Source organism: Buteo buteo, chromosome 12 (genome assembly GCF_964188355.1).
Source record: "Buteo buteo chromosome 12, bButBut1.hap1.1, whole genome shotgun sequence".
NCBI classification, from domain to species: Eukaryota; Metazoa; Chordata; class Aves; order Accipitriformes; family Accipitridae; genus Buteo; species Buteo buteo.
Window position 1 is genome coordinate 7649538 of NC_134182.1, and position 115613 is coordinate 7765150.

Below are 115613 nucleotides of genomic sequence, written 5' to 3' on the forward strand. Positions count from 1 at the left end.
CCTACTTCATCACAGTTTCATCAAGTCTGTTTTGGGGCGGGGGGACTGTGCGAAACGTGGACGATGCAAAGCAGCATCTTCCCCGGAGAGCTAAGGTGGCAATTTGGCAAGCAGTGCCTTACTACTCCAGGCCGTCCCTTGCCACCCCTTCACTCCGACATTTCTGGTTTAGGCACCTCCAGCTTTGCCTGCAGCCACCCTCGAGAGCACGGCAGAGCCCCTGCTACGCCCGCAGCAACTGGGCAGCCTTTCAGAGGAAAGAAGGTAAAACGAGTCACTTTTTGGCTTAAAATCAGAACTGTCCCCGCTGCATCGTGGCCTTACCTATCTAAGCACACCGTGGGATGGAAAGGTTTGCAGGCTCTCCCCGGGACGAGGAAAAGAGAAGAAACCGAAGGAGGACACAGGCCTGGGGAGATGAAGGCTGTGCCGAAAACAAGAGGAGGAAGAGAGAAAAGGGATCGGGGGATCGCAAACGGAAGAGATGCAGGAAGGTCCGGCAGGTCAGGAAGCCCAGGTGTGTACCAGGCTCTGCTGCCCATCTTTCCCAACTCTCAGCACTGCTCTAAGTCAGGCCAACCCGCTGGCAAGGCACGGCGAGGGATGGTGCTGCGCAGGGTCTGGCAAGAACCCCGTGGCCGCTCCCCAGGGGCTCCCCATCGAGCCCTGCTGCGTGGCACAGGGGCCCTGTGCATCTCTGCGCGCGCACAGCTCTCTAAGGGCATTCCCCGTGGGGATAAGGCGCCAGAGCCCTCCCCTCGGCAGTGCCAGCCGTAGCTCGCTCTCTTCTGGGCTAGGAGCAATTCCTCGTCAGCGGTGTTCCCCAAAGAGAGGGCAACCAAACCCTGCCTCTTCCTGCCGCTGTGCATTCAGCAGCGCTCTCTGCCTCTGTCCTTGTAGGTGCCGTTTTCCTGGTACTGGCTGAACCCCTGTGAGCCCTGGGCCCGCCCCCCCCCGCAGTTGATGTTCTCAATAAAACGGTTTTTCTCTCTTCTGACTGTGTCCGCTATCGGCTGTTCTGGAGCGGGCAGCTGCTGTTTGGGGATGACCCCTCGGGGAGGACTTTGGGATCGTGCCTTGTCCCAGCATCCTTGCCGGCGGGCACGAGGGCTGAGTTCAGGTGCTTTAGGAGTGAAAGCAAGGCACAGAGTTGCACAGGAGGGTGGCGGTTGGAAGGGAGCTGTGGAGGTCGTGCAAGCCCTCTGCTCAAGCAGGCTCCCCTAGAGCAGGTTGCCCAGGACCCCGTCCTGGTGCGTTTGGGCTATCATCTCCCTTAGAGCAGGTTGCCCAGGACCCCGTCCTGGTGCGTTTGGGCTACCTCCCTTAGAGCAGGTGGCCCAGGACCCCGTCCTGGTGCGTTTGGGCTACCTCCCTTAGAGCAGGTGGCCCAGGACCCCGTCCTGGTGCGTTTGGGCTATCATCTCCCTTAGAGCAGGTTGCCCAGGACCACATCCTGGTGCATTTGGGCTATCATCTCCCTTAGAGCAGGTTGCCCAGGACCCCGTCCTGGTGCGTTTGGGCTATCATCTCCCTTAGAGCCGGTTGCCCAGGACCATGTCCTGGTGCGTTGGGGCTACCTCCCTTAGAGCAGGTTGCCCAGGACCCCGTCCTGGTGCGTTTGGGCTATCATCTCCCTTAGAGCAGGTTGCCCAGGACCCCGTCCTGGTGCGTTTGGGCTATCATCTCCCTTAGAGCAGGTTGCCCAGGACCCCGTCCTGGTGCGTTTGGGCTATCATCTCCCTTAGAGCAGGTTGCCCAGGACCCCGTCCTGGTGCGTTTGGGCTATCATCTCCCTTAGAGCAGCCCCAGGAGCTCCGAGCGAGGGCCAGACGTAGGCAGACACGGTGGCCAGGAAGGGCTGAAGGTCCTTACGCAGCCACCGTCACCTGCAGCTTGCTGCTCCCTGCGGCCGTCACCCTTGCACAGCGAGTGCCGGGCAGTTTCTGCAGAATCCCCTCACTCGTGGCAACGGTATAAACCCAAGCGCCGTGCTGGGCGGTAGGAATGCGTCAGCTCGCCCCAAAAAGCTTTGGAAGCTGGACTGCTGAGGCTTTTGTGCGCCCATGTGGACATGTGGGAATCAGTCCTCCTGGGAGCAGCGGGTCTGCAGTCGGGGACTCCCCCTCGGGTCGGGGCACTGCCCGAGGTAACTCCTCGAGGGAGAGAGCCCTCAGCTTTTAGGGGAGTGACATGCCCGTTTTGAGCCATCACTTTAAATCTCGGGGATTCTTAAGTCGGTCATGTAGCATTAATTCTCTTTACATCATTGAGCCTGTGATTTATAAAATGTTACCGGACTTCTAGCTAACTTTTGCAGAAGAATAAATCTGAGTTTTAACACCTGTAGGCTTTGGTTAGTCGTGCATCCGTAACACTTTAAATTGGCGTAGTCGGCAGGATGGTGTTAATAGAGGAATTATTACGGAGGCACGGCTGCAACCCTTCTCCCCCAGGTCTGGACTGGGCGAAGGAGAAGTGGTCCGACCCGGCAGTGGTCGTGGAGAGAGTAGAACTGTGCCGCGGAACTCGTCGAGACGGCAAAGGCAGCGTGTGTGCCCTCCTGGGTGCCTGCTTGATTCAAGCAGAGAACGGAAAGCGCGATTCCGCTAAAAGGCAAGGGGAAATAGATTGTCTGACGGTGGAATTGGAGGAAAGGGACGTGCGGCCCCTTATTGAAGCAGAAGGGCACGCGGGTCCGCACGGTGGGAGCCCCCGGGGTGCTGTTTGCATGGCCCCTTGGTCGGGACCCGAGCTGGGCGAGTTGCAAGCTAAGTTTTCGTGCAAGCCGGGCGAAAGCGAGACTGAGTATTTGTGGCGAGTTTCTCTAATGGGGGAGGATCGGATACTGGGGAGCGATGCTGAAGCGAGAGGTTCCTGGGGCCCGGGAGCGTTTCCGAGTGCCGGACCGGCAGGTGATCAGTGGATAACGTCCCGAGCAGCCTCCTGGGCTGGGGCTGTGAAGCCCAGGGAGGGAGGAGAATCTGTCCCTAGCCGGGAACAGGGACCGTCGCAGTTACCGGAGGGCCGCAGGCAGGTTGCCCACCCGGCGGGGAGCGGTCTCGAACTGGCGGCCGTCGGGCCGGAACTCCGATCCCGGAAGGGACGCTCTCTGCCGGAAGGCCCCGGCACTGGGCGCAGCCCGGGCCGTGGTGCAGGGGCAGTCCGCCGGCGGCGGCCGGGGGGGGATTGCTGGAGGGGCAGGCTGGAGACCGGAGGGAAGGGGGCAAAGCTGGAGACCGGAGGGAAGGGGGGAAAGCTGGAGACCCGAGGGAAGGGGGGAAAGCTGGAGACCGGAGGGAAGGGGGGAAAGCTGGAGACCCGAGGGAAGGGGGCAAAGCTGGAGACCGGAGGGAAGGGGGCAAAGCTGGAGACCGGAGGGCCGCAGCAGCAAGCCCGCCCCCTCGGGAGGAGAAACGGGACCCTTTCGCGGCACTGCCGGAGGAGCGGGAAGGGCTAAAACACGAGAAGCTGCGGTTTGGGGTTCAGGCCGCCCAGTCCGCATGGGGAATAGCTGCCGGTGGTCTGCTGATAAGGAGCCTTACATACACGTTTCTGTGGGTCCAGGATGGAAGAGCTTAGAATTCTTCATCGATACAGGAGCCCAAATTAGTGTTTTAAACGATCGGCAAGCTAGTGAGCTGGGAATTAAGCGATCCAGAAAGGCTATAAACGTTAGAGGAGTAAGAGGGGCGACAGGAAAATGGCCCATAGCTCGAACCCAGCTTGGGTTACCAGGGCAGAAGACAATGACAGCTGTGGAAGTGGCGTTAAGGCCCTGTGAGGGAAATATACTGGGATTTGATGTGCTGGCAGGCAGACAATGGGACCGACCCAATGGTAGGGTGTGGGGCTTCAGGGGCAGGGGGGCAGAGGCTGTTGATGTGAGAAACTTAGAGGTTGCTCCTGCACTACCACAGTCTAAGGTAACCCGTGTCCCTGAAGACCACTTCCAGCTGCGGCCAAACGGGGCATTTCAGAATTTAATAATGATCTGGAGAAAAGAGAGATCGTCAGGTACACACATTCTCCTTATAATTCTCCTGTTTGGCCAGTCCGTAAATGAGATGGAAGGTGGCGACTAAGAGTTGATTACAAGAGATTGGACAGTAATACCCCACCATTAACTTCTGCCGCCCCAAGTATTACCTCAGGGATTGCCCAACCTCTCTATGACTTGCTCCAAAAAACCTGAAAGTGAGATTGGACTTTGCAACATACGGAAGCTCTTAACACTCTGAAAGATGAGCTTAAGGCTTGCCAGAGACTAGGTCCATTGCACCCACGAGATCCCTTAAGGGTGGAATGGGGATGTGCTGACCATGCCTCATACTGTGGTGTGTTTCAAAAGGGGCCACAGGGCCCAGCCAGGCCCTTATTATTCTCTTCCACTGCATTTAAAGAGACGGAGCGAGGATATTGAGATTGGGAGAAGGGGACTCTTTCCCTCACTAGAGCAGCTAAAGAGGCTGAAAAGCTGCCTACTTCACGGGATGTTATAGTACAGGGTCCTTTCCCACTCTTAAATGCAATCCTCGGTGGGTCACCTCCTCCAGAGGGAGTAGCCCAAAAGGCCACAGTTAGGAAATGGTATGCATACCTCGAAGGGATAAGCCAGTTGCTCCCACTAAAGGAGGGTCCGACTAAGGTTTTCAAACTACAGCAACCTGTAAACCCTGACCCAACCTTGCTGGGTCAACCGTATAAACCTTCTCCGATTGAGGAGGCACCCGAATTTGTGGCAGGCTTGGGTGTGCAGGGAGTGTAGTTCACGGATGCATCTGCCTGTCGAGTGGGATCGAAACGGCAGTATAAAGCAGTGGCATTGGAGATTGGTACTGGGAAGACAGTCAAAGAAGAGGGGGAAGGTGGTGCACAAGTAGGAGAACTACAGGCTTTATTACTGGCCGTAGAGAATGGTGCTCCCATCGTCTGTACTGACTCTTAGGCAACCTTTAAGGGTGCTACAGAGTGTCAGTGGGAATCTACTAAGTGGGAAGTAGGTCATGCGAAAGTGTGGAGGACAGAGGACTGGCAACGTCTCCTGGCAAGAGGGAGATGCCGACCTTTAAAGGTGGGATGGGTGAAGGAAGGAACATGCTTGGGATGGAACCCCAGCTGCGAAATGGAATCGGCAGGTGGACCACCTGGCCCAAATCAGGACGGTCACCGGTGAGAAGGAAGGTTTGGATAGACTAGCAGAATGGTTGCATATCAAAGCAAGCCGCTCAGGGAAAGCAGATCTCTCTTATGAATGCCGATCTCGGGGCCGATCTCAGTGTCTATGAAAACCCGTGAAGCAATTCTTACAGCTCGCCCACAATGCCGAATAAGGCTTAAAGCTAATCACCCAAACCAAGCTGCGGCCCAGCATATCAGACAAGGCAAGGCTCTTGGGAGCACGTGGCAGGTTGATTACATTGGTCTTCTGAGACCATCTCATGGGAGTGGAAAGACTCACCACATCAGTGCCCGGTGGATAATACCGGACTTCTAACCCTGTGACCCGGTTTTAAGACCGAGGCCTAGTTTGTGCTTTTATACAGGACCATGAAGGAACGAGTCATTCCAGTCCTTTTGCTGACAGTGATGACGGTGACAGGCGTGGATGGTGAAGATCTGGATGATAATGTCGTGGCAGAATGATGGACGTTAATATATCCCGAGTCCCTGAGCTCGCCTGAGAGCAATGTGACAATTATAGTTGGAGGTTCAGATTGGATGGGGGAGGAGGTTGTACTCATGTTGTTTATAGTTGGTCACCAGGTGCAGCAAATGCTGGTTCAGTATGAAACACCAGACGTGACTATATCCTCCAACTGACCCACGGGATCACGGGGTGGAGTTGGAATGGTACTACACTATGCCCTGAAATTCCGTGGGGGCAACTGTGTGTGGTACTCGAGGAACATCGATAGAGCACCCTAGAACTGAGTTTACAGCTATCAACCTTAGCCAACGCTACATCAACCAATTTGGGGACTCTCAAACAATCGGTTATAACGTATCGGTAAAATGACTATCAAAAATTGGGCAGTATTGGATTAGATGCCAAAGAAAGAGAAGGGTATATGTAAAGTTTTGAACACCTCAGTGGACACCTGCTGTGTTCACTCCAAATGTGTCAATGTGGCCTCAAGCCTAAATCAACGAGAGAATACAGCAAGAGACTCAGAGGCAATTGCTTCTGCACCAGGGACCAACTGGTTGGGAAAACTTTTGATGTGTTCAGATCTTCTTTCACGGGGCAGGCAACTAGCCCTCTCTAATCTTTAATAATGCTTGTAGTTATGATTACTGTAATCTAGACCAGAAGGGAACAAGGACCCACAAGGAGCATCAAACTCACCAAACTGCACCCCCTTTTATCTTTGGAGGCAAGAGGTGACTGTACCACCACTCCAGAGAAACCAGTTGAATCATGACTGTGGTCAAGGGGTGGATTGTGGCAGTACATTCCCCCCCCCAGCCCCCACCCCCCAGCCCCCATCCTGCCAGCAGGAAACAAAACTTCTCTGGGAAGGGAGAAGGGGAAGGAATCCTGTGACCAGCTATGAGCACAGAGTGACAGAGGAAAGACTTTCCCTGGGGAAGAGGCACCAGGGAGCGGGTGAGGTGGAGGAAAGCTTCGCCGCAGTTTTGGCTGTAGGTGGAGAGCTCTGGATCAGCGAGAAATTCTACGTCTTCCGTAGCATGGCACAGGTACCGAGTCTTCTGCTGGTACCAAGTAGAGGCAGAATGTCAGGCAAAGTGGCTCATTGAATGGGAATGCTCTAGAGGAATTTACGTGGCTGTTACAAGCCCCAAAGTTGCATCTTTTTTCTCTAGTCCTTTCTTTTTTGGAAGGGGGTGGCGGGAGGGGCATGGATAGATGGAAGATAATTTATCTTCATACCTACAAAAACCCGCATTGTAGCAGTCAAGGTAGAAGACGCCTTTCTCTCGTACCTTTTCTTTTCTGAACATGGTGAGCTCAATCTGCTGATCAATAGCCCACTGAGTTCAATAGACACCTTGGATTTTTACCCTTTGGCTCAAGAGCTAGATGCAACCTCCTGCCATTGGTGTTAGCACGACTAATGCAGTAATCTGCGATCTTCTCCCTAATAATCTAGGCTACATACTACCGAACGCTCTGTGCGAGAGTAGAACCTGAGTTGCACATGACATCAGCAGTGTGAAGAGCTGTGGCATTCAAATGAGGAATGAGACCTATTTTGAACACCTTTTAATAGCTTGCAGGAACAACAAAGGGGAAGCGCTGTGTATAAATAATGCAAAAACCCCACGTGGGTTTTCCCCCTAAATTTCTGACCCTGCTGTGACAAGGGATGTCCTAGGCCCCCCCTGGGCTGCACTATGGGGGACCTGTTCACACGCACTGGGATCTGGGAGATGGGGCAGAGCGGACCCTCCGGCAGCTTGCAGGTGGCACAGAAGCGGGAGGAGAGGCTCCTGCGCCGGAGGGTCCTGCTGTCAAGCCGGGGGATCTGGAGCGGCTGGAGAAAGGGGCTGACGGGAACCTCCTGTAGTTCCCCAAGGGGAAGAGCAAAGTCCTGGAGACCTGGGGACGAAGAAGCCCTTGCGCCAGTAAATGCTGGGGGACACCCAGCTGGAAAGCAGCCGTGCAGACACCTGGGGTGATGGTGGACGCCAAGTGGAGCGACTTCGAGCCAGAAAAGTGCCCCTGGGGCAAAGGCGGCTCCCTGCCTCCTGGGCTGCAGGAGGCAAAGCGTTGGCAAGAGGTGGAGGGAGACGGTCCTTCCCCTCTGCTGGGTCCGTCCAGCCCGCCCGGGGGTCCCCAGTGCCAGGCAGAGGCGGCCATATTGGAAAGAACTCTCCCCCCGGTGCCCCTCCCACTTTCCGTTGGGCTTAGAATGTTGGTCGTTGGTCTTAGAATGTTGGTCGTTGGGCTTAGAATGTTGGTCGTTGGTCTTAGAATGTTGGTCGTTGGGCTTAGAATGTTGGTCGTTGGGCTTAGAATGTTGGTTGTTGGGCTTAGAATGTTGGTCGTTGGGCTCAGAATGTTGGTCGTTGGGCTCGGAACGTTGGTCAGTTGGAGCCCACGGCCGCCAGAGACAGCAGCACGGAGCTGTGCTGGCACGCAGGAGCGCTGGGAGGAGGCAGGATCTGGCCGAGCAGCACCTCGCCGGCACCGGCACCTCGCCTCCCATCCCCGCTGTCGCCGACTGGCCCGCGTCCTCGGTCCACGGCGAGGGTCCTCCTCTCCCGGGCAGGATGGGCCAGGCCAACTGCTGCTGCGGCTCCAGGTGGGCTCTCCCTGTGCCTCGGGGGCACGGCCGGGACCCGCGGCAGCGGCGGCGGCGGCGGCCTTTCTCATGCCCGCCGCTCTCTGCTCTGCAGGGAGGCTCTCACCGACGCCGAGCCGGTGCTGAGCACGGACGTGCGGCTGACCCGGGGCCGCAAGAGGAGCGAGAGACGCCTTCTCCTCCTCCAGGAGGAACTGGTGATCGCCAAGTTGCAGTAAGACCCTCGGAGCCCAGCTGCCTTTCCCCCAGCCCTGGCCCTGGCCCTGGCCCCGGGGCAGGGACACCCCGGCCCCAGCCCCAGGCCCCGGCCCCTTGGTGGGTGCTGGAGGCGCCCATCGCTGTCCGTCCGTCCGTCCGTCCGTCCGTCCCAAGGGCAGGCGGGGGACAGGGCTCTGCCCGGGGGGACCCCCAGGAGGCCACCTCCAGCTCACCGCCTGCCTCTCCTCTCTGCTCTCTGCAGCCGCGGCACCAGCCTGCGCCCACAGCTCCGCCTGGCCCTGGACCAGCTGTGGGTGCTGAGCGGCGGAAAGGAGGCGGCGGGGGACGAGGAAGAGGAGGAAGGCGGCGATGAGGACGGGACCTCCATCCTCCTCGTCTGGCCCAGCGGCTCCTGCGTCGCCACTTTCCCGTGAGTGCCACGGCCGGGCGGGAGACGTTCCCAAGCACGCCCGCGCCATCGTGAGAACGGCCTCTGCCCTGCGTGCAGAGCCTGGGCAGGGAGCGAGCAGCACGCCGGCAGGGAGGGATGGGGGCGTGGGCAGGTCCCGCATCCCCTTTGGGTCCCCAGAAGGGGAGGGCGAGAGCAGCTGCTCTGGCAGGACACGGGGAGCCAGGGCTCGGGCAGCGCCTCCTCCGTCCTGCCCCAGGGGGCTTCGTCCCGCTCCGGCGTCCTTCCTGCCCCGCGGGGCTTCGTCCCGCTCCGGCGTCCTTCCTGCCCCGCGGGGCTTCGTCCCGCTCCGGCGTCCTTCCTGCCCCGCGGGGCTTCGTCCCACTCCGTCCTGCCCCAGGGGGCTTCGTCCCGCTCCGGCGTCCTTCCTGCCCCGCGGGGCTTCGTCCCGCTCCGGCGTCCTTCCTGCCCCACGGGGCTTCGTCCTGCTCCGTCCTGCCCCGCGGGGCTTCGTCCCGCTCCGGCGTCCTTCCTGCCCCGCGGGGCTTCGTCCCACTCCGTCCTGCCCCGCGGGGCTTCGTCCCGCTCCGGCGTCCTTCCTGCCCCGCGGGGCTTCTTCCCGCTCCGGCGTCCTTCCTGCCCCGCGGGGCTTCGTCCCGCTCCGGCGTCCTGCCCCACGCGGCAGGGCTGCGCAGGCGCCCGCCTCTGCCCACGGGCTGGGGGGCAGCGGGGCCTGACGCTGGTTCTCCTCTCTTTCTGCAGCTCCCGGGCGCTGAAGGAGCTGTGGGTGGGCACGCTGCTGGGGTAAGCCGCGGGGATGCTGCAGGTGCAGCCGGACGGGGGAACGCAGCTCCCCAGCTGGGGAGAGGTGCCCCCGCGGCTGCCGGCAGCTCTTGCCGCACGAGGGAGAAGAGGCGGCTCGGGGCTCAGCCAGCTCTCTCCCTGCCCCTTCCCGGCGCACAGGACACCCGAGGGAGCCAAGAGAGCCCGGGGGACGGCTGTCCCGTCCGTCAGGCTCCTGGAGAAGGAGCTGGGCCGCCGCCACGCCGTGAGTGCCTGCCCGGTCTGGGCTCTGCCCCCGAGCCCTGGTCCTCCAGCCGAGCGAGCGGCAGAGGCATCGCTGCTCACCTGCCTCCGCTCCTTCTCTCTTGCCCAGCGGAGGACGTTCAGCGCCGGGAGCCTGGAGAGGATGGTGGAGGGCCAGGCCGAGGTGAGAAGGGCCGCCTTTCGCCCGCCTCTGGCACGTGCGGCCAGTGGGGTGAGGGATGGAGGGAAGGGTGGTGCCGCTCGGGGAGCGGAGAGGGCTGGGGAGCCGCCGGGAATGCCGGCACATCCTGGCCGGCGGTGCTGGGGGGAAACCTGCCCCGCGGGGCAGAGAGCCCGGGAGGGCAGAGGGTCCCGGCTCTGCCGCGCTCAGGCTGCCGGTGCCGGCTGGCAGCTCGCCGGGCCGGCGGCCCGTTGCGCCGCGGGGCTGCTCTCTGAGCGCAGCCTGGTTCTTGCAGGCTGGTCCCAAGCAAGGGCCTCCGACGGTCCCGCCGAGCAGCGGAGGGGGACTTTGCCACGCACCGGGTGAGTTTCGGGAAGAACGGTGAGCTCCTGCAAGCGCTGGAGCTGTGCTCACTTGTCCCTCGAGTGTCGCCATGCAGGTTGGGCAGCCCGAGGCAGGACGTCACCTCCAGGAGGAAGGACGGACGTCACCTCCAGGAGGAAGGACGGACGTCACCTCCAGGAGGAAGGACGTCACCTCCAGGAGGAAGGACGTCACCTCCAGGAGGAAGGACGGCACCTCCAGGAGGAAGAACGTCACCTCCAGGAGGAAGGACGTCACCTCCAGGAGGAAGGACGGACGTCACCTCCAGGAGGAAGGACGTCACCTCCAGGAGGAAGGACGGACGTCACCTCCAGGAGGAAGAACGTCACCTCCAGGAGGAAGGACGTCACCTCCAGGAGGAAGGACGTCACCTCCAGGAGGAAGGACGGACGTCACCTCCAGGAGGAAGGACGTCACCTCCAGGAGGAAGGACGGACGTCACCTCCAGGAGGAAGAAGGACGTCAGACACCCGCTGGGCAGCGGCCGCTGGACGTGGTTCTGCGGGGACACGGAGCCTCTGCTGCTGCCCACAGCTTGGAGGAGGACAGGGCGAGGGCTGGGCCAGGCTCTCCTCTCCTGGTGGCGTGCCGGCTCTCAGGAGCCTCCCGACTGGAGCTGCTGAGCCGGAGCTCAGAGTTCCAGCTGCTGGCTCCCTGCCCGTCCTGCTGCACCGCTCAGCACCACGCTGCGGGCAGGGCAGGCCCCGGGAGCACTGGCCCGGCGGTCTCCGCTGACGGGCTCTTGCTCGGCTTTCCTTTGCAGCAGGAGGGAGCAGCAGCAGCAGGAGGAGGAAGAGGAGGGGGCTGCCCTGGCCCTTTGCTCGTCGGAGGACCCCGGCCGCTGCCCAGGCGCCAGGGCAGGCGGGCTCCGGCTGCAGCAGGGCGCTCTTTGGCCAGCCCCTGGCAGCCCTCTGCGGGGAGGACGGCTCCCTGCCCCGGCCCATCCAGGTAAGCCAGCCTGGCCGGGGGGGTCCCCAGCCCTCCAGATGCTCCCTAGAGGCAGGCGGTGGGAGCCCTCCCTCCGGCTGCTCCACAGGGCGTCCCCAGGAGCTGCGGGGATGGCGGCTTGGGCTCTTCACCCCCAGCGAGGAGCCCGCTCTGGGGCAGTGCTCTGGCCACCGCTGGCGGAAGGCAGCTCCTCGGCCAAGCAACTGTCCTCCTGCCTCTCCCGCAGGAGCTGCTGGCTGTCCTGCGCCGGGAAGGACCCTCGACGGAGGGGATATTCCGCAGAGCCGCCGGCGGGACCGAACTTCGGGAGCTGCGGGAGGCCCTGGACCGCGGCGCACGCGTCGACCTGGGAAGCCAGCCTGCGCTCCTGCTGGCCGCCGTCTTGAAGGTGAGCGCTTCTGACCTGCGGCTGGAGGAGCTCCTGGCCGGCCTGGCAACTTCAAAGGCTCACCCGGAGCCCTTGGCATTGCAGGACTTCCTCCGAAGCATCCCCGACAAGCTGCTCGTCAACAGCCTCTACGAGGACTGGATGCAAGCCATGGAGAGGACCGGCAAGGAGGAGAAGCTCTGCGAGCTGAAAGCGTAAGTGCGGGCAGCAGCCCGCCTGTTGAGCAGGGACGGGGAGAGACTTGCCTGCAAAGGGACGGTCTCCTTCCAAAGCTGCGTCTTCTGGCAGCTTGCTGTTGCTGGGGTGGGCTTAGATTTCGGGGAAAGGGCGTGGAGAGGGAGCCTTCCCTTGCCTGGGCTTGGGTGCAATCAGGAGCTGGGAAGCAACGCCGTGCGTCCTTCCTGAGGTGCAGGAGCACCGACCGCTGGCTGAGAGCACCTGGAGCCGCCGGCTCCCCCCTGCCTTGGGCAAGCTTCGGGGACGGCTGTGGGCAACGTCTGCTCTATTCACGTCGAGCTCCCGTTCCCTCAGGGTGGCCGAGAAGTTGCCTGCAGCCAACCTCCTCCTCCTCGAGCGGCTGCTCTCGCTGCTCCAGCACGTCGGCCACAACGCAGCCACCAGCAGGATGACCGCCAGCAACCTGGCCATCTGCCTCGGGCCAAACCTGCTGAGCCCACCCGACGAGGACCTGCTCCCGCTCCAGGCCATGCTGGAGGTGACCGAGAAGGTGCGCTGTGTTGGCAAGCCGGCTGCAGCCTTGCCGGCCCATCAGAGCTTGGCTGCGCAGAGGTCCCTGGCTGCCTCCTCCCTTGAGCAAATGCCGGTGGGGCGGCTGCCCGCAAAGGCAGCCCCACAGCCACAGCCGTCTGTGCAGAGGCAAGGGGCGCGAGTGGGAAAGGCTGCTTGGGACAACTTCAGGCAGCTGGGTTGAGACCAAGGGCTTGGTGTGTGCAGGTGAACACGCTGGTGGAGTTTATGATTGAAAATTGCGGCGACATCGTTGGGGAGGAGGTGGCTGGCCGCTCCCCTCCATCAGCCGGGGAGTCGCCAGCCCCCACGGACGGAGCCACAGGTATGAGGAGGAACTGAGGGCTGTCCCAGGCTGGGGCTCGGGATACCAGAAACCTCAACGGCAAGAAGAAAACCGGTGTAGGGCTTGGGGTGGCTTTTGCTTTACTTCCGTGCCTTACTTCCAAGGCGTCACTGCTGCACATGGTTTTGCTTTCTAGAGCTGCCTTTGGAAGAGCAAAGTGGCCCTGCAGGCAGAGCAGACCAGGGCCACCAGGCAGAAGCCATTCTGCACGCATCCCCCTCTCTGGACGTCCTCAAAGGAGCTGGGGGAGACACGGTGGCGCAGTCCCAAACGACAGAGGTATGTCAGCTCCGCTCCACAAGCACCGTGACAGCGTCTCTCGGGTAGGAGGGTAGTTTCTGAGGAGGCCAAGTAGCTGCTGGGCCTCCTCCGGCCAGCCGACGGCTTGTGCGTTTGGGGTTCCTCCTCCTCCTCCCCCGCGGAATCGTACGTTGTGCGGAAAACTGGAAAGGTCCTTTCTCAAATGCGTTAGGCATGGGCTTAATCCAACCAAATACCTACAAAAAGACAGCGGGGAGTAGCTGCCAACTTGAGAGGGCTTTTGCTCAGATCCTACTTCATCACAGTTTCATCAAGTCTGTTTTGGGGCGGGGGGACTGTGCGAAACGTGGACGATGCAAAGCAGCATCTTCCCCGGAGAGCTAAGGTGGCAATTTGGCAAGCAGTGCCTTACTACTCCAGGCCGTCCCTTGCCACCCCTTCACTCCGACATTTCTGGTTTAGGCACCTCCAGCTTTGCCTGCAGCCACCCTCGAGAGCACGGCAGAGCCCCTGCTACGCCCGCAGCAACTGGGCAGCCTTTCAGAGGAAAGAAGGTAAAACGAGTCACTTTTTGGCTTAAAATCAGAACTGTCCCCGCTGCATCGTGGCCTTACCTATCTAAGCACACCGTGGGATGGAAAGGTTTGCAGGCTCTCCCCGGGACGAGGAAAAGAGAAGAAACCGAAGGAGGACACAGGCCTGGGGAGATGAAGGCTGTGCCGAAAACAAGAGGAGGAAGAGAGAAAAGGGATCGGGGGATCGCAAACGGAAGAGATGCAGGAAGGTCCGGCAGGTCAGGAAGCCCAGGTGTGTACCAGGCTCTGCTGCCCATCTTTCCCAACTCTCAGCACTGCTCTAAGTCAGGCCAACCCGCTGGCAAGGCACGGCGAGGGATGGTGCTGCGCAGGGTCTGGCAAGAACCCCGTGGCCGCTCCCCAGGGGCTCCCCATCGAGCCCTGCTGCGTGGCACAGGGGCCCTGTGCATCTCTGCGCGCGCACAGCTCTCTAAGGGCATTCCCCGTGGGGATAAGGCGCCAGAGCCCTCCCCTCGGCAGTGCCAGCCGTAGCTCGCTCTCTTCTGGGCTAGGAGCAATTCCTCGTCAGCGGTGTTCCCCAAAGAGAGGGCAACCAAACCCTGCCTCTTCCTGCCGCTGTGCATTCAGCAGCGCTCTCTGCCTCTGTCCTTGTAGGTGCCGTTTTCCTGGTACTGGCTGAACCCCTGTGAGCCCTGGGCCCGCCCCCCCCCGCAGTTGATGTTCTCAATAAAACGGTTTTTCTCTCTTCTGACTGTGTCCGCTATCGGCTGTTCTGGAGCGGGCAGCTGCTGTTTGGGGATGACCCCTCGGGGAGGACTTTGGGATCGTGCCTTGTCCCAGCATCCTTGCCGGCGGGCACGAGGGCTGAGTTCAGGTGCTTTAGGAGTGAAAGCAAGGCACAGAGTTGCACAGGAGGGTGGCGGTTGGAAGGGAGCTGTGGAGGTCGTGCAAGCCCTCTGCTCAAGCAGGCTCCCCTAGAGCAGGTTGCCCAGGACCCCGTCCTGGTGCATTTGGGCTATCATCTCCCTTAGAGCAGGTTGCCCAGGACCCCGTCCTGGTGCGTTTGGGCTACCTCCCTTAGAGCAGGTGGCCCAGGACCCCGTCCTGGTGCGTTTGGGCTACCTCCCTTAGAGCAGGTGGCCCAGGACCCCGTCCTGGTGCGTTTGGGCTATCATCTCCCTTAGAGCAGGTTGCCCAGGACCCCGTCCTGGTGCGTTTGGGCTATCATCTCCCTTAGAGCAGGTTGCCCAGGACCACGTCCTGGTGCGTTTGGGCTATCATCTCCCTTAGAGCAGGTTGCCCAGGACCCCGTCCTGGTGCGTTTGGGCTATCATCTCCCTTAGAGCAGGTTGCCCTGGACCCCGTCCTGGTGCGTTTGGGCTATCATCTCCCCTAGAGCAGGTTGCCCAGGACCCCGTCCTGGTGCGTTTGGGCTATCATCTCCCTTAGAGCAGGTTGCCCAGGACCCCGTCCTGGTGCGTTTGGGCTATCATCTCCCTTAGAGCAGGTTGCCCAGGACCCCGTCCTGGTGCATTTGGGCTATCATCTCCCTTAGAGCAGGTTGCCCAGGACCCCGTCCTGGTGCGTTTGGGCTATCATCTCCCTTAGAGCAGGTTGCCCAGGACCACGTCCTGGTGCGTTTGGGCTATCATCTCCCTTAGAGCAGGTTGCCCAGGACCCCGTCCTGGTGCGTTTGGGCTATCATCTCCCTTAGAGCAGGTTGCCCAGGACCCCGTCCTGGTGCGTTTGGGCTATCATCTCCCTTAGAGCAGGTTGCCCAGGACCCCGTCCTGGTGCGTTTGGGCTATCATCTCCCTTAGAGCAGGTTGCCCAGGACCCCGTCCTGGTGCGTTTGGGCTATCATCTCCCTTAGAGCAGGTTGCCCAGGACCCCGTCCTGGTGCGTTTGGGCTATCATCTCCCTTAGAGCAGGTTGCCCAGGACCCCGTCCTGGTGCGTTTGGGCTATCATCTCCCTTAGAGCAGGTTGCCCAGGACCCCGTCCTGGTGCGTTTGGGCTATCATCTCCCTTAGAGCAGGTTGCCCAGGACCCCGTCCTGGTGCGTTTGGGCTATCATCTCCCTTAGAGCAGGTTGCCCAGGACCCCGTCCTGGTGCGTTTGGGCTATCATCTCCCTTAGAGCAGGTTGCCCAGGACCCCGTCCTGGTGCGTTTGGGCTATCATCTCCCTTAGAGCAGGTTGCCCAGGACCCCGTCCTGGTGCGTTTGGGCTATCATCTCCCTTAGAGCAGCCCCAGGAGCTCCGAGCGAGGGCCAGACGTAGGCAGACACGGTGGCCAGGAAGGGCTGAAGGTCCTTATGCAGCCACCGTCACCTGCAGCTTGCTGCTCCCTGCGGCCGTCACCCTTGCACAGCGAGTGCCGGGCAGTTTCTGCAGAATCCCCTCACTCGTGGCAACGGTATAAACCCAAGCGCCGTGCTGGGCGGTAGGAATGCGTCAGCTCGCCCCAAAAAGCTTTGGAAGCTGGACTGCTGAGGCTTTTGTGCGCCCATGTGGACATGTGGGAATCAGTCCTCCTGGGAGCAGCGGGTCTGCAGTCGGGGACTCCCCCTCGGGTCGGGGCACTGCCCGAGGTAACTCCTCGAGGGAGAGAGCCCTCAGCTTTTAGGGGAGTGACATGCCCGTTTTGAGCCATCACTTTAAATCTCGGGGATTCTTAAGTCGGTCATGCAGCATTAATTCTCTCCACATCATTGAGCCTGTGGTTTTATAAAATATTACCGGACTTCTAGCTAACTTTTGCAGAAGAATAAATCTGAGTTTTAACACCTGTAGGATTTGGTTAGTCGTGCATCCGTAACAGTGCCGTTGCACGAGGCTAGCGATAGCTCTCTTTCATGTAGGCAATTCAGGTTTCATCCTTTGTCCCCACAGGCCCAGCGGCACAGAAAGCCACAGCGGGCTGCAACCTGCTCCGCTGGACTCGTGGCAAATGTCCGCATCCCTGCTCTTCTGTTGTCCACATAGGGTCCTGGTCAACAAACCGAGCTGTTTTCCCTGGAAATGACCACCGTGGCTAAAGGCAGACTCCTCTTTGTGGACACCAGCCCAGCGGTGGGAATGTCTCTGGCACACGTGCTGCGCCAGCTTGCAGTCCCCAAGAGAGTGGAATTGGGGCAGGTCCAACAGGAAGAAAATCTGCAATTTTCACTGAAAGAGGGGAGCAACCACCGGCACTGAGGATCCGTTCATCTCCTGCCGAAAGCCACACGGACATGAAATGTGTGGTGAGCTTAGGCAGGAATACTCCTGCCCGTGGAGCAGCACACTTGGTTATTACAGCTTTATCACACTTGAGTGATAAGGATTTATTGTTGGCTTTCCCACCATGCTGACCGCTGTGGCTGCTGCCTGTTCTTTCCTTTAATGCTGGCTGCACCCGCCTGTGGTGCCTGTCCTTGGGAAGGGCACCAGAGCTGAGAAACCCCCTGGGAGAGGGGCAGGGAGAAGTTCATCTCCAGAGATTTGCCAGAAACTCTCCCGAGCATCCCTTTCCCAGGCCATGAGTTGCTCTGTGTGGCAAGGGAAGGTGCCCATTGGTCCAACGGATGGGGCCCTGCAGGGCTCCCATCAGGGTCCTTTGACCTTCCCATCTTCCAGCCACCAGTCTGGGGGCTGGGGGAATCGTGGAGGTCCCCGGACATATTTATTCCCTAGCCCCAGTCAAGGTCTCATGCCCCGGCCTGTGCTTGCAGGGCATGTGTCTTTCCCGCTGGCAAGGGCTGAATTCCAATTAAACGCCCCTGGGCAATCTCAAGCTAAGCAAAGCTTTTTCTATGGGCCATGTTGCTTTGCAGTCCATGTGTGTGATTCGCCTCCCGCCTGATGATCTAAGCAGATCCTCTCGCACCAAGGGTACCTCTCCTCTGCTCCAGCCTTTTGCCCGGGTCTCCAGGGCCTGGGACATCTGAAGGCTGCTCTCGCTAGGACCATCATGGCCCAGGAGGACTGGCAGATCCTAGAGCAGCCCGAAGGACTGGCACGGCCTCACGAAGGCCAGGAGAGTTTGAAGAGGGAGCAAAATCAGTCCCGAGATGTGACCCTATGATGAGTTCTTGTGGCAGGGGGGAACGGGGCATCGCAAGCGTTTGCATTTCCTTGTCCTGCGTGCGGTCCTGCCTTCCAGTGCTCAACAGCGCTGGTCTTTGCTTGGCGGCCAGCGGTTTTGTGGGGAGGCACTGGCGGCCGGGGTTGCCAATCAGCACGAATGCCGTGTTGCCATCTGCTTCGGAAGGAGGTTCCTAAGCCACTGTGCCTTGCCCAGGGCAGTGTGTGGCTTTCCTCGTGCCTGGGGCATCCACGGTCGGTCCCTCCCTCTGCCCGCAGCTCTCCCTGGGCCACTGCCATGAGGATGACCAGAGCGCGTCCTGCCTCTTTCCAGCATGGGAAGGCTACCTCTTGTTAGGGGACAGGGAGCAAGAGGGTGCACCTTGGTGACAGAGTCCAGAGACGGACTTTCCCCACCACTCCGTCTTTGTTCCTTGAGCCCAGCTGTTCAACACCAGCTCCGTCTTTCGTGCTTTCTGCATTGCTCCGCATGCATCCCAGATTTACTGTGTCACGTCACGTAAGAGAGCGCCTCTCCTCTGCCCTTCCCAGCCAGATCTGTCCCATTTACAGGACAAAGTACTCTGTCTACTCAGCTGGATTTTAGGAGCTCCTTAGGAAAGGAAACAACCAACCACGGCAAACAAGGGCTCGAGCCCCTCTGTACAGAGCACTCGAACAGGTGATTTCTCTCGCTCACCGCGCAGCTCCTGAAGTTTCCAGCTGACACATTCTCTCATTCCTGACTCGCAACTGGTAACTGCTGCCCCGGTGTACTGGTTTGGGCTGGGACAGAGTTCAGTTTCTTCCTCGTAGCTTGCACGGGGCTATGTTCTGCATTTGCACTGGGAACGGTGTTGCTACGGCAGGGCTGCGTGAGCTCCTGCTGAGCAGTGCCTGCACAGCCTCGGGGGCTTTTCTGCTCCCTGACTGCCCGCCAGCGAGCAGGCTGGGGGTGCACAAGGCTCTGGGAGGGGACGCAGACAGGACAGCTGACCCCGACAGAGCAGAGGGACATCCCACAGCCCACGCCACTGTGATCAGCAATAAAACTGGGAGTGGGGGTGGAGGTTGGCGGGGGCTGCCCTTGCTGGGCATCGGTCGGCCGGTGGAGAGCAAGTGCTTTCCTTTGCATCCCTTGTTTTTCACGGGCTTTAGTTTCACTTCCCTTTCTAGGTTCGTTTTTAAAAAAAAAAAAAATTACAATTTTTAGTTTAAATATGAAACTGCCTTTACCTGAACCCGTGAGTTTTCTCCCTTTTACCCTCCAGATTGTCCCCGTCATCCCCCTAGGGGGCAGGGAGCGAGCGGCTGTGTGGTGCTCAGCCAGCGGCCAGGCTTAAACCACCACAACCTGTGAGCAAAAGAGTTACCTACCGACGGACGGATGGGGAGAGCGCTCATCCCTCCTCCTCCCTCAGGGCGCGGGCGTCCCCTGTATCACACCGGGGCGCACAAAAGCCTCAGCAGTCCGGCTTCCAAAGCTTTTTGGGGCGAGCTGACGCATTCCTACCGCCCAGCACGGCGCTTGGGTTTATACCGTTGCCACGAGTGAGGGGATTCTGCAGAAACTGCCCGGCACTCGCTGTGCAAGGGTGACGGCCGCAGGGAGCAGCAAGCTGCAGGTGACGGTGGCTGCATAAGGACCTTCAGCCCTTCCTGGCCACCGTGTCTGCCTACGTCTGGCCCTCGCTCGGAGCTCCTGGGGCTGCTCTAAGGGAGATGATAGCCCAAACGCACCAGGACGGGGTCCTGGGCAACCTGCTCTAAGGGAGATGATAGCCCAAACGCACCAGGACGGGGTCCTGGGCAACCTGCTCTAAGGGAGATGATAGCCCAAACGCACCAGGACGGGGTCCTGGGCAACCTGCTCTAAGGGAGATGATAGCCCAAACGCACCAGGACGGGGTCCTGGGCAACCTGCTCTAAGGGAGATGATAGTCCAAATGCACCAGGACGGGGTCCTGGGCAACCTGCTCTAAGGGAGGTAGCCCCAACACACCAGGACGGGGTCCTGGGCAACCTGCTCTAAGGGAGATGATAGCCCAAACGCACCAGGACGGGGTCCTGGGCAACCTGCTCTAAGAAAGGTAGCCCAAACGCACCAGGACGGGGTCCTGGGCAACCTGCTCTAAGGGAGATGATAGCCCAAACGCACCAGGACGGGGTCCTGGGCAACCTGCTCTAAGGGAGATGATAGCCCAAACGCACCAGGACGGGGTCCTGGGCAACCTGCTCTAAGGGAGATGATAGCCCAAACGCACCAGGACGGGGTCCTGGGCAACCTGCTCTAAGGGAGATGATAGTCCAAACGCACCAGGACGGGGTCCTGGGCAACCTGCTCTAAGGGAGGTAGCCCCAACACACCAGGACGGGGTCCTGGGCAACCTGCTCTAAGGGAGATGATAGCCCAAACGCACCAGGACGGGGTCCTGGGCAACCTGCTCTAAGGGAGATGATAGTCCAAACGCACCAGGACGGGGTCCTGGGCAACCTGCTCTAAGGGAGGTAGCCCCAACACACCAGGACGGGGTCCAGGGCAACCTGCTCTAAGGGAGATGATAGCCCAAACGCACCAGGACGGGGTCCTGGGCAACCTGCTCTAAGGGAGATGATAGCCCAAACGCACCAGGACGGGGTCCTGGGCAACCTGCTCTAAGGGAGATGATAGCCCAAACGCACCAGGACGGGGTCCTGGGCAACCTGCTCTAAGGGAGATGATAGCCCAAACGCACCAGGACGGGGTCCTGGGCAACCTGCTCTAAGGGAGATGATAGTCCAAACGCACCAGGACGGGGTCCTGGGCAACCTGCTCTAAGGGAGGTAGCCCCAACACACCAGGACGGGGTCCTGGGCAACCTGCTCTAAGGGAGATGATAGCCCAAACGCACCAGGACGGGGTCCTGGGCAACCTGCTCTAAGGGAGATGATAGTCCAAACGCACCAGGACGGGGTCCTGGGCAACCTGCTCTAAGGGAGGTAGCCCCAACACACCAGGACGGGGTCCAGGGCAACCTGCTCTAAGGGAGATGATAGCCCAAACGCACCAGGACGGGGTCCTGGGCAACCTGCTCTAAGGGAGATGATAGCCCAAACGCACCAGGACGGGGTCCTGGGCAACCTGCTCTAAGGGAGATGATAGCCCAAACGCACCAGGACGGGGTCCTGGGCAACCTGCTCTAAGGGAGATGATAGCCCAAACGCACCAGGACGTGGTCCTGGGCAACCTGCTCTAAGGGAGATGATAGCCCAAACGCACCAGGACGGGGTCCTGGGCAACCTGCTCTAAGGGAGATGATAGCCCAAACGCACCAGGACGGGGTCCTGGGCAACCTGCTCTAAGGGAGATGATAGCCCAAACGCACCAGGACGGGGTCCTGGGCAACCTGCTCTAAGGGAGATGATAGCCCAAACGCACCAGGACGTGGTCCTGGGCAACCTGCTCTAAGGGAGATGATAGCCCAAACGCACCAGGACGGGGTCCTGGGCAACCTGCTCTAAGGGAGATGATAGCCCAAACGCACCAGGACGGGGTCCTGGGCAACCTGCTCTAAGGGAGATGATAGCCCAAACGCACCAGGACGGGGTCCTGGGCAACCTGCTCTAAGGGAGATGATAGCCCAAACGCACCAGGACGGGGTCCTGGGCAACCTGCTCTAAGGGAGATGATAGCCCAAACGCACCAGGACGGGGTCCTGGGCCACCTGCTCTAGGGGAGCCTGCTTGAGCAGAGGGCTTGCACGACCTCCACAGCTCCCTTCCAACCGCCACCCTCCTGTGCAACTCTGTGCCTTGCTTTCACTCCTAAAGCACCTGAACTCAGCCCTCGTGCCCGCCGGCAAGGATGCTGGGACAAGGCACGATCCCAAAGTCCTCCCCGAGGGGTCATCCCCAAACAGCAGCTGCCCGCTCCAGAACAGCCGATAGCGGACACAGTCAGAAGAGAGAAAAACCGTTTTATTGAGAACATCAACCGCGGGGGGGGGCGGGCCCAGGGCTCACAGGGGTTCAGCCAGTACCAGGAAAACGGCACCTACAAGGACAGAGGCAGAGAGCGCTGCTGAATGCACAGCGGCAGGAAGAGGCAGGGTTTGGTTGCCCTCTCTTTGGGGAACACCGCTGACGAGGAATTGCTCCTAGCCCAGAAGAGAGCGAGCTACGGCTGGCACTGCCGAGGGGAGGGCTCTGGCGCCTTATCCCCACGGGGAATGCCCTTAGAGAGCTGTGCGCGCGCAGAGATGCACAGGGCCCCTGTGCCACGCAGCAGGGCTCGATGGGGAGCCCCTGGGGAGCGGCCACGGGGTTCTTGCCAGACCCTGCGCAGCACCATCCCTCGCCGTGCCTTGCCAGCGGGTTGGCCTGACTTAGAGCAGTGCTGAGAGTTGGGAAAGATGGGCAGCAGAGCCTGGTACACACCTGGGCTTCCTGACCTGCCGGACCTTCCTGCATCTCTTCCGTTTGCGATCCCCCGATCCCTTTTCTCTCTTCCTCCTCTTGTTTTCGGCACAGCCTTCATCTCCCCAGGCCTGTGTCCTCCTTCGGTTTCTTCTCTTTTCCTCGTCCCGGGGAGAGCCTGCAAACCTTTCCATCCCACGGTGTGCTTAGATAGGTAAGGCCACGATGCAGCGGGGACAGTTCTGATTTTAAGCCAAAAAGTGACTCGTTTTACCTTCTTTCCTCTGAAAGGCTGCCCAGTTGCTGCGGGCGTAGCAGGGGCTCTGCCGTGCTCTCGAGGGTGGCTGCAGGCAAAGCTGGAGGTGCCTAAACCAGAAATGTCGGAGTGAAGGGGTGGCAAGGGACGGCCTGGAGTAGTAAGGCACTGCTTGCCAAATTGCCACCTTAGCTCTCCGGGGAAGATGCTGCTTTGCATCGTCCACGTTTCGCACAGTCCCCCCGCCCCAAAACAGACTTGATGAAACTGTGATGAAGTAGGATCTGAGCAAAAGCCCTCTCAAGTTGGCAGCTACTCCCCGCTGTCTTTTTGTAGGTATTTGGTTGGATTAAGCCCATGCCTAACGCATTTGAGAAAGGACCTTTCCAGTTTTCCGCACAACGTACGATTCCGCGGGGGAGGAGGAGGAGGAACCCCAAACGCACAAGCCGTCGGCTGGCCGGAGGAGGCCCAGCAGCTACTTGGCCTCCTCAGAAACTACCCTCCTACCCGAGAGACGCTGTCACGGTGCTTGTGGAGCGGAGCTGACATACCTCTGTCGTTTGGGACTGCGCCACCGTGTCTCCCCCAGCTCCTTTGAGGACGTCCAGAGAGGGGGATGCGTGCAGAATGGCTTCTGCCTGGTGGCCCTGGTCTGCTCTGCCTGCAGGGCCACTTTGCTCTTCCAAAGGCAGCTCTAGAAAGCAAAACCATGTGCAGCAGTGACGCCTTGGAAGTAAGGCACGGAAGTAAAGCAAAAGCCACCCCAAGCCCTACACCGGTTTTCTTCTTGCCGTTGAGGTTTCTGGTATCCCGAGCCCCAGCCTGGGACAGCCCTCAGTTCCTCCTCATACCTGTGGCTCCGTCCGTGGGGGCTGGCGACTCCCCGGCTGATGGAGGGGAGCGGCCAGCCACCTCCTCCCCAACGATGTCGCCGCAATTTTCAATCATAAACTCCACCAGCGTGTTCACCTGCACACACCAAGCCCTTGGTCTCAACCCAGCTGCCTGAAGTTGTCCCAAGCAGCCTTTCCCACTCGCGCCCCTTGCCTCTGCACAGACGGCTGTGGCTGTGGGGCTGCCTTTGCGGGCAGCCGCCCCACCGGCATTTGCTCAAGGGAGGAGGCAGCCAGGGACCTCTGCGCAGCCAAGCTCTGATGGGCCGGCAAGGCTGCAGCCGGCTTGCCAACACAGCGCACCTTCTCGGTCACCTCCAGCATGGCCTGGAGCGGGAGCAGGTCCTCGTCGGGTGGGCTCAGCAGGTTTGGCCCGAGGCAGATGGCCAGGTTGCTGGCGGTCATCCTGCTGGTGGCTGCGTTGTGGCCGACGTGCTGGAGCAGCGAGAGCAGCCGCTCGAGGAGGAGGAGGTTGGCTGCAGGCAACTTCTCGGCCACCCTGAGGGAACGGGAGCTCGACGTGAATAGAGCAGACGTTGCCCACAGCCGTCCCCGAAGCTTGCCCAAGGCAGGGGGGAGCCGGCGGCTCCAGGTGCTCTCAGCCAGCGGTCGGTGCTCCTGCACCTCAGGAAGGACGCACGGCGTTGCTTCCCAGCTCCTGATTGCACCCAAGCCCAGGCAAGGGAAGGCTCCCTCTCCACGCCCTTTCCCCGAAATCTAAGCCCACCCCAGCAACAGCAAGCTGCCAGAAGACGCAGCTTTGGAAGGAGACCGTCCCTTTGCAGGCAAGTCTCTCCCCGTCCCTGCTCAACAGGCGGGCTGCTGCCCGCACTTACGCTTTCAGCTCGCAGAGCTTCTCCTCCTTGCCGGTCCTCTCCATGGCTTGCATCCAGTCCTCGTAGAGGCTGTTGACGAGCAGCTTGTCGGGGATGCTTCGGAGGAAGTCCTGCAATGCCAAGGGCTCCGGGTGAGCCTTTGAAGTTGCCAGGCCGGCCAGGAGCTCCTCCAGCCGCAGGTCAGAAGCGCTCACCTTCAAGACGGCGGCCAGCAGGAGCGCAGGCTGGCTTCCCAGGTCGACGCGTGCGCCGCGGTCCAGGGCCTCCCGCAGCTCCCGAAGTTCGGTCCCGCCGGCGGCTCTGCGGAATATCCCCTCCGTCGAGGGTCCTTCCCGGCGCAGGACAGCCAGCAGCTCCTGCGGGAGAGGCAGGAGGACAGTTGCTTGGCCGAGGAGCTGCCTTCCGCCAGCGGTGGCCAGAGCACTGCCCCAGAGCGGGCTCCTCGCTGGGGGTGAAGAGCCCAAGCCGCCATCCCCGCAGCTCCTGGGGACGCCCTGTGGAGCAGCCGGAGGGAGGGCTCCCACCGCCTGCCTCTAGGGAGCATCTGGAGGGCTGGGGACCCCCCCGGCCAGGCTGGCTTACCTGGATGGGCCGGGGCAGGGAGCCGTCCTCCCCGCAGAGGGCTGCCAGGGGCTGGCCAAAGAGCGCCCTGCTGCAGCCGGAGCCCGCCTGCCCTGGCGCCTGGGCAGCGGCCGGGGTCCTCCGACGAGCAAAGGGCCAGGGCAGCCCCCTCCTCTTCCTCCTCCTGCTGCTGCTGCTCCCTCCTGCTGCAAAGGAAAGCCGAGCAAGAGCCCGTCAGCGGAGACCGCCGGGCCAGTGCTCCCGGGGCCTGCCCTGCCCGCAGCGTGGTGCTGAGCGGTGCAGCAGGACGGGCAGGGAGCCAGCAGCTGGAACTCTGAGCTCCGGCTCAGCAGCTCCAGTCGGGAGGCTCCTGAGAGCCGGCACGCCACCAGGAGAGGAGAGCCTGGCCCAGCCCTCGCCCTGTCCTCCTCCAAGCTGTGGGCAGCAGCAGAGGCTCCGTGTCCCCGCAGAACCACGTCCAGCGGCCGCTGCCCAGCGGGTGTCTGACGTCTTTCTTCCTCCTGGAGGTGACGTCCGTCCTTCCTCCTGGAGGTGACGTCCTTCCTCCTGGAGGTGACGTCCGTCCTTCCTCCTGGAGGTGACGTCCTTCCTCCTGGAGGTGACGTCCTTCCTCCTGGAGGTGACGTTCTTCCTCCTGGAGGTGACGTCCGTCCTTCCTCCTGGAGGTGACGTCCTTCCTCCTGGAGGTGACGTCCGTCCTTCCTCCTGGAGGTGACGTCCTTCCTCCTGGAGGTGACGTTCTTCCTCCTGGAGGTGCCGTCCTTCCTCCTGGAGGTGACGTCCTTCCTCCTGGAGGTGACGTCCTTCCTCCTGGAGGTGACGTCCGTCCTTCCTCCTGGAGGTGACGTCCGTCCTTCCTCCTGGAGGTGACGTCCTGCCTCGGGCTGCCCAACCTGCATGGCGACACTCGAGGGACAAGTGAGCACAGCTCCAGCGCTTGCAGGAGCTCACCGTTCTTCCCGAAACTCACCCGGTGCGTGGCAAAGTCCCCCTCCGCTGCTCGGCGGGACCGTCGGAGGCCCTTGCTTGGGACCAGCCTGCAAGAACCAGGCTGCGCTCAGAGAGCAGCCCCGCGGCGCAACGGGCCGCCGGCCCGGCGAGCTGCCAGCCGGCACCGGCAGCCTGAGCGCGGCAGAGCCGGGACCCTCTGCCCTCCCGGGCTCTCTGCCCCGCGGGGCAGGTTTCCCCCCAGCACCGCCGGCCAGGATGTGCCGGCATTCCCGGCGGCTCCCCAGCCCTCTCCGCTCCCCGAGCGGCACCACCCTTCCCTCCATCCCTCACCCCACTGGCCGCACGTGCCAGAGGCGGGCGAAAGGCGGCCCTTCTCACCTCGGCCTGGCCCTCCACCATCCTCTCCAGGCTCCCGGCGCTGAACGTCCTCCGCTGGGCAAGAGAGAAGGAGCGGAGGCAGGTGAGCAGCGATGCCTCTGCCGCTCGCTCGGCTGGAGGACCAGGGCTCGGGGGCAGAGCCCAGACCGGGCAGGCACTCACGGCGTGGCGGCGGCCCAGCTCCTTCTCCAGGAGCCTGACGGACGGGACAGCCGTCCCCCGGGCTCTCTTGGCTCCCTCGGGTGTCCTGTGCGCCGGGAAGGGGCAGGGAGAGAGCTGGCTGAGCCCCGAGCCGCCTCTTCTCCCTCGTGCGGCAAGAGCTGCCGGCAGCCGCGGGGGCACCTCTCCCCAGCTGGGGAGCTGCGTTCCCCCGTCCGGCTGCACCTGCAGCATCCCCGCGGCTTACCCCAGCAGCGTGCCCACCCACAGCTCCTTCAGCGCCCGGGAGCTGCAGAAAGAGAGGAGAACCAGCGTCAGGCCCCGCTGCCCCCCAGCCCGTGGGCAGAGGCGGGCACCTGCGCAGCCCTGCCGCGTGGGGCAGGACGCCGGAGCGGGACGAAGCCCCGCGGGGCAGGAAGGACGCCGGAGCGGGACGAAGCCCCGCGGGGCAGGAAGGACGCCGGAGCGGGACGAAGCCCCGCGGGGAAGGAAGGACGCCGGAGCGGGACGAAGCCCCGCGGGGCAGGACGGAGCAGGACGAAGCCCCGCGGGGCAGGAAGGACGCCGGAGCGGGACGAAGCCCCGCGGGGCAGGAAGGACGCCGGAGCGGGACGAAGCCCCCTGGGGCAGGACGGAGGAGGCGCTGCCCGAGCCCTGGCTCCCCGTGTCCTGCCAGAGCAGCTGCTCTCGCCCTCCCCTTCTGGGGACCCAAAGGGGATGCGGGACCTGCCCACGCCCCCATCCCTCCCTGCCGGCGTGCTGCTCGCTCCCTGCCCAGGCTCTGCACGCAGGGCAGAGGCCGTTCTCACGATGGCGCGGGCGTGCTTGGGAACGTCTCCCGCCCGGCCGTGGCACTCACGGGAAAGTGGCGACGCAGGAGCCGCTGGGCCAGACGAGGAGGATGGAGGTCCCGTCCTCATCGCCGCCTTCCTCCTCTTCCTCGTCCCCCGCCGCCTCCTTTCCGCCGCTCAGCACCCACAGCTGGTCCAGGGCCAGGCGGAGCTGTGGGCGCAGGCTGGTGCCGCGGCTGCAGAGAGCAGAGAGGAGAGGCAGGCGGTGAGCTGGAGGTGGCCTCCTGGGGGTCCCCCCGGGCAGAGCCCTGTCCCCCGCCTGCCCTTGGGACGGACGGACGGACGGACGGACGGACAGCGATGGGCGCCTCCAGCACCCACCAAGGGGCCGGGGCCTGGGGCTGGGGCCGGGGTGTCCCTGCCCCGGGGCCAGGGCCAGGGCCAGGGCTGGGGGAAAGGCAGCTGGGCTCCGAGGGTCTTACTGCAACTTGGCGATCACCAGTTCCTCCTGGAGGAGGAGAAGGCGTCTCTCGCTCCTCTTGCGGCCCCGGGTCAGCCGCACGTCCGTGCTCAGCACCGGCTCGGCGTCGGTGAGAGCCTCCCTGCAGAGCAGAGAGCGGCGGGCATGAGAAAGGCCGCCGCCGCCGCCGCTGCCGCGGGTCCCGGCCGTGCCCCCGAGGCACAGGGAGAGCCCACCTGGAGCCGCAGCAGCAGTTGGCCTGGCCCATCCTGCCCGGGAGAGGAGGACCCTCGCCGTGGACCGAGGACGCGGGCCAGTCGGCGACAGCGGGGATGGGAGGCGAGGTGCCGGTGCCGGCGAGGTGCTGCTCGGCCAGATCCTGCCTCCTCCCAGCGCTCCTGCGTGCCAGCACAGCTCCGTGCTGCTGTCTCTGGCGGCCGTGGGCTCCAACTGACCAACGTTCCGAGCCCAACGACCAACATTCTGAGCCCAACGACCAACATTCTAAGCCCAACAACCAACATTCTAAGCCCAACGACCAACATTCTAAGCCCAACGACCAACATTCTAAGACCAACGACCAACATTCTAAGCCCAACGACCAACATTCTAAGCCCAACGGAAAGTGGGAGGGGCACCGGGGGGAGAGTTCTTTCCAATATGGCCGCCTCTGCCTGGCACTGGGGACCCCCGGGCGGGCTGGACGGACCCAGCAGAGGGGAAGGACCGTCTCCCTCCACCTCTTGCCAACGCTTTGCCTCCTGCAGCCCAGGAGGCAGGGAGCCGCCTTTGCCCCAGGGGCACTTTTCTGGCTCGAAGTCGCTCCACTTGGCGTCCACCATCACCCCAGGTGTCTGCACGGCTGCTTTCCAGCTGGGTGTCCCCCAGCATTTACTGGCGCAAGGGCTTCTTCGTCCCCAGGTCTCCAGGACTTTGCTCTTCCCCTTGGGGAACTACAGGAGGTTCCCGTCAGCCCCTTTCTCCAGCCGCTCCAGATCCCCCGGCTTGACAGCAGGACCCTCCGGCGCAGGAGCCTCTCCTCCCGCTTCTGTGCCACCTGCAAGCTGCCGGAGGGTCCGCTCTGCCCCATCTCCCAGATCCCAGTGCGTGTGAACAGGTCCCCCATAGTGCAGCCCAGGGGGGGCCTAGGACATCCCTTGTCACAGCAGGGTCAGAAATTTAGGGGGAAAACCCACGTGGGGTTTTTGCATTATTTATACACAGCGCTTCCCCTTTGTTGTTCCTGCAAGCTATTAAAAGGTGTTCAAAATAGGTCTCATTCCTCATTTGAATGTCACAGCTCTTCACACTGCTGATGTCATGTGCAACTCAGGTTCTACTCTCGCACAGAGCGTTCGGTAGTATGTAGCCTAGATTATTAGGGAGAAGATCGCAGATTACTGCATTAGTCGTGCTAACACCAATGGCAGGAGGTTGCATCTAGCTCTTGAGCCAAAGGGTAAAAATCCAAGGTGTCTATTGAACTCAGTGGGCTATTGATCAGCAGATTGAGCTCTCCCTGTTCAGAAAAGAAAAGGTACGAGAGAAAGGCGTCTTCTACCTTGACTGCTACAATGCGGGTTTTTGTAGGTATGAAGATAAATTATCTTCCATCTATCCATGCCCCTCCCGCCACCCCCTTCCAAAAAAGAAAGGACTAGAGAAAAAAGATGCAACTTTGGGGCTTGTAACAGCCACGTAAATTCCTCTAGATCATTCCCATTCAATGAGCCACTTTGCCTGACGTTCTGCCTCTACTTGGTACCAGCAGAAGACTCGGTACCTGTGCCATGCTACGGAAGACGTAGAATTTCTCGCTGATCCAGAGCTCTCCACCTACAGCCAAAACTGCGGCGAAGCTTTCCTCCACCTCACCCGCTCCCTGGTGCCTCTTCCCCAGGGAAAGTCTTTCCTCTGTCACTCTGTGCTCATAGCTGGTCACAGGATTCCTTCCCCTTCTCCCTTCCCAGAGAAGTTTTGTTTCCTGCTGGCAGGATGGGGGCTGGGGGGTGGGGGCTGGGGGGGGGAATGTACTGCCACAATCCACCCCTTGACCACAGTCATGATTCAACTGGTTTCTCTGGAGTGGTGGTACAGTCACCTCTTGCCTCCAAAGATAAAAGGGGGTGCAGTTTGGTGAGTTTGATGCTCCTTGTGGGTCCTTGTTCCCTTCTGGTCTAGATTACAGTAATCATAACTACAAGCATTATTAAAGATTAGAGAGGGCTAGTTGCCTGCCCCGTGAAAGAAGATCTGAACACATCAAAAGTTTTCCCAACCAGTTGGTCCCTGGTGCAGAAGCAATTGCCTCTGAGTCTCTTGCTGTATTCTCTCGTTGATTTAGGCTTGAGGCCACATTGACACATTTGGAGTGAACACAGCAGGTGTCCACTGAGGTGTTCAAAACTTTACATATACCCTTCTCTTTCTTTGGCGTCTAATCCAATACTGCCCAATTTTTGATAGTCATTTTACCGATACGTTATAACCGATTGTTTGAGAGTCCCCAAATTGGTTGATGTAGCGTTGGCTAAGGTTGATAGCTGTAAACTCAGTTCTAGGGTGCTCTATCGATGTTCCTCGAGTACCACACACAGTTGCCCCCACGGAATTTCAGGGCATAGTGTAGTACCATTCCAACTCCACCCCGTGATCCCGTGGGTCAGTTGGAGGATATAGTCACGTCTGGTGTTTCATACTGAACCAGCATTTGCTGCACCTGGTGACCAACTATAAACAACATGAGTACAACCTCCTCCCCCATCCAATCTGAACCTCCAACTATAATTGTCACATTGCTCTCAGGCGAGCTCAGGGACTCGGGATATATTAACGTCCATCATTTTGCCACGACGTTATCATCCAGATCTTCACCATCCACGCCTGTCACCGTCATCACTGTCAGCAAAAGGACTGGAATGACTCGTTCCTTCATGGTCCTGTATAAAAGCACAAACTAGGCCTCGGTCTTAAAACCGGGTCACAGGGTTAGAAGTCCGGTATTATCCACCGGGCACTGATGTGGTGAGTCTTTCCACTCCCATGAGATGGTCTCAGAAGACCAATGTAATCAACCTGCCACGTGCTCCCAAGAGCCTTGCCTTGTCTGATATGCTGGGCCGCAGCTTGGTTTGGGTGATTAGCTTTAAGCCTTATTCGGCATTGTGGGCGAGCTGTAAGAATTGCTTCACGGGTTTTCATAGACACTGAGATCGGCCCCGAGATCGGCATTCATAAGAGAGATCTGCTTTCCCTGAGCGGCTTGCTTTGATATGCAACCATTCTGCTAGTCTATCCAAACCTTCCTTCTCACCGGTGACTGTCCTGATTTGGGCCAGGTGGTCCACCTGCCGATTCCATTTCGCAGCTGGGGTTCCATCCCAAGCATGTTCCTTCCTTCACCCATCCCACCTTTAAAGGTCGGCATCTCCCTCTTGCCAGGAGACGTTGCCAGTCCTCTGTCCTCCACACTTTCGCATGACCTACTTCCCACTTAGTAGATTCCCACTGACACTCTGTAGCACCCTTAAAGGTTGCCTAAGAGTCAGTACAGACGATGGGAGCACCATTCTCTACGGCCAGTAATAAAGCCTGTAGTTCTCCTACTTGTGCACCACCTTCCCCCTCTTCTTTGACTGTCTTCCCAGTACCAATCTCCAATGCCACTGCTTTATACTGCCGTTTCGATCCCACTCGACAGGCAGATGCATCCGTGAACTACACTCCCTGCACACCCAAGCCTGCCACAAATTCGGGTGCCTCCTCAATCGGAGAAGGTTTATACGGTTGACCCAGCAAGGTTGGGTCAGGGTTTACAGGTTGCTGTAGTTTGAAAACCTTAGTCGGACCCTCCTTTAGTGGGAGCAACTGGCTTATCCCTTCGAGGTATGCATACCATTTCCTAACTGTGGCCTTTTGGGCTACTCCCTCTGGAGGAGGTGACCCACCGAGGATTGCATTTAAGAGTGGGAAAGGACCCTGTACTATAACATCCCGTGAAGTAGGCAGCTTTTCAGCCTCTTTAGCTGCTCTAGTGAGGGAAAGAGTCCCCTTCTCCCAATCTCAATATCCTCGCTCCGTCTCTTTAAATGCAGTGGAAGAGAATAATAAGGGCCTGGCTGGGCCCTGTGGCCCCTTTTGAAACACACCACAGTATGAGGCATGGTCAGCACATCCCCATTCCACCCTTAAGGGATCTCGTGGGTGCAATGGACCTAGTCTCTGGCAAGCCTTAAGCTCATCTTTCAGAGTGTTAAGAGCTTCCGTATGTTGCAAAGTCCAATCTCACTTTCAGGTTTTTTGGAGCAAGTCATAGAGAGGTTGGGCAATCCCTGAGGTAATACTTGGGGCGGCAGAAGTTAATGGTGGGGTATTACTGTCCAATCTCTTGTAATCAACTCTTAGTCGCCACCTTCCATCTCATTTACGGACTGGCCAAACAGGAGAATTATAAGGAGAATGTGTGTACCTGACGATCTCTCTTTTCTCCAGATCATTATTAAATTCTGAAATGCCCCGTTTGGCCGCAGCTGGAAGTGGTCTTCAGGGACACGGGTTACCTTAGACTGTGGTAGTGCAGGAGCAACCTCTAAGTTTCTCACATCAACAGCCTCTGCCCCCCTGCCCCTGAAGCCCCACACCCTACCATTGGGTCGGTCCCATTGTCTGCCTGCCAGCACATCAAATCCCAGTATATTTCCCTCACAGGGGCTTAACGCCACTTCCACAGCTGTCATTGTCTTCTGCCCTGGTAACCCAAGCTGGGTTCGAGCTATGGGCCATTTTCCTGTCGCCCCTCTTACTCCTCTAACGTTTATAGCCTTTCTGGATCGCTTAATTCCCAGCTCACTAGCTTGCCGATCGTTTAAAACACTAATTTGGGCTCCTGTATCGATGAAGAATTCTAAGCTCTTCCATCCTGGACCCACAGAAACGTGTATGTAAGGCTCCTTATCAGCAGACCACCGGCAGCTATTCCCCATGCGGACTGGGCGGCCTGAACCCCAAACCGCAGCTTCTCGTGTTTTAGCCCTTCCCGCTCCTCCGGCAGTGCCGCGAAAGGGTCCCGTTTCTCCTCCCGAGGGGGCGGGCTTGCTGCTGCGGCCCTCCGGTCTCCAGCTTTGCCCCCTTCCCTCCGGTCTCCAGCTTTGCCCCCTTCCCTCGGGTCTCCAGCTTTCCCCCCTTCCCTCCGGTCTCCAGCTTTCCCCCCTTCCCTCGGGTCTCCAGCTTTCCCCCCTTCCCTCCGGTCTCCAGCTTTGCCCCCTTCCCTCCGGTCTCCAGCCTGCCCCTCCAGCAATCCCCCCCCGGCCGCCGCCGGCGGACTGCCCCTGCACCACGGCCCGGGCTGCGCCCAGTGCCGGGGCCTTCCGGCAGAGAGCGTCCCTTCCGGGATCGGAGTTCCGGCCCGACGGCCGCCAGTTCGAGACCGCTCCCCGCCGGGTGGGCAACCTGCCTGCGGCCCTCCGGTAACTGCGACGGTCCCTGTTCCCGGCTAGGGACAGATTCTCCTCCCTCCCTGGGCTTCACAGCCCCAGCCCAGGAGGCTGCTCGGGACGTTATCCACTGATCACCTGCCGGTCCGGCACTCGGAAACGCTCCCGGGCCCCAGGAACCTCTCGCTTCAGCATCGCTCCCCAGTATCCGATCCTCCCCCATTAGAGAAACTCGCCACAAATACTCAGTCTCGCTTTCGCCCGGCTTGCACGAAAACTTAGCTTGCAACTCGCCCAGCTCGGGTCCCGACCAAGGGGCCATGCAAACAGCACCCCGGGGGCTCCCACCGTGCGGACCCGCGTGCCCTTCTGCTTCAATAAGGGGCCGCACGTCCCTTTCCTCCAATTCCACCGTCAGACAATCTATTTCCCCTTGCCTTTTAGCGGAATCGCGCTTTCCGTTCTCTGCTTGAATCAAGCAGGCACCCAGGAGGGCACACACGCTGCCTTTGCCGTCTCGACGAGTTCCGCGGCACAGTTCTACTCTCTCCACGACCACTGCCGGGTCGGACCACTTCTCCTTCGCCCAGTCCAGACCTGGGGGAGAAGGGTTGCAGCCGTGCCTCCGTAATAATTCCTCTATTAACACCATCCTGCCGACTACGCCAATTTAAAGTGTTACGGATGCACGACTAACCAAAGCCTACAGGTGTTAAAACTCAGATTTATTCTTCTGCAAAAGTTAGCTAGAAGTCCGGTAACATTTTATAAATCACAGGCTCAATGATGTAAAGAGAATTAATGCTACATGACCGACTTAAGAATCCCCGAGATTTAAAGTGATGGCTCAAAACGGGCATGTCACTCCCCTAAAAGCTGAGGGCTCTCTCCCTCGAGGAGTTACCTCGGGCAGTGCCCCGACCCGAGGGGGAGTCCCCGACTGCAGACCCGCTGCTCCCAGGAGGACTGATTCCCACATGTCCACATGGGCGCACAAAAGCCTCAGCAGTCCAGCTTCCAAAGCTTTTTGGGGCGAGCTGACGCATTCCTACCGCCCAGCACGGCGCTTGGGTTTATACCGTTGCCACGAGTGAGGGGATTCTGCAGAAACTGCCCGGCACTCGCTGTGCAAGGGTGACGGCCGCAGGGAGCAGCAAGCTGCAGGTGACGGTGGCTGCGTAAGGACCTTCAGCCCTTCCTGGCCACCGTGTCTGCCTACGTCTGGCCCTCGCTCGGAGCTCCTGGGGCTGCTCTAAGGGAGATGATAGCCCAAACGCACCAGGACGGGGTCCTGGGCAACCTGCTCTAAGGGAGATGATAGCCCAAACGCACCAGGACAGGGTCCTGGGCAACCTGCTCTAAGGGAGATGATAGCCCAAACGCACCAGGACGGGGTCCTGGGCAACCTGCTCTAAGGGAGATGATAGCCCAAACGCACCAGGACGTGGTCCTGGGCAACCTGCTCTAAGGGAGATGATAGCCCAAACGCACCAGGACGTGGTCCTGGGCAACCTGCTCTAAGGGAGATGATAGCCCAAACGCACCAGGACGGGGTCCTGGGCAACCTGCTCTAAGGGAGATGATAGCCCAAACGCACCAGGACGTGGTCCTGGGCAACCTGCTCTAAGGGAGATGATAGCCCAAACGCACCAGGACGGGGTCCTGGGCAACCTGCTCTAAGGGAGATGATAGCCCAAACGCACCAGGACGGGGTCCTGGGCAACCTGCTCTAAGGGAGATGATAGCCCAAATGCACCAGGACGGGGTCCTGGGCAACCTGCTCTAGGGGAGCCTGCTTGAGCAGAGGGCTTGCACGACCTCCACAGCTCCCTTCCAACCGCCACCCTCCTGTGCAACTCTGTGCCTTGCTTTCACTCCTAAAGCACCTGAACTCAGCCCTCGTGCCCGCCGGCAAGGATGCTGGGACAAGGCACGATCCCAAACTCCTCCCCGAGGGGTCATCCCCAAACAGCAGCTGCCCGCTCCAGAACAGCCGATAGCGGACACAGTCAGAAGAGAGAAAAACCGTTTTATTGAGAACATCAACTGCGGGGGGGGGCGGGCCCAGGGCTCACAGGGGTTCAGCCAGTACCAGGAAAACGGCACCTACAAGGACAGAGGCAGAGAGCGCTGCTGAATGCACAGCGGCAGGAAGAGGCAGGGTTTGGTTGCCCTCTCTTTGGGGAACACCGCTGACGAGGAATTGCTCCTAGCCCAGAAGAGAGCGAGCTACGGCTGGCACTGCCGAGGGGAGGGCTCTGGCGCCTTATCCCCACGGGGAATGCCCTTAGAGAGCTGTGCGCGCGCAGAGATGCACAGGGCCCCTGTGCCACGCAGCAGGGCTCGATGGGGAGCCCCTGGGGAGCGGCCACGGGGTTCTTGCCAGACCCTGCGCAGCACCATCCCTCGCCGTGCCTTGCCAGCGGGTTGGCCTGACTTAGAGCAGTGCTGAGAGTTGGGAAAGATGGGCAGCAGAGCCTGGTACACACCTGGGCTTCCTGACCTGCCGGACCTTCCTGCATCTCTTCCGTTTGCGATCCCCCGATCCCTTTTCTCTCTTCCTCCTCTTGTTTTCGGCACAGCCTTCATCTCCCCAGGCCTGTGTCCTCCTTCGGTTTCTTCTCTTTTCCTCGTCCCGGGGAGAGCCTGCAAACCTTTCCATCCCACGGTGTGCTTAGATAGGTAAGGCCACGATGCAGCGGGGACAGTTCTGATTTTAAGCCAAAAAGTGACTCGTTTTACCTTCTTTCCTCTGAAAGGCTGCCCAGTTGCTGCGGGCGTAGCAGGGGCTCTGCCGTGCTCTCGAGGGTGGCTGCAGGCAAAGCTGGAGGTGCCTAAACCAGAAATGTCGGAGTGAAGGGGTGGCAAGGGACGGCCTGGAGTAGTAAGGCACTGCTTGCCAAATTGCCACCTTAGCTCTCCGGGGAAGATGCTGCTTTGCATCGTCCACGTTTCGCACAGTCCCCCCGCCCCAAAACAGACTTGATGAAACTGTGATGAAGTAGGATCTGAGCAAAAGCCCTCTCAAGTTGGCAGCTACTCCCCGCTGTCTTTTTGTAGGTATTTGGTTGGATTAAGCCCATGCCTAACGCATTTGAGAAAGGACCTTTCCAGTTTTCCGCACAACGTACGACTCCGCGGGGGAGGAGGAGGAGGAACCCCAAACGCACAAGCCGTCGGCTGGCCGGAGGAGGCCCAGCAGCTACTTGGCCTCCTCAGAAACTACCCTCCTACCCGAGAGACGCTGTCACGGTGCTTGTGGAGCGGAGCTGACATACCTCTGTCGTTTGGGACTGCGCCACCGTGTCTCCCCCAGCTCCTTTGAGGACGTCCAGAGAGGGGGATGCGTGCAGAATGGCTTCTGCCTGGTGGCCCTGGTCTGCTCTGCCTGCAGGGCCACTTTGCTCTTCCAAAGGCAGCTCTAGAAAGCAAAACCATGTGCAGCAGTGACGCCTTGGAAGTAAGGCACGGAAGTAAAGCAAAAGCCACCCCAAGCCCTACACCGGTTTTCTTCTTGCCGTTGAGGTTTCTGGTATCCCGAGCCCCAGCCTGGGACAGCCCTCAGTTCCTCCTCATACCTGTGGCTCCGTCCGTGGGGGCTGGCGACTCCCCGGCTGATGGAGGGGAGCGGCCAGCCACCTCCTCCCCAACGATGTCGCCGCAATTTTCAATCATAAACTCCACCAGCGTGTTCACCTGCACACACCAAGCCCTTGGTCTCAACCCAGCTGCCTGAAGTTGTCCCAAGCAGCCTTTCCCACTCGCGCCCCTTGCCTCTGCACAGACGGCTGTGGCTGTGGGGCTGCCTTTGCGGGCAGCCGCCCCACCGGCATTTGCTCAAGGGAGGAGGCAGCCAGGGACCTCTGCGCAGCCAAGCTCTGATGGGCCGGCAAGGCTGCAGCCGGCTTGCCAACACAGCGCACCTTCTCGGTCACCTCCAGCATGGCCTGGAGCGGGAGCAGGTCCTCGTCGGGTGGGCTCAGCAGGTTTGGCCCGAGGCAGATGGCCAGGTTGCTGGCGGTCATCCTGCTGGTGGCTGCGTTGTGGCCGACGTGCTGGAGCAGCGAGAGCAGCCGCTCGAGGAGGAGGAGGTTGGCTGCAGGCAACTTCTCGGCCACCCTGAGGGAACGGGAGCTCGACGTGAATAGAGCAGACGTTGCCCACAGCCGTCCCCGAAGCTTGCCCAAGGCAGGGGGGAGCCGGCGGCTCCAGGTGCTCTCAGCCAGCGGTCGGTGCTCCTGCACCTCAGGAAGGACGCACGGCGTTGCTTCCCAGCTCCTGATTGCACCCAAGCCCAGGCAAGGGAAGGCTCCCTCTCCACGCCCTTTCCCCGAAATCTAAGCCCACCCCAGCAACAGCAAGCTGCCAGAAGACGCAGCTTTGGAAGGAGACCGTCCCTTTGCAGGCAAGTCTCTCCCCGTCCCTGCTCAACAGGCGGGCTGCTGCCCGCACTTACGCTTTCAGCTCGCAGAGCTTCTCCTCCTTGCCGGTCCTCTCCATGGCTTGCATCCAGTCCTCGTAGAGGCTGTTGACGAGCAGCTTGTCGGGGATGCTTCGGAGGAAGTCCTGCAATGCCAAGGGCTCCGGGTGAGCCTTTGAAGTTGCCAGGCCGGCCAGGAGCTCCTCCAGCCGCAGGTCAGAAGCGCTCACCTTCAAGACGGCGGCCAGCAGGAGCGCAGGCTGGCTTCCCAGGTCGACGCGTGCGCCGCGGTCCAGGGCCTCCCGCAGCTCCCGAAGTTCGGTCCCGCCGGCGGCTCTGCGGAATATCCCCTCCGTCGAGGGTCCTTCCCGGCGCAGGACAGCCAGCAGCTCCTGCGGGAGAGGCAGGAGGACAGTTGCTTGGCCGAGGAGCTGCCTTCCGCCAGCGGTGGCCAGAGCACTGCCCCAGAGCGGGCTCCTCGCTGGGGGTGAAGAGCCCAAGCCGCCATCCCCGCAGCTCCTGGGGACGCCCTGTGGAGCAGCCGGAGGGAGGGCTCCCACCGCCTGCCTCTAGGGAGCATCTGGAGGGCTGGGGACCCCCCCGGCCAGGCTGGCTTACCTGGATGGGCCGGGGCAGGGAGCCGTCCTCCCCGCAGAGGGCTGCCAGGGGCTGGCCAAAGAGCGCCCTGCTGCAGCCGGAGCCCGCCTGCCCTGGCGCCTGGGCAGCGGCCGGGGTCCTCCGACGAGCAAAGGGCCAGGGCAGCCCCCTCCTCTTCCTCCTCCTGCTGCTGCTGCTCCCTCCTGCTGCAAAGGAAAGCCGAGCAAGAGCCCGTCAGCGGAGACCGCCGGGCCAGTGCTCCCGGGGCCTGCCCTGCCCGCAGCGTGGTGCTGAGCGGTGCAGCAGGACGGGCAGGGAGCCAGCAGCTGGAACTCTGAGCTCCGGCTCAGCAGCTCCAGTCGGGAGGCTCCTGAGAGCCGGCACGCCACCAGGAGAGGAGAGCCTGGCCCAGCCCTCGCCCTGTCCTCCTCCAAGCTGTGGGCAGCAGCAGAGGCTCCGTGTCCCCGCAGAACCACGTCCAGCGGCCGCTGCCCAGCGGGTGTCTGACGTCCTTCTTCCTCCTGGAGGTGACGTCCGTCCTTCCTCCTGGAGGTGACGTCCTTCCTCCTGGAGGTGACGTCCGTCCTTCCTCCTGGAGGTGACGTCCTTCCTCCTGGAGGTGACGTCCTTCCTCCTGGAGGTGACGTTCTTCCTCCTGGAGGTGACGTCCGTCCTTCCTCCTGGAGGTGACGTCCTTCCTCCTGGAGGTGACGTCCGTCCTTCCTCCTGGAGGTGACGTCCTTCCTCCTGGAGGTGACGTTCTTCCTCCTGGAGGTGCCGTCCTTCCTCCTGGAGGTGACGTCCTTCCTCCTGGAGGTGACGTCCTTCCTCCTGGAGGTGACGTCCGTCCTTCCTCCTGGAGGTGACGTCCGTCCTTCCTCCTGGAGGTGACGTCCTGCCTCGGGCTGCCCAACCTGCATGGCGACACTCGAGGGACAAGTGAGCACAGCTCCAGCGCTTGCAGGAGCTCACCGTTCTTCCCGAAACTCACCCGGTGCGTGGCAAAGTCCCCCTCCGCTGCTCGGCGGGACCGTCGGAGGCCCTTGCTTGGGACCAGCCTGCAAGAACCAGGCTGCGCTCAGAGAGCAGCCCCGCGGCGCAACGGGCCGCCGGCCCGGCGAGCTGCCAGCCGGCACCGGCAGCCTGAGCGCGGCAGAGCCGGGACCCTCTGCCCTCCCGGGCTCTCTGCCCCGCGGGGCAGGTTTCCCCCCAGCACCGCCGGCCAGGATGTGCCGGCATTCCCGGCGGCTCCCCAGCCCTCTCCGCTCCCCGAGCGGCACCACCCTTCCCTCCATCCCTCACCCCACTGGCCGCACGTGCCAGAGGCGGGCGAAAGGCGGCCCTTCTCACCTCGGCCTGGCCCTCCACCATCCTCTCCAGGCTCCCGGCGCTGAACGTCCTCCGCTGGGCAAGAGAGAAGGAGCGGAGGCAGGTGAGCAGCGATGCCTCTGCCGCTCGCTCGGCTGGAGGACCAGGGCTCGGGGGCAGAGCCCAGACCGGGCAGGCACTCACGGCGTGGCGGCGGCCCAGCTCCTTCTCCAGGAGCCTGACGGACGGGACAGCCGTCCCCCGGGCTCTCTTGGCTCCCTCGGGTGTCCTGTGCGCCGGGAAGGGGCAGGGAGAGAGCTGGCTGAGCCCCGAGCCGCCTCTTCTCCCTCGTGCGGCAAGAGCTGCCGGCAGCCGCGGGGGCACCTCTCCCCAGCTGGGGAGCTGCGTTCCCCCGTCCGGCTGCACCTGCAGCATCCCCGCGGCTTACCCCAGCAGCGTGCCCACCCACAGCTCCTTCAGCGCCCGGGAGCTGCAGAAAGAGAGGAGAACCAGCGTCAGGCCCCGCTGCCCCCCAGCCCGTGGGCAGAGGCGGGCGCCTGCGCAGCCCTGCCGCGTGGGGCAGGACGCCGGAGCGGGACAAAGCCCCGCGGGGCAGGAAGGACGCCGGAGCGGGAAGAAGCCCCGCGGGGCAGGACGGAGCGGGACGAAGCCCCGCGGGGCAGGAAGGATGCCGGAGCGGGACGAAGCCCCGTGAGGCAGGACGGAGCGGGACGAAGCCCCGCGGGGCAGGAAGGACGCCGGAGCGGGACGAAGCCCCGCGGGGCAGGAAGGACGCCGGAGCGGGACGAAGCCCCCTGGGGCAGGACGGAGGAGGCGCTGCCCGAGCCCTGGCTCCCCGTGTCCTGCCAGAGCAGCTGCTCTCGCCCTCCCCTTCTGGGGACCCAAAGGGGATGCGGGACCTGCCCACGCCCCCATCCCTCCCTGCCGGCGTGCTGCTCGCTCCCTGCCCAGGCTCTGCACGCAGGGCAGAGGCCGTTCTCACGATGGCGCGGGCGTGCTTGGGAACGTCTCCCGCCCGGCCGTGGCACTCACGGGAAAGTGGCGACGCAGGAGCCGCTGGGCCAGACGAGGAGGATGGAGGTCCCGTCCTCATCGCCGCCTTCCTCCTCTTCCTCGTCCCCCGCCGCCTCCTTTCCGCCGCTCAGCACCCACAGCTGGTCCAGGGCCAGGCGGAGCTGTGGGCGCAGGCTGGTGCCGCGGCTGCAGAGAGCAGAGAGGAGAGGCAGGCGGTGAGCTGGAGGTGGCCTCCTGGGGGTCCCCCCGGGCAGAGCCCTGTCCCCCGCCTGCCCTTGGGACGGACGGACGGACGGACGGACGGACAGCGATGGGCGCCTCCAGCACCCACCAAGGGGCCGGGGCCTGGGGCTGGGGCCGGGGTGTCCCTGCCCCGGGGCCAGGGCCAGGGCCAGGGCTGGGGGAAAGGCAGCTGGGCTCCGAGGGTCTTACTGCAACTTGGCGATCACCAGTTCCTCCTGGAGGAGGAGAAGGCGTCTCTCGCTCCTCTTGCGGCCCCGGGTCAGCCGCACGTCCGTGCTCAGCACCGGCTCGGCGTCGGTGAGAGCCTCCCTGCAGAGCAGAGAGCGGCGGGCATGAGAAAGGCCGCCGCCGCCGCCGCTGCCGCGGGTCCCGGCCGTGCCCCCGAGGCACAGGGAGAGCCCACCTGGAGCCGCAGCAGCAGTTGGCCTGGCCCATCCTGCCCGGGAGAGGAGGACCCTCGCCGTGGACCGAGGACGCGGGCCAGTCGGCGACAGCGGGGATGGGAGGCGAGGTGCCGGTGCCGGCGAGGTGCTGCTCGGCCAGATCCTGCCTCCTCCCAGCGCTCCTGCGTGCCAGCACAGCTCCGTGCTGCTGTCTCTGGCGGCCGTGGGCTCCAACTGACCAACGTTCCGAGCCCAACGACCAACATTCTGAGCCCAACGACCAACATTCTAAGCCCAACAACCAACATTCTAAGCCCAACGACCAACATTCTAAGCCCAACGACCAACATTCTAAGACCAACGACCAACATTCTAAGCCCAACGACCAACATTCTAAGCCCAACGGAAAGTGGGAGGGGCACCGGGGGGAGAGTTCTTTCCAATATGGCCGCCTCTGCCTGGCACTGGGGACCCCCGGGCGGGCTGGACGGACCCAGCAGAGGGGAAGGACCGTCTCCCTCCACCTCTTGCCAACGCTTTGCCTCCTGCAGCCCAGGAGGCAGGGAGCCGCCTTTGCCCCAGGGGCACTTTTCTGGCTCGAAGTCGCTCCACTTGGCGTCCACCATCACCCCAGGTGTCTGCACGGCTGCTTTCCAGCTGGGTGTCCCCCAGCATTTACTGGCGCAAGGGCTTCTTCGTCCCCAGGTCTCCAGGACTTTGCTCTTCCCCTTGGGGAACTACAGGAGGTTCCCGTCAGCCCCTTTCTCCAGCCGCTCCAGATCCCCCGGCTTGACAGCAGGACCCTCCGGCGCAGGAGCCTCTCCTCCCGCTTCTGTGCCACCTGCAAGCTGCCGGAGGGTCCGCTCTGCCCCATCTCCCAGATCCCAGTGCGTGTGAACAGGTCCCCCATAGTGCAGCCCAGGGGGGGCCTAGGACATCCCTTGTCACAGCAGGGTCAGAAATTTAGGGGGAAAACCCACGTGGGGTTTTTGCATTATTTATACACAGCGCTTCCCCTTTGTTGTTCCTGCAAGCTATTAAAAGGTGTTCAAAATAGGTCTCATTCCTCATTTGAATGTCACAGCTCTTCACACTGCTGATGTCATGTGCAACTCAGGTTCTACTCTCGCACAGAGCGTTCGGTAGTATGTAGCCTAGATTATTAGGGAGAAGATCGCAGATTACTGCATTAGTCGTGCTAACACCAATGGCAGGAGGTTGCATCTAGCTCTTGAGCCAAAGGGTAAAAATCCAAGGTGTCTATTGAACTCAGTGGGCTATTGATCAGCAGATTGAGCTCTCCCTGTTCAGAAAAGAAAAGGTACGAGAGAAAGGCGTCTTCTACCTTGACTGCTACAATGCGGGTTTTTGTAGGTATGAAGATAAATTATCTTCCATCTATCCATGCCCCTCCCGCCACCCCCTTCCAAAAAAGAAAGGACTAGAGAAAAAAGATGCAACTTGTAGAGCAATGGGGCTTGTAACAGCCACGTAAATTCCTCTAGATCATTCCCATTCAATGAGCCACTTTGCCTGACATTCTGCCTCTACTTGGTACCAGCAGAAGACTCGGTACATGTGCCATGCTACGGAAGACGTAGAATTTCTCGCTGATCCAGAGCTCTCCACCTACAGCCAAAACTGCGGCAAAGCTTTCCTCCACCTCACCCGCTCCCTGGTGCCTCTTCCCCAGGGAAAGTCTTTCCTCTGTCACTCTGTGCTCATAGCTGGTCACAGGATTCCTTCCCCTTCTCCCTTCCCAGAGAAGTTTTGTTTCCTGCTGGCAGGATGGGGGCTGGGGGGTGGGGGCTGGGGGGGGGAATGTACTGCCACAATCCACCCCTTGACCACAGTCATGATTCAACTGGTTTCTCTGGAGTGGTGGTACAGTCACCTCTTGCCTCCAAAGATAAAAGGGGGTGCAGTTTGGTGAGTTTGATGCTCCTTGTGGGTCCTTGTTCCCTTCTGGTCTAGATTACAGTAATCATAACTACAAGCATTATTAAAGATTAGAGAGGGCTAGTTGCCTGCCCCGTGAAAGAAGATCTGAACACATCAAAAGTTTTCCCAACCAGTTGGTCCCTGGTGCAGAAGCAATTGCCTCTGAGTCTCTTGCTGTATTCTCTCGTTGATTTAGGCTTGAGGCCACATTGACACATTTGGAGTGAACACAGCAGGTGTCCACTGAGGTGTTCAAAATCTACATATACCCTTCTCTTTCTTTGGCGTCTAATCCAATACTGCCCAATTTTTGATAGTCATTTTACCGATACGTTATAACCGATTGTTTGAGAGTCCCCAAATTGGTTGATGTAGCGTTGGCTAAGGTTGATAGCTGTAAACTCAGTTCTAGGGTGCTCTGTCGATGTTCCTCGAGTACCACACACAGTTGCCCCCACGGAATTTCAGGGCATAGTGTAGTACCATTCCAACTCCACCCCGTGATCCCGTGGGTCAGTTGGAGGATATAGTCACGTCTGGTGTTTCATACTGAACCAGCATTTGCTGCACCTGGTGACCAACTATAAACAACATGAGTACAACCTCCTCCCCCATCCAATCTGAACCTCCAACTATAATTGTCACATTGCTCTCAGGCGAGCTCAGGGACTCGGGATATATTAACGTCCATCATTCTGCCACGACATTATCATCCAGATCTTCACCATCCACGCCTGTCACCGTCATCACTGTCAGCAAAAGGACTGGAATGACTCGTTCCTTCATGGTCCTGTATAAAAGCACAAACTAGGCCTCGGTCTTAAAACCGGGTCACAGGGTTAGAAGTCCGGTATTATCCACCGGGCACTGATGTGGTGAGTCTTTCCACTCCCATGAGATGGTCTCAGAAGACCAATGTAATCAACCTGCCACGTGCTCCCAAGAGCCTTGCCTTGTCTGATATGCTGGGCCGCAGCTTGGTTTGGGTGATTAGCTTTAAGCCTTATTCGGCATTGTGGGCGAGCTGTAAGAATTGCTTCACGGGTTTTCATAGACACTGAGATCGGCCCCGAGATCGGCATTCATAAGAGAGATCTGCTTTCCCTGAGCGGCTTGCTTTGATATGCAACCATTCTGCTAGTCTATCCAAACCTTCCTTCTCACCGGTGACCGTCCTGATTTGGGCCAGGTGGTCCACCTGCCGATTCCATTTCGCAGCTGGGGTTCCATCCCAAGCATGTTCCTTCCTTCACCCATCCCACCTTTAAAGGTCGGCATCTCCCTCTTGCCAGGAGACGTTGCCAGTCCTCTGTCCTCCACACTTTCGCATGACCTACTTCCCACTTAGTAGATTCCCACTGACACTCTGTAGCACCCTTAAAGGTTGCCTAAGAGTCAGTACAGACGATGGGAGCACCATTCTCTACGGCCAGTAATAAAGCCTGTAGTTCTCCTACTTGTGCACCACCTTCCCCCTCTTCTTTGACTGTCTTCCCAGTACCAATCTCCAATGCCACTGCTTTATACTGCCGTTTCGATCCCACTCGACAGGCAGATGCATCCGTGAACTACACTCCCTGCACACCCAAGCCTGCCACAAATTCGGGTGCCTCCTCAATCGGAGAAGGTTTATACGGTTGACCCAGCAAGGTTGGGTCAGGGTTTACAGGTTGCTGTAGTTTGAAAACCTTAGTCGGACCCTCCTTTAGTGGGAGCAACTGGCTTATCCCTTCGAGGTATGCATACCATTTCCTAACTGTGGCCTTTTGGGCTACTCCCTCTGGAGGAGGTGACCCACCGAGGATTGCATTTAAGAGTGGGAAAGGACCCTGTACTATAACATCCCGTGAAGTAGGCAGCTTTTCAGCCTCTTTAGCTGCTCTAGTGAGGGAAAGAGTCCCCTTCTCCCAATCTCAATATCCTCGCTCCGTCTCTTTAAATGCAGTGGAAGAGAATAATAAGGGCCTGGCTGGGCCCTGTGGCCCCTTTTGAAACACACCACAGTATGAGGCATGGTCAGCACATCCCCATTCCACCCTTAAGGGATCTCGTGGGTGCAATGGACCTAGTCTCTGGCAAGCCTTAAGCTCATCTTTCAGAGTGTTAAGAGCTTCCGTATGTTGCAAAGTCCAATCTCACTTTCAGGTTTTTTGGAGCAAGTCATAGAGAGGTTGGGCAATCCCTGAGGTAATACTTGGGGCGGCAGAAGTTAATGGTGGGGTATTACTGTCCAATCTCTTGTAATCAACTCTTAGTCGCCACCTTCCATCTCATTTACGGACTGGCCAAACAGGAGAATTATAAGGAGAATGTGTGTACCTGACGATCTCTCTTTTCTCCAGATCATTATTAAATTCTGAAATGCCCCGTTTGGCCGCAGCTGGAAGTGGTCTTCAGGGACACGGGTTACCTTAGACTGTGGTAGTGCAGGAGCAACCTCTAAGTTTCTCACATCAACAGCCTCTGCCCCCCTGCCCCTGAAGCCCCACACCCTACCATTGGGTCGGTCCCATTGTCTGCCTGCCAGCACATCAAATCCCAGTATATTTCCCTCACAGGGCCTTAACGCCACTTCCACAGCTGTCATTGTCTTCTGCCCTGGTAACCCAAGCTGGGTTCGAGCTATGGGCCATTTTCCTGTCGCCCCTCTTACTCCTCTAACGTTTATAGCCTTTCTGGATCGCTTAATTCCCAGCTCACTAGCTTGCCGATCGTTTAAAACACTAATTTGGGCTCCTGTATCGATGAAGAATTCTAAGCTCTTCCATCCTGGACCCACAGAAACGTGTATGTAAGGCTCCTTATCAGCAGACCACCGGCAGCTATTCCCCATGCGGACTGGGCGGCCTGAACCCCAAACCGCAGCTTCTCGTGTTTTAGCCCTTCCCGCTCCTCCGGCAGTGCCGCGAAAGGGTCCCGTTTCTCCTCCCGAGGGGGCGGGCTTGCTGCTGCGGCCCTCCGGTCTCCAGCTTTGCCCCCTTCCCTCCGGTCTCCAGCTTTGCCCCCTTCCCTCGGGTCTCCAGCTTTCCCCCCTTCCCTCCGGTCTCCAGCTTTCCCCCCTTCCCTCGGGTCTCCAGCTTTCCCCCCTTCCCTCCGGTCTCCAGCTTTGCCCCCTTCCCTCCGGTCTCCAGCCTGCCCCTCCAGCAATCCCCCCCCGGCCGCCGCCGGCGGACTGCCCCTGCACCACGGCCCGGGCTGCGCCCAGTGCCGGGGCCTTCCGGCAGAGAGCGTCCCTTCCGGGATCGGAGTTCCGGCCCGACGGCCGCCAGTTCGAGACCGCTCCCCGCCGGGTGGGCAACCTGCCTGCGGCCCTCCGGTAACTGCGACGGTCCCTGTTCCCGGCTAGGGACAGATTCTCCTCCCTCCCTGGGCTTCACAGCCCCAGCCCAGGAGGCTGCTCGGGACGTTATCCACTGATCACCTGCCGGTCCGGCACTCGGAAACGCTCCCGGGCCCCAGGAACCTCTCGCTTCAGCATCGCTCCCCAGTATCCGATCCTCCCCCATTAGAGAAACTCGCCACAAATACTCAGTCTCGCTTTCGCCCGGCTTGCACGAAAACTTAGCTTGCAACTCGCCCAGCTCGGGTCCCGACCAAGGGGCCATGCAAACAGCACCCCGGGGGCTCCCACCGTGCGGACCCGCGTGCCCTTCTGCTTCAATAAGGGGCCGCACGTCCCTTTCCTCCAATTCCACCGTCAGACAATCTATTTCCCCTTGCCTTTTAGCGGAATCGCGCTTTCCGTTCTCTGCTTGAATCAAGCAGGCACCCAGGAGGGCACACACGCTGCCTTTGCCGTCTCGACGAGTTCCGCGGCACAGTTCTACTCTCTCCACGACCACTGCCGGGTCGGACCACTTCTCCTTCGCCCAGTCCAGACCTGGGGGAGAAGGGTTGCAGCCGTGCCTCCGTAATAATTCCTCTATTAACACCATCCTGCCGACTACGCCAATTTAAAGTGTTACGGATGCACGACTAACCAAAGCCTACAGGTGTTAAAACTCAGATTTATTCTTCTGCAAAAGTTAGCTAGAAGTCCGGTAACATTTTATAAATCACAGGCTCAATGATGTAAAGAGAATTAATGCTACATGACCGACTTAAGAATCCCCGAGATTTAAAGTGATGGCTCAAAACGGGCATGTCACTCCCCTAAAAGCTGAGGGCTCTCTCCCTCGAGGAGTTACCTCGGGCAGTGCCCCGACCCGAGGGGGAGTCCCCGACTGCAGACCCGCTGCTCCCAGGAGGACTGATTCCCACATGTCCACATGGGCGCACAAAAGCCTCAGCAGTCCAGCTTCCAAAGCTTTTTGGGGCGAGCTGACGCATTCCTACCGCCCAGCACGGCGCTTGGGTTTATACCGTTGCCACGAGTGAGGGGATTCTGCAGAAACTGCCCGGCACTCGCTGTGCAAGGGTGACGGCCGCAGGGAGCAGCAAGCTGCAGGTGACGGTGGCTGCGTAAGGACCTTCAGCCCTTCCTGGCCACCGTGTCTGCCTACGTCTGGCCCTCGCTCGGAGCTCCTGGGGCTGCTCTAAGGGAGATGATAGCCCAAACGCACCAGGACGGGGTCCTGGGCAACCTGCTCTAAGGGAGATGATAGCCCAAACGCACCAGGACGGGGTCCTGGGCAACCTGCTCTAAGGGAGATGATAGCCCAAACGCACCAGGACGGGGTCCTGGGCAACCTGCTCTAAGGGAGATGATAGCCCAAACGCACCAGGACGGGGTCCTGGGCAACCTGCTCTAAGGGAGATGATAGCCCAAACGCACCAGGACGGGGTCCTGGGCAACCTGCTCTAAGGGAGATGATAGCCCAAACGCACCAGGACGGGGTCCTGGGCAACCTGCTCTAAGGGAGATGATAGCCCAAACGCACCAGGACGTGGTCCTGGGCAACCTGCTCTAAGGGAGATGATAGCCCAAACGCACCAGGACGGGGTCCTGGGCAACCTGCTCTAAGGGAGATGATAGCCCAAACGCACCAGGACGGGGTCCTGGGCAACCTGCTCTAGGGGAGCCTGCTTGAGCAGAGGGCTTGCACGACCTCCACAGCTCCCTTCCAACCGCCACCCTCCTGTGCAACTCTGTGCCTTGCTTTCACTCCTAAAGCACCTGAACTCAGCCCTCGTGCCCGCCGGCAAGGATGCTGGGACAAGGCACGATCCCAAACTCCTCCCCGAGGGGTCATCCCCAAACAGCAGCTGCCCGCTCCAGAACAGCCGATAGCGGACACAGTCAGAAGAGAGAAAAACCGTTTTATTGAGAACATCAACTGCGGGGGGGGGCGGGCCCAGGGCTCACAGGGGTTCAGCCAGTACCAGGAAAACGGCACCTACAAGGACAGAGGCAGAGAGCGCTGCTGAATGCACAGCGGCAGGAAGAGGCAGGGTTTGGTTGCCCTCTCTTTGGGGAACACCGCTGACGAGGAATTGCTCCTAGCCCAGAAGAGAGCGAGCTACGGCTGGCACTGCCGAGGGGAGGGCTCTGGCGCCTTATCCCCACGGGGAATGCCCTTAGAGAGCTGTGCGCGCGCAGAGATGCACAGGGCCCCTGTGCCACGCAGCAGGGCTCGATGGGGAGCCCCTGGGGAGCGGCCACGGGGTTCTTGCCAGACCCTGCGCAGCACCATCCCTCGCCGTGCCTTGCCAGCGGGTTGGCCTGACTTAGAGCAGTGCTGAGAGTTGGGAAAGATGGGCAGCAGAGCCTGGTACACACCTGGGCTTCCTGACCTGCCGGACCTTCCTGCATCTCTTCCGTTTGCGATCCCCCGATCCCTTTTCTCTCTTCCTCCTCTTGTTTTCGGCACAGCCTTCATCTCCCCAGGCCTGTGTCCTCCTTCGGTTTCTTCTCTTTTCCTCGTCCCGGGGAGAGCCTGCAAACCTTTCCATCCCACGGTGTGCTTAGATAGGTAAGGCCACGATGCAGCGGGGACAGTTCTGATTTTAAGCCAAAAAGTGACTCGTTTTACCTTCTTTCCTCTGAAAGGCTGCCCAGTTGCTGCGGGCGTAGCAGGGGCTCTGCCGTGCTCTCGAGGGTGGCTGCAGGCAAAGCTGGAGGTGCCTAAACCAGAAATGTCGGAGTGAAGGGGTGGCAAGGGACGGCCTGGAGTAGTAAGGCACTGCTTGCCAAATTGCCACCTTAGCTCTCCGGGGAAGATGCTGCTTTGCATCGTCCACGTTTCGCACAGTCCCCCCGCCCCAAAACAGACTTGATGAAACTGTGATGAAGTAGGATCTGAGCAAAAGCCCTCTCAAGTTGGCAGCTACTCCCCGCTGTCTTTTTGTAGGTATTTGGTTGGATTAAGCCCATGCCTAACGCATTTGAGAAAGGACCTTTCCAGTTTTCCGCACAACGTACGACTCCGCGGGGGAGGAGGAGGAGGAACCCCAAACGCACAAGCCATCGGCTGGCCGGAGGAGGCCCAGCAGCTACTTGGCCTCCTCAGAAACTACCCTCCTACCCGAGAGACGCTGTCACGGTGCTTGTGGAGCGGAGCTGACATACCTCTGTCGTTTGGGACTGCGCCACCGTGTCTCCCCCAGCTCCTTTGAGGACGTCCAGAGAGGGGGATGCGTGCAGAATGGCTTCTGCCTGGTGGCCCTGGTCTGCTCTGCCTGCAGGGCCACTTTGCTCTTCCAAAGGCAGCTCTAGAAAGCAAAACCATGTGCAGCAGTGACGCCTTGGAAGTAAGGCACGGAAGTAAAGCAAAAGCCACCCCAAGCCCTACACCGGTTTTCTTCTTGCCGTTGAGGTTTCTGGTATCCCGAGCCCCAGCCTGGGACAGCCCTCAGTTCCTCCTCATACCTGTGGCTCCGTCCGTGGGGGCTGGCGACTCCCCGGCTGATGGAGGGGAGCGGCCAGCCACCTCCTCCCCAACGATGTCGCCGCAATTTTCAATCATAAACTCCACCAGCGTGTTCACCTGCACACACCAAGCCCTTGGTCTCAACCCAGCTGCCTGAAGTTGTCCCAAGCAGCCTTTCCCACTCGCGCCCCTTGCCTCTGCACAGACGGCTGTGGCTGTGGGGCTGCCTTTGCGGGCAGCCGCCCCACCGGCATTTGCTCAAGGGAGGAGGCAGCCAGGGACCTCTGCGCAGCCAAGCTCTGATGGGCCGGCAAGGCTGCAGCCGGCTTGCCAACACAGCGCACCTTCTCGGTCACCTCCAGCATGGCCTGGAGCGGGAGCAGGTCCTCGTCGGGTGGGCTCAGCAGGTTTGGCCCGAGGCAGATGGCCAGGTTGCTGGCGGTCATCCTGCTGGTGGCTGCGTTGTGGCCGACGTGCTGGAGCAGCGAGAGCAGCCGCTCGAGGAGGAGGAGGTTGGCTGCAGGCAACTTCTCGGCCACCCTGAGGGAACGGGAGCTCGACGTGAATAGAGCAGACGTTGCCCACAGCCGTCCCCGAAGCTTGCCCAAGGCAGGGGGGAGCCGGCGGCTCCAGGTGCTCTCAGCCAGCGGTCGGTGCTCCTGCACCTCAGGAAGGACGCACGGCGTTGCTTCCCAGCTCCTGATTGCACCCAAGCCCAGGCAAGGGAAGGCTCCCTCTCCACGCCCTTTCCCCGAAATCTAAGCCCACCCCAGCAACAGCAAGCTGCCAGAAGACGCAGCTTTGGAAGGAGACCGTCCCTTTGCAGGCAAGTCTCTCCCCGTCCCTGCTCAACAGGCGGGCTGCTGCCCGCACTTACGCTTTCAGCTCGCAGAGCTTCTCCTCCTTGCCGGTCCTCTCCATGGCTTGCATCCAGTCCTCGTAGAGGCTGTTGACGAGCAGCTTGTCGGGGATGCTTCGGAGGAAGTCCTGCAATGCCAAGGGCTCCGGGTGAGCCTTTGAAGTTGCCAGGCCGGCCAGGAGCTCCTCCAGCCGCAGGTCAGAAGCGCTCACCTTCAAGACGGCGGCCAGCAGGAGCGCAGGCTGGCTTCCCAGGTCGACGCGTGCGCCGCGGTCCAGGGCCTCCCGCAGCTCCCGAAGTTCGGTCCCGCCGGCGGCTCTGCGGAATATCCCCTCCGTCGAGGGTCCTTCCCGGCGCAGGACAGCCAGCAGCTCCTGCGGGAGAGGCAGGAGGACAGTTGCTTGGCCGAGGAGCTGCCTTCCGCCAGCGGTGGCCAGAGCACTGCCCCAGAGCGGGCTCCTCGCTGGGGGTGAAGAGCCCAAGCCGCCATCCCCGCAGCTCCTGGGGACGCCCTGTGGAGCAGCCGGAGGGAGGGCTCCCACCGCCTGCCTCTAGGGAGCATCTGGAGGGCTGGGGACCCCCCCGGCCAGGCTGGCTTACCTGGATGGGCCGGGGCAGGGAGCCGTCCTCCCCGCAGAGGGCTGCCAGGGGCTGGCCAAAGAGCGCCCTGCTGCAGCCGGAGCCCGCCTGCCCTGGCGCCTGGGCAGCGGCCGGGGTCCTCCGACGAGCAAAGGGCCAGGGCAGCCCCCTCCTCTTCCTCCTCCTGCTGCTGCTGCTCCCTCCTGCTGCAAAGGAAAGCCGAGCAAGAGCCCGTCAGCGGAGACCGCCGGGCCAGTGCTCCCGGGGCCTGCCCTGCCCGCAGCGTGGTGCTGAGCGGTGCAGCAGGACGGGCAGGGAGCCAGCAGCTGGAACTCTGAGCTCCGGCTCAGCAGCTCCAGTCGGGAGGCTCCTGAGAGCCGGCACGCCACCAGGAGAGGAGAGCCTGGCCCAGCCCTCGCCCTGTCCTCCTCCAAGCTGTGGGCAGCAGCAGAGGCTCCGTGTCCCCGCAGAACCACGTCCAGCGGCCGCTGCCCAGCGGGTGTCTGACGTCCTTCTTCCTCCTGGAGGTGACGTCCGTCCTTCCTCCTGGAGGTGACGTCCTTCCTCCTGGAGGTGACGTCCGTCCTTCCTCCTGGAGGTGACGTCCTTCCTCCTGGAGGTGACGTCCTTCCTCCTGGAGGTGACGTCCGTCCTTCCTCCTGGAGGTGACGTCCTTCCTCCTGGAGGTGACGTTCTTCCTCCTGGAGGTGACGTCCGTCCTTCCTCCTGGAGGTGACGTCCTTCCTCCTGGAGGTGACGTTCTTCCTCCTGGAGGTGCCGTCCTTCCTCCTGGAGGTGACGTCCTTCCTCCTGGAGGTGACGTCCTTCCTCCTGGAGGTGACGTCCGTCCTTCCTCCTGGACGTGACGTCCTGCCTCGGGCTGCCCAACCTGCATGGCGACACTCGAGGGACAAGTGAGCACAGCTCCAGCGCTTGCAGGAGCTCACCGTTCTTCCCGAAACTCACCCGGTGCGTGGCAAAGTCCCCCTCCGCTGCTCGGCGGGACCGTCGGAGGCCCTTGCTTGGGACCAGCCTGCAAGAACCAGGCTGCGCTCAGAGAGCAGCCCCGCGGCGCAACGGGCCGCCGGCCCGGCGAGCTGCCAGCCGGCACCGGCAGCCTGAGCGCGGCAGAGCCGGGACCCTCTGCCCTCCCGGGCTCTCTGCCCCGCGGGGCAGGTTTCCCCCCAGCACCGCCGGCCAGGATGTGCCGGCATTCCCGGCGGCTCCCCAGCCCTCTCCGCTCCCCGAGCGGCACCACCCTTCCCTCCATCCCTCACCCCACTGGCCGCACGTGCCAGAGGCGGGCGAAAGGCGGCCCTTCTCACCTCGGCCTGGCCCTCCACCATCCTCTCCAGGCTCCCGGCGCTGAACGTCCTCCGCTGGGCAAGAGAGAAGGAGCGGAGGCAGGTGAGCAGCGATGCCTCTGCCGCTCGCTCGGCTGGAGGACCAGGGCTCGGGGGCAGAGCCCAGACCGGGCAGGCACTCACGGCGTGGCGGCGGCCCAGCTCCTTCTCCAGGAGCCTGACGGACGGGACAGCCGTCCCCCGGGCTCTCTTGGCTCCCTCGGGTGTCCTGTGCGCCGGGAAGGGGCAGGGAGAGAGCTGGCTGAGCCCCGAGCCGCCTCTTCTCCCTCGTGCGGCAAGAGCTGCCGGCAGCCGCGGGGGCACCTCTCCCCAGCTGGGGAGCTGCGTTCCCCCGTCCGGCTGCACCTGCAGCATCCCCGCGGCTTACCCCAGCAGCGTGCCCACCCACAGCTCCTTCAGCGCCCGGGAGCTGCAGAAAGAGAGGAGAACCAGCGTCAGGCCCCGCTGCCCCCCAGCCCGTGGGCAGAGGCGGGCGCCTGCGCAGCCCTGCCGCGTGGGGCAGGACGCCGGAGCGGGACGAAGCCCCGCGGGGCAGGAAGGACGCCGGAGCGGGAAGAAGCCCCGCGGGGCAGGAAGGACGCCGGAGCGGGACGAAGCCCCGCGGGGCAGGACGGAGTGGGACGAAGCCCCGCGGGGCAGGAAGGACGCCGGAGCGGGACGAAGCCCCGCGGGGCAGGACGGAGCAGGACGAAGCCCCGTGGGGCAGGAAGGACGCCGGAGCGGGACGAAGCCCCGCGGGGCAGGAAGGACGCCGGAGCGGGATGAAGCCCCCTGGGGCAGGACGGAGTGGGACGAAGCCCCGCGGGGCAGGAAGGACGCCGGAGCGGGACGAAGCCCCGCGGGGCAGGAAGGACGCCGGAGCGGGACGAAGCCCCGCGGGGCAGGAAGGACGCCGGAGCGGGACGAAGCCCCCTGGGGCAGGACGGAGGAGGCGCTGCCCGAGCCCTGGCTCCCCGTGTCCTGCCAGAGCAGCTGCTCTCGCCCTCCCCTTCTGGGGACCCAAAGGGGATGCGGGACCTGCCCACGCCCCCATCCCTCCCTGCCGGCGTGCTGCTCGCTCCCTGCCCAGGCTCTGCACGCAGGGCAGAGGCCGTTCTCACGATGGCGCGGGCGTGCTTGGGAACGTCTCCCGCCCGGCCGTGGCACTCACGGGAAAGTGGCGACGCAGGAGCCGCTGGGCCAGACGAGGAGGATGGAGGTCCCGTCCTCATCGCCGCCTTCCTCCTCTTCCTCGTCCCCCGCCGCCTCCTTTCCGCCGCTCAGCACCCACAGCTGGTCCAGGGCCAGGCGGAGCTGTGGGCGCAGGCTGGTGCCGCGGCTGCAGAGAGCAGAGAGGAGAGGCAGGCGGTGAGCTGGAGGTGGCCTCCTGGGGGTCCCCCCGGGCAGAGCCCTGTCCCCCGCCTGCCCTTGGGACGGACGGACGGACGGACGGACGGACAGCGATGGGCGCCTCCAGCACCCACCAAGGGGCCGGGGCCTGGGGCTGGGGCCGGGGTGTCCCTGCCCCGGGGCCAGGGCCAGGGCCAGGGCTGGGGGAAAGGCAGCTGGGCTCCGAGGGTCTTACTGCAACTTGGCGATCACCAGTTCCTCCTGGAGGAGGAGAAGGCGTCTCTCGCTCCTCTTGCGGCCCCGGGTCAGCCGCACGTCCGTGCTCAGCACCGGCTCGGCGTCGGTGAGAGCCTCCCTGCAGAGCAGAGAGCGGCGGGCATGAGAAAGGCCGCCGCCGCCGCCGCTGCCGCGGGTCCCGGCCGTGCCCCCGAGGCACAGGGAGAGCCCACCTGGAGCCGCAGCAGCAGTTGGCCTGGCCCATCCTGCCCGGGAGAGGAGGACCCTCGCCGTGGACCGAGGACGCGGGCCAGTCGGCGACAGCGGGGATGGGAGGCGAGGTGCCGGTGCCGGCGAGGTGCTGCTCGGCCAGATCCTGCCTCCTCCCAGCGCTCCTGCGTGCCAGCACAGCTCCGTGCTGCTGTCTCTGGCGGCCGTGGGCTCCAACTGACCAACGTTCCGAGCCCAACGACCAACATTCTGAGCCCAACGACCAACATTCTAAGCCCAACAACCAACATTCTAAGCCCAACGACCAACATTCTAAGCCCAACGACCAACATTCTAAGACCAACGACCAACATTCTAAGCCCAACGACCAACATTCTAAGCCCAACGGAAAGTGGGAGGGGCACCGGGGGGAGAGTTCTTTCCAATATGGCCGCCTCTGCCTGGCACTGGGGACCCCCGGGCGGGCTGGACGGACCCAGCAGAGGGGAAGGACCGTCTCCCTCCACCTCTTGCCAACGCTTTGCCTCCTGCAGCCCAGGAGGCAGGGAGCCGCCTTTGCCCCAGGGGCACTTTTCTGGCTCGAAGTCGCTCCACTTGGCGTCCACCATCACCCCAGGTGTCTGCACGGCTGCTTTCCAGCTGGGTGTCCCCCAGCATTTACTGGCGCAAGGGCTTCTTCGTCCCCAGGTCTCCAGGACTTTGCTCTTCCCCTTGGGGAACTACAGGAGGTTCCCGTCAGCCCCTTTCTCCAGCCGCTCCAGATCCCCCGGCTTGACAGCAGGACCCTCCGGCGCAGGAGCCTCTCCTCCCGCTTCTGTGCCACCTGCAAGCTGCCGGAGGGTCCGCTCTGCCCCATCTCCCAGATCCCAGTGCGTGTGAACAGGTCCCCCATAGTGCAGCCCAGGGGGGGCCTAGGACATCCCTTGTCACAGCAGGGTCAGAAATTTAGGGGGAAAACCCACGTGGGGTTTTTGCATTATTTATACACAGCGCTTCCCCTTTGTTGTTCCTGCAAGCTATTAAAAGGTGTTCAAAATAGGTCTCATTCCTCATTTGAATGCCACAGCTCTTCACACTGCTGATGTCATGTGCAACTCAGGTTCTACTCTCGCACAGAGCGTTCGGTAGTATGTAGCCTAGATTATTAGGGAGAAGATCGCAGATTACTGCATTAGTCGTGCTAACACCAATGGCAGGAGGTTGCATCTAGCTCTTGAGCCAAAGGGTAAAAATCCAAGGTGTCTATTGAACTCAGTGGGCTATTGATCAGCAGATTGAGCTCACCATGTTCAGAAAAGAAAAGGTACGAGAGAAAGGCGTCTTCTACCTTGACTGCTACAATGCGGGTTTTTGTAGGTATGAAGATAAATTATCTTCCATCTATCCATGCCCCTCCCGCCACCCCCTTCCAAAAAAGAAAGGACTAGAGAAAAAAGATGCAACTTTGGGGCTTGTAACAGCCACGTAAATTCCTCTAGAGCATTCCCATTCAATGAGCCACTTTGCCTGACATTCTGCCTCTACTTGGTACCAGCAGAAGACTCGGTACATGTGCCATGCTACGGAAGACGTAGAATTTCTCGCTGATCCAGAGCTCTCCACCTACAGCCAAAACTGCGGCAAAGCTTTCCTCCACCTCACCCGCTCCCTGGTGCCTCTTCCCCAGGGAAAGTCTTTCCTCTGTCACTCTGTGCTCATAGCTGGTCACAGGATTCCTTCCCCTTCTCCCTTCCCAGAGAAGTTTTGTTTCCTGCTGGCAGGATGGGGGCTGGGGGGTGGGGGCTGGGGGGGGGAATGTACTGCCACAATCCACCCCTTGACCACAGTCATGATTCAACTGGTTTCTCTGGAGTGGTGGTACAGTCACCTCTTGCCTCCAAAGATAAAAGGGGGTGCAGTTTGGTGAGTTTGATGCTCCTTGTGGGTCCTTGTTCCCTTCTGGTCTAGATTACAGTAATCATAACTACAAGCATTATTAAAGATTAGAGAGGGCTAGTTGCCTGCCCCGTGAAAGAAGATCTGAACATATCAAAAGTTTTCCCAACCAGTTGGTCCCTGGTGCAGAAGCAATTGCCTCTGAGTCTCTTGCTGTATTCTCTCGTTGATTTAGGCTTGAGGCCACATTGACACATTTGGAGTGAACACAGCAGGTGTCCACTGAGGTGTTCAAAATCTACATATACCCTTCTCTTTCTTTGGCGTCTAATCCAATACTGCCCAATTTTTGATAGTCATTTTACCGATACGTTATAACCGATTGTTTGAGAGTCCCCAAATTGGTTGATGTAGCGTTGGCTAAGGTTGATAGCTGTAAACTCAGTTCTAGGGTGCTCTGTCGATGTTCCTCGAGTACCACACACAGTTGCCCCCACGGAATTTCAGGGCATAGTGTAGTACCATTCCAACTCCACCCCGTGATCCCGTGGGTCAGTTGGAGGATATAGTCACGTCTGGTGTTTCATACTGAACCAGCATTTGCTGCACCTGGTGACCAACTATAAACAACATGAGTACAACCTCCTCCCCCATCCAATCTGAACCTCCAACTATAATTGTCACATTGCTCTCAGGCGAGCTCAGGGACTCGGGATATATTAACGTCCATCATTCTGCCACGACATTATCATCCAGATCTTCACCATCCACGCCTGTCACCGTCATCACTGTCAGCAAAAGGACTGGAATGACTCGTTCCTTCATGGTCCTGTATAAAAGCACAAACTAGGCCTCGGTCTTAAAACCGGGTCACAGGGTTAGAAGTCCGGTATTATCCACCGGGCACTGATGTGGTGAGTCTTTCCACTCCCATGAGATGGTCTCAGAAGACCAATGTAATCAACCTGCCACGTGCTCCCAAGAGCCTTGCCTTGTCTGATATGCTGGGCCGCAGCTTGGTTTGGGTGATTAGCTTTAAGCCTTATTCGGCATTGTGGGCGAGCTGTAAGAATTGCTTCACGGGTTTTCATAGACACTGAGATCGGCCCCGAGATCGGCATTCATAAGAGAGATCTGCTTTCCCTGAGCGGCTTGCTTTGATATGCAACCATTCTGCTAGTCTATCCAAACCTTCCTTCTCACCGGTGACCGTCCTGATTTGGGCCAGGTGGTCCACCTGCCGATTCCATTTCGCAGCTGGGGTTCCATCCCAAGCATGTTCCTTCCTTCACCCATCCCACCTTTAAAGGTCGGCATCTCCCTCTTGCCAGGAGACGTTGCCAGTCCTCTGTCCTCCACACTTTCGCATGACCTACTTCCCACTTAGTAGATTCCCACTGACACTCTGTAGCACCCTTAAAGGTTGCCTAAGAGTCAGTACAGACGATGGGAGCACCATTCTCTACGGCCAGTAATAAAGCCTGTAGTTCTCCTACTTGTGCACCACCTTCCCCCTCTTCTTTGACTGTCTTCCCAGTACCAATCTCCAATGCCACTGCTTTATACTGCCGTTTCGATCCCACTCGACAGGCAGATGCATCCGTGAACTACACTCCCTGCACACCCAAGCCTGCCACAAATTCGGGTGCCTCCTCAATCGGAGAAGGTTTATACGGTTGACCCAGCAAGGTTGGGTCAGGGTTTACAGGTTGCTGTAGTTTGAAAACCTTAGTCGGACCCTCCTTTAGTGGGAGCAACTGGCTTATCCCTTCGAGGTATGCATACCATTTCCTAACTGTGGCCTTTTGGGCTACTCCCTCTGGAGGAGGTGACCCACCGAGGATTGCATTTAAGAGTGGGAAAGGACCCTGTACTATAACATCCCGTGAAGTAGGCAGCTTTTCAGCCTCTTTAGCTGCTCTAGTGAGGGAAAGAGTCCCCTTCTCCCAATCTCAATATCCTCGCTCCGTCTCTTTAAATGCAGTGGAAGAGAATAATAAGGGCCTGGCTGGGCCCTGTGGCCCCTTTTGAAACACACCACAGTATGAGGCATGGTCAGCACATCCCCATTCCACCCTTAAGGGATCTCGTGGGTGCAATGGACCTAGTCTCTGGCAAGCCTTAAGCTCATCTTTCAGAGTGTTAAGAGCTTCCGTATGTTGCAAAGTCCAATCTCACTTTCAGGTTTTTTGGAGCAAGTCATAGAGAGGTTGGGCAATCCCTGAGGTAATACTTGGGGCGGCAGAAGTTAATGGTGGGGTATTACTGTCCAATCTCTTGTAATCAACTCTTAGTCGCCACCTTCCATCTCATTTACGGACTGGCCAAACAGGAGAATTATAAGGAGAATGTGTGTACCTGACGATCTCTCTTTTCTCCAGATCATTATTAAATTCTGAAATGCCCCGTTTGGCCGCAGCTGGAAGTGGTCTTCAGGGACACGGGTTACCTTAGACTGTGGTAGTGCAGGAGCAACCTCTAAGTTTCTCACATCAACAGCCTCTGCCCCCCTGCCCCTGAAGCCCCACACCCTACCATTGGGTCGGTCCCATTGTCTGCCTGCCAGCACATCAAATCCCAGTATATTTCCCTCACAGGGCCTTAACGCCACTTCCACAGCTGTCATTGTCTTCTGCCCTGGTAACCCAAGCTGGGTTCGAGCTATGGGCCATTTTCCTGTCGCCCCTCTTACTCCTCTAACGTTTATAGCCTTTCTGGATCGCTTAATTCCCAGCTCACTAGCTTGCCGATCGTTTAAAACACTAATTTGGGCTCCTGTATCGATGAAGAATTCTAAGCTCTTCCATCCTGGACCCACAGAAACGTGTATGTAAGGCTCCTTATCAGCAGACCACCGGCAGCTATTCCCCATGCGGACTGGGCGGCCTGAACCCCAAACCGCAGCTTCTCGTGTTTTAGCCCTTCCCGCTCCTCCGGCAGTGCCGCGAAAGGGTCCCGTTTCTCCTCCCGAGGGGGCGGGCTTGCTGCTGCGGCCCTCCGGTCTCCAGCTTTGCCCCCTTCCCTCCGGTCTCCAGCTTTGCCCCCTTCCCTCGGGTCTCCAGCTTTCCCCCCTTCCCTCCGGTCTCCAGCTTTCCCCCCTTCCCTCGGGTCTCCAGCTTTCCCCCCTTCCCTCCGGTCTCCAGCTTTGCCCCCTTCCCTCCGGTCTCCAGCCTGCCCCTCCAGCAATCCCCCCCCGGCCGCCGCCGGCGGACTGCCCCTGCACCACGGCCCGGGCTGCGCCCAGTGCCGGGGCCTTCCGGCAGAGAGCGTCCCTTCCGGGATCGGAGTTCCGGCCCGACGGCCGCCAGTTCGAGACCGCTCCCCGCCGGGTGGGCAACCTGCCTGCGGCCCTCCGGTAACTGCGACGGTCCCTGTTCCCGGCTAGGGACAGATTCTCCTCCCTCCCTGGGCTTCACAGCCCCAGCCCAGGAGGCTGCTCGGGACGTTATCCACTGATCACCTGCCGGTCCGGCACTCGGAAACGCTCCCGGGCCCCAGGAACCTCTCGCTTCAGCATCGCTCCCCAGTATCCGATCCTCCCCCATTAGAGAAACTCGCCACAAATACTCAGTCTCGCTTTCGCCCGGCTTGCACGAAAACTTAGCTTGCAACTCGCCCAGCTCGGGTCCCGACCAAGGGGCCATGCAAACAGCACCCCGGGGGCTCCCACCGTGCGGACCCGCGTGCCCTTCTGCTTCAATAAGGGGCCGCACGTCCCTTTCCTCCAATTCCACCGTCAGACAATCTATTTCCCCTTGCCTTTTAGCGGAATCGCGCTTTCCGTTCTCTGCTTGAATCAAGCAGGCGCCCAGGAGGGCACACACGCTGCCTTTGCCGTCTCGACGAGTTCCGCGGCACAGTTCTACTCTCTCCACGACCACTGCCGGGTCGGACCACTTCTCCTTCGCCCAGTCCAGACCTGGGGGAGAAGGGTTGCAGCCGTGCCTCCGTAATAATTCCTCTATTAACACCATCCTGCCGACTACGCCAATTTAAAGTGTTACGGATGCACGACTAACCAAAGCCTACAGGTGTTAAAACTCAGATTTATTCTTCTGCAAAAGTTAGCTAGAAGTCCGGTAACATTTTATAAATCACAGGCTCAATGATGTAAAGAGAATTAATGCTACATGACCGACTTAAGAATCCCCGAGATTTAAAGTGATGGCTCAAAACGGGCATGTCACTCCCCTAAAAGCTGAGGGCTCTCTCCCTCGAGGAGTTACCTCGGGCAGTGCCCCGACCCGAGGGGGAGTCCCCGACTGCAGACCCGCTGCTCCCAGGAGGACTGATTCCCACATGTCCACATGGGCGCACAAAAGCCTCAGCAGTCCAGCTTCCAAAGCTTTTTGGGGCGAGCTGACGCATTCCTACCGCCCAGCACGGCGCTTGGGTTTATACCGTTGCCACGAGTGAGGGGATTCTGCAGAAACTGCCCGGCACTCGCTGTGCAAGGGTGACGGCCGCAGGGAGCAGCAAGCTGCAGGTGACGGTGGCTGCGTAAGGACCTTCAGCCCTTCCTGGCCACCGTGTCTGCCTACGTCTGGCCCTCGCTCGGAGCTCCTGGGGCTGCTCTAAGGGAGATGATAGCCCAAACGCACCAGGACGGGGTCCTGGGCAACCTGCTCTAAGGGAGATGATAGCCCAAACGCACCAGGACGGGGTCCTGGGCAACCTGCTCTAAGGGAGATGATAGCCCAAACGCACCAGGACGGGGTCCTGGGCAACCTGCTCTAAGGGAGATGATAGCCCAAACGCACCAGGACGTGGTCCTGGGCAACCTGCTCTAAGGGAGATGATAGCCCAAACGCACCAGGACGTGGTCCTGGGCAACCTGCTCTAAGGGAGATGATAGCCCAAACGCACCAGGACGGGGTCCTGGGCAACCTGCTCTAAGGGAGATGATAGCCCAAACGCACCAGGACGGGGTCCTGGGCAACCTGCTCTAAGGGAGATGATAGCCCAAACGCACCAGGACGGGGTCCTGGGCAACCTGCTCTAAGGGAGATGATAGCCCAAACGCACCAGGACGTGGTCCTGGGCAACCTGCTCTAAGGGAGATGATAGCCCAAACGCACCAGGACGTGGTCCTGGGCAACCTGCTCTAAGGGAGATGATAGCCCAAACGCACCAGGACGGGGTCCTGGGCAACCTGCTCTAAGGGAGATGATAGCCCAAACGCACCAGGACGTGGTCCTGGGCAACCTGCTCTAAGGGAGATGATAGCCCAAACGCACCAGGACGGGGTCCTGGGCAACCTGCTCTAAGGGAGATGATAGCCCAAACGCACCAGGACGGGGTCCTGGGCAACCTGCTCTAGGGGAGCCTGCTTGAGCAGAGGGCTTGCACGACCTCCACAGCTCCCTTCCAACCGCCACCCTCCTGTGCAACTCTGTGCCTTGCTTTCACTCCTAAAGCACCTGAACTCAGCCCTCGTGCCCGCCGGCAAGGATGCTGGGACAAGGCACGATCCCAAACTCCTCCCCGAGGGGTCATCCCCAAACAGCAGCTGCCCGCTCCAGAACAGCCGATAGCGGACACAGTCAGAAGAGAGAAAAACCGTTTTATTGAGAACATCAACTGCGGGGGGGGGCGGGCCCAGGGCTCACAGGGGTTCAGCCAGTACCAGGAAAACGGCACCTACAAGGACAGAGGCAGAGAGCGCTGCTGAATGCACAGCGGCAGGAAGAGGCAGGGTTTGGTTGCCCTCTCTTTGGGGAACACCGCTGACGAGGAATTGCTCCTAGCCCAGAAGAGAGCGAGCTACGGCTGGCACTGCCGAGGGGAGGGCTCTGGCGCCTTATCCCCACGGGGAATGCCCTTAGAGAGCTGTGCGCGCGCAGAGATGCACAGGGCCCCTGTGCCACGCAGCAGGGCTCGATGGGGAGCCCCTGGGGAGCGGCCACGGGGTTCTTGCCAGACCCTGCGCAGCACCATCCCTCGCCGTGCCTTGCCAGCGGGTTGGCCTGACTTAGAGCAGTGCTGAGAGTTGGGAAAGATGGGCAGCAGAGCCTGGTACACACCTGGGCTTCCTGACCTGCCGGACCTTCCTGCATCTCTTCCGTTTGCGATCCCCCGATCCCTTTTCTCTCTTCCTCCTCTTGTTTTCGGCACAGCCTTCATCTCCCCAGGCCTGTGTCCTCCTTCGGTTTCTTCTCTTTTCCTCGTCCCGGGGAGAGCCTGCAAACCTTTCCATCCCACGGTGTGCTTAGATAGGTAAGGCCACGATGCAGCGGGGACAGTTCTGATTTTAAGCCAAAAAGTGACTCGTTTTACCTTCTTTCCTCTGAAAGGCTGCCCAGTTGCTGCGGGCGTAGCAGGGGCTCTGCCGTGCTCTCGAGGGTGGCTGCAGGCAAAGCTGGAGGTGCCTAAACCAGAAATGTCGGAGTGAAGGGGTGGCAAGGGACGGCCTGGAGTAGTAAGGCACTGCTTGCCAAATTGCCACCTTAGCTCTCCGGGGAAGATGCTGCTTTGCATCGTCCACGTTTCGCACAGTCCCCCCGCCCCAAAACAGACTTGATGAAACTGTGATGAAGTAGGATCTGAGCAAAAGCCCTCTCAAGTTGGCAGCTACTCCCCGCTGTCTTTTTGTAGGTATTTGGTTGGATTAAGCCCATGCCTAACGCATTTGAGAAAGGACCTTTCCAGTTTTCCGCACAACGTACGATTCCGCGGGGGAGGAGGAGGAGGAACCCCAAACGCACAAGCCGTCGGCTGGCCGGAGGAGGCCCAGCAGCTACTTGGCCTCCTCAGAAACTACCCTCCTACCCGAGAGACGCTGTCACGGTGCTTGTGGAGCGGAGCTGACATACCTCTGTCGTTTGGGACTGCGCCACCGTGTCTCCCCCAGCTCCTTTGAGGACGTCCAGAGAGGGGGATGCGTGCAGAATGGCTTCTGCCTGGTGGCCCTGGTCTGCTCTGCCTGCAGGGCCACTTTGCTCTTCCAAAGGCAGCTCTAGAAAGCAAAACCATGTGCAGCAGTGACGCCTTGGAAGTAAGGCACGGAAGTAAAGCAAAAGCCACCCCAAGCCCTACACCGGTTTTCTTCTTGCCGTTGAGGTTTCTGGTATCCCGAGCCCCAGCCTGGGACAGCCCTCAGTTCCTCCTCATACCTGTGGCTCCGTCCGTGGGGGCTGGCGACTCCCCGGCTGATGGAGGGGAGCGGCCAGCCACCTCCTCCCCAACGATGTCGCCGCAATTTTCAATCATAAACTCCACCAGCGTGTTCACCTGCACACACCAAGCCCTTGGTCTCAACCCAGCTGCCTGAAGTTGTCCCAAGCAGCCTTTCCCACTCGCGCCCCTTGCCTCTGCACAGACGGCTGTGGCTGTGGGGCTGCCTTTGCGGGCAGCCGCCCCACCGGCATTTGCTCAAGGGAGGAGGCAGCCAGGGACCTCTGCGCAGCCAAGCTCTGATGGGCCGGCAAGGCTGCAGCCGGCTTGCCAACACAGCGCACCTTCTCGGTCACCTCCAGCATGGCCTGGAGCGGGAGCAGGTCCTCGTCGGGTGGGCTCAGCAGGTTTGGCCCGAGGCAGATGGCCAGGTTGCTGGCGGTCATCCTGCTGGTGGCTGCGTTGTGGCCGACGTGCTGGAGCAGCGAGAGCAGCCGCTCGAGGAGGAGGAGGTTGGCTGCAGGCAACTTCTCGGCCACCCTGAGGGAACGGGAGCTCGACGTGAATAGAGCAGACGTTGCCCACAGCCGTCCCCGAAGCTTGCCCAAGGCAGGGGGGAGCCGGCGGCTCCAGGTGCTCTCAGCCAGCGGTCGGTGCTCCTGCACCTCAGGAAGGACGCACGGCGTTGCTTCCCAGCTCCTGATTGCACCCAAGCCCAGGCAAGGGAAGGCTCCCTCTCCACGCCCTTTCCCCGAAATCTAAGCCCACCCCAGCAACAGCAAGCTGCCAGAAGACGCAGCTTTGGAAGGAGACCGTCCCTTTGCAGGCAAGTCTCTCCCCGTCCCTGCTCAACAGGCGGGCTGCTGCCCGCACTTACGCTTTCAGCTCGCAGAGCTTCTCCTCCTTGCCGGTCCTCTCCATGGCTTGCATCCAGTCCTCGTAGAGGCTGTTGACGAGCAGCTTGTCGGGGATGCTTCGGAGGAAGTCCTGCAATGCCAAGGGCTCCGGGTGAGCCTTTGAAGTTGCCAGGCCGGCCAGGAGCTCCTCCAGCCGCAGGTCAGAAGCGCTCACCTTCAAGACGGCGGCCAGCAGGAGCGCAGGCTGGCTTCCCAGGTCGACGCGTGCGCCGCGGTCCAGGGCCTCCCGCAGCTCCCGAAGTTCGGTCCCGCCGGCGGCTCTGCGGAATATCCCCTCCGTCGAGGGTCCTTCCCGGCGCAGGACAGCCAGCAGCTCCTGCGGGAGAGGCAGGAGGACAGTTGCTTGGCCGAGGAGCTGCCTTCCGCCAGCGGTGGCCAGAGCACTGCCCCAGAGCGGGCTCCTCGCTGGGGGTGAAGAGCCCAAGCCGCCATCCCCGCAGCTCCTGGGGACGCCCTGTGGAGCAGCCGGAGGGAGGGCTCCCACCGCCTGCCTCTAGGGAGCATCTGGAGGGCTGGGGACCCCCCCGGCCAGGCTGGCTTACCTGGATGGGCCGGGGCAGGGAGCCGTCCTCCCCGCAGAGGGCTGCCAGGGGCTGGCCAAAGAGCGCCCTGCTGCAGCCGGAGCCCGCCTGCCCTGGCGCCTGGGCAGCGGCCGGGGTCCTCCGACGAGCAAAGGGCCAGGGCAGCCCCCTCCTCTTCCTCCTCCTGCTGCTGCTGCTCCCTCCTGCTGCAAAGGAAAGCCGAGCAAGAGCCCGTCAGCGGAGACCGCCGGGCCAGTGCTCCCGGGGCCTGCCCTGCCCGCAGCGTGGTGCTGAGCGGTGCAGCAGGACGGGCAGGGAGCCAGCAGCTGGAACTCTGAGCTCCGGCTCAGCAGCTCCAGTCGGGAGGCTCCTGAGAGCCGGCACGCCACCAGGAGAGGAGAGCCTGGCCCAGCCCTCGCCCTGTCCTCCTCCAAGCTGTGGGCAGCAGCAGAGGCTCCGTGTCCCCGCAGAACCACGTCCAGCGGCCGCTGCCCAGCGGGTGTCTGACGTCCTTCTTCCTCCTGGAGGTGACATCCGTCCTTCCTCCTGGAGGTGACGTCCTTCCTCCTGGAGGTGACGTCCGTCCTTCCTCCTGGAGGTGACGTCCTTCCTCCTGGAGGTGACGTCCTTCCTCCTGGAGGTGACGTCCTTCCTCCTGGAGGTGACGTTCTTCCTCCTGGAGGTGACGTCCGTCCTTCCTCCTGGAGGTGACGTCCTTCCTCCTGGAGGTGACGTCCGTCCTTCCTCCTGGAGGTGACGTCCTTCCTCCTGGAGGTGACGTTCTTCCTCCTGGAGGTGCCGTCCTTCCTCCTGGAGGTGACGTCCTTCCTCCTGGAGGTGACGTCCTTCCTCCTGGAGGTGACGTCCGTCCTTCCTCCTGGAGGTGACGTCCGTCCTTCCTCCTGGAGGTGACGTCCTGCCTCGGGCTGCCCAACCTGCATGGCGACACTCGAGGGACAAGTGAGCACAGCTCCAGCGCTTGCAGGAGCTCACCGTTCTTCCCGAAACTCACCCGGTGCGTGGCAAAGTCCCCCTCCGCTGCTCGGCGGGACCGTCGGAGGCCCTTCCTTGGGACCAGCCTGCAAGAACCAGGCTGCGCTCAGAGAGCAGCCCCGCGGCGCAACGGGCCGCCGGCCCGGCGAGCTGCCAGCCGGCACCGGCAGCCTGAGCGCGGCAGAGCCGGGACCCTCTGCCCTCCCGGGCTCTCTGCCCCGCGGGGCAGGTTTCCCCCCAGCACCGCCGGCCAGGATGTGCCGGCATTCCCGGCGGCTCCCCAGCCCTCTCCGCTCCCCGAGCGGCACCACCCTTCCCTCCATCCCTCACCCCACTGGCCGCACGTGCCAGAGGCGGGCGAAAGGCGGCCCTTCTCACCTCGGCCTGGCCCTCCACCATCCTCTCCAGGCTCCCGGCGCTGAACGTCCTCCGCTGGGCAAGAGAGAAGGAGCGGAGGCAGGTGAGCAGCGATGCCTCTGCCGCTCGCTCGGCTGGAGGACCAGGGCTCGGGGGCAGAGCCCAGACCGGGCAGGCACTCACGGCGTGGCGGCGGCCCAGCTCCTTCTCCAGGAGCCTGACGGACGGGACAGCCGTCCCCCGGGCTCTCTTGGCTCCCTCGGGTGTCCTGTGCGCCGGGAAGGGGCAGGGAGAGAGCTGGCTGAGCCCCGAGCCGCCTCTTCTCCCTCGTGCGGCAAGAGCTGCCGGCAGCCGCGGGGGCACCTCTCCCCAGCTGGGGAGCTGCGTTCCCCCGTCCGGCTGCACCTGCAGCATCCCCGCGGCTTACCCCAGCAGCGTGCCCACCCACAGCTCCTTCAGCGCCCGGGAGCTGCAGAAAGAGAGGAGAACCAGCGTCAGGCCCCGCTGCCCCCCAGCCCGTGGGCAGAGGCGGGCGCCTGCGCAGCCCTGCCGCGTGGGGCAGGACGCCGGAGCGGGACGAAGCCCCGCGGGGAAGGAAGGACGCCGGAGCGGGACGAAGCCCCGCGGGGCAGGACGGAGCAGGACGAAGCCCCGCGGGGCAGGAAGGACGCCGGAGCGGGACGAAGCCCCGCGGGGCAGGAAGGACGCCGGAGCGGGACGAAGCCCCCTGGGGCAGGACGGAGGAGGCGCTGCCCGAGCCCTGGCTCCCCGTGTCCTGCCAGAGCAGCTGCTCTCGCCCTCCCCTTCTGGGGACCCAAAGGGGATGCGGGACCTGCCCACGCCCCCATCCCTCCCTGCCGGCGTGCTGCTCGCTCCCTGCCCAGGCTCTGCACGCAGGGCAGAGGCCGTTCTCACGATGGCGCGGGCGTGCTTGGGAACGTCTCCCGCCCGGCCGTGGCACTCACGGGAAAGTGGCGACGCAGGAGCCGCTGGGCCAGACGAGGAGGATGGAGGTCCCGTCCTCATCGCCGCCTTCCTCCTCTTCCTCGTCCCCCGCCGCCTCCTTTCCGCCGCTCAGCACCCACAGCTGGTCCAGGGCCAGGCGGAGCTGTGGGCGCAGGCTGGTGCCGCGGCTGCAGAGAGCAGAGAGGAGAGGCAGGCGGTGAGCTGGAGGTGGCCTCCTGGGGGTCCCCCCGGGCAGAGCCCTGTCCCCCGCCTGCCCTTGGGACGGACGGACGGACGGACGGACGGACAGCGATGGGCGCCTCCAGCACCCACCAAGGGGCCGGGGCCTGGGGCTGGGGCCGGGGTGTCCCTGCCCCGGGGCCAGGGCCAGGGCCAGGGCTGGGGGAAAGGCAGCTGGGCTCCGAGGGTCTTACTGCAACTTGGCGATCACCAGTTCCTCCTGGAGGAGGAGAAGGCGTCTCTCGCTCCTCTTGCGGCCCCGGGTCAGCCGCACGTCCGTGCTCAGCACCGGCTCGGCGTCGGTGAGAGCCTCCCTGCAGAGCAGAGAGCGGCGGGCATGAGAAAGGCCGCCGCCGCCGCCGCTGCCGCGGGTCCCGGCCGTGCCCCCGAGGCACAGGGAGAGCCCACCTGGAGCCGCAGCAGCAGTTGGCCTGGCCCATCCTGCCCGGGAGAGGAGGACCCTCGCCGTGGACCGAGGACGCGGGCCAGTCGGCGACAGCGGGGATGGGAGGCGAGGTGCCGGTGCCGGCGAGGTGCTGCTCGGCCAGATCCTGCCTCCTCCCAGCGCTCCTGCGTGCCAGCACAGCTCCGTGCTGCTGTCTCTGGCGGCCGTGGGCTCCAACTGACCAACGTTCCGAGCCCAACGACCAACATTCTGAGCCCAACGACCAACATTCTAAGCCCAACAACCAACATTCTAAGACCAACGACCAACATTCTAAGCCCAACGGAAAGTGGGAGGGGCACCGGGGGGAGAGTTCTTTCCAATATGGCCGCCTCTGCCTGGCACTGGGGACCCCCGGGCGGGCTGGACGGACCCAGCAGAGGGGAAGGACCGTCTCCCTCCACCTCTTGCCAACGCTTTGCCTCCTGCAGCCCAGGAGGCAGGGAGCCGCCTTTGCCCCAGGGGCACTTTTCTGGCTCGAAGTCGCTCCACTTGGCGTCCACCATCACCCCAGGTGTCTGCACGGCTGCTTTCCAGCTGGGTGTCCCCCAGCATTTACTGGCGCAAGGGCTTCTTCGTCCCCAGGTCTCCAGGACTTTGCTCTTCCCCTTGGGGAACTACAGGAGGTTCCCGTCAGCCCCTTTCTCCAGCCGCTCCAGATCCCCCGGCTTGACAGCAGGACCCTCCGGCGCAGGAGCCTCTCCTCCCGCTTCTGTGCCACCTGCAAGCTGCCGGAGGGTCCGCTCTGCCCCATCTCCCAGATCCCAGTGCGTGTGAACAGGTCCCCCATAGTGCAGCCCAGGGGGGGCCTAGGACATCCCTTGTCACAGCAGGGTCAGAAATTTAGGGGGAAAACCCACGTGGGGTTTTTGCATTATTTATACACAGCGCTTCCCCTTTGTTGTTCCTGCAAGCTATTAAAAGGTGTTCAAAATAGGTCTCATTCCTCATTTGAATGTCACAGCTCTTCACACTGCTGATGTCATGTGCAACTCAGGTTCTACTCTCGCACAGAGCGTTCGGTAGTATGTAGCCTAGATTATTAGGGAGAAGATCGCAGATTACTGCATTAGTCGTGCTAACACCAATGGCAGGAGGTTGCATCTAGCTCTTGAGCCAAAGGGTAAAAATCCAAGGTGTCTATTGAACTCAGTGGGCTATTGATCAGCAGATTGAGCTCTCCCTGTTCAGAAAAGAAAAGGTACGAGAGAAAGGCGTCTTCTACCTTGACTGCTACAATGCGGGTTTTTGTAGGTATGAAGATAAATTATCTTCCATCTATCCATGCCCCTCCCGCCACCCCCTTCCAAAAAAGAAAGGACTAGAGAAAAAAGATGCAACTTTGGGGCTTGTAACAGCCACGTAAATTCCTCTAGATCATTCCCATTCAATGAGCCACTTTGCCTGACGTTCTGCCTCTACTTGGTACCAGCAGAAGACTCGGTACCTGTGCCATGCTACGGAAGACGTAGAATTTCTCGCTGATCCAGAGCTCTCCACCTACAGCCAAAACTGCGGCGAAGCTTTCCTCCACCTCACCCGCTCCCTGGTGCCTCTTCCCCAGGGAAAGTCTTTCCTCTGTCACTCTGTGCTCATAGCTGGTCACAGGATTCCTTCCCCTTCTCCCTTCCCAGAGAAGTTTTGTTTCCTGCTGGCAGGATGGGGGCTGGGGGGTGGGGGCTGGGGGGGGGAATGTACTGCCACAATCCACCCCTTGACCACAGTCATGATTCAACTGGTTTCTCTGGAGTGGTGGTACAGTCACCTCTTGCCTCCAAAGATAAAAGGGGGTGCAGTTTGGTGAGTTTAATGCTCCGTGTGGGTCCTTGTTCCCTTCTGGTCTAGATTACAGTAATCATAACTACAAGCATTATTAAAGATTAGAGAGGGCTAGTTGCCTGCCCCGTGAAAGAAGATCTGAACACATCAAAAGTTTTCCCAACCAGTTGGTCTCTGGTGCAGAAGCAATTGCCTCTGAGTCTCTTGCTGTATTCTCTCGTTGATTTAGGCTTGAGGCCACATTGACACATTTGGAGTGAACACAGCAGGTGTCCACTGAGGTGTTCAAAACTTTACATATACCCTTCTCTTTCTTTGGCATCTAATCCAATACTGCCCAATTTTTGATAGTCATTTTACCGATACGTTATAACCGATTGTTTGAGAGTCCCCAAATTGGTTGATGTAGCGTTGGCTAAGGTTGATAGCTGTAAACTCAGTTCTAGGGTGCTCTATCGATGTTCCTCGAGTACCACACACAGTTGCCCCCACGGAATTTCAGGGCATAGTGTAGTACCATTCCAACTCCACCCCGTGATCCCGTGGGTCAGTTGGAGGATATAGTCACGTCTGGTGTTTCATACTGAACCAGCATTTGCTGCACCTGGTGACCAACTATAAACAACATGAGTACAACCTCCTCCCCCATCCAATCTGAACCTCCAACTATAATTGTCACATTGCTCTCAGGCGAGCTCAGGGACTCGGGATATATTAACGTCCATCATTTTGCCACGACGTTATCATCCAGATCTTCACCATCCACGCCTGTCACCGTCATCACTGTCAGCAAAAGGACTGGAATGACTCGTTCCTTCATGGTCCTGTATAAAAGCACAAACTAGGCCTCGGTCTTAAAACCGGGTCACAGGGTTAGAAGTCCGGTATTATCCACCGGGCACTGATGTGGTGAGTCTTTCCACTCCCATGAGATGGTCTCAGAAGACCAATGTAATCAACCTGCCACGTGCTCCCAAGAGCCTTGCCTTGTCTGATATGCTGGGCCGCAGCTTGGTTTGGGTGATTAGCTTTAAGCCTTATTCGGCATTGTGGGCGAGCTGTAAGAATTGCTTCACGGGTTTTCATAGACACTGAGATCGGCCCCGAGATCGGCATTCATAAGAGAGATCTGCTTTCCCTGAGCGGCTTGCTTTGATATGCAACCATTCTGCTAGTCTATCCAAACCTTCCTTCTCACCGGTGACCGTCCTGATTTGGGCCAGGTGGTCCACCTGCCGATTCCATTTCGCAGCTGGGGTTCCATCCCAAGCATGTTCCTTCCTTCACCCATCCCACCTTTAAAGGTCGGCATCTCCCTCTTGCCAGGAGACGTTGCCAGTCCTCTGTCCTCCACACTTTCGCATGACCTACTTCCCACTTAGTAGATTCCCACTGACACTCTGTAGCACCCTTAAAGGTTGCCTAAGAGTCAGTACAGACGATGGGAGCACCATTCTCTACGGCCAGTAATAAAGCCTGTAGTTCTCCTACTTGTGCACCACCTTCCCCCTCTTCTTTGACTGTCTTCCCAGTACCAATCTCCAATGCCACTGCTTTATACTGCCGTTTCGATCCCACTCGACAGGCAGATGCATCCGTGAACTACACTCCCTGCACACCCAAGCCTGCCACAAATTCGGGTGCCTCCTCAATCGGAGAAGGTTTATACGGTTGACCCAGCAAGGTTGGGTCAGGGTTTACAGGTTGCTGTAGTTTGAAAACCTTAGTCGGACCCTCCTTTAGTGGGAGCAACTGGCTTATCCCTTCGAGGTATGCATACCATTTCCTAACTGTGGCCTTTTGGGCTACTCCCTCTGGAGGAGGTGACCCACCGAGGATTGCATTTAAGAGTGGGAAAGGACCCTGTACTATAACATCCCGTGAAGTAGGCAGCTTTTCAGCCTCTTTAGCTGCTCTAGTGAGGGAAAGAGTCCCCTTCTCCCAATCTCAATATCCTCGCTCCGTCTCTTTAAATGCAGTGGAAGAGAATAATAAGGGCCTGGCTGGGCCCTGTGGCCCCTTTTGAAACACACCACAGTATGAGGCATGGTCAGCACATCCCCATTCCACCCTTAAGGGATCTCGTGGGTGCAATGGACCTAGTCTCTGGCAAGCCTTAAGCTCATCTTTCAGAGTGTTAAGAGCTTCCGTATGTTGCAAAGTCCAATCTCACTTTCAGGTTTTTTGGAGCAAGTCATAGAGAGGTTGGGCAATCCCTGAGGTAATACTTGGGGCGGCAGAAGTTAATGGTGGGGTATTACTGTCCAATCTCTTGTAATCAACTCTTAGTCGCCACCTTCCATCTCATTTACGGACTGGCCAAACAGGAGAATTATAAGGAGAATGTGTGTACCTGACGATCTCTCTTTTCTCCAGATCATTATCAAATTCTGAAATGCCCCGTTTGGCCGCAGCTGGAAGTGGTCTTCAGGGACACGGGTTACCTTAGACTGTGGTAGTGCAGGAGCAACCTCTAAGTTTCTCACATCAACAGCCTCTGCCCCCCTGCCCCTGAAGCCCCACACCCTACCATTGGGTCGGTCCCATTGTCTGCCTGCCAGCACATCAAATCCCAGTATATTTCCCTCACAGGGCCTTAACGCCACTTCCACAGCTGTCATTGTCTTCTGCCCTGGTAACCCAAGCTGGGTTCGAGCTATGGGCCATTTTCCTGTCGCCCCTCTTACTCCTCTAACGTTTATAGCCTTTCTGGATCGCTTAATTCCCAGCTCACTAGCTTGCCGATCGTTTAAAACACTAATTTGGGCTCCTGTATCGATGAAGAATTCTAAGCTCTTCCATCCTGGACCCACAGAAACGTGTATGTAAGGCTCCTTATCAGCAGACCACCGGCAGCTATTCCCCATGCGGACTGGGCGGCCTGAACCCCAAACCGCAGCTTCTCGTGTTTTAGCCCTTCCCGCTCCTCCGGCAGTGCCGCGAAAGGGTCCCGTTTCTCCTCCCGAGGGGGCGGGCTTGCTGCTGCGGCCCTCCGGTCTCCAGCTTTGCCCCCTTCCCTCCGGTCTCCAGCTTTGCCCCCTTCCCTCGGGTCTCCAGCTTTCCCCCCTTCCCTCCGGTCTCCAGCTTTCCCCCCTTCCCTCGGGTCTCCAGCTTTCCCCCCTTCCCTCCGGTCTCCAGCTTTGCCCCCTTCCCTCCGGTCTCCAGCCTGCCCCTCCAGCAATCCCCCCCCGGCCGCCGCCGGCGGACTGCCCCTGCACCACGGCCCGGGCTGCGCCCAGTGCCGGGGCCTTCCGGCAGAGAGCGTCCCTTCCGGGATCGGAGTTCCGGCCCGACGGCCGCCAGTTCGAGACCGCTCCCCGCCGGGTGGGCAACCTGCCTGCGGCCCTCCGGTAACTGCGACGGTCCCTGTTCCCGGCTAGGGACAGATTCTCCTCCCTCCCTGGGCTTCACAGCCCCAGCCCAGGAGGCTGCTCGGGACGTTATCCACTGATCACCTGCCGGTCCGGCACTCGGAAACGCTCCCGGGCCCCAGGAACCTCTCGCTTCAGCATCGCTCCCCAGTATCCGATCCTCCCCCATTAGAGAAACTCGCCACAAATACTCAGTCTCGCTTTCGCCCGGCTTGCACGAAAACTTAGCTTGCAACTCGCCCAGCTCGGGTCCCGACCAAGGGGCCATGCAAACAGCACCCCGGGGGCTCCCACCGTGCGGACCCGCGTGCCCTTCTGCTTCAATAAGGGGCCGCACGTCCCTTTCCTCCAATTCCACCGTCAGACAATCTATTTCCCCTTGCCTTTTAGCGGAATCGCGCTTTCCGTTCTCTGCTTGAATCAAGCAGGCGCCCAGGAGGGCACACACGCTGCCTTTGCCGTCTCGACGAGTTCCGCGGCACAGTTCTACTCTCTCCACGACCACTGCCGGGTCGGACCACTTCTCCTTCGCCCAGTCCAGACCTGGGGGAGAAGGGTTGCAGCCGTGCCTCCGTAATAATTCCTCTATTAACACCATCCTGCCGACTACGCCAATTTAAAGTGTTACGGATGCACGACTAACCAAAGCCTACAGGTGTTAAAACTCAGATTTATTCTTCTGCAAAAGTTAGCTAGAAGTCCGGTAACATTTTATAAATCACAGGCTCAATGATGTAAAGAGAATTAATGCTACATGACCGACTTAAGAATCCCCGAGATTTAAAGTGATGGCTCAAAACGGGCATGTCACTCCCCTAAAAGCTGAGGGCTCTCTCCCTCGAGGAGTTACCTCGGGCAGTGCCCCGACCCGAGGGGGAGTCCCCGACTGCAGACCCGCTGCTCCCAGGAGGACTGATTCCCACATGTCCACATGGGCGCACAAAAGCCTCAGCAGTCCAGCTTCCAAAGCTTTTTGGGGCGAGCTGACGCATTCCTACCGCCCAGCACGGCGCTTGGGTTTATACCGTTGCCACGAGTGAGGGGATTCTGCAGAAACTGCCCGGCACTCGCTGTGCAAGGGTGACGGCCGCAGGGAGCAGCAAGCTGCAGGTGACGGTGGCTGCGTAAGGACCTTCAGCCCTTCCTGGCCACCGTGTCTGCCTACGTCTGGCCCTCGCTCGGAGCTCCTGGGGCTGCTCTAAGGGAGATGATAGCCCAAACGCACCAGGACGGGGTCCTGGGCAACCTGCTCTAAGGGAGATGATAGCCCAAACGCACCAGGACGGGGTCCTGGGCAACCTGCTCTAAGGGAGATGATAGCCCAAACGCACCAGGACGGGGTCCTGGGCAACCTGCTCTAAGGGAGATGATAGCCCAAACGCACCAGGACGTGGTCCTGGGCAACCTGCTCTAAGGGAGATGATAGCCCAAACGCACCAGGACGTGGTCCTGGGCAACCTGCTCTAAGGGAGATGATAGCCCAAACGCACCAGGACGGGGTCCTGGGCAACCTGCTCTAAGGGAGATGATAGCCCAAACGCACCAGGACGTGGTCCTGGGCAACCTGCTCTAAGGGAGATGATAGCCCAAACGCACCAGGACGGGGTCCTGGGCAACCTGCTCTAAGGGAGATGATAGCCCAAACGCACCAGGACGGGGTCCTGGGCAACCTGCTCTAGGGGAGCCTGCTTGAGCAGAGGGCTTGCACGACCTCCACAGCTCCCTTCCAACCGCCACCCTCCTGTGCAACTCTGTGCCTTGCTTTCACTCCTAAAGCACCTGAACTCAGCCCTCGTGCCCGCCGGCAAGGATGCTGGGACAAGGCACGATCCCAAAGTCCTCCCCGAGGGGTCATCCCCAAACAGCAGCTGCCCGCTCCAGAACAGCCGATAGCGGACACAGTCAGAAGAGAGAAAAACCGTTTTATTGAGAACATCAACTGCGGGGGGGGGCGGGCCCAGGGCTCACAGGGGTTCAGCCAGTACCAGGAAAACGGCACCTACAAGGACAGAGGCAGAGAGCGCTGCTGAATGCACAGCGGCAGGAAGAGGCAGGGTTTGGTTGCCCTCTCTTTGGGGAACACCGCTGACGAGGAATTGCTCCTAGCCCAGAAGAGAGCGAGCTACGGCTGGCACTGCCGAGGGGAGGGCTCTGGCGCCTTATCCCCACGGGGAATGCCCTTAGAGAGCTGTGCGCGCGCAGAGATGCACAGGGCCCCTGTGCCACGCAGCAGGGCTCGATGGGGAGCCCCTGGGGAGCGGCCACGGGGTTCTTGCCAGACCCTGCGCAGCACCATCCCTCGCCGTGCCTTGCCAGCGGGTTGGCCTGACTTAGAGCAGTGCTGAGAGTTGGGAAAGATGGGCAGCAGAGCCTGGTACACACCTGGGCTTCCTGACCTGCCGGACCTTCCTGCATCTCTTCCGTTTGCGATCCCCCGATCCCTTTTCTCTCTTCCTCCTCTTGTTTTCGGCACAGCCTTCATCTCCCCAGGCCTGTGTCCTCCTTCGGTTTCTTCTCTTTTCCTCGTCCCGGGGAGAGCCTGCAAACCTTTCCATCCCACGGTGTGCTTAGATAGGTAAGGCCACGATGCAGCGGGGACAGTTCTGATTTTAAGCCAAAAAGTGACTCGTTTTACCTTCTTTCCTCTGAAAGGCTGCCCAGTTGCTGCGGGCGTAGCAGGGGCTCTGCCGTGCTCTCGAGGGTGGCTGCAGGCAAAGCTGGAGGTGCCTAAACCAGAAATGTCGGAGTGAAGGGGTGGCAAGGGACGGCCTGGAGTAGTAAGGCACTGCTTGCCAAATTGCCACCTTAGCTCTCCGGGGAAGATGCTGCTTTGCATCGTCCACGTTTCGCACAGTCCCCCCGCCCCAAAACAGACTTGATGAAACTGTGATGAAGTAGGATCTGAGCAAAAGCCCTCTCAAGTTGGCAGCTACTCCCCGCTGTCTTTTTGTAGGTATTTGGTTGGATTAAGCCCATGCCTAACGCATTTGAGAAAGGACCTTTCCAGTTTTCCGCACAACGTACGATTCCGCGGGGGAGGAGGAGGAGGAACCCCAAACGCACAAGCCGTCGGCTGGCCGGAGGAGGCCCAGCAGCTACTTGGCCTCCTCAGAAACTACCCTCCTACCCGAGAGACGCTGTCACGGTGCTTGTGGAGCGGAGCTGACATACCTCTGTCGTTTGGGACTGCGCCACCGTGTCTCCCCCAGCTCCTTTGAGGACGTCCAGAGAGGGGGATGCGTGCAGAATGGCTTCTGCCTGGTGGCCCTGGTCTGCTCTGCCTGCAGGGCCACTTTGCTCTTCCAAAGGCAGCTCTAGAAAGCAAAACCATGTGCAGCAGTGACGCCTTGGAAGTAAGGCACGGAAGTAAAGCAAAAGCCACCCCAAGCCCTACACCGGTTTTCTTCTTGCCGTTGAGGTTTCTGGTATCCCGAGCCCCAGCCTGGGACAGCCCTCAGTTCCTCCTCATACCTGTGGCTCCGTCCGTGGGGGCTGGCGACTCCCCGGCTGATGGAGGGGAGCGGCCAGCCACCTCCTCCCCAACGATGTCGCCGCAATTTTCAATCATAAACTCCACCAGCGTGTTCACCTGCACACACCAAGCCCTTGGTCTCAACCCAGCTGCCTGAAGTTGTCCCAAGCAGCCTTTCCCACTCGCGCCCCTTGCCTCTGCACAGACGGCTGTGGCTGTGGGGCTGCCTTTGCGGGCAGCCGCCCCACCGGCATTTGCTCAAGGGAGGAGGCAGCCAGGGACCTCTGCGCAGCCAAGCTCTGATGGGCCGGCAAGGCTGCAGCCGGCTTGCCAACACAGCGCACCTTCTCGGTCACCTCCAGCATGGCCTGGAGCGGGAGCAGGTCCTCGTCGGGTGGGCTCAGCAGGTTTGGCCCGAGGCAGATGGCCAGGTTGCTGGCGGTCATCCTGCTGGTGGCTGCGTTGTGGCCGACGTGCTGGAGCAGCGAGAGCAGCCGCTCGAGGAGGAGGAGGTTGGCTGCAGGCAACTTCTCGGCCACCCTGAGGGAACGGGAGCTCGACGTGAATAGAGCAGACGTTGCCCACAGCCGTCCCCGAAGCTTGCCCAAGGCAGGGGGGAGCCGGCGGCTCCAGGTGCTCTCAGCCAGCGGTCGGTGCTCCTGCACCTCAGGAAGGACGCACGGCGTTGCTTCCCAGCTCCTGATTGCACCCAAGCCCAGGCAAGGGAAGGCTCCCTCTCCACGCCCTTTCCCCGAAATCTAAGCCCACCCCAGCAACAGCAAGCTGCCAGAAGACGCAGCTTTGGAAGGAGACCGTCCCTTTGCAGGCAAGTCTCTCCCCGTCCCTGCTCAACAGGCGGGCTGCTGCCCGCACTTACGCTTTCAGCTCGCAGAGCTTCTCCTCCTTGCCGGTCCTCTCCATGGCTTGCATCCAGTCCTCGTAGAGGCTGTTGACGAGCAGCTTGTCGGGGATGCTTCGGAGGAAGTCCTGCAATGCCAAGGGCTCCGGGTGAGCCTTTGAAGTTGCCAGGCCGGCCAGGAGCTCCTCCAGCCGCAGGTCAGAAGCGCTCACCTTCAAGACGGCGGCCAGCAGGAGCGCAGGCTGGCTTCCCAGGTCGACGCGTGCGCCGCGGTCCAGGGCCTCCCGCAGCTCCCGAAGTTCGGTCCCGCCGGCGGCTCTGCGGAATATCCCCTCCGTCGAGGGTCCTTCCCGGCGCAGGACAGCCAGCAGCTCCTGCGGGAGAGGCAGGAGGACAGTTGCTTGGCCGAGGAGCTGCCTTCCGCCAGCGGTGGCCAGAGCACTGCCCCAGAGCGGGCTCCTCGCTGGGGGTGAAGAGCCCAAGCCGCCATCCCCGCAGCTCCTGGGGACGCCCTGTGGAGCAGCCGGAGGGAGGGCTCCCACCGCCTGCCTCTAGGGAGCATCTGGAGGGCTGGGGACCCCCCCGGCCAGGCTGGCTTACCTGGATGGGCCGGGGCAGGGAGCCGTCCTCCCCGCAGAGGGCTGCCAGGGGCTGGCCAAAGAGCGCCCTGCTGCAGCCGGAGCCCGCCTGCCCTGGCGCCTGGGCAGCGGCCGGGGTCCTCCGACGAGCAAAGGGCCAGGGCAGCCCCCTCCTCTTCCTCCTCCTGCTGCTGCTGCTCCCTCCTGCTGCAAAGGAAAGCCGAGCAAGAGCCCGTCAGCGGAGACCGCCGGGCCAGTGCTCCCGGGGCCTGCCCTGCCCGCAGCGTGGTGCTGAGCGGTGCAGCAGGACGGGCAGGGAGCCAGCAGCTGGAACTCTGAGCTCCGGCTCAGCAGCTCCAGTCGGGAGGCTCCTGAGAGCCGGCACGCCACCAGGAGAGGAGAGCCTGGCCCAGCCCTCGCCCTGTCCTCCTCCAAGCTGTGGGCAGCAGCAGAGGCTCCGTGTCCCCGCAGAACCACGTCCAGCGGCCGCTGCCCAGCGGGTGTCTGACGTCCTTCTTCCTCCTGGAGGTGACGTCCGTCCTTCCTCCTGGAGGTGACGTCCTTCCTCCTGGAGGTGACGTCCGTCCTTCCTCCTGGAGGTGACGTCCTTCCTCCTGGAGGTGACGTCCTTCCTCCTGGAGGTGACGTCCGTCCTTCCTCCTGGAGGTGACGTCCTTCCTCCTGGAGGTGACGTTCTTCCTCCTGGAGGTGACGTCCGTCCTTCCTCCTGGAGGTGACGTCCTTCCTCCTGGAGGTGACGTTCTTCCTCCTGGAGGTGCCGTCCTTCCTCCTGGAGGTGACGTCCTTCCTCCTGGAGGTGACGTCCTTCCTCCTGGAGGTGACGTCCGTCCTTCCTCCTGGACGTGACGTCCTGCCTCGGGCTGCCCAACCTGCATGGCGACACTCGAGGGACAAGTGAGCACAGCTCCAGCGCTTGCAGGAGCTCACCGTTCTTCCCGAAACTCACCCGGTGCGTGGCAAAGTCCCCCTCCGCTGCTCGGCGGGACCGTCGGAGGCCCTTGCTTGGGACCAGCCTGCAAGAACCAGGCTGCGCTCAGAGAGCAGCCCCGCGGCGCAACGGGCCGCCGGCCCGGCGAGCTGCCAGCCGGCACCGGCAGCCTGAGCGCGGCAGAGCCGGGACCCTCTGCCCTCCCGGGCTCTCTGCCCCGCGGGGCAGGTTTCCCCCCAGCACCGCCGGCCAGGATGTGCCGGCATTCCCGGCGGCTCCCCAGCCCTCTCCGCTCCCCGAGCGGCACCACCCTTCCCTCCATCCCTCACCCCACTGGCCGCACGTGCCAGAGGCGGGCGAAAGGCGGCCCTTCTCACCTCGGCCTGGCCCTCCACCATCCTCTCCAGGCTCCCGGCGCTGAACGTCCTCCGCTGGGCAAGAGAGAAGGAGCGGAGGCAGGTGAGCAGCGATGCCTCTGCCGCTCGCTCGGCTGGAGGACCAGGGCTCGGGGGCAGAGCCCAGACCGGGCAGGCACTCACGGCGTGGCGGCGGCCCAGCTCCTTCTCCAGGAGCCTGACGGACGGGACAGCCGTCCCCCGGGCTCTCTTGGCTCCCTCGGGTGTCCTGTGCGCCGGGAAGGGGCAGGGAGAGAGCTGGCTGAGCCCCGAGCCGCCTCTTCTCCCTCGTGCGGCAAGAGCTGCCGGCAGCCGCGGGGGCACCTCTCCCCAGCTGGGGAGCTGCGTTCCCCCGTCCGGCTGCACCTGCAGCATCCCCGCGGCTTACCCCAGCAGCGTGCCCACCCACAGCTCCTTCAGCGCCCGGGAGCTGCAGAAAGAGAGGAGAACCAGCGTCAGGCCCCGCTGCCCCCCAGCCCGTGGGCAGAGGCGGGCGCCTGCGCAGCCCTGCCGCGTGGGGCAGGACGCCGGAGCGGGACGAAGCCCCGCGGGGCAGGAAGGACGCCGGAGCGGGACGAAGCCCCGCGGGGCAGGAAGGACGCCGGAGCGGGACGAAGCCCCGCGGGGAAGGAAGGACGCCGGAGCGGGACGAAGCCCCGCGGGGCAGGACGGAGCAGGACGAAGCCCCGCGGGGCAGGAAGGACGCCGGAGCGGGACGAAGCCCCGCGGGGCAGGAAGGACGCCGGAGCGGGACGAAGCCCCCTGGGGCAGGACGGAGGAGGCGCTGCCCGAGCCCTGGCTCCCCGTGTCCTGCCAGAGCAGCTGCTCTCGCCCTCCCCTTCTGGGGACCCAAAGGGGATGCGGGACCTGCCCACGCCCCCATCCCTCCCTGCCGGCGTGCTGCTCGCTCCCTGCCCAGGCTCTGCACGCAGGGCAGAGGCCGTTCTCACGATGGCGCGGGCGTGCTTGGGAACGTCTCCCGCCCGGCCGTGGCACTCACGGGAAAGTGGCGACGCAGGAGCCGCTGGGCCAGACGAGGAGGATGGAGGTCCCGTCCTCATCGCCGCCTTCCTCCTCTTCCTCGTCCCCCGCCGCCTCCTTTCCGCCGCTCAGCACCCACAGCTGGTCCAGGGCCAGGCGGAGCTGTGGGCGCAGGCTGGTGCCGCGGCTGCAGAGAGCAGAGAGGAGAGGCAGGCGGTGAGCTGGAGGTGGCCTCCTGGGGGTCCCCCCGGGCAGAGCCCTGTCCCCCGCCTGCCCTTGGGACGGACGGACGGACGGACGGACGGACAGCGATGGGCGCCTCCAGCACCCACCAAGGGGCCGGGGCCTGGGGCTGGGGCCGGGGTGTCCCTGCCCCGGGGCCAGGGCCAGGGCCAGGGCTGGGGGAAAGGCAGCTGGGCTCCGAGGGTCTTACTGCAACTTGGCGATCACCAGTTCCTCCTGGAGGAGGAGAAGGCGTCTCTCGCTCCTCTTGCGGCCCCGGGTCAGCCGCACGTCCGTGCTCAGCACCGGCTCGGCGTCGGTGAGAGCCTCCCTGCAGAGCAGAGAGCGGCGGGCATGAGAAAGGCCGCCGCCGCCGCCGCTGCCGCGGGTCCCGGCCGTGCCCCCGAGGCACAGGGAGAGCCCACCTGGAGCCGCAGCAGCAGTTGGCCTGGCCCATCCTGCCCGGGAGAGGAGGACCCTCGCCGTGGACCGAGGACGCGGGCCAGTTGGCGACAGCGGGGATGGGAGGCGAGGTGCCGGTGCCGGCGAGGTGCTGCTCGGCCAGATCCTGCCTCCTCCCAGCGCTCCTGCGTGCCAGCACAGCTCCGTGCTGCTGTCTCTGGCGGCCGTGGGCTCCAACTGACCAACGTTCCGAGCCCAACGACCAACATTCTGAGCCCAACGACCAACATTCTAAGCCCAACAACCAACATTCTAAGCCCAACGACCAACATTCTAAGCCCAACGACCAACATTCTAAGCCCAACGACCAACATTCTAAGCCCAACGACCAACATTCTAAGCCCAACGGAAAGTGGGAGGGGCACCGGGGGGAGAGTTCTTTCCAATATGGCCGCCTCTGCCTGGCACTGGGGACCCCCGGGCGGGCTGGACGGACCCAGCAGAGGGGAAGGACCGTCTCCCTCCACCTCTTGCCAACGCTTTGCCTCCTGCAGCCCAGGAGGCAGGGAGCCGCCTTTGCCCCAGGGGCACTTTTCTGGCTCGAAGTCGCTCCACTTGGCGTCCACCATCACCCCAGGTGTCTGCACGGCTGCTTTCCAGCTGGGTGTCCCCCAGCATTTACTGGCGCAAGGGCTTCTTCGTCCCCAGGTCTCCAGGACTTTGCTCTTCCCCTTGGGGAACTACAGGAGGTTCCCGTCAGCCCCTTTCTCCAGCCGCTCCAGATCCCCCGGCTTGACAGCAGGACCCTCCGGCGCAGGAGCCTCTCCTCCCGCTTCTGTGCCACCTGCAAGCTGCCGGAGGGTCCGCTCTGCCCCATCTCCCAGATCCCAGTGCGTGTGAACAGGTCCCCCATAGTGCAGCCCAGGGGGGGCCTAGGACATCCCTTGTCACAGCAGGGTCAGAAATTTAGGGGGAAAACCCACGTGGGGTTTTTGCATTATTTATACACAGCGCTTCCCCTTTGTTGTTCCTGCAAGCTATTAAAAGGTGTTCAAAATAGGTCTCATTCCTCATTTGAATGTCACAGCTCTTCACACTGCTGATGTCATGTGCAACTCAGGTTCTACTCTCGCACAGAGCGTTCGGTAGTATGTAGCCTAGATTATTAGGGAGAAGATCGCAGATTACTGCATTAGTCGTGCTAACACCAATGGCAGGAGGTTGCATCTAGCTCTTGAGCCAAAGGGTAAAAATCCAAGGTGTCTATTGAACTCAGTGGGCTATTGATCAGCAGATTGAGCTCTCCCTGTTCAGAAAAGAAAAGGTACGAGAGAAAGGCGTCTTCTACCTTGACTGCTACAATGCGGGTTTTTGTAGGTATGAAGATAAATTATCTTCCATCTATCCATGCCCCTCCCGCCACCCCCTTCCAAAAAAGAAAGGACTAGAGAAAAAAGATGCAACTTTGGGGCTTGTAACAGCCACGTAAATTCCTCTAGATCATTCCCATTCAATGAGCCACTTTGCCTGACGTTCTGCCTCTACTTGGTACCAGCAGAAGACTCGGTACCTGTGCCATGCTACGGAAGACGTAGAATTTCTCGCTGATCCAGAGCTCTCCACCTACAGCCAAAACTGCGGCGAAGCTTTCCTCCACCTCACCCGCTCCCTGGTGCCTCTTCCCCAGGGAAAGTCTTTCCTCTGTCACTCTGTGCTCATAGCTGGTCACAGGATTCCTTCCCCTTCTCCCTTCCCAGAGAAGTTTTGTTTCCTGCTGGCAGGATGGGGGCTGGGGGGTGGGGGCTGGGGGGGGGAATGTACTGCCACAATCCACCCCTTGACCACAGTCATGATTCAACTGGTTTCTCTGGAGTGGTGGTACAGTCACCTCTTGCCTCCAAAGATAAAAGGGGGTGCAGTTTGGTGAGTTTAATGCTCCGTGTGGGTCCTTGTTCCCTTCTGGTCTAGATTACAGTAATCATAACTACAAGCATTATTAAAGATTAGAGAGGGCTAGTTGCCTGCCCCGTGAAAGAAGATCTGAACACATCAAAAGTTTTCCCAACCAGTTGGTCCCTGGTGCAGAAGCAATTGCCTCTGAGTCTCTTGCTGTATTCTCTCGTTGATTTAGGCTTGAGGCCACATTGACACATTTGGAGTGAACACAGCAGGTGTCCACTGAGGTGTTCAAAACGTTACATATACCCTTCTCTTTCTTTGGCGTCTAATCCAATACTGCCCAATTTTTGATAGTCATTTTACCGATACGTTATAACCGATTGTTTGAGAGTCCCCAAATTGGTTGATGTAGCGTTGGCTAAGGTTGATAGCTGTAAACTCAGTTCTAGGGTGCTCTATCGATGTTCCTCGAGTACCACACACAGTTGCCCCCACGGAATTTCAGGGCATAGTGTAGTACCATTCCAACTCCACCCCGTGATCCCATGGGTCAGTTGGAGGATATAGTCACGTCTGGTGTTTCATACTGAACCAGCATTTGCTGCACCTGGTGACCAACTATAAACAACATGAGTACAACCTCCTCCCCCATCCAATCTGAACCTCCAACTATAATTGTCACATTGCTCTCAGGCGAGCTCAGGGACTCGGGATATATTAACGTCCAGCATTCTGCCACGACGTTATCATCCAGATCTTCACCATCCACGCCTGTCACCGTCATCACTGTCAGCAAAAGGACTGGAATGACTCGTTCCTTCATGGTCCTGTATAAAAGCACAAACTAGGCCTCGGTCTTAAAACCGGGTCACAGGGTTAGAAGTCCGGTATTATCCACCAGGCACTGATGTGGTGAGTCTTTCCACTCCCATGAGATGGTCTCAGAAGACCAATGTAATCAACCTGCCACGTGCTCCCAAGAGCCTTGCCTTGTCTGATATGCTGGGCCGCAGCTTGGTTTGGGTGATTAGCTTTAAGCCTTATTCGGCATTGTGGGCGAGCTGTAAGAATTGCTTCACGGGTTTTCATAGACACTGAGATCGGCCCCGAGATCGGCATTCATAAGAGAGATCTGCTTTCCCTGAGCGGCTTGCTTTGATATGCAACCATTCTGCTAGTCTATCCAAACCTTCCTTCTCACCGGTGACCGTCCTGATTTGGGCCAGGTGGTCCACCTGCCGATTCCATTTCGCAGCTGGGGTTCCATCCCAAGCATGTTCCTTCCTTCACCCATCCCACCTTTAAAGGTCGGCATCTCCCTCTTGCCAGGAGACGTTGCCAGTCCTCTGTCCTCCACACTTTCGCATGACCTACTTCCCACTTAGTAGATTCCCACTGACACTCTGTAGCACCCTTAAAGGTTGCCTAAGAGTCAGTACAGACGATGGGAGCACCATTCTCTACGGCCAGTAATAAAGCCTGTAGTTCTCCTACTTGTGCACCACCTTCCCCCTCTTCTTTGACTGTCTTCCCAGTACCAATCTCCAATGCCACTGCTTTATACTGCCGTTTCGATCCCACTCGACAGGCAGATGCATCCGTGAACTACACTCCCTGCACACCCAAGCCTGCCACAAATTCGGGTGCCTCCTCAATCGGAGAAGGTTTATACGGTTGACCCAGCAAGGTTGGGTCAGGGTTTACAGGTTGCTGTAGTTTGAAAACCTTAGTCGGACCCTCCTTTAGTGGGAGCAACTGGCTTATCCCTTCGAGGTATGCATACCATTTCCTAACTGTGGCCTTTTGGGCTACTCCCTCTGGAGGAGGTGACCCACCGAGGATTGCATTTAAGAGTGGGAAAGGACCCTGTACTATAACATCCCGTGAAGTAGGCAGCTTTTCAGCCTCTTTAGCTGCTCTAGTGAGGGAAAGAGTCCCCTTCTCCCAATCTCAATATCCTCGCTCCGTCTCTTTAAATGCAGTGGAAGAGAATAATAAGGGCCTGGCTGGGCCCTGTGGCCCCTTTTGAAACACACCACAGTATGAGGCATGGTCAGCACATCCCCATTCCACCCTTAAGGGATCTCGTGGGTGCAATGGACCTAGTCTCTGGCAAGCCTTAAGCTCATCTTTCAGAGTGTTAAGAGCTTCCGTATGTTGCAAAGTCCAATCTCACTTTCAGGTTTTTTGGAGCAAGTCATAGAGAGGTTGGGCAATCCCTGAGGTAATACTTGGGGCGGCAGAAGTTAATGGTGGGGTATTACTGTCCAATCTCTTGTAATCAACTCTTAGTCGCCACCTTCCATCTCATTTACGGACTGGCCAAACAGGAGAATTATAAGGAGAATGTGTGTACCTGACGATCTCTCTTTTCTCCAGATCATTATTAAATTCTGAAATGCCCCGTTTGGCCGCAGCTGGAAGTGGTCTTCAGGGACACGGGTTACCTTAGACTGTGGTAGTGCAGGAGCAACCTCTAAGTTTCTCACATCAACAGCCTCTGCCCCCCTGCCCCTGAAGCCCCACACCCTACCATTGGGTCGGTCCCATTGTCTGCCTGCCAGCACATCAAATCCCAGTATATTTCCCTCACAGGGCCTTAACGCCACTTCCACAGCTGTCATTGTCTTCTGCCCTGGTAACCCAAGCTGGGTTCGAGCTATGGGCCATTTTCCTGTCGCCCCTCTTACTCCTCTAACGTTTATAGCCTTTCTGGATCGCTTAATTCCCAGCTCACTAGCTTGCCGATCGTTTAAAACACTAATTTGGGCTCCTGTATCGATGAAGAATTCTAAGCTCTTCCATCCTGGACCCACAGAAACGTGTATGTAAGGCTCCTTATCAGCAGACCACCGGCAGCTATTCCCCATGCGGACTGGGCGGCCTGAACCCCAAACCGCAGCTTCTCGTGTTTTAGCCCTTCCCGCTCCTCCGGCAGTGCCGCGAAAGGGTCCCGTTTCTCCTCCCGAGGGGGCGGGCTTGCTGCTGCGGCCCTCCGGTCTCCAGCTTTGCCCCCTTCCCTCCGGTCTCCAGCTTTGCCCCCTTCCCTCGGGTCTCCAGCTTTCCCCCCTTCCCTCCGGTCTCCAGCTTTCCCCCCTTCCCTCGGGTCTCCAGCTTTCCCCCCTTCCCTCCGGTCTCCAGCTTTGCCCCCTTCCCTCCGGTCTCCAGCCTGCCCCTCCAGCAATCCCCCCCCGGCCGCCGCCGGCGGACTGCCCCTGCACCACGGCCCGGGCTGCGCCCAGTGCCGGGGCCTTCCGGCAGAGAGCGTCCCTTCCGGGATCGGAGTTCCGGCCCGACGGCCGCCAGTTCGAGACCGCTCCCCGCCGGGTGGGCAACCTGCCTGCGGCCCTCCGGTAACTGCGACGGTCCCTGTTCCCGGCTAGGGACAGATTCTCCTCCCTCCCTGGGCTTCACAGCCCCAGCCCAGGAGGCTGCTCGGGACGTTATCCACTGATCACCTGCCGGTCCGGCACTCGGAAACGCTCCCGGGCCCCAGGAACCTCTCGCTTCAGCATCGCTCCCCAGTATCCGATCCTCCCCCATTAGAGAAACTCGCCACAAATACTCAGTCTCGCTTTCGCCCGGCTTGCACGAAAACTTAGCTTGCAACTCGCCCAGCTCGGGTCCCGACCAAGGGGCCATGCAAACAGCACCCCGGGGGCTCCCACCGTGCGGACCCGCGTGCCCTTCTGCTTCAATAAGGGGCCGCACGTCCCTTTCCTCCAATTCCACCGTCAGACAATCTATTTCCCCTTGCCTTTTAGCGGAATCGCGCTTTCCGTTCTCTGCTTGAATCAAGCAGGCACCCAGGAGGGCACACACGCTGCCTTTGCCGTCTCGACGAGTTCCGCGGCACAGTTCTACTCTCTCCACGACCACTGCCGGGTCGGACCACTTCTCCTTCGCCCAGTCCAGACCTGGGGGAGAAGGGTTGCAGCCGTGCCTCCGTAATAATTCCTCTATTAACACCATCCTGCCGACTACGCCAATTTAAAGTGTTACGGATGCACGACTAACCAAAGCCTACAGGTGTTAAAACTCAGATTTATTCTTCTGCAAAAGTTAGCTAGAAGTCCGGTAACATTTTATAAATCACAGGCTCAATGATGTAAAGAGAATTAATGCTACATGACCGACTTAAGAATCCCCGAGATTTAAAGTGATGGCTCAAAACGGGCATGTCACTCCCCTAAAAGCTGAGGGCTCTCTCCCTCGAGGAGTTACCTCGGGCAGTGCCCCGACCCGAGGGGGAGTCCCCGACTGCAGACCCGCTGCTCCCAGGAGGACTGATTCCCACATGTCCACATGGGCGCACAAAAGCCTCAGCAGTCCAGCTTCCAAAGCTTTTTGGGGCGAGCTGACGCATTCCTACCGCCCAGCACGGCGCTTGGGTTTATACCGTTGCCACGAGTGAGGGGATTCTGCAGAAACTGCCCGGCACTCGCTGTGCAAGGGTGACGGCCGCAGGGAGCAGCAAGCTGCAGGTGACGGTGGCTGCATAAGGACCTTCAGCCCTTCCTGGCCACCGTGTCTGCCTACGTCTGGCCCTCGCTCGGAGCTCCTGGGGCTGCTCTAAGGGAGATGATAGCCCAAACGCACCAGGACGGGGTCCTGGGCAACCTGCTCTAAGGGAGATGATAGCCCAAACGCACCAGGACGGGGTCCTGGGCAACCTGCTCTAAGGGAGATGATAGCCCAAACGCACCAGGACGGGGTCCTGGGCAACCTGCTCTAAGGGAGATGATAGCCCAAACGCACCAGGACGGGGTCCTGGGCAACCTGCTCTAAGGGAGATGATAGCCCAAACGCACCAGGACGGGGTCCTGGGCAACCTGCTCTAAGGGAGATGATAGCCCAAACGCACCAGGACGGGGTCCTGGGCAACCTGCTCTAAGGGAGATGATAGCCCAAACGCACCAGGACGGGGTCCTGGGCAACCTGCTCTAGGGGAGCCTGCTTGAGCAGAGGGCTTGCACGACCTCCACAGCTCCCTTACAACCGCCACCCTCCTGTGCAACTCTGTGCCTTGCTTTCACTCCTAAAGCACCTGAACTCAGCCCTCGTGCCCGCCGGCAAGGATGCTGGGACAAGGCACGATCCCAAAGTCCTCCCCGAGGGGTCATCCCCAAACAGCAGCTGCCCGCTCCAGAACAGCCGATAGCGGACACAGTCAGAAGAGAGAAAAACCGTTTTATTGAGAACATCAACTGCGGGGGGGGGCGGGCCCAGGGCTCACAGGGGTTCAGCCAGTACCAGGAAAACGGCACCTACAAGGACAGAGGCAGAGAGCGCTGCTGAATGCACAGCGGCAGGAAGAGGCAGGGTTTGGTTGCCCTCTCTTTGGGGAACACCGCTGACGAGGAATTGCTCCTAGCCCAGAAGAGAGCGAGCTACGGCTGGCACTGCCGAGGGGAGGGCTCTGGCGCCTTATCCCCACGGGGAATGCCCTTAGAGAGCTGTGCGCGCGCAGAGATGCACAGGGCCCCTGTGCCACGCAGCAGGGCTCGATGGGGAGCCCCTGGGGAGCGGCCACGGGGTTCTTGCCAGACCCTGCGCAGCACCATCCCTCGCCGTGCCTTGCCAGCGGGTTGGCCTGACTTAGAGCAGTGCTGAGAGTTGGGAAAGATGGGCAGCAGAGCCTGGTACACACCTGGGCTTCCTGACCTGCCGGACCTTCCTGCATCTCTTCCGTTTGCGATCCCCCGATCCCTTTTCTCTCTTCCTCCTCTTGTTTTCGGCACAGCCTTCATCTCCCCAGGCCTGTGTCCTCCTTCGGTTTCTTCTCTTTTCCTCGTCCCGGGGAGAGCCTGCAAACCTTTCCATCCCACGGTGTGCTTAGATAGGTAAGGCCACGATGCAGCGGGGACAGTTCTGATTTTAAGCCAAAAAGTGACTCGTTTTACCTTCTTTCCTCTGAAAGGCTGCCCAGTTGCTGCGGGCGTAGCAGGGGCTCTGCCGTGCTCTCGAGGGTGGCTGCAGGCAAAGCTGGAGGTGCCTAAACCAGAAATGTCGGAGTGAAGGGGTGGCAAGGGACGGCCTGGAGTAGTAAGGCACTGCTTGCCAAATTGCCACCTTAGCTCTCCGGGGAAGATGCTGCTTTGCATCGTCCACGTTTCGCACAGTCCCCCCGCCCCAAAACAGACTTGATGAAACTGTGATGAAGTAGGATCTGAGCAAAAGCCCTCTCAAGTTGGCAGCTACTCCCCGCTGTCTTTTTGTAGGTATTTGGTTGGATTAAGCCCATGCCTAACGCATTTGAGAAAGGACCTTTCCAGTTTTCCGCACAACGTACGATTCCGCGGGGGAGGAGGAGGAGGAACCCCAAACGCACAAGCCATCGGCTGGCCGGAGGAGGCCCAGCAGCTACTTGGCCTCCTCAGAAACTACCCTCCTACCCGAGAGACGCTGTCACGGTGCTTGTGGAGCGGAGCTGACATACCTCTGTCGTTTGGGACTGCGCCACCGTGTCTCCCCCAGCTCCTTTGAGGACGTCCAGAGAGGGGGATGCGTGCAGAATGGCTTCTGCCTGGTGGCCCTGGTCTGCTCTGCCTGCAGGGCCACTTTGCTCTTCCAAAGGCAGCTCTAGAAAGCAAAACCATGTGCAGCAGTGACGCCTTGGAAGTAAGGCACGGAAGTAAAGCAAAAGCCACCCCAAGCCCTACACCGGTTTTCTTCTTGCCGTTGAGGTTTCTGGTATCCCGAGCCCCAGCCTGGGACAGCCCTCAGTTCCTCCTCATACCTGTGGCTCCGTCCGTGGGGGCTGGCGACTCCCCGGCTGATGGAGGGGAGCGGCCAGCCACCTCCTCCCCAACGATGTCGCCGCAATTTTCAATCATAAACTCCACCAGCGTGTTCACCTGCACACACCAAGCCCTTGGTCTCAACCCAGCTGCCTGAAGTTGTCCCAAGCAGCCTTTCCCACTCGCGCCCCTTGCCTCTGCACAGACGGCTGTGGCTGTGGGGCTGCCTTTGCGGGCAGCCGCCCCACCGGCATTTGCTCAAGGGAGGAGGCAGCCAGGGACCTCTGCGCAGCCAAGCTCTGATGGGCCGGCAAGGCTGCAGCCGGCTTGCCAACACAGCGCACCTTCTCGGTCACCTCCAGCATGGCCTGGAGCGGGAGCAGGTCCTCGTCGGGTGGGCTCAGCAGGTTTGGCCCGAGGCAGATGGCCAGGTTGCTGGCGGTCATCCTGCTGGTGGCTGCGTTGTGGCCGACGTGCTGGAGCAGCGAGAGCAGCCGCTCGAGGAGGAGGAGGTTGGCTGCAGGCAACTTCTCGGCCACCCTGAGGGAACGGGAGCTCGCCGTGAATAGAGCAGACGTTGCCCACAGCCGTCCCCGAAGCTTGCCCAAGGCAGGGGGGAGCCGGCGGCTCCAGGTGCTCTCAGCCAGCGGTCGGTGCTCCTGCACCTCAGGAAGGACGCACGGCGTTGCTTCCCAGCTCCTGATTGCACCCAAGCCCAGGCAAGGGAAGGCTCCCTCTCCACGCCCTTTCCCCGAAATCTAAGCCCACCCCAGCAACAGCAAGCTGCCAGAAGACGCAGCTTTGGAAGGAGACCGTCCCTTTGCAGGCAAGTCTCTCCCCGTCCCTGCTCAACAGGCGGGCTGCTGCCCGCACTTACGCTTTCAGCTCGCAGAGCTTCTCCTCCTTGCCGGTCCTCTCCATGGCTTGCATCCAGTCCTCGTAGAGGCTGTTGACGAGCAGCTTGTCGGGGATGCTTCGGAGGAAGTCCTGCAATGCCAAGGGCTCCGGGTGAGCCTTTGAAGTTGCCAGGCCGGCCAGGAGCTCCTCCAGCCGCAGGTCAGAAGCGCTCACCTTCAAGACGGCGGCCAGCAGGAGCGCAGGCTGGCTTCCCAGGTCGACGCGTGCGCCGCGGTCCAGGGCCTCCCGCAGCTCCCGAAGTTCGGTCCCGCCGGCGGCTCTGCGGAATATCCCCTCCGTCGAGGGTCCTTCCCGGCGCAGGACAGCCAGCAGCTCCTGCGGGAGAGGCAGGAGGACAGTTGCTTGGCCGAGGAGCTGCCTTCCGCCAGCGGTGGCCAGAGCACTGCCCCAGAGCGGGCTCCTCGCTGGGGGTGAAGAGCCCAAGCCGCCATCCCCGCAGCTCCTGGGGACGCCCTGTGGAGCAGCCGGAGGGAGGGCTCCCACCGCCTGCCTCTAGGGAGCATCTGGAGGGCTGGGGACCCCCCCGGCCAGGCTGGCTTACCTGGATGGGCCGGGGCAGGGAGCCGTCCTCCCCGCAGAGGGCTGCCAGGGGCTGGCCAAAGAGCGCCCTGCTGCAGCCGGAGCCCGCCTGCCCTGGCGCCTGGGCAGCGGCCGGGGTCCTCCGACGAGCAAAGGGCCAGGGCAGCCCCCTCCTCTTCCTCCTCCTGCTGCTGCTGCTCCCTCCTGCTGCAAAGGAAAGCCGAGCAAGAGCCCGTCAGCGGAGACCGCCGGGCCAGTGCTCCCGGGGCCTGCCCTGCCCGCAGCGTGGTGCTGAGCGGTGCAGCAGGACGGGCAGGGAGCCAGCAGCTGGAACTCTGAGCTCCGGCTCAGCAGCTCCAGTCGGGAGGCTCCTGAGAGCCGGCACGCCACCAGGAGAGGAGAGCCTGGCCCAGCCCTCGCCCTGTCCTCCTCCAAGCTGTGGGCAGCAGCAGAGGCTCCGTGTCCCCGCAGAACCACGTCCAGCGGCCGCTGCCCAGCGGGTGTCTGACGTCCTTCTTCCTCCTGGAGGTGACGTCCGTCCTTCCTCCTGGAGGTGACGTCCTTCCTCCTGGAGGTGACGTCCTTCCTCCTGGAGGTGACGTTCTTCCTCCTGGAGGTGACGTCCTTCCTTCCTCCTGGAGGTGACGTCCTTCCTCCTGGAGGTGACGTTCTTCCTTCCTCCTGGAGGTGACGTCCTTCCTCCTGGAGGTGACATCCTTCCTCCTGGAGGTGACGTCCGTCCTTCCTCCTGGAGGTGACGTCCCTCCTCCTGGAGGTGACGTCCGTCCTTCCTCCTGGAGGTGACGTCCTTCCTCCTGGAGGTGACGTCCTTCCTTCCTCCTGGAGGTGACGTCCTTCCTCCTGGAGGTGACGTCCTTCCTCCTGGAGGTGACGTCCGTCCTTCCTCCTGGAGGTGACGTCCTTCCTCCTGGAGGTGACGTCCTTCCTTCCTCCTGGAGGTGACGTCCGTCCTTCCTCCTGGAGGTGACGTCCGTCCTCCTGGAGGTGACGTCCTGCCTCGGGCTGCCCAACCTGCATGGCGACACTCGAGGGACAAGTGAGCACAGCTCCAGCGCTTGCAGGAGCTCACCGTTCTTCCCGAAACTCACCCGGTGCGTGGCAAAGTCCCCCTCCGCTGCTCGGCGGGACCGTCGGAGGCCCTTGCTTGGGACCAGCCTGCAAGAACCAGGCTGCGCTCAGAGAGCAGCCCCGCGGCGCAACGGGCCGCCGGCCCGGCGAGCTGCCAGCCGGCACCGGCAGCCTGAGCGCGGCAGAGCCGGGACCCTCTGCCCTCCCGGGCTCTCTGCCCCGCGGGGCAGGTTTCCCCCCAGCACCGCCGGCCAGGATGTGCCGGCATTCCCGGCGGCTCCCCAGCCCTCTCCGCTCCCCGAGCGGCACCACCCTTCCCTCCATCCCTCACCCCACTGGCCGCACGTGCCAGAGGCGGGCGAAAGGCGGCCCTTCTCACCTCGGCCTGGCCCTCCACCATCCTCTCCAGGCTCCCGGCGCTGAACGTCCTCCGCTGGGCAAGAGAGAAGGAGCGGAGGCAGGTGAGCAGCGATGCCTCTGCCGCTCGCTCGGCTGGAGGACCAGGGCTCGGGGGCAGAGCCCAGACCGGGCAGGCACTCACGGCGTGGCGGCGGCCCAGCTCCTTCTCCAGGAGCCTGACGGACGGGACAGCCGTCCCCCGGGCTCTCTTGGCTCCCTCGGGTGTCCTGTGCGCCGGGAAGGGGCAGGGAGAGAGCTGGCTGAGCCCCGAGCCGCCTCTTCTCCCTCGTGCGGCAAGAGCTGCCGGCAGCCGCGGGGGCACCTCTCCCCAGCTGGGGAGCTGCGTTCCCCCGTCCGGCTGCACCTGCAGCATCCCCGCGGCTTACCCCAGCAGCGTGCCCACCCACAGCTCCTTCAGCGCCCGGGAGCTGCAGAAAGAGAGGAGAACCAGCGTCAGGCCCCGCTGCCCCCCAGCCCGTGGGCAGAGGCGGGCGCCTGCGCAGCCCTGCCGCGTGGGGCAGGACGCCGGAGCGGGACGAAGCCCCGCGGGGCAGGAAGGACGCCGGAGCGGGACGAAGCCCCGCGGGGCAGGACGGAGCGGGACGAAGCCCCGCGGGGCAGGAAGGATGCCGGAGCGGGACGAAGCCCCGTGAGGCAGGACGGAGCGGGACGAAGCCCCGCGGGGCAGGAAGGACGCCGGAGCGGGACGAAGCCCCGTGGGGAAGGAAGGACGCCGGAGCGGGACGAAGCCCCGTGGGGCAGGACGGAGCAGGACGAAGCCCCGTGGGGCAGGACGCCGGAGCGGGACGAAGCCCCGCGGGGCAGGAAGGACGCCGGAGCGGGACGAAGCCCCCTGGGGCAGGACGGAGGAGGCGCTGCCCGAGCCCTGGCTCCCCGTGTCCTGCCAGAGCAGCTGCTCTCGCCCTCCCCTTCTGGGGACCCAAAGGGGATGCGGGACCTGCCCACGCCCCCATCCCTCCCTGCCGGCGTGCTGCTCGCTCCCTGCCCAGGCTCTGCACGCAGGGCAGAGGCCGTTCTCACGATGGCGCGGGCGTGCTTGGGAACGTCTCCCGCCCGGCCGTGGCACTCACGGGAAAGTGGCGACGCAGGAGCCGCTGGGCCAGACGAGGAGGATGGAGGTCCCGTCCTCATCGCCGCCTTCCTCCTCTTCCTCGTCCCCCGCCGCCTCCTTTCCGCCGCTCAGCACCCACAGCTGGTCCAGGGCCAGGCGGAGCTGTGGGCGCAGGCTGGTGCCGCGGCTGCAGAGAGCAGAGAGGAGAGGCAGGCGGTGAGCTGGAGGTGGCCTCCTGGGGGTCCCCCCGGGCAGAGCCCTGTCCCCCGCCTGCCCTTGGGACGGACGGACGGACGGACGGACGGACAGCGATGGGCGCCTCCAGCACCCACCAAGGGGCCGGGGCCTGGGGCTGGGGCCGGGGTGTCCCTGCCCCGGGGCCAGGGCCAGGGCCAGGGCTGGGGGAAAGGCAGCTGGGCTCCGAGGGTCTTACTGCAACTTGGCGATCACCAGTTCCTCCTGGAGGAGGAGAAGGCGTCTCTCGCTCCTCTTGCGGCCCCGGGTCAGCCGCACGTCCGTGCTCAGCACCGGCTCGGCGTCGGTGAGAGCCTCCCTGCAGAGCAGAGAGCGGCGGGCATGAGAAAGGCCGCCGCCGCCGCCGCTGCCGCGGGTCCCGGCCGTGCCCCCGAGGCACAGGGAGAGCCCACCTGGAGCCGCAGCAGCAGTTGGCCTGGCCCATCCTGCCCGGGAGAGGAGGACCCTCGCCGTGGACCGAGGACGCGGGCCAGTCGGCGACAGCGGGGATGGGAGGCGAGGTGCCGGTGCCGGCGAGGTGCTGCTCGGCCAGATCCTGCCTCCTCCCAGCGCTCCTGCGTGCCAGCACAGCTCCGTGCTGCTGTCTCTGGCGGCCGTGGGCTCCAACTGACCAACGTTCCGAGCCCAACGACCAACATTCTGAGCCCAACGACCAACATTCTAAGCCCAACAACCAACATTCTAAGCCCAACGACCAACATTCTAAGCCCAACGACCAACATTCTAAGCCCAACGGAAAGTGGGAGGGGCACCGGGGGGAGAGTTCTTTCCAATATGGCCGCCTCTGCCTGGCACTGGGGACCCCCGGGCGGGCTGGACGGACCCAGCAGAGGGGAAGGACCGTCTCCCTCCACCTCTTGCCAACGCTTTGCCTCCTGCAGCCCAGGAGGCAGGGAGCCGCCTTTGCCCCAGGGGCACTTTTCTGGCTCGAAGTCGCTCCACTTGGCGTCCACCATCACCCCAGGTGTCTGCACGGCTGCTTTCCAGCTGGGTGTCCCCCAGCATTTACTGGCGCAAGGGCTTCTTCGTCCCCAGGTCTCCAGGACTTTGCTCTTCCCCTTGGGGAACTACAGGAGGTTCCCGTCAGCCCCTTTCTCCAGCCGCTCCAGATCCCCCGGCTTGACAGCAGGACCCTCCGGCGCAGGAGCCTCTCCTCCCGCTTCTGTGCCACCTGCAAGCTGCCGGAGGGTCCGCTCTGCCCCATCTCCCAGATCCCAGTGCGTGTGAACAGGTCCCCCATAGTGCAGCCCAGGGGGGGCCTAGGACATCCCTTGTCACAGCAGGGTCAGAAATTTAGGGGGAAAACCCACGTGGGGTTTTTGCATTATTTATACACAGCGCTTCCCCTTTGTTGTTCCTGCAAGCTATTAAAAGGTGTTCAAAATAGGTCTCATTCCTCATTTGAATGTCACAGCTCTTCACGGTGCTGATGTCATGTGCAACTCAGGTTCTACTCTCGCACAGAGCGTTCGGTAGTATGTAGCCTAGATTATTAGGGAGAAGATCGCAGATTACTGCATTAGTCGTGCTAACACCAATGGCAGGAGGTTGCATCTAGCTCTTGAGCCAAAGGGTAAAAATCCAAGGTGTCTATTGAACTCAGTGGGCTATTGATCAGCAGATTGAGCTCTCCCTGTTCAGAAAAGAAAAGGTACGAGAGAAAGGCGTCTTCTACCTTGACTGCTACAATGCGGGTTTTTGTAGGTATGAAGATGAATTATCTTCCATCTATCCATGCCCCTCCCGCCACCCCCTTCCAAAAAAGAAAGGACTAGAGAAAAAAGATGCAACTTTGGGGCTTGTAACAGCCACGTAAATTGCTCTAGATCATTCCCATTCAATGAGCCACTTTGCCTGACATTCTGCCTCTACTTGGTACCAGCAGAAGACTCGGTACCTGTGCCATGCTACGGAAGACGTAGAATTTCTCGCTGATCCAGAGCTCTCCACCTACAGCCAAAACTGCGGCGAAGCTTTCCTCCACCTCACCCGCTCCCTGGTGCCTCTTCCCCAGGGAAAGTCTTTCCTCTGTCACTCTGTGCTCATAGCTGGTCACAGGATTCCTTCCCCTTCTCCCTTCCCAGAGAAGTTTTGTTTCCTGCTGGCAGGATGGGGGCTGGGGGGTGGGGGCTGGGGGGGGGAATGTACTGCCACAATCCACCCCTTGACCACAGTCATGATTCAACTGGTTTCTCTGGAGTGGTGGTACAGTCACCTCTTGCCTCCAAAGATAAAAGGGGGTGCAGTTTGGTGAGTTTGATGCTCCTTGTGGGTCCTTGTTCCCTTCTGGTCTAGATTACAGTAATCATAACTACAAGCATTATTAAAGATTAGAGAGGGCTAGTTGCCTGCCCCGTGAAAGAAGATCTGAACACATCAAAAGTTTTCCCAACCAGTTGGTCCCTGGTGCAGAAGCAATTGCCTCTGAGTCTCTTGCTGTATTCTCTCGTTGATTTAGGCTTGAGGCCACATTGACACATTTGGAGTGAACACAGCAGGTGTCCACTGAGGTGTTCAAAACTTTACATATACCCTTCTCTTTCTTTGGCATCTAATCCAATACTGCCCAATTTTTGATAGTCATTTTACCGATACGTTATAACTGATTGTTTGAGAGTCCCCAAATTGGTTGATGTAGCGTTGGCTAAGGTTGATAGCTGTAAACTCAGTTCTAGGGTGCTCTATCGATGTTCCTCGAGTACCACACACAGTTGCCCCCACGGAATTTCAGGGCATAGTGTAGTACCATTCCAACTCCACCCCGTGATCCCGTGGGTCAGTTGGAGGATATAGTCACGTCTGGTGTTTCATACTGAACCAGCATTTGCTGCACCTGGTGACCAACTATAAACAACATGAGTACAACCTCCTCCCCCATCCAATCTGAACCTCCAACTATAATTGTCACATTGCTCTCAGGCGAGCTCAGGGACTCGGGATATATTAACGTCCATCATTCTGCCACGACGTTATCATCCAGATCTTCACCATCCACGCCTGTCACCGTCATCACTGTCAGCAAAAGGACTGGAATGACTCGTTCCTTCATGGTCCTGTATAAAAGCACAAACTAGGCCTCGGTCTTAAAACCGGGTCACAGGGTTAGAAGTCCGGTATTATCCACCGGGCACTGATGTGGTGAGTCTTTCCACTCCCATGAGATGGTCTCAGAAGACCAATGTAATCAACCTGCCACGTGCTCCCAAGAGCCTTGCCTTGTCTGATATGCTGGGCCGCAGCTTGGTTTGGGTGATTAGCTTTAAGCCTTATTCGGCATTGTGGGCGAGCTGTCAGAATTGCTTCACGGGTTTTCATAGACACTGGCCAGCCCCGAGATCGGCATTCATAAGAGAGATCTGCTTTCCCTGAGCGGCTTGCTTTGGTATGCAACCATTCTGCTAGTCTATCCAAACCTTCCTTCTCACCGGTGACCGTCCTGATTTGGGGCAGGTGGTCCACCTGCCGATTCCATTTCGCAGCTGGGGTTCCATCCCAAGCATGTTCCTTCCTTCACCCATCCCACCTTTAAAGGTCGGCATCTCCCTCTTGCCAGGAGACGTTGCCAGTCCTCTGTCCTCCACACTTTCGCATGACCTACTTCCCACTTAGTAGATTCCCACTGACACTCTGTAGCACCCTTAAAGGTTGCCTAAGAGTCAGTACAGACGATGGGAGCACCATTCTCTACGGCCAGTAACAAAGCCTGTAGTTCTCCTACTTGTGCACCACCTTCCCCCTCTTCTTTGACTGTCTTCCCAGTACCAATCTCCAATGCCACTGCTTTATACTGCCGTTTCGATCCCACTCGACAGGCAGATGCATCCGTGAACTACACTCCCTGCACACCCAAGCCTGCCACAAATTCGGGTGCCTCCTCAATCGGAGAAGGTTTATACGGTTGACCCAGCAAGGTTGGGTCAGGGTTTACAGGTTGCTGTAGTTTGAAAACCTTAGTCGGACCCTCCTTTAGTGGGAGCAACTGGCTTATCCCTTCGAGGTATGCATACCATTTCCTAACTGTGGCCTTTTGGGCTACTCCCTCTGGAGGAGGTGACCCACCGAGGATTGCATTTAAGAGTGGGAAAGGACCCTGTACTATAACATCCCGTGAAGTAGGCAGCTTTTCAGCCTCTTTAGCTGCTCTAGTGAGGGAAAGAGTCCCCTTCTCCCAATCTCAATATCCTCGCTCCGTCTCTTTAAATGCAGTGGAAGAGAATAATAAGGGCCTGGCTGGGCCCTGTGGCCCCTTTTGAAACACACCACAGTATGAGGCATGGTCAGCACATCCCCATTCCACCCTTAAGGGATCTCGTGGGTGCAATGGACCTAGTCTCTGGCAAGCCTTAAGCTCATCTTTCAGAGTGTTAAGAGCTTCCGTATGTTGCAAAGTCCAATCTCACTTTCAGGTTTTTTGGAGCAAGTCATAGAGAGGTTGGGCAATCCCTGAGGTAATACTTGGGGCGGCAGAAGTTAATGGTGGGGTATTACTGTCCAATCTCTTGTAAGCAACTGTTAGTCGCCACCTTCCATCTCATTTACGGACTGGCCAAACAGGAGAATTATAAGGAGAATGTGTGTACCTGACGATCTCTCTTTTCTCCAGATCATTATTAAATTCTGAAATGCCCCGTTTGGCCGCAGCTGGAAGTGGTCTTCAGGGACACGGGTTACCTTAGACTGTGGTAGTGCAGGAGCAACCTCTAAGTTTCTCACATCAACAGCCTCTGCCCCCCTGCCCCTGAAGCCCCACACCCTACCATTGGGTCGGTCCCATTGTCTGCCTGCCAGCACATCAAATCCCAGTATATTTCCCTCACAGGGGCTTAACGCCACTTCCACAGCTGTCATTGTCTTCTGCCCTGGTAACCCAAGCTGGGTTCGAGCTATGGGCCATTTTCCTGTCGCCCCTCTTACTCCTCTAACGTTTATAGCCTTTCTGGATCGCTTAATTCCCAGCTCACTAGCTTGCCGATCGTTTAAAACACTAATTTGGGCTCCTGTATCGATGAAGAATTCTAAGCTCTTCCATCCTGGACCCACAGAAACGTGTATGTAAGGCTCCTTATCAGCAGACCACCGGCAGCTATTCCCCATGCGGACTGGGCGGCCTGAACCCCAAACCGCAGCTTCTCGTGTTTTAGCCCTTCCCGCTCCTCCGGCAGTGCCGCGAAAGGGTCCCGTTTCTCCTCCCGAGGGGGCGGGCTTGCTGCTGCGGCCCTCCGGTCTCCAGCTTTGCCCCCTTCCCTCCGGTCTCCAGCTTTGCCCCCTTCCCTCGGGTCTCCAGCTTTCCCCCCTTCCCTCCGGTCTCCAGCTTTCCCCCCTTCCCTCGGGTCTCCAGCTTTCCCCCCTTCCCTCCGGTCTCCAGCTTTGCCCCCTTCCCTCCGGTCTCCAGCCTGCCCCTCCAGCAATCCCCCCCCGGCCGCCGCCGGCGGACTGCCCCTGCACCACGGCCCGGGCTGCGCCCAGTGCCGGGGCCTTCCGGCAGAGAGCGTCCCTTCCGGGATCGGAGTTCCGGCCCGACGGCCGCCAGTTCGAGACCGCTCCCCGCCGGGTGGGCAACCTGCCTGCGGCCCTCCGGTAACTGCGACGGTCCCTGTTCCCGGCTAGGGACAGATTCTCCTCCCTCCCTGGGCTTCACAGCCCCAGCCCAGGAGGCTGCTCGGGACGTTATCCACTGATCACCTGCCGGTCCGGCACTCGGAAACGCTCCCGGGCCCCAGGAACCTCTCGCTTCAGCATCGCTCCCCAGTATCCGATCCTCCCCCATTAGAGAAACTCGCCACAAATACTCAGTCTCGCTTTCGCCCGGCTTGCACGAAAACTTAGCTTGCAACTCGCCCAGCTCGGGTCCCGACCAAGGGGCCATGCAAACAGCACCCCGGGGGCTCCCACCGTGCGGACCCGCGTGCCCTTCTGCTTCAATAAGGGGCCGCACGTCCCTTTCCTCCAATTCCACCGTCAGACAATCTATTTCCCCTTGCCTTTTAGCGGAATCGCGCTTTCCGTTCTCTGCTTGAATCAAGCAGGCACCCAGGAGGGCACACACGCTGCCTTTGCCGTCTCGACGAGTTCCGCGGCACAGTTCTACTCTCTCCACGACCACTGCCGGGTCGGACCACTTCTCCTTCGCCCAGTCCAGACCTGGGGGAGAAGGGTTGCAGCCGTGCCTCCGTAATAATTCCTCTATTAACACCATCCTGCCGACTACGCCAATTTAAAGTGTTACGGATGCACGACTAACCAAAGCCTACAGGTGTTAAAACTCAGATTTATTCTTCTGCAAAAGTTAGCTAGAAGTCCGGTAACATTTTATAAATCACAGGCTCAATGATGTAAAGAGAATTAATGCTACATGACCGACTTAAGAATCCCCGAGATTTAAAGTGATGGCTCAAAACGGGCATGTCACTCCCCTAAAAGCTGAGGGCTCTCTCCCTCGAGGAGTTACCTCGGGCAGTGCCCCGACCCGAGGGGGAGTCCCCGACTGCAGACCCGCTGCTCCCAGGAGGACTGATTCCCACGTGTCATCCGACAGGACCCCGTTCATACCCCTGTCGAATCTGACCTGTGGTCTTTTAATTCTGTTGGCCAGGAGGGTCACCTCGGTGTACCTGGCACATCTCCATCGGCCAGTTCAAATTTCAACCTGCAGCCTCCAGGGTTTCCTTCCCCTTCTCCCTTCCTGGGGAAGTTTTGCTTCCTGATGGCAGGATGGGGGCTGGGGGGGGGGGAATGTACTGCCACAGCACCCAGGAGCTGCTCCTGAAAACCACCAATCCAGGAGGTGGAAAGCTTTGAACAGCTGTGGCTATTCTGGAACAGCCTGTGCCATGTGCATCCATGTCTATGAAGAAGCCTTCTCCTGCAGCTGCAAAGGAGTTTGAGATCTTGCTGATGGCTAAAGGGGGTTGGTGGCCTGGGACGGTGGCTGGGGCTTGGGGCTTGCACTGCCTGTGACCAGCTATGAGCACAGAGTGACAGAGGAAAGACTTTCCCTGGGGAAGAGGCACCAGGGAGCGGGTGAGGTGGAGGAAAGCTTCGCCGCAGTTTTGGCTGTAGGTGGAGAGCTCTGGATCAGCGAGAAATTCTACGTCTTCCGTAGCATGGCACAGGTACCGAGTCTTCTGCTGGTACCAAGTAGAGGCAGAACGTCAGGCAAAGTGGCTCATTGAATGGGAATGCTCTAGAGGAATTTACGTGGCTGTTACAAGCCCCATTGCTCTACAAGTTGCATCTTTTTTCTCTAGTCCTTTCTTTTTTGGAAGGGGGTGGCGGGAGGGGCATGGATAGATGGAAGATAATTTATCTTCATACCTACAAAAACCCGCATTGTAGCAGTCAAGGTAGAAGACGCCTTTCTCTCGTACCTTTTCTTTTCTGAACAGGGAGAGCTCAATCTGCTGATCAATAGCCCACTGAGTTCAATAGACACCTTGGATTTTTACCCTTTGGCTCAAGAGCTAGATGCAACCTCCTGCCATTGGTGTTAGCACGACTAATGCAGTAATCTGCGATCTTCTCCCTAATAATCTAGGCTACATACTACCGAACGCTCTGTGCGAGAGTAGAACCTGAGTTGCACATGACATCAGCACCGTGAAGAGCTGTGACATTCAAATGAGGAATGAGACCTATTTTGAACACCTTTTAATAGCTTGCAGGAACAACAAAGGGGAAGCGCTGTGTATAAATAATGCAAAAACCCCACGTGGGTTTTCCCCCTAAATTTCTGACCCTGCTGTGACAAGGGATGTCCTAGGCCCCCCCTGGGCTGCACTATGGGGGACCTGTTCACACGCACTGGGATCTGGGAGATGGGGCAGAGCGGACCCTCCGGCAGCTTGCAGGTGGCACAGAAGCGGGAGGAGAGGCTCCTGCGCCGGAGGGTCCTGCTGTCAAGCCGGGGGATCTGGAGCGGCTGGAGAAAGGGGCTGACGGGAACCTCCTGTAGTTCCCCAAGGGGAAGAGCAAAGTCCTGGAGACCTGGGGACGAAGAAGCCCTTGCGCCAGTAAATGCTGGGGGACACCCAGCTGGAAAGCAGCCGTGCAGACACCTGGGGTGATGGTGGACGCCAAGTGGAGCGACTTCGAGCCAGAAAAGTGCCCCTGGGGCAAAGGCGGCTCCCTGCCTCCTGGGCTGCAGGAGGCAAAGCGTTGGCAAGAGGTGGAGGGAGACGGTCCTTCCCCTCTGCTGGGTCCGTCCAGCCCGCCCGGGGGTCCCCAGTGCCAGGCAGAGGCGGCCATATTGGAAAGAACTCTCCCCCCGGTGCCCCTCCCACTTTCCGTTGGGCTTAGAATGTTGGTCGTTGGGCTTAGAATGTTGGTCGTTGGGCTTAGAATGTTGGTTGTTGGGCTTAGAATGTTGGTCGTTGGGCTCAGAATGTTGGTCGTTGGGCTCGGAACGTTGGTCAGTTGGAGCCCACGGCCGCCAGAGACAGCAGCACGGAGCTGTGCTGGCACGCAGGAGCGCTGGGAGGAGGCAGGATCTGGCCGAGCAGCACCTCGCCGGCACCGGCACCTCGCCTCCCATCCCCGCTGTCGCCGACTGGCCCGCGTCCTCGGTCCACGGCGAGGGTCCTCCTCTCCCGGGCAGGATGGGCCAGGCCAACTGCTGCTGCGGCTCCAGGTGGGCTCTCCCTGTGCCTCGGGGGCACGGCCGGGACCCGCGGCAGCGGCGGCGGCGGCGGCCTTTCTCATGCCCGCCGCTCTCTGCTCTGCAGGGAGGCTCTCACCGACGCCGAGCCGGTGCTGAGCACGGACGTGCGGCTGACCCGGGGCCGCAAGAGGAGCGAGAGACGCCTTCTCCTCCTCCAGGAGGAACTGGTGATCGCCAAGTTGCAGTAAGACCCTCGGAGCCCAGCTGCCTTTCCCCCAGCCCTGGCCCTGGCCCTGGCCCCGGGGCAGGGACACCCCGGCCCCAGCCCCAGGCCCCGGCCCCTTGGTGGGTGCTGGAGGCGCCCATCGCTGTCCGTCCGTCCGTCCGTCCGTCCGTCCCAAGGGCAGGCGGGGGACAGGGCTCTGCCCGGGGGGACCCCCAGGAGGCCACCTCCAGCTCACCGCCTGCCTCTCCTCTCTGCTCTCTGCAGCCGCGGCACCAGCCTGCGCCCACAGCTCCGCCTGGCCCTGGACCAGCTGTGGGTGCTGAGCGGCGGAAAGGAGGCGGCGGGGGACGAGGAAGAGGAGGAAGGCGGCGATGAGGACGGGACCTCCATCCTCCTCGTCTGGCCCAGCGGCTCCTGCGTCGCCACTTTCCCGTGAGTGCCACGGCCGGGCGGGAGACGTTCCCAAGCACACCCGCGCCATCGTGAGAACGGCCTCTGCCCTGCGTGCAGAGCCTGGGCAGGGAGCGAGCAGCACGCCGGCAGGGAGGGATGGGGGCGTGGGCAGGTCCCGCATCCCCTTTGGGTCCCCAGAAGGGGAGGGCGAGAGCAGCTGCTCTGGCAGGACACGGGGAGCCAGGGCTCGGGCAGCGCCTCCTCCGTCCTGCCCCAGGGGGCTTCGTCCCGCTCCGGCGTCCTTCCTGCCCCGCGGGGCTTCGTCCCGCTCCGGCGTCCTGCCCCACGCGGCAGGGCTGCGCAGGCGCCCGCCTCTGCCCACGGGCTGGGGGGCAGCGGGGCCTGACGCTGGTTCTCCTCTCTTTCTGCAGCTCCCGGGCGCTGAAGGAGCTGTGGGTGGGCACGCTGCTGGGGTAAGCCGCGGGGATGCTGCAGGTGCAGCCGGACGGGGGAACGCAGCTCCCCAGCTGGGGAGAGGTGCCCCCGCGGCTGCCGGCAGCTCTTGCCGCACGAGGGAGAAGAGGCGGCTCGGGGCTCAGCCAGCTCTCTCCCTGCCCCTTCCCGGCGCACAGGACACCCGAGGGAGCCAAGAGAGCCCGGGGGACGGCTGTCCCGTCCGTCAGGCTCCTGGAGAAGGAGCTGGGCCGCCGCCACGCCGTGAGTGCCTGCCCGGTCTGGGCTCTGCCCCCGAGCCCTGGTCCTCCAGCCGAGCGAGCGGCAGAGGCATCGCTGCTCACCTGCCTCCGCTCCTTCTCTCTTGCCCAGCGGAGGACGTTCAGCGCCGGGAGCCTGGAGAGGATGGTGGAGGGCCAGGCCGAGGTGAGAAGGGCCGCCTTTCGCCCGCCTCTGGCACGTGCGGCCAGTGGGGTGAGGGATGGAGGGAAGGGTGGTGCCGCTCGGGGAGCGGAGAGGGCTGGGGAGCCGCCGGGAATGCCGGCACATCCTGGCCGGCGGTGCTGGGGGGAAACCTGCCCCGCGGGGCAGAGAGCCCGGGAGGGCAGAGGGTCCCGGCTCTGCCGCGCTCAGGCTGCCGGTGCCGGCTGGCAGCTCGCCGGGCCGGCGGCCCGTTGCGCCGCGGGGCTGCTCTCTGAGCGCAGCCTGGTTCTTGCAGGCTGGTCCCAAGCAAGGGCCTCCGACGGTCCCGCCGAGCAGCAGAGGGGGACTTTGCCACGCACCGGGTGAGTTTCGGGAAGAACGGTGAGCTCCTGCAAGCGCTGGAGCTGTGCTCACTTGTCCCTCGAGTGTCGCCATGCAGGTTGGGCAGCCCGAGGCAGGACGTCACCTCCAGGAGGACGGACGTCACCTCCAGGAGGAAGGACGGACGTCACCTCCAGGAGGAAGGACGTCACCTCCAGGAGGAAGGACGTCACCTCCAGGAGGAAGGACGGACGTCACCTCCAGGAGGAAGGACGTCACCTCCAGGAGGAAGGACGTCACCTCCAGGAGGAAGGAAGGACGTCACCTCCAGGAGGAAGGACGTCACCTCCAGGAGGAAGGACGTCACCTCCAGGAGGAAGGAAGGACGTCACCTCCAGGAGGAAGGACGTCACCTCCAGGAGGAAGGACGTCACCTCCAGGAGGAAGGAAGGACGTCACCTCCAGGAGGAAGGACGTCACCTCCAGGAGGAAGGACGGACGTCACCTCCAGGAGGAAGGACGTCACCTCCAGGAGGAAGGACGTCACCTCCAGGAGGAAGGACGTCACCTCCAGGAGGAAGGACGGACGTCACCTCCAGGAGGAAGAAGGACGTCAGACACCCGCTGGGCAGCGGCCGCTGGACGTGGTTCTGCGGGGACACGGAGCCTCTGCTGCTGCCCACAGCTTGGAGGAGGACAGGGCGAGGGCTGGGCCAGGCTCTCCTCTCCTGGTGGCGTGCCGGCTCTCAGGAGCCTCCCGACTGGAGCTGCTGAGCCGGAGCTCAGAGTTCCAGCTGCTGGCTCCCTGCCCGTCCTGCTGCACCGCTCAGCACCACGCTGCGGGCAGGGCAGGCCCCGGGAGCACTGGCCCGGCGGTCTCCGCTGACGGGCTCTTGCTCGGCTTTCCTTTGCAGCAGGAGGGAGCAGCAGCAGCAGGAGGAGGAAGAGGAGGGGGCTGCCCTGGCCCTTTGCTCGTCGGAGGACCCCGGCCGCTGCCCAGGCGCCAGGGCAGGCGGGCTCCGGCTGCAGCAGGGCGCTCTTTGGCCAGCCCCTGGCAGCCCTCTGCGGGGAGGACGGCTCCCTGCCCCGGCCCATCCAGGTAAGCCAGCCTGGCCGGGGGGGTCCCCAGCCCTCCAGATGCTCCCTAGAGGCAGGCGGTGGGAGCCCTCCCTCCGGCTGCTCCACAGGGCGTCCCCAGGAGCTGCGGGGATGGCGGCTTGGGCTCTTCACCCCCAGCGAGGAGCCCGCTCTGGGGCAGTGCTCTGGCCACCGCTGGCGGAAGGCAGCTCCTCGGCCAAGCAACTGTCCTCCTGCCTCTCCCGCAGGAGCTGCTGGCTGTCCTGCGCCGGGAAGGACCCTCGACGGAGGGGATATTCCGCAGAGCCGCCGGCGGGACCGAACTTCGGGAGCTGCGGGAGGCCCTGGACCGCGGCGCACGCGTCGACCTGGGAAGCCAGCCTGCGCTCCTGCTGGCCGCCGTCTTGAAGGTGAGCGCTTCTGACCTGCGGCTGGAGGAGCTCCTGGCCGGCCTGGCAACTTCAAAGGCTCACCCGGAGCCCTTGGCATTGCAGGACTTCCTCCGAAGCATCCCCGACAAGCTGCTCGTCAACAGCCTCTACGAGGACTGGATGCAAGCCATGGAGAGGACCGGCAAGGAGGAGAAGCTCTGCGAGCTGAAAGCGTAAGTGCGGGCAGCAGCCCGCCTGTTGAGCAGGGACGGGGAGAGACTTGCCTGCAAAGGGACGGTCTCCTTCCAAAGCTGCGTCTTCTGGCAGCTTGCTGTTGCTGGGGTGGGCTTAGATTTCGGGGAAAGGGCGTGGAGAGGGAGCCTTCCCTTGCCTGGGCTTGGGTGCAATCAGGAGCTGGGAAGCAACGCCGTGCGTCCTTCCTGAGGTGCAGGAGCACCGACCGCTGGCTGAGAGCACCTGGAGCCGCCGGCTCCCCCCTGCCTTGGGCAAGCTTCGGGGACGGCTGTGGGCAACGTCTGCTCTATTCACGTCGAGCTCCCGTTCCCTCAGGGTGGCCGAGAAGTTGCCTGCAGCCAACCTCCTCCTCCTCGAGCGGCTGCTCTCGCTGCTCCAGCACGTCGGCCACAACGCAGCCACCAGCAGGATGACCGCCAGCAACCTGGCCATCTGCCTCGGGCCAAACCTGCTGAGCCCACCCGACGAGGACCTGCTCCCGCTCCAGGCCATGCTGGAGGTGACCGAGAAGGTGCGCTGTGTTGGCAAGCCGGCTGCAGCCTTGCCGGCCCATCAGAGCTTGGCTGCGCAGAGGTCCCTGGCTGCCTCCTCCCTTGAGCAAATGCCGGTGGGGCGGCTGCCCGCAAAGGCAGCCCCACAGCCACAGCCGTCTGTGCAGAGGCAAGGGGCGCGAGTGGGAAAGGCTGCTTGGGACAACTTCAGGCAGCTGGGTTGAGACCAAGGGCGTGGTGTGTGCAGGTGAACACGCTGGTGGAGTTTATGATTGAAAATTGCGGCGACATCGTTGGGGAGGAGGTGGCTGGCCGCTCCCCTCCATCAGCCGGGGAGTCGCCAGCCCCCACGGACGGAGCCACAGGTATGAGGAGGAACTGAGGGCTGTCCCAGGCTGGGGCTCGGGATACCAGAAACCTCAACGGCAAGAAGAAAACCGGTGTAGGGCTTGGGGTGGCTTTTGCTTTACTTCCGTGCCTTACTTCCAAGGCGTCACTGCTGCACATGGTTTTGCTTTCTAGAGCTGCCTTTGGAAGAGCAAAGTGGCCCTGCAGGCAGAGCAGACCAGGGCCACCAGGCAGAAGCCATTCTGCACGCATCCCCCTCTCTGGACGTCCTCAAAGGAGCTGGGGGAGACACGGTGGCGCAGTCCCAAACGACAGAGGTATGTCAGCTCCGCTCCACAAGCACCGTGACAGCGTCTCTCGGGTAGGAGGGTAGTTTCTGAGGAGGCCAAGTAGCTGCTGGGCCTCCTCCGGCCAGCCGACGGCTTGTGCGTTTGGGGTTCCTCCTCCTCCTCCCCCGCGGAATCGTACGTTGTGCGGAAAACTGGAAAGGTCCTTTCTCAAATGCGTTAGGCATGGGCTTAATCCAACCAAATACCTACAAAAAGACAGCGGGGAGTAGCTGCCAACTTGAGAGGGCTTTTGCTCAGATCCTACTTCATCACAGTTTCATCAAGTCTGTTTTGGGGCGGGGGGACTGTGCGAAACGTGGACGATGCAAAGCAGCATCTTCCCCGGAGAGCTAAGGTGGCAATTTGGCAAGCAGTGCCTTACTACTCCAGGCCGTCCCTTGCCACCCCTTCACTCCGACATTTCTGGTTTAGGCACCTCCAGCTTTGCCTGCAGCCACCCTCGAGAGCACGGCAGAGCCCCTGCTACGCCCGCAGCAACTGGGCAGCCTTTCAGAGGAAAGAAGGTAAAACGAGTCACTTTTTGGCTTAAAATCAGAACTGTCCCCGCTGCATCGTGGCCTTACCTATCTAAGCACACCGTGGGATGGAAAGGTTTGCAGGCTCTCCCCGGGACGAGGAAAAGAGAAGAAACCGAAGGAGGACACAGGCCTGGGGAGATGAAGGCTGTGCCGAAAACAAGAGGAGGAAGAGAGAAAAGGGATCGGGGGATCGCAAACGGAAGAGATGCAGGAAGGTCCGGCAGGTCAGGAAGCCCAGGTGTGTACCAGGCTCTGCTGCCCATCTTTCCCAACTCTCAGCACTGCTCTAAGTCAGGCCAACCCGCTGGCAAGGCACGGCGAGGGATGGTGCTGCGCAGGGTCTGGCAAGAACCCCGTGGCCGCTCCCCAGGGGCTCCCCATCGAGCCCTGCTGCGTGGCACAGGGGCCCTGTGCATCTCTGCGCGCGCACAGCTCTCTAAGGGCATTCCCCGTGGGGATAAGGCGCCAGAGCCCTCCCCTCGGCAGTGCCAGCCGTAGCTCGCTCTCTTCTGGGCTAGGAGCAATTCCTCGTCAGCGGTGTTCCCCAAAGAGAGGGCAACCAAACCCTGCCTCTTCCTGCCGCTGTGCATTCAGCAGCGCTCTCTGCCTCTGTCCTTGTAGGTGCCGTTTTCCTGGTACTGGCTGAACCCCTGTGAGCCCTGGGCCCGCCCCCCCCCGCAGTTGATGTTCTCAATAAAACGGTTTTTCTCTCTTCTGACTGTGTCCGCTATCGGCTGTTCTGGAGCGGGCAGCTGCTGTTTGGGGATGACCCCTCGGGGAGGACTTTGGGATCGTGCCTTGTCCCAGCATCCTTGCCGGCGGGCACGAGGGCTGAGTTCAGGTGCTTTAGGAGTGAAAGCAAGGCACAGAGTTGCACAGGAGGGTGGCGGTTGGAAGGGAGCTGTGGAGGTGCAACTGGTCACCCAGCTTCTGCTCAGATTTTGGCTAATACTCATCTTGTGCTATGGCCTGCCGTATGCTTGGAGCCATGCCATTATCTCAGGTAGAGGGCAACATGTAGGTACAGCGGGTTGGCCAAGAAGGGCTAAAGCTCCTTATGCAGCCATGGTCACCTGCAGCTTGTTGTTACCTATGGCTGTCATCCTTGCATACCGATTGTCTGGTAGTTTCTTCAGAACCCCCTCGCTCACACCGATGTTATAAACCAAACTTCCACACTGGGCACTATAAATACTCCTCTCAAATGATGCACCTCTTATTGATCACAGAGAGCAACAACAGGAAGATTTGATTCAGTTTGCATAGAATAACTCAACTAAATATTCTGTTGTCTATGGAAATGTAATTTTTAAAAGGGCCTTAAAAAACCCAAGCTCTTCGGAACTGCACTACGTTCTTTCCCCTTGACAGGAACAGCAATGCTCCACACTTGAAGTGAACCACTGACAGGGTGCATTTTCATGTTAATTGTCGCAGACACTGGCAATAGGAAACAAAGCACTGTAAATATCACTCCTTTCCTGCCTTTAAGATCTTAACAGTGATAGTCAGACATGGCAAGGGGAAAAAAGTATGTAGCAGAAACAGAGCAATGAGGGTGCTGAGGGCTGGGGACCTCAAAAGTCTAGGCTTGTGCTTTTGCACATCCACTCAAGCTAGTGCTGGCTGAATACAAAATACAGGTGCTGTGATTCTCTGGCATTCCATACCCATTGTGCATTTTGTATGAGGGGCTTCGAAAACAAGAATTAAGGGAGAGAGTCTCTGGCATGAAGGCGGAGAATTGATGTATGAATACAGCTTTCCCTTGAGAAGGAAAAAATGACTGTTGCCCATGACAAGCAATCAGAAGGATGCATCTGGTACACTATTAGGAGACGGGTACATGGGATAAAATGAGACTAGATATATGTGAGACTTTGAATAACATGGAGAATCCAGTGATGGGTGGAGCAGTTGCAGAGGGAGACCTTCATAGCAGCATTTTGCACAATATTACATGTGAAGACAGGGAGAAAGGGGGGGACAGGGTTGATTTTCTTCCATGGTTTTGGGGTTCTTTTTGGTCTTTGCATCTGGGGGTCTGTTGAAACCTCTGTGTCTGAACATGGAGAGATTTTCATTGAAATGCTGTATACCTTTGAGGGCAACCCAAAGCATAGCCTTATACTTACATATCTGGTACAAAGCATAGAAATAACAGACTTTGAGAATGGCCATAGTAACCAGACAAGATACAAAGAGTTTCTAAATCCCAGTAGCCCAATGGATAATAACGCTGGAGGCAGGTTCATGCTGTAATTTGTATTCAAAGCCTGAATACTACAGAGAGACCATTTCTTGTACCTGGAATTCAGAACAGACCCACTATAAAGATACAGCTGGATGTTAACAAATAGATGTGATCTCTTATCACCTTAATATCTGAGATGAGTCAGTTTGAGTTTTCATTTTCTCCAAATAACATACAGCAATCTACAGGAGGAAGTGAAAACTGCAAAAATGAGTAAGGAAAGATTGTTTGCTCTTTCTTTTACACGGGAATTAGCAGGCAACACATGAAATTATTAATCACAATAAATGAAAAGAAGAACATCTGCACACAATACATAATTAAATTGTGCACCTCCTTGCCACAGGATGTTTTGGATAGCACAAGTATGAATGGGTTGAAGAAGCAATTAGACAGAATCAGGGAAGGAAGGTCTCTCATGGGCCATTAAGCTCTAGGAAGCAGGAACAGCCTCCAGAAATCCCTGAACTAGTGACTGTCAGTATAGAGGGTACAGCAGGGGAAGGAGCATGCTATGCTTATTGCATTTCTTATGCTTTTTTCCTACACATCTTTCACTGTTCGGATTCAGAGACAGGACGCTGAGCTGAATGAACCTTTGGTATGACCCCGTGTGGCTATTCTCATGAATTATACAAGACACAGTCCCATACATGCTATGGATGCAATTCACATTCACGCAGAGCACTGCCTTATGGCCTTGCAAATTCTGCTGAATATTTACGGTGAGAATTTAAGCAGAACCTATGTGGCTGAGTTCAGGCATACACGTGATCCCATTTCACCCTATCTGAAATTACATACTGCCTCCTCTGTGACTGGTTTTTGGCTTGGGTGCAATTTGATATGCAATTAGTCAAACATCTTCTCCTGCGATATCTGTCCTGTTGTGAACAATTAGCGTTGCATAAGGGAATACATTCTGAGGCTTGAATCCCAGGGATTCCTGTCAATTTGCACTGACAGCATGCTTACAAGGAAGGAGCTGACAGGTCCAGCTGGAATTGAGTGTTAGCAGCCACAGAGGCGGCCACACACCAGCCCACAGATGGTCCACTTCTTGCTCACATTCTTAGCTTTGCCTGCCTTGAGTGTCCTTTTGTTTTTATATAAATGTTATGCAAGCTAAAGAATGTGTTTGAATTTCCAGAAATGAACTTCCTAATGTTTCAGCTATGGGCTAAGACCACAATCAGAGTTCTTTGATATTTTAATGTGCAACCCATGGGAAGGAAATCATCGGGTTCTTAGTTATAAACAGGATGGCTTCTTCTTGTCAGAGAAGAGGGGACCAGCAGGTAGGAGGCTGACCTGGTGTTGTTCCCAGGATGGCCAGATTGCCTGAGAGCAAACTCCACCTGAAGAAGGGACAACCTGACTTTGCAAGGAAGATCAGTTTGCTTCTAACAGTGGTTCTTCAAAAAATCCTGCTTCATGGTGATGAGTTTTTCTCCCCATTAAAGCCTGCTCATGAGTAGCTGGGTATCTTACAAGCCCCTCCAGAAATTATTTATTTAAAAAACATGCAAACCCCCTCCCAAATCTGCCCTCATCCAGAACTAAATTTTCTGGGGGAGGGCAAGAAGAGGTCAATTTTTTAGTGGCCAGAGCTCATGTGCTGGAAAAGCTATCAGATGCTGTCTTTTCTTAGCTTTGTAAAGCCATTTAGCTGTGTTCTGGAAGTAATTGGCTTTTAGTATTCTGGCTAATCAGATCCCTTGGTTTACCCTGAACTGATTAACTCTCATCTCTTCAAATTATTCCCAATGCAGCTGATCATCTAAAGACCTCCCATTCCTGTGCAGCAGCTGCTGTCCATCTCTGATAAGGTGAGACATTCTCCATCATGAGATGTCTTCCCAAACAGAACTAGATCAAAATGCTAAGCAGTGCCAGAATATTATACCAAATAACAGCCTTCTCTTTAGCTGCAAATTCTTCCTCTCCGGGGGACACTGCTTACAGTTCTGGATGCTGGTTTTCTATTATATGGGCTGCAACATGTTACCAGGAAACAAGACTCCATACACCTGGGACAGCTCAGCTTGATCGAGCATCTTTGCCCTTCAGGGGCTGACGATCTGTGTGTGGTAAAAGACTACAGCCCTACGTGGGTTATAGGGTGCAGAATGCAACATTATTTTCCACGCATGAACAGCATCCCTGGGTTATATGTCATTGTGCTCCTCTGCACCTTCTAGGCAATGGCTTGGATGCAAGAAAGGTTAAATTAGCTGAGGACATAAGAGGAAGCCAAAGCCACACACCAATACTAAAGCACAGGATTTGTTGGTTCTGAGACCTTTACAAATGCCAGGCACAAACAAACACCGGTTATTTAATGCTAAAAGATAATGAAGTGGGATGTTCTTTGGAAAAGAGAGAGCTGAAACCATCGAAGGAGTTTGGGTTAAGCATGCTTGTGAACGCCATCCCAGGGGTTATGTATTTCCCGTGTCATAGCTGTGAATGTATCATTAGCAATTCCCCCAAAACATTCCAAAGAGTCACAGAGAAGCTATAAAAGTTCATTGTCCAGGAAGCTTTTGCTAATCTTTCTCTCTCTGATGCTAAAAAAGAAGCTGTAACCTGCCTGTGTTATTACTTGTACCTGAATTCCAAGCCTGAGGCTCAGCATCGTGTAATGGAAGATGGTAGCAAATATTGGCTGAAGATGTTTGCTTGTCAGAGCAGCCTTGGGTGGTGTCCATTCAGGACACTCAATTTCTCTCTCCATCCAGATGGCCACAGAGAATCCCTTGTTATCCTTTCACATTACCCTTGGTTATTATTTACGTGCCCAGCATTAGTCATCAACATTCACGTCTCCAGCACTGGAATCAGTCCATGTTAAAGGCTTGATACTGAACCCAAAATTTCAAAAGGGGTCCTTTCTCTGCAAACCATCCCAAATGCAGATCTGAACAGCTGTTGCAATCGGAAGTGTTTGAAATTCATCTTTGGGTCTGAGTATTGCAGCACGGCCTGCAAATCTGTCTGTTATTAACCTTCCAGATGGCAAGCTGAGGACACATCCTTCAAAAGGTGGGTGTACAGTGAAATTTTAATTAACGGTCACTGACCTCTAGGAGTGAAGCATAGCAATCTATGTACTATGCCAGACATCATAGATATCGTAAGAAACTGCTGGAGTATTGGAAAATACCTTTCTCTGAGGTGGGACATTTTTCTCATTATATTTCAGTGATCTAGTTCAGATTTGAAAAGTTTATCTGCTTTTCTCTCAAGGATCCTAACACCTTCTCAGACCTTCAGCAGACCACATCAGGATGGTCAGATGGTCCCCCAATGCAGATTGATCAGAATCTCCAAATCTGTCCTATAGCCTTACTTGTCCCAGGAGACCCATGAGAAAGAAGTTAATCAACTATTTAAGGTTAAACAGAGGAATCTGAGAGGATAGCTAAGTGGGAGGAAGTTTTTAATCTTATGTTTTTATTTTCTTCCTCACATCCTTCCATTTTGTGTCATCTAAAATTTCAGTCACAAAAATTACTCTTCTGCACTGAGCTTCATGAAGCCATTAAGTTTCAATTATGATCTTGTTAATATTCTACTGTTTCCATACACCTGTGTATCTTCAATATAAGCACAAAAACACTTTGCAGACAAAGTTAGTAAGCAACACCTTCAGCTCCTCTCCTGAAGATGTTTATATCATTTTATCATGATCTCTTGTCATTACATGTCCAAGTGAAGAGCAGTTATTGGCTACTTCTTGAGTCAGACTCCTAGTGAAACCCCAGATGCCCAGAAAGCTACCATTAATTTCTGTGGTAAATAAGTGGGTTGGCTCAAGGTCCTTTTTCAGCAGGAGTTAGCGTTTTCCTCATGTTTGATGTGACTGGAGTATGTGTACTTGTTCTTGTGTGAGTGGGTATGAGAGAACTTGTCTGGTGTTCCGACCTGTCTGGAAGCCTGGGCTAATGAAATAGGCCTGTATTACTAAATTCCGCTGAGATGTAACACCATGTCTCTATGCTAGCTTGGAGCATGAGTCGAGTGGGTTCACTCCTGCCTAAGTGAGGACTGCAAAGATGTACTGTACAGACCTCTCCCACTACACCAGGGCATTCTCCATAGCTGCTGGTGCTCCACTCTGCTCTTTCATGTGACAGAGGCAGCATCCAGGCTGCTGGGCTGAGTGATGGGACCCAAGAGTCCCACCTTTAGAAACAACCACATGTCTTCTTGAGTAGGCCAACATAATAAAGATAGTTCAGAGGGTGCTTTACTTGATTCTATTCCTAGTCTCTATTCAGAGCTGCCTCTTAGTCCACATCTTCCCGACCTGTCAGCCACAGGGTCTGAAGTTTCTCAAGGTCAGTGATACTTTTTCTTAGGTTTTTGCTTATAGAAGCGTCCAGACCACAAGGAAGCCACTGGGAGTACATCAGTCTTGCTGTAAGTGCTGGGTTGCATGCCAGGTCTGGTGCTCAGTGTTGAAGAGGGAGGAGAGAGGATTTCTGCAAACAAGCCGGATCCCACCTGTTGAACACCCACAGGCAGGCAGGAGCACTTTGAAGTATTTGGCTTACAGTGAACTGTTCCATTGATGTAATTTGCCTTGCATGTTAGCTACATGGCCCTTGATGATGCAGCCACACCAATTTGATAAAGTACATGATTCCTCTTGGATGAAAATTTCTTGGATAAAGCAGACATAATTTGCATGATGCCACAATGTAAAAAGGATACTTGTTCAGATTACATCTAGTTACTTTGAAATTGCAGGACACAATGTGAAAACTGGAGTTTGGGACCATTACTTGATCCCCAGAGCAGTAACTAGCTAGAAGGATCTGACTGGATAAGATTTCTGCCATCATTTAGTCATACCCACCAACCTTTGCCCAGAGAGACTTGATCTATGGCGAGGGCCAGGGGGTAATTAGATTTCTGCCTGCTCAACTTTTGAATTGTTATGACTCAGCACAGCCAGTTCAGCTGAACTGAGTTCCCCTGCTGTTTAGGGATTCAACTAAAGAAAACTCAAGCTCATTATATAAAGGCAAAGTAAAATACATTATCAATTGATACACTAGGCTTTTCCACAATGAAAAGGAATTAATCACATGCAAGCTCATCCAGTTATCTTTCTATTGAAACAGTTGTAACAAACAACGTTCCTATTACAAAAACTAATTCATTTCACCATACCACTGTGGCATTCCCTGTTTAGTCTATTTAAATATAAAAGATTTGTTCTGTGCCATATAATTCAGCTGTACGGATTCTGAAAGGAAATAAATGGTCTGAGTACTGAGCTATTCAGATTCCCTGCTACAACACAGAAGACCATTTATGTACACAGTGAGTATCCTCATAGCAGTGGGAACAGTGATACACCCCACAAGAAGCTGGGGACTTATCTCCCAGTCTACCAAATCTGCAGGGCATTAACTAGAAGACCAAGATCTCAGCACTAGGAAGGATGAGATCTTCACAATTTACTGTACACAAAATACTAAAGATGAAGAGGGAAAAAGTTAGAATTTTCCAAGATGCCTAATGACCCTGTATGGATTTAAATTTTGGATATTCTGTCCAAGATACCTAGAAGATACCTTATTCTCTTCAAGCCCAACTAGGTGAGATTATTGAGATATATATGAAGTAACCTTTTTACTCTTTATGCTGGGATTCACAGTGGAATGTGGGGCAGTGTTTTCAGAAGTTATTTGAATAAGCGTTAGTGAATTGCACATGCATAGCAGTATCCTTTTGTACCTGGATGTAAGTTATGATTTCTTTTTTATGTGTTTTCTGCTTTAGGCTTTTTAGTGCTGGTGGATATGACGGCTTGTAAGGTTTTAAACAAATCCTTATTTAAGTTAAATGTAGAACTACATCCATGTTTTGTTTAGTTTTGGGGCTTATGTTGGGTTTTTTTGCTATTATGTGTTTTAGACAGTGGGGAGAGAGTGAAGAGAGAGAATCAGCAGCTTGCCGGCTTCTCTCTCACCATCAATGCACATCAGACTGCTTCATAGAGGATGAGAGA

At 59.6% G+C, this 115613-nt stretch overlaps 10 protein-coding genes across 10 annotated transcripts in view; 3 read left to right on the forward strand and 7 right to left on the reverse strand.

Moving 5' to 3' along the window:
- Positions 1-981, forward strand: part of LOC142037686 (uncharacterized) — a 6368-nt gene extending 5387 nt beyond the window's left edge. Inside the window, exons 16-18 of the mRNA XM_075042167.1 lie at positions 173-264; positions 353-517; positions 901-981. Coding sequence (XP_074898268.1) covers positions 173-264; positions 353-517; positions 901-925 — 282 coding nt within the window. The 3' untranslated portion in view covers positions 926-981. The remainder of the gene's footprint in view (positions 1-172; positions 265-352; positions 518-900) is intronic.
- A 10237-nt stretch (positions 982-11218) lies between these two features.
- LOC142037559 (T-cell activation Rho GTPase-activating protein-like) lies at positions 11219-14426 on the forward strand (the record flags this gene model as incomplete). The annotated part of the gene is made up of 9 exons (XM_075042016.1): positions 11219-11413; positions 11640-11801; positions 11886-11995; positions 12333-12528; positions 12756-12873; positions 13031-13173; positions 13618-13709; positions 13798-13962; positions 14346-14426. Coding segments are annotated over 9 exons (1206 nt in total), but the record flags the coding sequence as incomplete, so codon positions are not given.
- A 7283-nt stretch (positions 14427-21709) lies between these two features.
- On the reverse strand, positions 21710-28045 carry LOC142037687 (uncharacterized). Its single transcript, XM_075042168.1, has 16 exons — positions 27698-28045; positions 27484-27603; positions 27070-27237; positions 26458-26499; positions 26214-26298; positions 26052-26105; positions 25693-25759; positions 25523-25615; positions 24335-24585; positions 24141-24250; positions 23608-23803; positions 23263-23380; positions 22963-23105; positions 22427-22518; positions 22174-22338; positions 21710-21790 (listed from the first exon to the last, which is right to left on the reverse strand). The coding sequence occupies exons 1-16, from the start codon at positions 27727-27729 to the stop codon at positions 21766-21768; spliced, it is 1761 nt and encodes a 586-aa protein (XP_074898269.1). The 5' UTR covers positions 27730-28045; the 3' UTR covers positions 21710-21765.
- Positions 28046-34918: 6873 nt separating this feature from the next.
- Positions 34919-41505, reverse strand: LOC142037688 (rho GTPase-activating protein 20-like). The gene is made up of 18 exons (XM_075042169.1): positions 41457-41505; positions 40900-41272; positions 40686-40805; positions 40272-40439; positions 39667-39708; positions 39423-39507; positions 39261-39314; positions 38902-38968; positions 38732-38824; positions 37932-38146; positions 37544-37705; positions 37350-37459; positions 36817-37012; positions 36472-36589; positions 36172-36314; positions 35636-35727; positions 35383-35547; positions 34919-34999 (listed from the first exon to the last, which is right to left on the reverse strand). The coding sequence occupies exons 1-18, from the start codon at positions 41503-41505 to the stop codon at positions 34975-34977; spliced, it is 2277 nt and encodes a 758-aa protein (XP_074898270.1). The 3' UTR covers positions 34919-34974.
- Positions 41506-48075: 6570 nt separating this feature from the next.
- On the reverse strand, positions 48076-51295 carry LOC142037560 (T-cell activation Rho GTPase-activating protein-like; the record flags this gene model as incomplete). Its single annotated transcript, XM_075042017.1, has 9 exons — positions 48076-48156; positions 48540-48704; positions 48793-48884; positions 49329-49471; positions 49629-49746; positions 49974-50169; positions 50507-50616; positions 50701-50862; positions 51089-51295. Coding segments are annotated over 9 exons (1218 nt in total), but the record flags the coding sequence as incomplete, so codon positions are not given.
- Positions 51296-51947: 652 nt separating this feature from the next.
- LOC142037689 (uncharacterized) lies at positions 51948-54815 on the reverse strand. The gene is made up of 8 exons (XM_075042171.1): positions 54767-54815; positions 54210-54582; positions 53996-54115; positions 53582-53749; positions 52799-52840; positions 52555-52639; positions 52393-52446; positions 51948-52100 (listed from the first exon to the last, which is right to left on the reverse strand). Exons 1-8 carry the CDS (start codon positions 54813-54815, stop codon positions 52011-52013), a joined length of 981 nt encoding a protein of 326 aa, XP_074898272.1. The 3' UTR covers positions 51948-52010.
- Positions 54816-61641: 6826 nt separating this feature from the next.
- On the reverse strand, positions 61642-69373 carry LOC142037690 (T-cell activation Rho GTPase-activating protein-like). The gene is made up of 15 exons (XM_075042172.1): positions 67577-69373; positions 67363-67482; positions 66949-67116; positions 66411-66452; positions 66167-66251; positions 66005-66058; positions 64655-64861; positions 64267-64428; positions 64073-64182; positions 63540-63735; positions 63195-63312; positions 62895-63037; positions 62359-62450; positions 62106-62270; positions 61642-61722 (listed from the first exon to the last, which is right to left on the reverse strand). The coding sequence occupies exons 1-15, from the start codon at positions 67606-67608 to the stop codon at positions 61698-61700; spliced, it is 1719 nt and encodes a 572-aa protein (XP_074898273.1). The 5' UTR covers positions 67609-69373; the 3' UTR covers positions 61642-61697.
- Positions 69374-74681: 5308 nt separating this feature from the next.
- On the reverse strand, positions 74682-77901 carry LOC142037561 (T-cell activation Rho GTPase-activating protein-like; the record flags this gene model as incomplete). The annotated part of the gene is made up of 9 exons (XM_075042018.1): positions 74682-74762; positions 75146-75310; positions 75399-75490; positions 75935-76077; positions 76235-76352; positions 76580-76775; positions 77113-77222; positions 77307-77468; positions 77695-77901. Coding segments are annotated over 9 exons (1218 nt in total), but the record flags the coding sequence as incomplete, so codon positions are not given.
- A 9805-nt stretch (positions 77902-87706) lies between these two features.
- On the reverse strand, positions 87707-94468 carry LOC142037524 (uncharacterized). The gene is made up of 18 exons (XM_075041981.1): positions 94420-94468; positions 93905-94235; positions 93691-93810; positions 93277-93444; positions 92572-92613; positions 92328-92412; positions 92166-92219; positions 91807-91873; positions 91637-91729; positions 90720-90934; positions 90332-90493; positions 90138-90247; positions 89605-89800; positions 89260-89377; positions 88960-89102; positions 88424-88515; positions 88171-88335; positions 87707-87787 (listed from the first exon to the last, which is right to left on the reverse strand). The coding sequence occupies exons 1-18, from the start codon at positions 94466-94468 to the stop codon at positions 87763-87765; spliced, it is 2235 nt and encodes a 744-aa protein (XP_074898082.1). The 3' UTR covers positions 87707-87762.
- A 7106-nt stretch (positions 94469-101574) lies between these two features.
- LOC142037691 (uncharacterized) lies at positions 101575-108036 on the forward strand. The gene is made up of 16 exons (XM_075042173.1): positions 101575-101623; positions 101808-102138; positions 102233-102352; positions 102599-102766; positions 103159-103200; positions 103360-103444; positions 103553-103606; positions 103899-103984; positions 105183-105411; positions 105496-105605; positions 105943-106138; positions 106366-106483; positions 106641-106783; positions 107228-107319; positions 107408-107572; positions 107956-108036. Exons 1-16 carry the CDS (start codon positions 101575-101577, stop codon positions 107978-107980), a joined length of 2013 nt encoding a protein of 670 aa, XP_074898274.1. The 3' UTR covers positions 107981-108036.
- The last annotated feature ends 7577 nt before the right edge of the window (positions 108037-115613 follow it).

Bases quoted from the DNA above. Each gene is read 5' to 3' on its own strand.
- LOC142037687 (XM_075042168.1), bottom strand. From the start codon at position 27,729: ATGGGCCAGGCCAACTGCTGCTGCGGCTCCAG. The intron at 24,586-25,522 runs GTCACCTCCAGG...CTTCACCCCCAG, and splicing joins TCACCTCCAGGAGGAAGGAC to CGAGGAGCCCGCTCTGGGGC. The intron at 23,804-24,140 runs GTAAGTGCGGGC...CCGTTCCCTCAG, and splicing joins AAGCTCTGCGAGCTGAAAGC to GGTGGCCGAGAAGTTGCCTG.
- LOC142037688 (XM_075042169.1), bottom strand. From the start codon at position 41,505: ATGGTGGACGCCAAGTGGAGCGACTTCGAGCCAGAAAAGTGCCCCTGG. The intron at 40,806-40,899 runs GTGGGCTCTCCC...TCTGCTCTGCAG, and splicing joins AACTGCTGCTGCGGCTCCAG to GGAGGCTCTCACCGACGCCG. The intron at 35,728-36,171 runs GTATGTCAGCTC...TTTCTGGTTTAG, and splicing joins CGCAGTCCCAAACGACAGAG to GCACCTCCAGCTTTGCCTGC.
- LOC142037689 (XM_075042171.1), bottom strand. From the start codon at position 54,815: ATGGTGGACGCCAAGTGGAGCGACTTCGAGCCAGAAAAGTGCCCCTGG. The intron at 54,116-54,209 runs GTGGGCTCTCCC...TCTGCTCTGCAG, and splicing joins AACTGCTGCTGCGGCTCCAG to GGAGGCTCTCACCGACGCCG. The intron at 52,640-52,798 runs GTAAGCCGCGGG...CCCGGCGCACAG, and splicing joins TGGGTGGGCACGCTGCTGGG to GACACCCGAGGGAGCCAAGA.
- LOC142037690 (XM_075042172.1), bottom strand. From the start codon at position 67,608: ATGGGCCAGGCCAACTGCTGCTGCGGCTCCAG. The intron at 67,483-67,576 runs GTGGGCTCTCCC...TCTGCTCTGCAG, and splicing joins AACTGCTGCTGCGGCTCCAG to GGAGGCTCTCACCGACGCCG. The intron at 64,429-64,654 runs GTAAGCCAGCCT...CCTCTCCCGCAG, and splicing joins CCCTGCCCCGGCCCATCCAG to GAGCTGCTGGCTGTCCTGCG.
- LOC142037524 (XM_075041981.1), bottom strand. From the start codon at position 94,468: ATGGTGGACGCCAAGTGGAGCGACTTCGAGCCAGAAAAGTGCCCCTGG. The intron at 92,614-93,276 runs GTGAGTGCCACG...CTCTTTCTGCAG, and splicing joins TCCTGCGTCGCCACTTTCCC to CTCCCGGGCGCTGAAGGAGC. The intron at 89,801-90,137 runs GTAAGTGCGGGC...CCGTTCCCTCAG, and splicing joins AAGCTCTGCGAGCTGAAAGC to GGTGGCCGAGAAGTTGCCTG.
- LOC142037691 (XM_075042173.1), top strand. From the start codon at position 101,575: ATGGTGGACGCCAAGTGGAGCGACTTCGAGCCAGAAAAGTGCCCCTGG. The intron at 103,607-103,898 runs GTGAGAAGGGCC...TGGTTCTTGCAG, and splicing joins TGGTGGAGGGCCAGGCCGAG to GCTGGTCCCAAGCAAGGGCC. The intron at 107,573-107,955 runs GTGTGTACCAGG...CTGTCCTTGTAG, and splicing joins CGGCAGGTCAGGAAGCCCAG to GTGCCGTTTTCCTGGTACTG.